We start from the raw sequence: 122331 nt of genomic DNA, 5'->3' as shown, positions 1-122331 counted from the left end.
ATTTCGGCCACCAGTGATTCCGACTCGGAAATCGAATTACATCTACTCTTTTGAATTTTTCTGCTCTTCTATTCTTTAAGAAAATATTTATGATTCATTTGAATGTTATATTACACTAAAAATAATATCTATTATTTTTTGTTTAGGCAAATTAATTTAACAGGGGTTTCTAAATGATTTTCTGAATCCATACTAATATTATAAATGCGAAAGTAACTCTGTCTGTCTGTCTGTCTGTTACTCAATCACGCCTAAACTACTGAACCAATTTGCATGAAATTTGGTATGGAGATAATTTGATACCCGAGAACGGACATAGGCTACCTCTTATTGCGAAATATGTACCACGGGCGAAGCCGGGGCGGACCGCTAGTAGATTATAAGTTCTTATAAGTTCAAAACAGGAAATTCAAACCTCACCAAATCTGTTTAGAGACAATATTTAATAAAAATAAGAATAGATAACTCAAAGAAATATGATGATGATGAGTTTAATTAAAACTGATTTTTGAAAATGTTATTGATTCAAGACTTGAAAATAATTTTACTTGTTATATGCATTTTTATTTGACTAGGTTTGTCTTAAGAAAAATTCAAAATAAAACTTACCAATCATGTTCAATAACACAATAAAAGGTAATCTCAGCAACAATGAATTTTTATTAATGAAATAAGCGTGCCATATGAAATCGATGTAAAGTTGTTTGTGTGTTTTGTTAGCAAACAACCGTAATTGGAACCTTGTTGTGGTTCATCTTTGAAAATAATATTCAATTGAATATTTGCAATGTTGCATAAGTAAATATTTTTAAACAGAACATATTTTTGGTAGTTTCATTACCAGTTTATTTGATGGCTACCTACTGTTAATTATTTCAAAAACCCAAAACAGGAATCATCTGCTATCATAGTATGTGAAGTCTCATGAAATCAGCTGATAATATCATTATAATTTATCTTTTAATTTTTAAAATAAAATACTACAAATAAAAAACTTCAAACTGAACGAGAAAATTTCTCAAAAAAGTAAAACGATATTTTTAATAATTTTTATATTTTGTATTCTAGTTATATGAAAAATAAAAACAAATTTTATATAATATTACGTATGAAGAACATACCTATTCAAAGAATTGGCTACAATCAATTGAAGCATTGGGAGCAACAAGGGCGTTCGGTACCCAAAGTCCGTTTTGATGTTATTACATCAAAACATGCACAGAGCCATCTAGTTTCGTATCCCGAAAACTTGTTTAGATCAGCCGCTTTTTGATGGCGTGAGAATCAATAATGTCAAAGGTGGCACTACGCCCTTATTGCATAGATATCAAAAGTGCGTTTAAATTCGAACACTTTACGACCTGTCTGCAGTTTGTAAAAACTTATTGTGTAAAAAATGATTGAAACGAGTGATTCAAGTGACTTAAGATCAGATGCTGACCAGAGCGAACATGAGCCCCTCAAAAAAAGGGGAAGAAAGAAGGTGAAGAATGAAAACATGTGAAAAAAAAACGTGCCGAAAGTTAGAGAAGTTTTGGTGAAGAATATACATCAGCTCAAGGAAGGAAGCCTAGAAAAGTTTGTTAACATATTACCACGTGTTGTTCCAAAAAAATGCACAGAGAAGATTTTTTTGTAACTTTTGAAACATAGGTGACAATGCGCAGCAAGATACCCTCATAATGTCGTGTTTAGAAAAAGTGTTAAAGTTGAGAGAAAATGTTGGGCCTGATAAGTTGAAACTTTCAATGGAAATACTTTTTAACAGTAGATGGATTAAAGATAAACATTTGCAGAAAGGAACTTACTGTCGCTACTAAAAATCTCGGAAAAACGGCCAAAGTCCATTTTGATGAATCTGATTAAAACCACGAAAGTCAGAAAAAATGATAAAGTTGAATATTTGAACGGTGGTTGTAATAAATACACATTAACTTACATTTCTTATTTTATTTTCAACGCAAAATCAATAGCAAAATTAACGTCCTATCTGTTTTACCAGTTGGGTGCAACAAGGGCGGATAACACAAGTTAAAAAAAATTGATTTTATGATATTTCTGATTTTTTCAAAATAATCATAATACCTTCATCTTTTTGCTAAATCATGGGTCTAAGAAATTATACAGTAAATGTAAGTCAAATTATAAGTATTAAAATAATGTAAGGCATTACAACTTTCATTATCATTTTTCTCGAAACTCTATTTTACAACATACGCCCTTGTTGCACCCAATGCTTCAATTTGGCATCATGATTCATGTCTCTACTATGACCGTATTTTTCCCACGTCGCATGCTTCTCTTTGCCAAAAGAACGATGCGACTTGGAATACCAAAAAGAGTAATTAATCTTTTTTTAGAAAAAGATCTTTAATCACATTTATTAATTAGTTTAAATCTAAGGTATACAAGGATCAAAGGATAGTGAAAAGAAATATAAAAAAACAACGCGTAGTTCGGTTATGTTGCTTTTTACTATCAATTTGGATGTATGTGTACATATGAATTCGAGGAAAATAAAGGAATAATTATGTAATGTTTTATAATATATATTCTACATTGCAGTATTCATTATGAACAAACATTACTTATTTTACTTCCAATACAGTACTCCTAGCCGTTCCATTTTTGTTCGACCGCTCCTCATTGCACGAGATATTATGAGAGCAAGATATAAGACAAAACGTAAGAGTCGTCTATATAAATCGAAACGATTTAAATAAAATATATACTAGCTAATGTAATCACTTCGAACGTTATCTGCAAAATATCAAATACTGCATAAAATCTAACTGTACAGATACGTGACACGAACGTATCAAAGAAAAATCTTCGATATCCTCATAATGTTTGTTACAAAGGTCACGCTTACAGATGCATAGAAACGAACAATATCTTTAACTCACTGCGTATAGTAAAATCGGTGAAAAAGTCGCGATAAAAACCTAAAATCCACATACTGAAAGTCTAAAAATATATTATAATAGATTCCAAATGTCTATACATAGATGAGTGTCCACTACGCGCTTGTGACGAGCGTCGAAGCGCGCCCGGAACGTTACGTTACAATATTTTTAAATACGTTAAAAACGAAACGTATAATCGTCGCATTTCACGAACGCCGTCCCTCTACTGTCGCATCATATACGTTCCACGAATTCATCCTACAGACGTACGTACGGTCGGAACCGAAAGGGGGAGCTTCCGCGTTTCGGTAGAATCGTAACACTGAACGATACACATAAATTTAAGAAAGTACATATTCGAGTGCGCCTTCATGAAACGCGCGGATTACACGGCGGCGGCGGTCGGCTCGCGGGCCGGCGCACGGGCGACGGGCGGGGCGGCACTCGCGGGGCGGCGCGCCGCTCACACGAACACTTTGGCGAGCCCGTCGGCGCCGGCGCTCGCGATGTAGGGCCGCATCGGGTGGAAGGCGACGTCGAGGATGCCCTCGTCGAACTTCTTGCGGTGCGCGGTGATCTCCTGCACGCACGTCTTGGTGTCGAGGTTCCACAGGCGCACGGAGCAGTCGTGCGAGCCGGAGAGCAGGAACAGGCCGTTGGGGTCGAGCGCGAGGCCGGTGACGGCGTCCAGGTGCGCCACCATCGCGTTGGCGCAGCGCCCCGACACCGCGTCCCAGAAGCGGATGTGCCGGTCCTCGTGCGCCGTCACCAGCACCGGCAGCGTGGGGTGCGAGCGCACGCGGTGCGCCGGGCTCGAGCACGACACGCGCAGCACCGTCTGCAATGCAAACACCAAAATGTCAAGCTCCCCTTTCTATACATGCATATAGTTGTTTATTTCACGCGTCACTCAAAGGTGATAAACGAAAAATGTCATAAAAAAATGTTTATTAATGATCACAACGTGTCTTCACATTCATACCTCTTTTTGTCGAGTAATGTTGGTAAATTGGATATACCTATTTAAAAATTGTGTTCACAATGTCCAGCTAGCAGCTTACCATCAACTAATTAATCACCTCTTAAAATATGCATATAACACGCTTTTAAAATTCTATGTCAAGTTAACACATTCCCAAAGTTACATTCCCAACAATACAAAACTCCCGCACGCACCTGCGCAGTCTCCAAATCGTAGAGCAGCAGCGATCCATCATTGTACACGACGGCGGCGCGCGTGGCCGCGTCCGCGAAGTCGGCGGCGGCGGGCGCGGGCGGGGCGAGCGGCGCGGGCGCCACGTCGTCGCGCAGCGTGCACAGCAGCGGGCGCGGCGCGCGCGGCGCCCACAGCCGCGCCGTGCCGTCCGCCGACGCCGACAGCAGCCGCCCGTGCGACCACGACAGCGACCACACCGCGTCCGTGTGATCGCGCAGCACGGGGCCCTGTCAATGGTTCCGGTATTCATGTCACAGATACATTGTCCACGATCAAACCGTGGCGTATGTGTGATCGCGCAGCGCTAAGACTTTGTCCACGATCAAACCGTGGAGTATGCGTGATTGCGCAGCACTATAACTAGACTTTTATGTCGAACCCTAAAATTCACAGTTTTACTTATCTAGCTTGCGAATTCGTCATTTTCAAATCCATGCATTATAATATAAACTCATTATGCATATATTTATGTAATAATAATCTTATATTAATCTGCTCAAGTCATAAAAATTTACAATGTATCATATTAAAACCACTTTCGAGATATTTCTATTAATTCACAAAAACTTAGCAATATTATAAATAATTAACGTTCAATATTTTTAATTGAGTTATTTTTCAAAAAAAATATAGCAAGATCATGTTGCTAAATGAAAAACACTGTCGTAAAAATTAATGGATAATATAAAACATGCTTGGTATCATCATCAATTACAAGTAATTATCAATTTATCGCAATTAACGACGATTTATTGCTGGCTGCAATTTTAATTCCATAAACAGCTTAATGACATTAACATCTACACTAATCGTTTAATTACTCTTTGATTACAATTACATCTTACAAAATTACCATAGAATAGTATTAACTATTTATTTATTTATTAATAAATTATTAAAATTACATTAAGTAACAACTCACAAAAACAAAAATCATTATTAAACAAACGAAACGAACCTGTACAGCAGAGTCATACGGATCATAAGGATCAGCAGTGAGCGAGGGTAGATTCCACACACGGATGGTGCCATCAATTCCTGCGGAGAAGCACTCCTCCGAGCGCGGGGCTCCCATGGCGAGGCACAGTACCGGGGCGGAGTGCGCCCGGAACGTGTACAGGGGCTCCACGTCCAAGCCGGCGGACTTCTTCGCCGTTACCGTTCGCTGCAGGTTCCACAGCTTGAGGGTGTGGTCTTCGGACGCTGTGACTAACGCCGCCTCGGTGGGATGGAAAGCAACGGCGCGGACCTGGGTTTTAGCAAATTATTTATCTAGTTTGAATATTTTATAAATGATATTCATATTCGAAAACGTACAAGTAACAGAATACATGTTCAAAAAAATTGGTTGTTTGTAAAGTAGGTTTACGATCGAGATGTTTACGTGATAACGTCTTATGGTGAGATGAGACGGGAGATCGGTCCGTCTCTCTCTCGTTATACCTGCGATCGCGCTCGTGAGGTTTTGGTGTGACACATGTTTCTGAACATGTCACCCGACTAAAACGATTTTAAAGACGTTATCACGTCAAAAATATAAAGTATTAAAGAGAGTTAAGAAAGAAAGTTTTTACTTTTGTGAACAATATGACAATTTGGAATAGTAGACTATTTAAAAAACACGGGTTTCTTATGCGACCTAAGATAGAAGTTATAAATTTTTCTTATCATATGCATACGATTACAAAAAGCCAGAAGGACTGTCGCCTTAACGCGTTACGTAACTAAGCGGTGTACCGTTCCTTAAGTTATTGTTTCCAAAAGCTATATTTTTTCACATAAGAATTACTTTGACCAGAAAGAACTCCTCCTGGTACCTGAAATAACTCCTATCTTATAAGTCCTATCAACAAACACTTACCCCGTCAAAATGTGAACGCAGCGTGTACTTGGGGTTCCACGTCTTGCGGAACGACTCCTTGCTGGCGCCGGCCACGTCGTACCCCTCGGGCTCGTTGCTGACCGTGAGCTGTGCGAGCTCGCCCAGCGCTAGCGGCTTCTCGTCCGCCTCGCCAGCCGGCCCGCTGCTGGCTGTGCCGCTTGGGAACTTCACTGGAATAATCGAGTGGATATGTTCATACTAATTCTTTGTTACCGTTTGCTAATTCGTTGCATACAAAAAAAATATATACATTTTACACATTTGATGCAAAAGTGCCTTTATTGCTTAACTGAAATTTACTGAAATTTCTTCCAAGCAATAACAATGAACACCAGGACAGTATTATTGAAAGTATGATGAAATACCAATATTTAATATACACTTATACAGTAATATGTAATATGTATTAGTATTTTGTGTAAATTATGATTTAATCAACAGTGTGATTATAGTAAAATTGTGCTGCTTAAAGTCACAGTAAATCTATAATTTCATCCTGTCATCTCCCTGTTTGAGGAATAAGGGAATTATATTGTGCTGGATATAATATAGAAATTTGACACACATACACAATGCGCAGCGTTGGCCCAACAGATAATCGTCGATGTATGCCGCCAATACGGCGATTATGAATATACATTTACAATGACGGCTGATCATATCCAATTAGGCCATCAACACTATCGTCATTGTCTATATTCGCCCAACGCTGCCCATTCTGTAGCTGCATTTTAGCACTGTTATATTATGTTAACTAATATCTACAAACATGATATAATTATTAATATGTACATAAACCATAATAGGTTGAAACTAACATAAATATTTTAATAACTTTGATTATGACTATCTTTATAATTTCCTCATTTATAGTTTAAAGAAACACGTATATAAATTATACGTAAAATAAATTGGGCACGTGTCCAAGTAAAATTTGAGAGACCTGTATGGAAAATAAAGTAGGAAAAAACAATGTCAAAAAATAGTTTTGGTTTAGTATAGTTAAATTTGATTGGACAAATTTATGGTGTAGTCTGTAACACTAATAAAGTAGCATTAATTAACAAGGCCATAAATTATCACCCATTGTAGCTATAAAGAAAAGAGGCCCAACACATGATGATAAAATGTAATCTCACAGTACTTGCATAACATAGAATATGTGACTTTACTGTAAATGTCTGTAAATGACTTTACTGTAAAATACTTTGTAAAAAATAAGAAATATATGTTGTATTTATTTAAAATTAGCCAGATTATTGGCTTATTAAACATATAATGACTTAACTGTAAAATACTTTGTAAAAAAATAAGAAATATATGTTGTATTTATTTAAAATTAGCAAGATTATTGGAATTACACATATAATTTCTAGACAAAAAGCACAGAATTATAAAAAGCAATGTATAAAACAAGGGAAACCCGTTATAAAAACATAATTTATACAAACAAAAGTAACATTAATAGCTTTAACGGGTGAGTGATCACTTATACTATATCATTTGCATCAACTTTCACTCTCTGGATATGAATGAAATGAAAATGAAATGAATACAACAAACATAGAGAACTACATACCAACATATTCATCACCCTGGCCTCCACCATCAGCCTCGGTTTCGGTGAGCAAATTCAGCTCATTAAGCACTTCTTCTGCTTCATGGTCTACTTCTTCACCTTTTGAAAAAGTGAAATAGTGAATAAATATTACACATCAGACATATATTTCACACCTTAGTGGTGCATTTACACATTCGTGTTCGCCATTCGTCTCGTCACTTAATGACAATACATTTGTATATGAGTGTCGTTGCGAACCACTATTCATGCATTTGTCGCCTTTGATCACGTTCGAAAAACGCTGTTAACACAAATTACAAAAACGCGAATCGCACTGTTTACGACTACGTATTCGTTATAAACCTCACTAATCTCCTTGCTATAGTATAATGTGTAAATGCACCTTAATAACGGCATATGCAACTTTTTAAAATATTATCGCGACATATTATTTGGTATTACTATTCAAATGTCTAAAACCTAAAATAATTCAACAATCAAGCTATTATGAGTACAAGAAGTTAGCACAGCACTCCATACTTACCGAAACCAATCACAATTCAAGTTCACATGACTGTAAAGCTAATTAATATAAAAGAAATACATATACATAATATAAACTTTACATAGAACAAGTTATATTTGTAAAGAACACAACAAAACAACACCATCATACACAAATATGCACAAACCTTGTTTATTTGTAGTGTGGTGCATTTGTTTGGCATTTAAATCTTCAATTTCGTCCATATCCATCTCCTGATTAGCCAGGAATTCAAAGTTAGCAAAAACTGCATTTTCTTGCACTGACAGCCCTTCCTCATTGTAACCTCCGCCACTTGATACAGCACCCTTGCGTTGTTGCTCTTTACCACCTAACAAGAACCAATTAAATTGTGTACAAAAGATGGTTTTGTATTCTATTAATGGGGCTAACTTTATCATACTCAAAAGTGAGTACATTGAGATATGTGAGATACATTGGCCCAAAATTAGAGAGATAGTATATATTTCCCTAATTTGATTGCATTGTTTCTTGTAAAAAATATGAATACAACTTTTGATACTAATAAGAAAAAAGTAATTTAAATGCAAATATAAACATGTAAACAATACATACCATAGTCATACATCATCATTTTGCGTCCAACAGCTGTGTTTGTGGAATAGTGATGCTTATCACAATTCCTATAATTGGATTCCTCAGCCTGTTCCTCATTATTCACACCCAATAATGTTCTCACTCGATTAGAACGAATATCCAGTATTGTATCTGTATAACCTACTTCCTGATGGCCAAAAGAAAAAAAAATAAACATAAAAATTTGCTAGATATTTATTATTATACTATATTCTCCATCAATGGTTGTAGAGATGAAGCATTAACAGTTCTTATAGCTGCTATTACCTACAATTTACATTAATAATTGAATAATATTGCAGTGTAAGTGCGCCTAAAAGAAAAATCCAAATACAATTCTTTTGATAACCCTATAAACTATATTTTATGGTAGCTAGGTAGGTATATTAGCAAGTTTTGTTTAAAACAGAATGCATGTTCATGGAGCTATATATAGCTAAAGGTCCCAAGGTCACCTAATAAATAAATAATATCACCTTACCCTAAAGCTATAATCCAATTGATTCAGAATCAATAGATTAGGGGTTCATTCTAAGTAATTTCTAAAAATAAATTCCTAGATAGTTGTACCCAAAATAACTTACAATAACAAATAATGTCCCAATTTATTATTCAATAAATCTTTTTGCATTGTGTTAAGGAATTAACACAATGAAAAAGGTTGGGTAGATTTATTTTCATAGGAGTCTCAAAATTTTAATACTGGTGTTTTTTCAAGTACTTTGACACAAGTAACCAGACCAGCCTTGCCAGGATTTCAAATTATTGTTATGTATAATTTATTTGGATTGTATATTTCAGGGAAAAAACTCTGATATTCTATAGCAAACTATACAAATATAAGCAATTAACAAACCTGCAGGTACTGTTTGATAAGTTGGCGACCCTGCTGCCACTGTGTTCTCTCTGCTGGCTCTGGTTCTACAGGTGGCTCATCTGGTGGCGGGCGCATATCACCTTGTTGCAGTTCCACACCATACTTCAGTTTATGAAACTTTGCTCTTTCCTGTTTTAATGCATATTCAAGCATTTTGATCCGCCTCACTAGATCGTTTTTTAAATTTTCTTGGCCCTTCCTTTCACCTTGAAGGAAGGCAATCCGTGCCTGTTATAAAGATTAAAGTTAATTGTTTGATATTGTTAGCTTAATTGTATATTTAATAATAAACAGAAAAAGCATTAACAATTTAAAAATCTGTATAGTAGTGATACTAATTAAATCATTTTTAATATATTTTATGTTACAATTCTGCTTCTTGACATTCTTATAATCTTTATTCATATGTAATTTTGTTTTATTATAAGAATAATGTGGTGATATTTACACTATGTAAATTTTACACATACAGTACATATTTTGGTAGATTCATGTTCAGACAAATCAGACATTGATAATAGACAGGTTTCTGAAATATTATCATTTGAAATTACTCAGCAGCTCTCTCTGTATTATAACAGCATTCAAAATTGACATGAAGTTTTTAATATCAAAATATTGAAAGTAATTTCAGTAAAAACATATTGTTAAGATTCATACAAAACAAGCATTAGAAAAATTGTCTACAATAGTTATATTTAAAATGAGTACAGATTCACAGGTGAAAAATCAATATGAAGTGTATAAAAATAATACCTCAAACTCAGCTCTATCCACCTCCCATTGTGATCTTTCGAGTTCGAATCTCGCCCATTCATGTTGGATAAAATGCAAAATGCCCGGTATCGAATACTGGACACTTTGACTAGATTCTTCATTTTGTTTATTATTTACACTAACTCCTATTTCAGATCCCACTTGCCCTCCGTTGTGATGAGAAACGGAGCTATCATCCATGGCTGTGGGGATTTTCATGACATGGCCACCATTACCGTACTTGTCACAGACCTATCAAGTGCTTTATTATAAACTACGCGAAATCGAGTACTAGAACAACATTTTTATTTATAATCTAACGTTTGCTACGGTGACTCCACCTAAATATCTTTTTACCAATGAATTCATGAATGACAAAAATTATTGCATGACGGAATACAAAAGTCGAAACGACGTCCGTCCACCGAACATTGCTTTTTATTTTTTTTCCATTCAGTGTTGCCGTTTTTCTTCGTAAAGTAAATCCAGATAATAAATTAAAATATTAATAACGAACAGATCACCTATAACCTCTAAGCCTATAACATTGTCTATGAGGTAGTCTTTTGCTCGCTTAAATCATTTTCATTAAATTCTCAGCATATCTAATATATAAAAATCAATGCCACTTTTCGTTGTAATTCCATAACTCGAGAACGGCTGAACCGATTTCGCTTAGATTACAAAATAAAGTACAGATGGAGCATGACAACCGCCCGTCGCCCTTGTCAAAGAAAATACGAAATCAAAAACAAATACGTCGCTGCACCAGTGCTATAGCGCATAAAGTGTCATGCAATACGTCAAAAAGGGTTTGCAATTTTAGTAAAAAAATGCCGTCTTGTGATAATAAAACGCTATAAAATTTGTTCCCGAAAACAAAAAAAAAGATAAAACATCGTTTCACAGGTTTTCTGTAGATTATTTGGCTGATTTATTTCTTTGTTACGAATAATAATTTTACAGATATGAAGGAATACAAAACTTCAACGTATGTTGCCAGTATTTTGAAAATGAATTTGCCATTTTTATTGGTAAAACGGTAAAATGGTTAAAAGATCTTCAGGGTAATGCTGTTGGATTTTTCGATCGTGAATGTGATTATTTGTATAGTGCACTAAAGGTTCATGATAATTATTAGATTATTTTAATAAGCATAATACATTATTTTGTTACTTTTATAAAGCTTAAAAACGTCATAGTCATTTTCGCTAGCGATTTAATTTATGTGAACTCCATGATGGATATGATGAAAATAAAATGTCCCGTATTCTCGACTAAAAACTACTGCTATTCGTATTCATATATTATGAAAAATAAAAAATAATATAATTATTGTAGTTAATATTGAAACTTTTTTTTATGTAATTTATTTAATAAAAAATTGAATACAATTATTTTGTCCATATATAACTTTAGTAGGCAGGTACTTTATGTAATAAAAGAATTTAAATAAAAATTAAAACTTGACTTCTCATTTATGTATATAGCCTACGTCACTACCGCCACTAACATAATAATTTAGATCATTGCAATGAAACCTCACAACTCAAAATCGGTCCAACGGTTTATACTGCAGGGCGTGTCAAAGAAATATTATACATACATCCATAAACTCGAAAAACATAACCCTCTTTTTTCCGTAGTCGGGGAAAAATTTGGGAAATTTTTCAATATCTGGCAACATTACAAGCACACAGAAGCAGCGTGTACGTACAGTGCAGCGGTGAAATGACAGCACACATAGCTTTATTGAAAATGACGATAAATTATTCGGTTTAGTTCGGGAACGCTCCATCTGTCTTTTATTTTGTAATCTAAGCGATTTCGATAATTCTTTTTTTATTATATTCCTTGAAGTACGAGGATGGTTCTTATGTAGAGAAAACGTAAACATGTACCACGGGCGAAGCCGGGGCGGACCGCTAGTATTTTACAAAATTCTAAACATTTTACATGTTTAGTCGTTGACAGTACGTTTTGTAAACGAAGAATTCATAGAGTTTGGTTACGACATAAATACAGCTGTACTCACTGTATTTTCTAACCTTTTTCCAAATCAAATTGGAAGAGCGATACATACACAGGATACATAGGTATACAAATAAAGTTTTATCTCTGACTCTTAGAGATATTGTATTGTAGACATCAGTTAATTAATTTTATATTATAAATGTTATGTTTTATTATAAAGATTTTTTATGACTATGACTTGAAATCTTATTCTTGGGAACCGCTCTTCTAAATTCGTCACATCCGTGGTTAGTTTGTTTAAACATAAGGATTTTATTTATTGCATCGAAAATACATAATATAACCTTAAATACTTAAATATAACAAAGACAAGAAACAACATAGGGTGGCCTTATCGCTAGACAGCGATCTCTACCAGGCAAAAAAAATTCATTTTACTCTAATTCAAAATATCAAAACAAATTTTAAATTTGTAATCGCACGCTTAATTTATTGTCGACAAAGAATGGGTATCAGTACAATAAGAATTTGAATTTCATAATAGATACCTACCTAATTGACCTAAGATATTTTAGTTGAGTCGAAGTTCAAGGCCATCATACACTACATACACATTACATAAGAACCATTTCGTAGAGAAAACGTAAATATGTACCACGGGCGAAGCCGGGGCGGACCGCTAGTTATCCATAAATCACATTTCATAGTTTTTATATTTATGCCTGCTGGCACAATTATTTATCAATGAATTGAATATGATAATGAGTGGATGAATAAAGAATAAGAACCATTTCGTAGAGAAAACGTAAATATGTACCACGGGCGAAGCCGGGGCGGACCGCTAGTTATCCATAAATCCTATTTCATAGTTTTTATATTTATGCCTGCTGGCACAATTATTTATCAATGAATTGAATATGATAATGAGTGGATGAATAAATAAAACAGCCTGATTCAATTACATTAATGTATTTCTGGATCATTACTTTTGTACCTTAAAAAACAATACACAGGAATGATAATTCTTAAACTGAAGGTATAGAAAACACTCAAAACTAAAATTATGTATGTCATAGAAGTAGTAATCTACATTAGTGTCTTAGATTTTAATTGGATTTCTTCGAGTCTTTGGATGGCGAGCGGGATCTTGATCGTGACATGGATCTTCCTTTGGAGCGAGAGCGGCTGCGGGAGCGGGAGCGGCTGCGAGAGCGGGAGCCCGACCTCGGGGAGCGCGAGCGAGTGCGGCGACGAGACCTGGACCGGCTGAAACATTCACCACAATGATTTAATTAAGAGCCCCTTGATGTTTATTACGTTACTCACCTGTCTTACGAATTAGCATTATATTATACTCCGATAGATATTTATGCTATGTATGATATAGATAAGGGAATAAAACAAATAACATAAAATGTGAAAATACAATAATTATATAATTTATGGGGGTATAAAATATGTATAGATTATTTTATGTGTGTGGGTGTTAATTATCTATATAAGTATTTATTTAAAATCGTCCCCTTACTGGTAAAACTGACTAACTGCACATTTTTACAAAATTGAGTTATATACACCAATCGATTCGTCTCGTCAAGATCTATCTTCAGGTAAAACCCGTTATCTTCTACGGTGCGTAATTACAAAGTTAGCTTCGGCTAAAACAGACTTTCTTGCATGATTCTCCACAATTGCTTCTATAAAAAAAGATTAAATTGCTTTAGGATATTATTTAAAAAAATGTATACTGTTAAGACAATGTTTCGCGTTTTAACACGTTTTCGTTTATTGACACTTGTATTCATCATACACAGAAACGATTCATTTAAAACCAGTTATCCTACAGTACTTAGTTGGTTGTGGTTCTTTAAATTTTACAAAGTTATTGATTAACACTTCATAAAATAAAAGTTAAAAAGCTTTAGTTACTTTTTCTTGAATATTAGTTAGCGTATTTGCCTTTTTTGAGGCAAGTAAAATAAATTATCCGATTGTAGTACATTATTACTGAATTATATTAGTTTCACGCTTTTTAAATTACTTCAGATAAAACAAACTGCAAGCGCCCCCTCAGCTTATTCTTCATTTTTCTTGAAATTCTTCTGCAATTTCTTAGATTATTTTCTGATAAAACATTACCTGAATAATGGGCCTTTTATAACAAACCACTAATAACCTAGATTACTGATGTCTACACATCTTAAAATGTTGTCATACTTTCAAATGCTTATAACTCCAGTTTATGTTTTGTGCAGATAATCACTTTTACCAGTAAGGGGACGAAATTATATATGTATGTTTATCAACCATCTGGTTTCCATTACACAAGCGAAAGCTTAGTATGGGATCAGATTGTGCCGTGTGTGAAAATTGTCCCGAAAATATTTATTTATTTATTATCCCCATAATATTATGTGGATAAAATATAACATATTATAACGTATGATAAAGTATTATATTATAAGTTAGATTTAAGGTTTTTTGTTTATTTTGTAATTTGTATTTATGTTGAATATTGTTATCTATAATTTTTTATAAACTGAAAACTGAAAACAAGGGACATGAATATGGAAATGTTTGATGGCTACTAAAAGACATTTTTGTCTACCGTGTGCTATTTCTTACCAACTCTTCAGCCTATCTATACCTAACTTACAAACTCCATTTACTCCCAATATATATCTTAGTTACTCTTCAGTGTTTATAAAAAAATAAGATTTGTCAATTCTGTTTGGTTATCTATTTGATCTGCTCTGATGACAGATGCAGGATAATAATGTGTAACTCACTGAGTGCACGCAGTGATTACAAAAGTCGTGACGCGACGCGCAGTAAGTACACTATGCTCAATGTAGTTCTCAAGTGAAGCGTGCACGTAGGTTGGTACGAGGTTCGCAGAGCGAAGTAACTGTAGTAGCCAACATTAGCGCAGAACACGCAGCGAAGTGAAAGCTACGTAGCGCAGACAATAAGAAGTGCAGACACTGAAGAGTTTGATCTCGGCGCACAGGCCAATGATAACCTATAACATAGTTATCATTGGTATATGTGGATACAAAGCAATGGGATGGAATCTTTTGTTATTTTTTTTTTATGGATAAAAAATGTGTACATGTAATGTTTCATTTCTTGAAAGATTCCATATAGAAAAAAACATTTACACAAACATTCTGATGCCGACAATTATATTCACCTGCGCCTGCGGCGACGGCTGCAGTCCCTGGCATAGTGTCCACGATCACCACAATCATAACAGCGGTCGTCATAAGGGCGAGGAGGCAAACGTGAGCGTGGTGGTGGGCCGCGTCCGCTATAGCCGCGACCGCCATTGGACAACTCTACGCGAGCCCGGCGCCCACATATAGTTCGGCCATCTAAACCGCGTATCTGAAGGTAAAACAATCATTTGTTACAAAATACTCAGCGGATGTGAACCAGTACATATTCTATACTTAGTATCAAAAACTTACGGCATCTTCCGCATCACGAGGATCTTCAAATTCGACAAAAGCAAAGCCCGGCGGATTTCTTGCCACCCAAACGTTTCTTAGTGGACCGTAGTATGAGAAAGCATCTTCCAACTCTGGTTTGCTTGCATTGTTCCCGAGATCTCCTACGTATATTTTACAATCACCGTACCGTGACATAGTTTCTAAAACGTAAAAACCCTAATTAAAATACCTGGATGCTACGGTCAAACCACAATCAATGGCTGTCGATTTGTTGTGTGATTCCTCGTGTTACTTACTTATTTTTTGTCAAATTACAAATTATACACCATTTGTGATCATTAATTATTGAAAAAATTAATAAGTAAGAATCAAAAATTATATACTTATAGAATTATTACGCGTTAAATCACAAAAATGTCACATCGATCTTGCAACATCAACAAAATGGCCGCTCGCTCAGCTTGGGGCTTGCCGCCAAGAAGCTTTGGAGATTGCACTATGACCATTGACTTGTCACAAGAAAATATAACCTTGAATGACGTCAGTGTTGTTTTTTGTCTCTTTCTGTGGGTGACCACACTGGTTTGTATATTCAGGATTTTTCGAAATAGAAAAAACTAAAAATCATGGTCTATAAATAATAACGACATATATTTTTAACAGTATTAATTATATTATAATATTACTGGCCATACTTTATAGGTACATACAATTTTAATTGGTATAGAATGATAGTTTTAAATAACTCTTGGCTACAAAGCCTGGATATGAACCGATATGTAGCATTAACATCCTTTGTAATTAGAGGAAAGTTGTGTTTTGCATCAGATGCTGTTTACCAAATTGTAAGCTACTCAGATCTTCTTTTTAAACGCGTTGCTTCGACGGGTCAATTTCAAGCCAAAATCATCAAAGAAAAACTGTTTATAATAAACGCCTTGCACAAATTTCAGCTAACTTTACAAAGTTTATTTTTCAAAAGGTATTTTTTTCTGGGTCGTAATCCTCAGTAATTTTACCCTTGATGGGCACATATATTTCTTTTTATTTTACTTTTTGGAAAGCTGAAATACCTAAAACAAAAAATATGAGGTAAGTTAAAAAAGTATAAATTTCAATGTAACACATGTGAGTGCAATACCGATATCGAGTGTTGTTTCATTACTAGTAAAAATCTTGAAAATGGTGTTCTAAATTTCATCATAATATTGTTATTACAATATATTCTCTTCACTATCCATAAAAACTCGTCATCATGGTTACCTTACTTGTTAATTTTGTTTATTGAAAACTTGTTGAAAAATGATAAAGTATTAGGAAAATAACAAATTTAACATGACTGCTTTCTAAAATGATGCAAAATTTTACAATTTTTGCCATTGCAATGATTCTAAACAGGTAAATGCAGGAGTATTGAGGAATATTGTAAATAACGTAAATATACACTTGCCTGTGAAATTCTATGCCAGAATTTGGTGTCCAAACACTTCTGCAATTTTTCACAATGCAATACATTATTTATATTCGGAAAATATTTATTAAATACGCAACAATATTAACTTAAATATTCGAAGCGACGCAATTTTTTTGACACTTATGCTATATTGTCAAAGTGAGAGTTGCTACAATTTTATTATGGTAACTACCCATAATCAGGGAGTATCGCTTTTTAATAATTGGTCCAGATACTTATTTTATTTAGCATAAATAATAATTGTCTCATCCAACAATGCTTCTGAATGACGTTGTTGGCAATTTATCAACAAACTCATGTACAAAAACTAACCTTTTGCACAGAATATTACGGCATACATAGTAGCCTTGGGAAAACTTCGTATTAACAGTGGCAATACCAAGTTAGGTGTGAAAGTGATAAAACACAACAATTTTCTTGTTACACGTCAAATGTTCATACCGAAATCTCCAGTGTATAAGATATAAGCTTCTTGCTTGCCGCCATTGCTTGCCGCTTGCGGCTTGATCTGTCAATTTTTAAAGATTCGTTTGTCTATGAAACTCAAGTCTCTGGATGAGAGCTATAGCAAAAAGAGCGTTTTCACATTGTCCGGTCCGATATCGGATATCGGAAGCCGATAGCCGATATCTGATATCGGACACAATTTGCCCTTTCACATTATCCGATATTATAAATAAACTATGTTTTTCAAACCGGTTTAATCTGCTGACTGCGGAGTTTGGATTTGTACCCTCTGCAGAGTCAGAATCTAGTTTCAATATTCAATTTTATTGTGAGGCTTGTTTTTTTATATGCTGTTTTTTTTTTTTTAATAATAGAACATGTTGTGTGGTCGCAGTGAATTTTAGAACTTTTTTATATTAAATCATGTACGACTGTTATGTTCTTATACAAATAAAATAAAATAAAATTCAACTCAATATTAAAGCGACGAAACTGGCAAATATAAATTCAAATTACACTAAGAGCAATTAACCTATAGAGTTCTTATATTAAGACAGAACAAAATACATATTTTCTAATCTACTTACTCTTAGTCAATAACAGCATAAGCCAGATTGAGATAGCGATAGAGTATCTGCACTGTCTTCAAACGTAGCGCGCCGGCAGTCAGTTTGTTTTCCAACCAGCTGGTGGGCTCAGTGCGTCAAGTGTTTTTAACGAAATATTTAGAAAATATAAAGTGTACAGTGTTTCTTTTTATTTGTCAGTGTGCTAAAATAACTATATTATGTTTAGCAACCGGCTATCACTAGTCGAATGGGAGTTTTGGATAAAAACAATGTAAAAATATCTTTCCATCGGTAAGTGATTTTCAGCAAATTGATAAATATTTATGTTTTAAACCTATTTGAAGGTTTTATCAAGCACTTTTTTGTAATTTTATGTTGTAACTGTAACATTTACCCACTTTATGGGGTTGTGGAATATAAAATAATGAAATAATTTTTAAAAAACGTCACAATAATATCACGTTTGGCATTTTGTTTACCACCGTAGTGTTGTAACACATCTAGCGTATATTATCGATTTATGACAAAAAATCTATTTCATATTAACGTTGATTTATTTATTTTGTTTCATAAATCAGATTTATATGTAGTTGTTGTTGCAAATAATAGATGTAAATTTTTTACCGCAGGAAAATAAAACATACCACGTGGTTGTTTTATTTGCACTATGTGTTTTAGTTTTCGTTTGTTGTTTATTAATTTCTCTTTCAGATTATTAATAAATTCATTTGGTTTTAGATTTCCAGAGCTAAATAAAAAATGGGTATAAAACGTGAGACATGAGTTGATTGGACGCCGCCACAATTTGCAATATTGTGTTCACTGCATTTCGAGCCTACGTGTTATCAAGATGGATACTCTAGAAGAATTGTGCAATCTTACGCTTACGTTTTTTTTTTGTTCCTGTAGATAATAAATACATTTGATTAAAGAGAGTGAATTTTTATTTTGAAATTTTTTACACATAAGTTACCTACTTTAAATGTGTAACTATGTGAAAATTAAACGGTTCATTAAATGACAGTTCTCATAGATGAGAAACTACTATTGAAATACATACTTAATATACATGCGTTTTCAAAGAAAAACCCGCATAGTTCCCATTCCTGTTGGATTTACGGGATCAAAAGTAATTTTTCCAAATTTCATTGTAATCGGTTTAGTAGTATTCGCGTGAAAGAGTAACAAACATCCATCCTCACAAACTTTCGATTTATTAGTAGGATGTTAGGAAAATGTTTTCATTAAGACTGTCCTTTTATTAACTTGTTAAAATGCTGCATGATTCCTTCATGCTGACTGTGCCTTTCTCCTCACTCCTTTAACTTTATCATCATTTCCTTCTTTATTTTAAATTACATTTCAAGTTTTAAAATTTCTTTTATAATGTACTAACTTTCCGCCCGCGTTTTTAAAGAAAATCCTGCACAGTTCCCGTTCACGTGGGATTTCCGGGATAAAACCTAACCTATGTGTGTATGTACAAAATTTCATTGTAATCGGTTCCGCAGTGAAAGAGTAACATCCCTTCTCACATAATTTCGCATTTATTATATACGTAGGATTAAACAAATAATGTATTCAACTGAAATTAATTATAAGTTTTGTTTTTTTATTATTTATTATTTCACGAAACCGTAAATGCAAAATACATTCACGATTTTATCGATTGAAGCACATCCTATCACTATCACCTTCTATCTATCTAAATACGTACCTATAGTAAAAATGGTGCCATGACTATGTTGAAACGTAGCTTGTTGTCTATAGCTGTCTCATTCTTTCATACGACGTTTTCTTTAGATAGAGAGAAACAAATATATGTAAATTGTATACGCTCGATACAAGTACTCTATAGGTTAATTGCTCTTAGAAATTACATTTACAAATGTAGGTGCTGTTATCTACCACAGAACAGTAAATTATCTACGTAGTAGGTACCACAGACTAATAATAATATAGCCATACGAGCAATGACAACCAAAATAGTAAACAAGCCAAACAAGCTCAAAAGTCACCGCGCGTTCTTGACAAAATGTAAGGTCGCCGCATTCTAATTCTGAAATTTCAGAGAAAACTAAACAAAAATGCCGTATTGTAAATTTTCTTTTCAATAAAAAGGGTTTGATTTAAAAAAAATCAACTGATAGATCGTAGTTGTACATACAGTAAAAATAACTACAAAAAAGAAACCGACTTCAAAAACAGCTGGAAAAGTAAAATATAAAAAAGATTTGATATTATTAATTACTTAATATTATTTAGATGTGCTATTTATTATACAGGTTTGATATCGGCGCTAAAACAAAGCACTAAATCTGTGACTCAATGACAACAATACAATAAACAGCTTACAGCACAACAGTAGTCCAAGTAGGAGGAGGAGCGAGGCAGAAAGAGTAAATAAAGATAAAAGACACTAATATTTCGAAGATACGGTTGAATTTAAGAACGCAATATATTTTTGTTTACTTCAGTTCAGCCAATTGCCGTATATTATAGGACGGTATTAAAATAGCTCCCGTAAAAATAGTATTTTTAATGCCTTTAAATACTTAAATGAATGTTTTCTTAATAAAAAGGTTTAAAGTAAATGAAAGGATTTTTTTTTTACATTTAGCGCCTAGAAATGACTGAAAATACACAAACTAGTGCTTTTTTTGCTGTTGGTATACTACCTTTTCGAAAATTGAGTTGGTAGCACTGAACATTATCGTCCGATAGTTCACGGGAATATCGGTGTTGGCTCCGATATCCGATATCAGACCGGACAATGTGAAAGACAGGTACCTAAATCATACATTTTACTTAGCCTCCGATATCGGATATCGGCTATCGGCGCCCGATATCCGATATCGGACCGGACAATGTGAAAACGCTCTTAGTCCTATATTACTTCTTCTTCTTCTCTTAATTAATGGCTCCACCCAATAAAAAGGGACTTCGCCAATGTCCAGTATATATGGGAGAGACAGGACTCAAATTTCAGTCACTTAGACTTGTATGGTTGTGACATTTAACATTTGGAACTGAGTGGGAAAATGCAGAAATTTTGATCAACTTGGAGCGGCTAGAACAAACACATAAGACAACACAGGTTATATTATATTACAGACTACAGGATACACTTATAAGATTTATAAATATAATAAGGGGTTAATACTTTAGTTTATTATAGGAAATAAATTTAGATAGAATTTCAACAAATTTGGAAGGCACTAAAGACAACAGACATTTAAAATTTGTGGGACGAGGGATTTCAGGAGGGAGGACATCCAGTAATGAAGAACGGAGCTTGGTACATTCAAAGAACAGGTGGTTAGTAGTACCTTCATCCAATCCACATTCACAAATAGAGTGATCACGTATTCTGATTTTCGCCAGATGGACAGGAGTACACTCCTATATTAGGTACTTGCTCTGTGTTATAGTGTATCTGGCAACACAACGATTTACGTCAGTCGCTACTGAAGTGAGAAGTCTGAAGCCCGAATGCAGTATCACTTTTTATAGAAAAAAACTGCGGTATTTAATAAGAAATGTGTTTAAATGAAAATAGATAAAATGCAGAAAAACTGATGTAATAAACTTGTTGTAGTGTTCACAAGACTGCTAAAATGATCGTATCCTGTTCAAATTGGTTTTCAAATCAAGTCTTCTCTTGTCAGCCATAGTAACTGTCTGCTGTGTACGCTAATATCTCCCTTTGTGCTCTGTTAACGGATCGAGTGCTTTGTAAAGTGCTGTTATTGTCTTGTAATGTATGTTTTTCTACAAGTTGAACTACAAAATTATGTTCTGGACCGCATCTATGGGAAACCTCTTGTAATATGATTTTTTTACACTGTAACCTCAATCGGGCGGAAGTAACAAATCCCGCTGGTATCAAAAGTTCTTAGATTGAATCGTCAATTCGACTATTAAATCATATTATCTACATAGCCTTCGTAAGCTTAATTTTTATGATATTAGAATGGTGGAAATAGGTGCTCCTCAACAGTCTGCTGAAGAAAGTTTGGAAAATGCCGAATGGTACTGGGGCGATATTACTCGGTAAGAACTTATAATATAATACGTAAATAAAATATTTTCACTCTCTTATTTACCTCTGTCATGTCATGTGTATCTGTGTATATTGATATAAAGTAAATTTATTTTAAAAATTAGGTTTAATTGATTTGATATGATAAAAAATAATGTTTCATTCATTTTTGTATCCCTGGTTTCCGAAATATAAACAATAAGTTACCTAAGTATAATTTTTTGACTAAATGTACAGTGTTGTGTAGTTTTTAACGTTAAAAAATTAACAAGAGTTAGAGTAAAAGTAAAACCTAATCATCTTTGAAATTATGGAAACACAAAATTATTTGCCATTGATTTGATTGATTATTTTGCTCAAATCAATAATTAAATATTTTCTCAATGAATCTGCTGCATTCAACGGAAATAAAATTTTCAGAAAAAAATGTTAAAACACCAATTGCAAATAGATTTTTTTAAATCTCATTTAACTTTATTTTTCTCATTTTCAAACTAAAATAATGAAATAGGGCTTAAATTTATTCCAGACAGATTTTAGAACATTTTATATTTGGTACCTTATCTATAAGCAAAAAATTTTAATTTTAATTTGTTTCAAAATTACTTTTTTATCAGTAAGTATATATAATATGTCAAAATAATGTTATTTAATTTATGCATACTTTTAAAGACAAAAATTGCAAAAATTTCAATTTAGTAAATCTTCATACAATATTTTGATATCAATAGTTTTAGTGATAAGATAAATGAATATTGTGACTCTTAAATGAAGTCAAGGAAATTAAGTTAATGAAGACTTATTGCATTATATTTGCTCCTATTTCACCATCCTAATTGTTAACCCAATATTGCATCATTTTAGTGTACCTCTAATTATTGCAAGAAAATTGACATGCTTGGATCATCAATGAATAAATTCATTATAGTATGTTTCTCTTAGCCTATTTAATTTTAAAATGCTATTTATTAAAAATAATAATTAATTGATCTTTTCAGGGATGATGCCAATGAAAAATTAAGAGACACCTGTGATGGCACCTTCCTAGTTCGTAATGCATCAAATAAAGATGGTGGTTACACATTAACTGTACGGAAAGGAGGCACAAATAAACTAATAAAGATTTACAACCAAGATGGCCGCTATGGGTTCTGTGAACCATATGAGTTCAACTCAGTTGTTGACCTAGTTAGGTTCTACAGAGAGTATTCATTGGCTCATTGCAATAGCAGCCTAGACATCAAGCTCACACATCCACTCTCAAGACTGCAGGATAATGACGGTGGTGAAAATATTAATGATGAAACCCTCGAACTGAACTATAAAGAAATACATAAGAAATTTGTCCTAAAGACAAGGGATTACAATGAGCGGTCAGAAAAATACTTGAGGCTTAGAGAAGAAGTTAAATTCAAGAGACAGACTTTAGATGCATTCAAAGAAACTGTTAAAGTATGTGAAGAACATTTAAAATTACAAGAAAAAATGCAAGCAGAAGCACAACCACATGAAAAAAATGACCTTATTGAAAATAATAGGCAGCTCATTTCAAGAGTAAATAGTTTAAAACAAGCTAGAGCTCAGCATCACAACATTTTGAGGGAGACTGTTGAATCTAATTTGCTTCTTGAAAGAGAAATAACTAAATTAAAGTCTGAAGTTATTAATTTGTATAAAATTAAAGACCGGTACAAAACGTAAGTAATTTTACGATTTGTTCTAGTTAAATTCATTTTTTTCCAGACTGTGGCAATAGATTTTAACATATGTAGTTAAAATAATGATCTAACCTAATTATTTTTTGCTTAATAATTATATTTATGTATGGCTCTCAATAAATTAATGATAACTTATTTTACATTATATTACAAAACATTTTTACACATTTGGCCAATTTAAATGTACCATATGTTTTAGATGGCTACAAAGAAGAGGAAAAACTGATGAATATTTGCAAGCATTAGAAGATGATAATATACACAAACTTGAAGAGTTATATGCTCATCGGGAGAGTGTTACTTGGATGGTCGATAACTGCACCCGTGATATGGCAACGAGGCTTCTAGAAGGAAAACCCCAGGGTACATTTTTAATAAGACCCAACTCTACTGGCCAATTAGCTTTATCTATTATTTGTAATAATATGGTATATCATTGTATAATATTCAAGACTGAACGAGGATATGGCTTTGCTGAGCCCTATAATATTTACAAGTAAGTATTTTAAATAACTGTTGCTGATAATATAAATAAATAATACTTTATTAACTTCTTTATTAGCATAGTTGAATTAGAAATGAAGTGCAAGGATGGTTCTTATGTAAAGAAAACATAAATATGTACCATGGGCGAAGCCGCGGCGGACCACTTGTTTTGAATATTAGTCAATTAATTACTTGGTGGTCTTCTTGGTAATTGGAATATAGATTCAGATTACAGATACATATTGCAGAAAAATATTTGTGAATGTAAATGAACATGGCTGGCACAAGCTAATATTTGAAGCTTAATGTGTTTGTTTCTGTGTTAGTTTTTATTTTATACAATAGGTATAGTTATAACAAATTAATAAACAGTATGTATTATGAAACTAGATTCCTATGAAAATAAGTACATCAAATTTAAATATTTTACTCAAATTTTTAACCAATATAATTATTTTTCAGAACTTTGAATGAACTTGTCCTCCATTATGCTGTTAATTCCTTAGAAGAACACAATGACCAATTAAGAACTGCGTTAAAATATCCAATCAATGCACATTTAGTGAAGAAACCTGACAAGAAAGTCCATGACACCCAAGAAACTCATCAGTATCATGAAAGTCACCAGGAGAGTCATTTACGCACACATCAGCATCGACAATGGGATCAGAGGCAAGCGCTTCCATAAAAAACTTATTTCTTCAAATAGAGGTTATTATTTATTTTATGTATTGTGATTAATATGATGTCATGATGACATCCTGTACAAAGTGATATTGAAAAGCAATCACTTTCATTCAATATCCAAGATTCATACATAATAATACTGCAGGCACTATTTTATTTATTTTGATGGTGATATATGTATTATTGTGATAATATTATGTGAACACTGAATATTTATAAAATTGTGAGATTCTCATATTTGTAGGGTTTTTAATCTATATACTATAATGAAATGAAATTGAATTCGAATTGTGTTTATTGATAATTACATATTATTAATATGAAAAATAAATAATTTAATAAAATTTTAAATAAGAATTGCCCACATAGATTACTTTTAGTTGCATGAATATTTGTGTATTTAATATATAATTCTAGCAATGTACAAACTAAAGGTGTACAAAATAATAAAAATTAAGTATGTATAACAGAGCAAGGTCCTGTTTTTAAGAATGTAGTAGAACATCTTTTATATTAAAAGAAAAATTTGTGATGTTTTTGTTTTGTTTTGTATTAATGTAATCGAAGTTAATATTTGATTATTAGGAATAGGTATGTTATGTAAAAGATATTCCTAGATGTAAAATTTTTAATCATTATTTATGACTGATCCAGATGACTCCAAAGTTTTGAAAGTGCACAGCACTTTGAATAAGCTGATTGGCTCAGGTTGACCATGCCATAAACTGAAAATTCATGTGTCTCTAATTTGTGGAACTTTGTGTAAAGATTTTTCATATTATGCATCATGTCTACATATTTTTATCAATGAAATATTAAGAGCACTTAATAAATTGTATCATTTTATAATGATTCACATGTTTGAAATGTCTGGAATAAAATCAATATATTTTTAGATTATTATAATTTTCACTATTATTAATTCTTTGTCAAACTCCTGTTGTTCTTAAAGTATTGTTTTGTCCATATTTCTTTTTGTCAAAGACTTGCATAGAAGTATGTAATATATTTTATATTCACATAATTTAAAAAAAAATATTTAAGTGAGATTCTTGGAGTTATTTTTATATATAGAGAAGTATTGATAGTTTTTGTATATATGGTAAATGATCAGAAATTGATTTCAATATGTAATATGATGTGGGTTGTTGCAGTTGCAAATAATTATATAGTGTGTAATAAATAATTGTGATCTCAAAAAGCATTAGTTACAACATTAAGATAAAATACAGTATAGAACATTATACTTTAATGATTGCCATTTTATAACTTCCTACAGTAAGTGTTAATAAACATTTAAAATTGTTTCTTTATTTCATTTTCTTCAACCAATAGCATTAGAAACGAAATTCAGAATTAAATGAAGTTTTAGCTTCCAATGCACATACTTACAACTTTATTGTTTTTTAAGCCCCATATGGTGACCCGTAACAGATTTATTGGGCACTAAGTTAAATCAATATGTTGCAGAGTTGCTGGCAACACACTGCGTGTACGGTGTTGCACATTTCTCGTATTTAATTCATATTTATCTTCTAATATATAAAAATCAATGCCACTTTTCGTTGTAATTCCATAACTCGAGAACGGCTGAACCGATTTCGATAATTCTTTTTTTATTATATTCCTTGAAGTACGAGGATGGTTCTTATGTAGAGAAAACGTTAATATGTACCACGGGCGAAGCCGGGGCGGACCGCTAGTATATTATATGATTTTCTTTTAAATTTCTTTCTTGTAGAAAAAGGTACAATACCTGCCAAGTACGTGCGTAGTTATAGGTAAACCAGAATCTGATGGCAATTAGGGAAATCAAAATTTTGAGTGTGCAACCCTAGGGAAAATGGACTGAACGATCTTGATACTGCATATTTTTTATTGCATATTTTTTAGTGTACTTAATACAAGAACTTACAACATTTTCCATTTAACATAGGGTGTGTGATTGTGTGTGTGTGTGTGTCTGTGTAAGTGTGTGTTGTGGGAAGGTGAGTGTGGATGAAGGTGATAGTGTAAATATGTGTGTGTTTGTGTTCATGTGTGAATGAAAATGTGTGAAAATTATAGTTTAATATTATTATTTTTAATAAATTTGGATAAGACATACAAAAAAGGACTAAAGGTCAGTGAAAGGAGAATATTCATGTTGGTAGGACGGGGGATAGTAGGGGGAAGGATATCGTATAAAGAGGAGTTTTTAGGACAGTTGAAGAAAATGTGTTCTAAATTTCCCTCGTCTATTCCGCACTCACACAGAGAGTTATCCCTTAGAGCGTTTTCACATTGTCCGGTCCGATATCGGATATCGGGCGCCGATAGCCGATATCCGATATCGGAGGCTAAGTAAAATGTATGATTTAGGTACCTGTCTTTCACATTGTCCGGTCCGATATCGGATATCGGAGCCAACACCGATATTCCCGTGAACTATCGGACGATAATGTTCAGTGTTACCAACTCAATTTTCGAAAAGGTAGTATACCAACAGCAAAAAAAGCACTAGTTTGTGTATTTTCAGTCATTTCTAGGCGCTAAATGTAAAAAAAAATCCTTTCATTTACTTTAAACCTTTTTATTAAGAAAACATTCATTTAACTATTTAAAGGCATTAAAAATACTATTTTTACGGGAGCTATTTTAATACCGTCCTATAATATACGGCAATTGGCTGAACTGAAGTAAACAAAAATATATTGCGTTCTTAAATTCAACCGTATCTTCGAAATATTAGTGTCTTTTATGTGGTCTTTTATCTTTATTTACTCATTCTGCCTCGCTCCTCCTCCTACTTGGACTACTGTTGTGCTGTAAGCTGTTAATTGTATTGTTGTCATTGAGTCACAGATTTAATGCTTTGTTTTAGCGCCGAATTAATCTTTATGTACTTAGTGATAGAGTTGAATTTAAAAACTCGTCGCTTAAAAGTGTAACGTGTTTAATGCAAACTTAATTTATCTACCTTTAATTATCACGGAAATAAAAAGGCTGGAAAATTAGTTTGGGCTTTAGTTCGAGTTCTAATTCTCATTTTTTTACAAATATCTTCCGTCATTTATGAAATTGAGATATAAAAAAACCACAGAAAAAAACACACAAAAAACCTCAAAAAACACTAAAATAACAACAAGGGTTACCTAACTTAAAAATTATTTTATATCTGTATTTAAATTAATAATTGTCATTTCTATTTTGAGTTTTGTCTTTGAACATGAATCGAGATGTCAATTGTCAAACTATAATTTGTAAATGAAATGAAGGTAGTGAAATGAAATAGGTATAATCTTATTGTTTTTATGTTGTGTCTAAGAATAAAACACAGGAATAAAATGAATTAAGTGTATAATAACGAAAGTATAGTAGTGTGAAGATGTAAGATTTAACTTGATGGAAAACCTGAGAAGAAATATAGTGCGTTAGGCATGTTAGTTTCGCTCTGTAATTCAACACCAAAATGAAAAGATTTATAATCATATTAATACTCTCGTTATTCTGCGAGGTATATTCAACGCACATAAAGGGTGACTTTTCTACTGATGAATTTTTCAAGTTCTTGGTTAAGTTTGGTTTCCAAAAAACTGATATTCACAATCAAAAAGAAACATATGGTTATATATTTGGGAACATAACGTCCAAAGAAAAGTTCAAATATCCGATAACATTCGCCGTTTTAGATAGAAAACATTTTATACATTACTACAAAAGCCGCGATATTTTTGATAAGGAAACTGCCTGTCAATTTATGTTCCAAAATCTCAATGCATCAGCCTATCATCCAAAATGCAATGCGTACGGACAAGATTTATTCAGGAGGATTCCATGTCCTAAAAATCAACTGTGTGTGGATGAAGATATGTCATGGAATGTAATAAAAAACAATCAATTTACATATGTTATTCAAAACAGTGGACAGCCAAGGTAATGATTTTTATTTGTGTATCTTACATGTTAATAGAAATACTTTATGATAACCTGATAAATTATATCCTCGAAAATGGGAAGCTATCGCTACACATGAAACTGAAAGTTTTCATAAAGCCATGTACTCCATGTTGTATTATATTTACTCAACTGTTCAAACTGTTAACTGTTGGTTGCATGCAAGTATATTTTGTTATTCTGTATTCATATTTAATATTAAAACATCTATGTATATTTGACCATGCTTTATTATTGTAATAAATGAACTAATTTTAATAATTTTCCCTTTTCAGATTCTGGTATGTTTCAATGGTAGCATGTTACCTAGATGAAGTGTCTTGCACGTGGCATCACTACTCAGGGGCTCCGTCATTGGATAACAAAACATTAACTGAGAAGCCTCAAGTTATTAATTATGACTTTTGGCTTGTAAATGGCAGCCCAAATCTTTCATTCTACAACACAATGTTGTATCAGTTTTCATTTGATAGACAAAATACACTGGAGCTGTATTTGTTATTTTGGATCTGCTATATTATTTTGGTTCCTGTCCAGATATATGCAGTCAGGTGAGTTAAATAAAATTCTTCAATTAACTGTTACAATGTTATTGACTGTCAATAATGAACTATTATCATTATAGCTTTATTTATATGTAACTGACTTTATATAATTATTATTATTAGCCTGTATGGGTTAAAATATGGAATCACTTTTACTTTTATTAGTTTTATAAAACAGCAAAATGAATATACTACATTTATTATTTCAGAACACAAAGACATCCGGTAACAAAGCTGTTCACATCGAGTCTGGTTTTGGAGTTCATTGCGCTATGCTTCAATGTGCTCCACACAGTGAAGTTTGCTGCTGATGGTGTGGGCTTCCCTGGCCTCGCTGTCTCGGGAGATATATTTGACATTATGAGCAGGGTAATTTAATTTTTATATTTCTCTTTGTCTCAGAGTAATTGCATCATTTCACTCTTCATAAAAATAATTGAACATGGAAATTATTTCGAATGTGGTATTACCAGAACCTAAGATTATATTATGAGAATGCCTTTTGTTTCATTTTAAAGAAGTTAGAATATTCTTGTAGTCCTTTTTTATTCTTGTGTTTGTTTAATATCAATTATTATAAAAAAAGACGTGTGGCACTCGGTGACTGCCGCGGTAAAGCATAGCATGCCTTCAAGCCACACCTTCGAGCCCGTCGGAGTAAGGAGCGTGAGGTTTTTTCGTTACGGAATTTCTCAAATCGGTCCCCGCGCTCAATGCCCGCGATAGAAGTTATGCAATAGCTTAAAATTGAATAGTCCACTAGCATCAAATATTATTATATTATCTGCAAATAAGATGAAGATATTATTTGAAATGTAATTATTATTGAATTTGTATCCTTGGACACTTTGAATTAAAACTACACAATTGAGTATTTGAATAAAAAATTTTTTTGTGCTAAATGGAAAGATTATATATTAGTTTTATAACAAAACAATTTTTTAAATTTTTTTTTTGCAATAATTCAAAAGTTATTTCAAAATAAAAATTAGTCTTTGAATCCAGTACCGAAAACACACCGACAACTCCCGAAGCGTCACCCGGACGCGTGTGACGTGATAATGTTAGTTTTCACACATTGCAGTTGATAGAAAAACGTATTGTATACAACTAAAACATTTTGACATCACATCTATGGTGACCAGTCGTGGCGCGTTTATAGTCACGTGATTTTAATTTAAATTTCATCAATTTTTAATTGCTTTTTTTTATTTGAAAAATTTTTTTTTGGTGTTTTTTGCATTAAATATCAATATTATTAATAATAAGGTTTTAAAATACATAAAAAAAATCAATAATTTTTTTTTATTCAAATACTCAATTATTATATGTGATAAACTGTACAATTTACATGCATCATATTACTAAACAATAAGTTTGCTATCTATAGATATTGTAGTGTTAGAAATGTAGGTCAGTATTTCCCACGGCTGTTAAAACTGATAACTTATAATATACTTTTATTACACCCCACTTATGAGATAAGTTGTTAATGTTCAACCTCATTTGTGTCTAAGCTCTATGAATTCCAATTGAGTCATGTGCATTTTCGAATATATAGTTAACTAGAATGTTATTATGTAGCTAATCTTTCTTGACTACAGTTTATCTAATCAAATTACATAAAATAACTATAAGCATAGAAATATTGATCCTTTTGAAGACATATTTTGCAGATTGAATGATAAACCAACAACAAATATAGTATTACAAATTTAATATAGTAATCAATAGACATGCAAAATCCCTGCTAATATTATAAATGCGAAAGTGACTCTGTCTCTTCTTAACTCTGAAACTACTGAACCAATTTGGTTAAAATATGGTGTAAATTTATTTTAATCAGATCTTAAACTTTGAAAGGACAGAATAGGTTTTATCGCGAAAATCACGAACAAGAACTTGCAGGTATTTCTTTACTATGCGGACGTAAATCTAGTAAAGCATTAATTGAACTCAACTGATACAAATCTACTAGTTTGTATAAAATTGGCATATTTTCAAACAAAGCTTGTTCTGTTTGTTGAAAAATTAAGATATAATATTATGACTCACTGGTTTACATTACAGTTATAACAATTAGTTAACTTTGTAGATCTGACAATTATTTTATGAAAGAAAATTATTTGGTCAGTTACCAGGCTCATGAACGGTGAAAAGAGAGATGATGATTATAGCAAATATGTACATAATAAAATATCGAGGTTAAGCAAAGGTTCGCACGGTCATAAATTGGAAGGGTAATTAAAATTGTTCAGTTGCTCATTCCCTTAAAAGTAAATTTTGCTTTATTTTTTCAGACCCTCTTCATGCTTCTTTTACTTCTTTTGGCAAAAGGATGGGCTGTGACAAGACTGGAGCTTACATACAAACCTTTAGTGTTTGGTGTGTGGATGGTTTACGGGATTGTTCATGTTTTACTGTATGTTTGGAATACTGTAAGTAATAATCGATATTGTGAATAAACTATGTGTACCTATTTAAAAGTTTTTTTTTAATCATGTCTGACCATCTGGGTCAGACTAATTTTAAGTAAAAGTTTAATTTTCTTTCTTAGCAAGTATCTCTATTTTATATTTATCTTTATAATATATCTAGTATTGCTGTTTTTTTTAATCTCAAAGAACAGAAAAATTTTGATCCTCGAAGATGATGTAACAAAGTCTAAATTTCTATTTAAAAATACCTAAATTTATAAACTGTAACAACCGTTTGCTTCGTTTCCAGACTGAAGTCGATATAATAGAAGAGATAGACGAATACCAAACATGGCCGGGCTGGCTTGTGTTAACATTGCGAGTTGCCATCATGACGTGGTTTGTGTTAGAGCTGCGAAACACAATGATGTATGAACACAACATGCCCAAGCTCAATTTCCTCCTACATTTCGGCGCGTCGAGCCTGGTTTGGTTCGTGTATCTGCCAATTATAGCGTTGATAGCGCTACAAATTAGCCCGTTGTGGCGATTTAAATTTATATTAGGTGAGTTTTTTCTCCTATTTGCATACAAGTATAAATAACTTCTTTATGCTTTACATTTTACATGATAGGCTTAGCAGGTTATAGATAGTAGAAATATAAGACCATCATAATATTTATTCCTTATGGTTGTTAAAGCATTGACATAATAAATAAGTATTATTAACTATTTCTCTTTATGTACTTATGACAATCCAATAAATTACTCATATAATTTTATCAAAATTTAACTACTGTTAGAAAATGTGGTTTTTAGGTTACAAGATTTGGGGAAACAAAGATCTGAGTGAAACTGTCTACACAATCTAAACAGTCTACTTAACGGAATAATCAGACATTCACATATCTTCTGTTATTTCAAATAATTTTTATCTCACTTTTCTGACTACCCACATATTTATTAATTTTAATTATAAACAGGTATAACATACTCCGCCGACTGTTTGGCGTTCTGCGTAATGGCTCACCTTTTGTGGCCGACGCGATCTGAGCAGTATTTATTGTTGGCACCTCCTGATTATACAGGTAAGTTTTCTATGGAAATTAAGATCAATTTTACTTGACTGATTGAGAGTATGATAAAAATGCACATTTTTTTGTTCTATATTTTATAAATTCTTATATCTGTCACAACCGTCTTGCATAAACGCTTTTCATTTTCGGACATCTAAGCTACAGCTACTTTAGTTCTACCTTCATAGACGATACTGTTTTAAATTTTTTGCTTATGCTTCTCAAAAAATTCAGGAAGTTATAAAACAATTCTTATTTTTTTTACTGTATGATAACACTTATACTACTAATAATCTGTAATAACGTAATTTATTACAGCGGGCATCGAAGAGTTAGACGAATTTAGCGAGTCTCCTCACGTAGTTCACAGCGACACGGTGGCTCTCACGGCCGCTGAGAGTGTGAACGCGGACGATGAAGAAGTTATATTTACACGACCACACAAAAACGGCATGGCGTTCTCATAGCAATGCCCATAGACAACAACAACAAATGTCAAAAACTTAGGCAAATCATAGACAATTTTGTCGATGTAACTTTTTTATGCGTTTTTAACGGCTATGGTAGCTATATATTAAAATGTCATAGAGAGTCGAGAAGACAAGGTAATATTTTAACGATTTTAATAAATGCGGATTTGGAATGGATTGTAAAAATGTATGGGACAACTTTTTATATTTTTAGCATTCATTATTACTTTTTATTTTTAATCTATCATGAGCTATGTCTAGTATTTAGTTATTATTTTAATAATGGGCTTCGTAATTCTTATTACAATTAATTATTATACATAATTAAAAAAGTCCCAAACTTACCACTTTGAAGGTATCCACAGTCGACATTTTTGAGTAAATGCATTATACTTTTCGATTTTTGTAAGTTTTGGTTCATAGCAAAACTATGATCAATGTTGCTTTTCCTCGGAATTACAATTTTGCCCTATACAAAATGTCTATAAAATATAAACTTTGTACCTGTCCAAGTTTCTTGTCAAGGTTTCAAGTTTGTATTTATGAACCTTTTTAACAAATGGAACGTTTTTAGAAAATTGCTACACAAAAGAAAACATCGGCTATAAAAATATCATGCCCCCTTTGCCCCTTTTTATTGGCTGTTCTCGTTAACAAATAGTTCTGTTTAAAAGAACCTACCTAGCTAGTAATTATAACATTGTTAGTAAGTTTTAATTTATATAGTTAAAAATATGTTGTCATTGTTTTCGGAGAAACATGTGCAATTAATTATAGTGACTTTAAATTTACTGTAAGATTATTTAACGTGACCATAGCGAATAATAAAGAGATTTTTATCGAACAATTTGATTGTTACGTGTGATTGTGGTGGAAAATTTAAAGTGTATATTTATGTGAACTTTGAATAATAACGCGTTTTGTCTCATGCCATAAAAGTGTATTATATTTTTTCTGTCTTAGAAACCCTTTAGATAATGTATGATCTATATTGCGTGCAAATATCACTTTGTTCCTATTGGTCAATCATTTTACGTTCTTATTTTTTCTGTGCAATAGAATTATATTGAACCAGTGCTTTATGAAAATTAACGAATGATATTGTAGTTCATCGTTCAAATGATTCTAAACCCTGTCGGGTGATTCTACTTTCGTGAGAATCGATATTGTATTTTCAATAAAAAAAAAATATTAAATATAGTTTCCTTGATAAAATATTTTGTTTATGACTTATTCAAATATAGAGCTAATGGATAAGCCGTAGTCTTTACTAACTTCAACATAATAGCCACTCAATTAACCTTAATTAGAATTGTTACTCTGAAACAGTATACTAGTAATAGTATACATAGCAAATAAACTAAGTATGTAGATTGTAGGTACATAAAAAAGATACAAATTTTGATTTATTGAATATCTGAAATATATAAAATACACCGGCCAAGTGCGAGTCGGGCTCGCGCACCTAGGTTCCGAACAAACCTTATTTTTTTATTACCTATGTTGTAAATTTAAGATTATGTTTTTAGAAATTTTTTCTTTAAGCTATAAGACATAAAGATTTTGTGTTTGTACAAAAAAATAACAAAATGACGCGTTATTATTCAAAATTAAATAGCTATGGATTACTTTAATCGATGTTTAATCTTGATTGTTTAGAATTATAAGAACATGTATGAAAATCGAATATGTATATATACTTAATCATTTTTTATATCATTTAATTGTATTTTATATTATAGTTACATAATCATTATTTATTTTTTTAATTTCTTCAAGATGAAATGCACAGTAATATTTAAAAATGTTTTATCGTAGTAAATTATTGTGCAAGATTATATTCAAAATTTTAGATGTACATATTGATGATTATTGTAAGTATCGTGCCAATATGTTACTTTCATCTTAGGTAGAATAAGTTTGCTTGGTCGATCTTTTATTAGTCATCACAGTTAGTTATTATATATTTTTGTTGAATTAACTGTTTTAGATATAATTACTTATTACTATTGATGTGAAAATTCTTATGGATAATTTCGAATTTAAATGTACCTATTATATAATTATAATATGTAAATATTTTCTTTTTTGTACGCGAAGGGGAAGTACAACAAGATCTCTCTGCATACTTGAATTATTATTACATTAAATATGAAAATAATTTTAGATTAACAAATCCAACTGCTGGTACTTATACGTAAACATTATTTAGTTTTTGATTTTTATCAAAGCGTTTAGTTTTATATTCGTTACTCATTAGTACATATTATTATGTAATTGTACATTTACAACACATATATAATCAAATCAGTCAAATGTTTTGGTTGTAAGCTTAGTTTACCCGATTATAATTTTAGAAGAGATTTTTATTCATTACATTTAAAAAACAGATGTTTTGCGGCTAGAGTAGAGGTAAATTTTAATTTATTTAATGTCAAGGAATGTTCAGAGTGTGTTTTATACAGAATTTGTAATGGATTTGGCATGATGGGTAGATGTAGGCCAACAATTATGATCTACAAAATTATTATTATTAACTGATTTTTGTTTCGGTTAAAATCTATTCCGAATATAATGTAACAGTACATCTGAGGATAAGACTTGATTATTTGCCTTTTGATACAAAATAAATATTCCTATTGTAAAACTAAATGGTGCCCACGAATGCCTAATCCAATAGAAGTAATAGTTTTTTTGAAATAATTACAGACGTATGTCTTGGTAATAATATGGCGTTTTACATTGCACTTGAGCATTTGAATACTTAAATACATACTTATTTTCAATTAGAATGAGTAATCTTGCCCTTTCCTTATATAATTATTAAGCTATTGCATAGCTTCTATCGCGGGCCTTGAGCGCGGGGACCGAATCCAGAAATTGCGTAACGAAAAACCTCACGCCCCTCACTCCGACAGGCACGGAGGTGTGGCTTGAAGGCATGCTATGCAATAGCTTTATTTTTTTTTAACACTGTATTGTGCTGCCAACATAACAAAAGTAGGTACAATAGAACTTAAACTAGTACAAACAACACAGAGGGCGGCCTTATTATTATTACTAACAAGTAATCTCTTCCAGACAACCAACAGATTGTGAGAAAAACAATATTACTACAGCTTTACCGCGGCAGTCCCCGAGTGTCACACGTATTTTTTATTTTTTCTTTACGGGATACCTTGTAGGTACCTTAGTATATATTGCAAAAATATATTTTAATTTTTTAATAACAGTTTGTACAGATTTGCTTTGGGTTTAAATACATTTGGAGTTCGTATGAAGTGCAGTGCAAAGCGTCAGATCTAAATAAATTCTGCCTCATATGTTACAGTGATTATGAAGCCTTTACGAAAAGCACAGTTCCGTTATGTGATAAATATTTTACAATGAAAATAGTATTAAAAATTTTATTAAGTGAGAATATATTTTTAAATTATGTAGTGTATATGTAGCGATTATGTGCATGTAAAATAACTATTAGTTTTAAGTAGTGTTGTCTAGTAAATGATTTATAATGTTGTCTATGTGCTACTTTGCTGAAACTGGATGTCAAGAGGAGTATAATAAATGTGGACTAAACGATATTGCTTTTTATTTGCCCCTCGTGATTAATTAGGGGTTTTAAAGTAATGAACGTAGAACGAAGCTTGGTTTTATAGGGCAGGTAAACGATTTACAAAGATCTATTATGGTATGATATTGTTTTAACAGGTCACTATCATTGACAAAAATTAGAAAGTAACATGACTGGAATGATAAAAATAAAAAATATATTTTATATGTAGAATACCCTTTCAGTATTGCGGACAACAGCTTTACAAAGTTTGTGTGCAATCCGATCTAGGATTTGTCATGAGAAACTGATGTAAAGGGTAAAAATAAAATTACAATTAAGAGCCAACAATAATAATTTATTTTATCCACACATAGTACATTTATTTATAGTAAAAGGAATTGAAGCTAGCACAGCACTTTGGAAGAAACTACACACTATGTAGATAATGATAAAACACATTAATTAACAATTTTATCTTACTTTAACAACTACATTATACAAATGAACAGCCAAACTTATGGCACATTGCAATTAAAAACATAAAAATAATTATCACGTTGATAAAAAAAATCACATTTAATTCGGTCTACATTAAATATTTGTGACTGTTGATAGTGTTTATTTTAACAAATTAATACAATTAATCCGTGTGTCCCGATTAACCAATACATTAAATAATAAAAACTAAATTCCGTTACAGAAAGGATAAATAAAATTAATCTTAACATGTATTCTTATAATCTTATATGTATAAATTTGGGAAAAAATATTTCCTTTACACTATGAACTGGAATTTTGAATATAAACTATTTTTTGAATCAAACAGATCAAATTTCACAAAAAATAACAAACAAGGTAACATAATATTATAATTACATTATTTCTATCTCGAAGAGAACGTCCATAGTTATCAGAAATAGGTAGTTAAGTAAGTACCCAATGAAATTATGTACTTATTGTTATATTTACTGTTTTGATTCAATACTACAAATATAATATATTTGAAAAATATAGCACAGTAAATCACGATATCCGCTTATTATCAGCATAGTTTTCAGTTACATTTCTTTCGTTAGGTACTTATTTACAAAAATCAAGGCGAAATTCCAAATAGCTTAAGTTCAATGTTAAATAACTTATAAAATACCTGCTTGATATAGAACATTCTATACAAATAAGAACAATAATATTAAAATAACCTTGTTGAGGAAGCCATACGAAAGCGACGCGACGAGGTGAACACAGATCTTTAGAAGCAGAATAGAATAATACCTATACCTATACTCAATTATGTCTATGTATCTGCCCATGACTGAAAAAAAAAACATACAAATTTACATCATTTTTTCAATAACCAACTTAAATACAACCGTTTACTTGAAGTTATAGGTATCATTCTTCACAATGTAGGTACCAACATTTAAAATAACGTTCACGAATATTCATCTGCAAACTTGGAAATAACTTACGGAAAAAATAGAGATATACTTATTATAATCAATAAACTGATACATTTCAACTAAGTATATCATTATAGTATAACAGAAATATGGATTATCGGCTTTTCAGATTAGTTCGGATTAGCTTTGACTTTGGGCCGGTACCTAAAGCTAATAACTATTATGGTTACAAAATGAGAAAGTTAATACGGGGGTATCCTCAGTTTACTCTTTATTTTATCAGGGTTTTCATATGTTTAATATAATTTAACATATCTACTCATTAATTTAACATACTCATTTTTCAATAATTTATTGCGTAATTCCACAAAGGAGCTAATGCATATTTCACCTGAGGGAGTAAAATATGATGCAATAGATATTGCATTGGTCACATCATAAATGAAAAATTACCCGTAATTTAATTTGTCAGTATAAGTATGTGTTAAAAAATAATTGAATAGATAATAATATAATGTAATGCAAATAATAATAAAAAATATAATTTTACAGCTTTCTTACTTTAGGAAAATACATAACATACCGTAGATATATTAGGTTTAGGTATGGCTAGGAATAACATCTAAATAAATACCTATACTACCTATATTGAAAAGATGCAAAACTCTTAAAATTAATAGCTATGAAGAATAGAAAATAATACTTGGTAAAAAAGATTTTTGTATAATCTAGCCAAGACCGAAATGCGTCAGCCCATAAACAATGAATGTTGACGGTAATGTAAACGTATAATCTATTTTAGTCAATTTATAACGAAAAAGACGAACCAAGAGACGAACAGATCTCAGTGTCTTCTTACTTTTAAGAACATTGATTTCACTTTGCCTACGTTCTATTTATGAAATATGTCCATCAACAAAAACCTTTTACCCTACCCCAAGAACTTCTAATTACCAAAAAATACGACTGTATGGTAAAAACCGTCATTAAAAACCAATCCCTAAGAGCAGTCCTATTTAAATAATATTTAAAAATGAGGCTATGTTATAATTATACATAATATAGGTATATCTTTCTGTAAATACAATTTTAATAGGACATGATACGTGTAAATGGTCGTAAATTTAACGATCGCTGACGCTGAGTAGATAATAATTGACTATTGTAAGCATAATATGATTAATATCATAATGTGATAAAATCTTTCTGCTACTTTTTGATTAGGTAGGTACGTATTTAACCACGCAAAGCTTTAAAATAGCAATGTCTGGATGTGACTAGAAAATCTAGAGCCAGTTGATTACGTATCTAATATCTATATGTAACGTAATCTGTATACCTTGATCATAATTTGTTATAATTTTTATTTATATTTGTAAAATATTAAAAATACTTTTGCATTTATGGAATTAAACAGGAATGTTACCTACTATTGTAGGCTATCATAATAAAATATAAATAAGATATATCAATATAATTGTCACAAAATATCATTAATTTTAGTTGAATAAAAATGAAATATTTATGTCAATATAAAAAAGGGAATTGAAATATTACATCATATAAATATTTTTATTTAAGTAAGTACTTACGTGTTTTAATAATAAAATAGTAAATGGTTTTTCCTACTTTAAGAGATTAATTAATTATTTTTAAAATTTACCATACACCAGATGCAAAATAAAATTGCCGACAAATAGGTATATTACTTATCTAGAAGTGAAGTAACATTTTATTTTATTCCTTATAATTAACACCAAATCTAATTATTTTTATTCTAAATCTGACTGCGCTTTTTTAAATTTTGTACTCCAAAAATTTGTTTTATTTACTTTTATAAGTTGCAATAACAATTCTATTTACATATTATATAATACTTTGTAAATTTAGTGCTATTTATCTTTCATGTGATGACGTAATTTTTTTTCAAGTGCTGAAACTGCAGTCAGATAAAGCGTTAGTAACTCCTTAATTCTACAAGAATTAACTCGAATAAATATATACTATAATTAATCAGTATAAACAAATAACAATATACTTTAGATAATATCAGCGTCAATTTCATGACCTCTTTAAAATAGAGTCGTCTAACTCTTACAAATAATTAAAGATCTCAAAAATGTATTAATGGGCATAATTATTATTATATAAAATTTACGAGAAGCGTATTAAATCGAGTATGCCCATTGTAATGAACACGTTAAAATTTAACAGACGCTAGAAATTTGTAACTTCTAAATAAATATTCTTAAATAAATAAGCAAATTTTAGATAAACAATAGAATACTTCATTGTTTCATAATAAAAATAACAATAAAACCGGCCAAGTGCGAGTCGGGCTCGCGCACAAAGGGTTCCGTAGCAGCAAATATAATAAATTACAGTTAAATCAACCTATCTCAAAAACTATAAGAGATACTTTGATCAAACCAAAAATCGTTGAAAGAGTTAATTAGCATGCATCACCTCTATTTTTTTTAGAATTTTATACCCCGTAGTTATAAAAATAGAGGGGGGGGGACATACTTTTTACGACTTTGAGAGCTGATATCTCAAAAACCGTTCACTTTAAGAAAAATGTTTTTTAGAAAACTTTATATCATTTTAAAAGACCTTTCCATTGATACCCCACACGGGTATGTACATCGAAAAAAAAAATTTCATCCCTCAGTTACATGTATGGGGGGCCCCACCCCCAATTCTTTTTTTTACTATTTAGTGTCATATTTTTGTAGCGGTTCATACAACACATATTCCCATCAAATTTCATCACTGTAGTACTTATAGTTTCCGAGTAAATCGGCTGTGACAGACGGACAGACGGACAGACGGACAGACGGACAGACGGACATGACGAAACTATAAGGGTTCCGTTTTTGCCATTTTGGCTACGGAACCCTAATGATGTCGTAAGTTTATACAGGAAGTAGTTACGGTGGTTACAAAGAATTAAAAAAAAATCATCAATTTTCTTCATAATAATCAATAAACCTCCACCACTTTACTAGATTACTCTTTAAGTATTCCATTGTAGTTAATTCAAAGCTCTACCCTTAATTTAATAATAATAAAATATTAATAACAATTGCTTATAGACCATAGGCGTAGCATGATATATTGCTCGGTTTGACCAGGTTTAAATCTAAAACTTTTAATAATAATAAATAGGTAAGTACTTATAATAAATTATTTTTGAATAAAATATAGTTTGAATAAACCAGGCCAAACTAAGGCGCCGTTTGCTACGGCTATAGAAAAGACTAGATTAATTTTAATTTTCCACACATTACAGGAGATTCCGAGCCTTAATCATAGCTATAAATACCAAAATTATAGCAAAAACCTTTAAAGATTGAAATTGAACATTGATAGTACATAAATATCTACAGAATATTTATGTAAATTCATTTACTTTATTATAAGAATAAATTAGTAAGGTACATGTGACAAGAGAATTTATACAAATCACTTTATAATTCTAAATATATCTATAATAATCAATATCAAATATATTATATGTATTTTATTGGAAAAATATAGTTTCTTTCAGTGTCATTACAAAACTCAAAATAACTTTAAAAATCGTCAAGCAATAAATATCGACAAAATCGATAGATTGTCATGTCTTATTATTAACTGCTTTATTGAGTTCCTGGCGTGCGTAATTTATAAAATATTAAAATATAAGAATAATATTAACTACGTAAAATATATTATGAAAAACGACTTAAGTTTAACGACGAACGCGAGTTGTAGGCGCATTACTTACCGGAGCCAGAAGTCGCCGCGGTACCAACAAGCGCGCGTTGCCTCTCGCCGGTCGCACGGCACCCGGCTGCTTTAAATCAGCCAAATGAGAAGCATAACCTTCGCTCAGAGGTGTAGCCATATTATTGTATTTTTTGCTAATTCTGCCAATAGCATAAATTTGCTTGGGTAATAATCCGCAATTGTGATATACACTGATGTCCTTGCCAGAGCCATATGCAGCATGAAATATCACGCCATGTTCGTTTATGAGACTATTTAAGTGTGCCGCCTTGTGGCCCAAAGGATCCGTTGATAAACCGTCCGAGAAAAATACTAGACCGTGCGGGAAATTGTGCTCGGCTAACCATGAAACCACTTTTCTTTGTTGCATATCAGGGCGACCCGTTATGTACAGGATCAGATAGCCCAAGTCTTGCCAAAATCGTACAACATCAACCGCACCGGCCCTCACTTTTGGGTCTCGACCCGTCACTGACATACTGGCTGTGAAAGATCCGTCGATACTAAACACGACACATTCTGTTTGCGGAGGTACAACCGCAAGATGAAAATTGCAACTGGTATGATCACCTCGTACGACTACTCGGAATGGATATATACCGCAGCCAACACTTTGTTTGTCAGTCAGTGTATATGAAATTCTTCCAGTTTTATCCGTCACAACCGTTTCTAATAAAGTCCATTCGCACGCGGGCGGATCTTTCATCATATGTATATCGACTTTTTCTCCAGTCAATGTTATCATGTCTAAAGGACCGTACATAAATCTTGCCGTAAATGTTTGTGGGCAACCCTCTTTTAAAATAACGTCGTTAGCTCGATGGTTTGCAGCAACATTTTTTAATTTTACTGATGTTCTCTTCTTTATCCATTTTTCTTTATCTTGGCCAGGTTGAAAAAGTGTACAATCTTTGTCTTCAGCGTGACTGTATAAAGCTAAGTCGAAGTGTCCCACTTGTCGTAAAATAAACGCAATAACGTCTGAACTTTCCCAATAACTAGCATGGAATAAATGCGGCAATGCATTCGTTGGAAAATTTGCTAAGCCTTCGGGACAATAAAGTGCATAATCCAACCGTTTCGAACCCCACCATTTTTGTTGTAGAGCATTCATTGTAATTAATGGTATATTATCAGCTAATCCGCTTACTGTGCTTTGTACTGAAGCTTCTGACAACCTTCTAAGAATAGGTGTCGGAGGCATTGGCAAATGATCTCCGAATAATGTTGGGTGACTCTGTATTAACTCCATTAAATGATATGGCTGTCCATTACCCAGTGGATATTTAGCATATCTTGCAACATTTATAGGTGGTAGATTAGTAAATCTTGCTGATAATAAGGGTTCAAGCCTTGCAGCAACTGGGTCTGTGGGATGGAATAAATTGTACACTTGTTGAACGGGTGGCTTTACAATATCCGAAGTCTTGTCATCGGAAATCTTTCTTGAAGCTAAAATAAGCGATAATGGGCTTCCGAATGTAAAGAAGTCCGAAACTTCGAATTCTAATTTGCTTTGATTATCACTTGCTGTGGAAGATCTTCTTCTAGGAGTTGGAGCTTGTAAATGAGATTTATTTAAATAGTGTTCAGAGGGTTCATTTGGAATCGTTATTTCAGTATCTAAAATACTTGTTTCACTGTCATGACGTGATTGGTACTGCAAAGTTCGACACAAAGCATCATACGCTAGTAATGACCCCATACTATCCCCTACAATACAAATTTGTCCTGCAAAACCTTTTCCATCATCAGACTTTATAAATTCATTGTAAACAGCATTTGCAGACACAATTGTTTTGGTAATGTGATCTGAATATTCAGGGGATGAAGTAGCTATTAATGGAATAGCTCCAATTGGTATTAGATCGTTTGTCAAAGATGGCGATTCCATAGTTGATGGGGAACAATCAAAGCTATAAGGACTGAGAGTAGACAATACTCCTAATGCTTCTGTACAGATTGATGGACATGACACTAACTTTATTGTTATATGCCCCACAAGTGTAGGATAATGTTGCCGCATAACTGACTCAAAAGCTCCCTTGAATGTAGTCACATCAGATTTTTTTGCAGTCATATCAATATTAGCATCAAGCACACTCCCAGCATGAAAAACTAGGATTAATACAGTTGTTGCACAGGAACTATGTACTGGTGTATCTGGGCATCCATCTATACTTTGATGACTATGTAAGGCCACCATTCTCCTAGAACCTCTTTCTGATGTCACCCTCTTTAAAAATGAAGGATTAAATATACTATCGTCTTGATTATAATCACCTTGTGTTGGCGATATATCAATATCAGCTTCATCTAATGAACACATTGAAGACCACTTATTGAAAGAACTTTCACAGTCATAAAACTCATCCTCTGAACCAGTTTCTGTTTCCGATTCTCGAACTAATGTTTCCATTCTCCAATTAGCGACTTGGGTCTGCATACTTTTAAGTGAACCTGAAGATGATGACCTAAGATTTGTTTTGGAAGAACTCCTTGGTTCTGATGGTGGTGTGCTTTCCGGTGACAAATGGCTGTGCTTTTCGTTACTGCTCTTCTTTGTAGTCATTGGTGTTGCCAAATCTTCATTTTTCTCAAGACTACTCATTGTTGCTGCAAGTGACTTAGAATTATCTTCAGAATTTTGATCAGGTTCATCACTAGATTCTCCTCCCATTTTCTTTTTCAATGCAAGCTGAGTCTGTCTTTCAATTTCTCTTATATCTTCCATTGTCAAACCATGCCACTCATCCTGCCAAGCCCAAACTTGCCTATGTGCTATCAACATTGTCTTTCTTAGGGCAACATCATGAATAAACTTTTCTAGTTTTGTTTGCATTCCCCAGTAACGAAACTCTACCCTACATAATTTGTAAGCACACATAAGGGACTTTCCATTAGGTAAAGGTTGTGGCTTTCCCCTAACTTCCCTCCAATAGTCTTCCAACCAAGTTTCAGTGAGAGGTCCTCTATTACATTTTTGAGATACAAAAAGTTTTGGATCTTCTTCTTTGACATAATCTGCCCCGTACAGTTGATCTTTGACAACATCAATGACATCTACCATTCTATTTTTCAAATCACTTCCAGACAATTTAAAAACATTTTCTTGGTGGCCGTTATCATCAAAATAGTAAGTTTCAATTTCAATTGAGAACTTCTCAACAAAGGGGCAAGTGTATTTAGTCTTTGTGTAGGGGTAAGCATTCCATGCTTCTTCTGATACTGTTAAAGCAGACTTTGGCAGTAAACTTTTGAACCAACCAGGTAAATGACTTCCGACATGATAGATTTTTTGTGTATACTGGCCTTTACCACCAGGTCCATTATCATATGGTTCATTGACTATAATTTCTACTCCACTGCCTTCACCTGTACTTTCCTCTTTACTCTTTTTTGCTATCATATACAGCTGAGCAATCCTGTATTCCTCTACAGTAAGGGGAAGGGGTATTCTATACTCTTTAATAAGCATGGTTATTTTTTTTCCTTACTTTATAGGTTTAGAATAAGACCTGGAACAATTTACAATAAAATTAGGATTAGGATCAATGAAATTAATAAACAAAAATCCTATACACTGAATTATTTAAGACCTAACCTGTATATCTATGTTACATCAATGAAATTATCTTGATTACATAAAATTTGAAGAGTAACATCTATATGTTGTTACTCTTCAAATTTTATGTAATCCGAATTAATATTATAAATGAGAAAATAACTCTGTCTATATGTTGGTCTCTTCTTCATGCCTCAACCAATTAACCAATTTGAATGAAATTTGGTCCAGAGATTGCATCAGACCAGATAAAGGATAGATTTTATGCCAGAAATCCCATATTTGATTTCCTTTGACTACACAAGAATAGCTGCAGACAAAATTAAGTATAATATAAATGTAAAACGATATTGTCTTTCAAAATTATTATGATATAAATCTGTAACTGTGCAAATTAGTGCTGCAATGTTATTTTGATTAACACACCGCTATACTAATTTGGCATGAAGGATTTAACACATGAAGAGTGATAATCTATACTAATATTATAAAGCTGAAGAGTTTGTTTGTTTGAACGCGCTAATCTCGGGAACTACTGGTTCGATTTGAAAAATTCTTTTGGTGTTAGATAGCTCATTTATCGAGGCTATAGGCTATATATCATCACGCTACGACCAACAGGAAGGGAGCCACGGGGGTGAAACCGCACGGAGCAGCTAGTAAATAATAATTGGCTTTGATATGTTCATTAAACAGAATGTAGTTACTTGATTGACAGTACTATAAAATGCAAGATAATAATTGGTGGTTTTATTACTTGCTTATTAAATAAATATTTAAAGGAATCTGTTTTCCTGATCCTACAGTCCAGAACAGTACAGAAATCCAAGATTATTTATTATTTTATTTAATCACAGAAAGTATAGATTTTTTCTTTTTGTATATGATAATATGACAGTAAATTATTTCTATAATATATAATTTCTATTATAAATTAAAAAAGCACAAAAATAATTTCAAAAAATATTTAAAAAATAATCAACACATAGGTAGTTACAGTTTAAAATAATAACCCGAAATGTTTATTTATCTATTAATAATAGTTCAATCATTTCGTAGTAAATCGATTATCGTATCGTATCGACAATCTATTATAATCTGTATATTTACCAACAATTTATTTTTTATCTCGAATACATGATGGATTCGCAAAATTCAAAGAATATTTCTCGATACGTTAGTACCAATTAATAATTATAAACTATTTATCTAAGTAACATCGAAAAGCACGAAGGTGGAAACTTGAAACGTACTAGGTTCTTTGATTAAGAGATAATCGGAATATTATAATTTTACTGGAGGGTTTACCTTAAAGTTCTGGTACTTCATGATAATTCACAATTTCACACATTCCATTCAACACAATTTTTCACTTATAAATCATTATATTTTTATATTTTTACTAGAATAAATACCCACTACGTTCGGTCTACGAGTGAACTTTGACATTTTCACAATCGCAAATCCCAATAGAATAATGACACAAGTTCCGTTTCTTTCAAGGCTTTGTCCAATATTACCTTTAAAATGACAACCCACATCAAATTTTAAAAAATAAACTTGCTCATTGTAAGGATAATTCAGGAAAAACTAAGTACTTTTACATAGTATTCACAAAATCAACCACAACCAAGATATAACATGGTATCGAGAAAAGTTATTTATCGTTTGTAGATGTAGTAGTAATACCAACACCTACATAAGCTGATGTAAAATAGACTATCGTAGATTGGAATGCTTTTGACATCATACGGTATCTTCCGTATTTATAGTAGACGCCTCGATTTTTGTTTTTATTTCATTATTATTTATTAGCAACAGAGCAAATTAATAATTATTATTTGTTAGCTGTGTAATTAAATTGATAATAATTATCCATATCATATGTATTTCTCTTTTCTTTATTTCATTTATTATTAATATATTAGTTCTTTGAAATAAAATTTAATTGCGTTCTTATAGTTTTGAAAAATATGGTTAATAATTGTTTTTTCTTAAGTAAAAACCATCTTGTGAACTAAAAAAAGAAATGTGCATGTGTACCGAGCTCTCGTGTCAGAAGTGAAACTTCTTTGGCAGGATTGAAAGATACTAAAATCGTCACCTTACTCCATGACGTGACGCTAATGCAACCTTGAAATTTTACTCTCAACGCGTATATAGGAAATTTCACTTCAAAAAATAATATGTTATGTATTGTGAAGTACCTACCTATACCTGGAAAAGATGAAGTGGCTTATGGCGTCACTATTCATTAATACTCTTGAATAGACACAAATAATGATTTGGGATTTTGTAGCCTTCCGTTTGGTACCTATAAGGTGTCCTTATATTTTTAATTACTTACTTTCATATTATTAAATAGTTTAAAAAATAGTTCCTATAGTTTCATTAAAATCATAACCCATATTCAAACTTAATTGAATGAATACCTACGTACTTCGTTTGTAGATAAGTAAGGTTTAATTTAACATATTAAACTCACAATCAGATTTGCGACTTATGTCGTGTCCATCACTATAAATAAATGACGTGTGCAGGATGGACATGAAACAAATCGATAATAGTAGGTAGAAGGCATGTAGAAGGTCGCTATAAGCAGTACACGAACGGACAACTTACATATATATGCATAAGCTATAAATGTGAAGCTAAATTTGTATGAACTTGTAGATGGGAACCTGATAATAATAGACTTTTTTCTATATTGGGTTATATTCAGGGAAGACCTACTTGCGTGCGGCGATATTTAAAGATAGTGTAGTGTGTAGTCCGAGCGGACATTGCGGCCAATTTTGCATTTTGCGAGCTTTATATTGAGCATGATTTTGGATTCGAACCCGCGTCTTTTTATGAACTCATAGCTGATATTCGTCCTTATTTTAATCCCAACAATTTCTAATTTTGTAACACTTAGAATTTACTTTTAGATAAGAATAATATTTAAACATTTACTACAAATTACAAGTATTAAGTATAGGTACTCTCCTTATGTCCTGTAATAGAACAATAAGCATAAGTGGCTTAGCTGGAATTTTATTACCTTATTAATGAATCTAGAAACTATATTTAAGTAGGACTTATAGGGCTTTTACTTACAGTTTTAAAATAAGGATTAAAGAATAACCCATTTTAGGCTTAAAATATTTATTAAAGTACTAATATAACAACCAGGTATAAAAATATTTCAACACACTCATAAAAACATAGCTAGATAAATATATTATTTATTTATTTAGATGATCATAAACTACAATGTAATTCTAAATACATAATAGTTTTATCCACACTTGTAAGTTGCAGTGTGGTTGATTAAATATGCTGATCTTCTGGACCACTACATATTCAATACATAATAATTATCATTTCATAAAATTCGATACATAACTACATGTTTATACCAAGAAGGTAGAACCTATAAACATGGAATGGAACATAGTATAAAATTATATAGGTACTTAAGTTTTATAAATTACTATTATTGATTCACCAAATACATATTGATATTATTAGCTTATGTTTTGTATTATTTATTTTAAAATTCCATTTAACTTTATTTAAAAAAATATATATAATATGAAGACATTACTTTGTGTAGATAACTTTTTCGTAAGGCCAGTATAGTCGGGACCACAGGTCCACCAACAGATTTAACCATATATTTATTAAATACTTAGTACCTTTGTTTTTCATAGCATCTGAAATTTTGCCCAATAGAACTAATTAAATAAATTAATATTAAACACTAGCTTCCGCCCGCGACTCCGTCCGCGCGGATGTCGGTCTTCGCGTGGATGGTTATTTCTCCATTTTGAGTACCTCTGTCAATAACATCTTATAAATATCTATTGGACCCAATTCCCAAATACGGCTAGGCCTATAATAATACGCAACGTGTGTTCGCGGTTCTACGGAACAACGTCTATGGATAGAACTGAAAAATTAAGATTAATTTTTTTCTACGTATTTTTCCGGGATAAAAAGTATCCTATTTTATGCCCAGGATAATAAGGTATAATTATACCAAGTTTCATCGAAATCGAACCGCTAGTTTTCACGTGATGCCTTCACATACAGACAGACAGACAGACAGACAGACAAAAATTTTTTTAATCACATATTTGGGTTTGGTATCGATCCAGTAACACCCCCTGCTATTTATTTTTTCAATATTTTCAATGTACAGAATTGACCCTTCTACAGATTTATTATATGTATAGATTGAGATAATATTACTACGTATGGAAGACGAACAAAATCTGTGCGCGGTGCGCCATTTTTTTTGCTCTAAGTCTTAAAAATTATTATCTAGTTAGGTATTTACCGATGAAAGTTATTCCTTTGCAATTTTCCGTGTTATTTGTGCAATATCGTAACACACACGAAGGCATATTTGATGCGTTTCACTTTAAAACAAAGAAAAAATGAGCGTGCAGTTAAGCCATATGGCTTATGGTGAGCGGAACATAAGTGATGTAGGCGGTGTCGTCTCCATATGTATATCTCAATTATATTAAATAATTTATTTATTACTTAATTAGCTTTTTTCTTGTTAAAATAGGTCTATTCATAAGTTGTTTGTCAATTCACACGATAATTTGTAATGCACGAGAGCAAACTCGCGAGCAGAAGCAATAAAATATGTATTAAAAATAATAAGTAACAAATAGTATAATTTGATTATTAGAAAAACTAACATTATGAGTAAATAATATAATATTTTATCATGTTAAGCTCTTTGATTCTGTATAATTATTACCTAATATAACCCATCCAAAACCACACCTAACAAACAGATAAATGTTTTTCTATAAAAATAAAAAATAAACATAAAAACAGTATGTACTTATTTACAATGATAAAACTTCTGTAATGTCCTCAAATGACTTTTGCAATGCTTCAACAAATTGAGTGCTGTCATTGTGTGACTTATAACTGGCTATTGCAGCGCCTAATTTATCAGCAAATGCTGAATACCTGAAAATTAAAAATTTAATTTATTTATAATATATTATGATGATACACATTAAAGTCAATATGGTATTTGCAATAACTTAATAGCAACAAAATCTTAGTTAAACTCAAACCTTAAAAATTAAAGACATAAATCTTTTGTATACCTAATTAAAATTTAAAAACGAACAATAGATATTAATATTGTCTCTAACATACCCAATACCAAAGCCTTCCTTAGCAACCGGTCCAAATCCACCGGCCAGTACATTCGGCGATGACAGAGTACTCGTACTGAGAATGGACTTATTCAAATACTTATATTCATAAGAGTCATATAGTTCTGGTCGAGACATATTATTGTCTTCCGCTATTTTCATCATTGCGAATAAATGACGATCAAAACCTTGTCCCATAGCTGCTTCTTTCACTAATTGCGTGTGGTATGAGGAGCATTCCGCCATTAATGTGCGCAGGTCTTGCTTTGAAGATTTGTTTGAGTGGAGGTTGTCACAGAAAGCCTGGAAAATGAATTATTTGTTAGGCCATAAATTAGGTAGGATATAAATTTGTTAAAAGCATGTAACAAAGTGTAAAATGTATTATAACTTATGTTTAGTTTCAGAACAAACAACTCACTCAAGTTTAGTATTAGAAATCAAAGTTTTTATGACAACACTTATTAAAGTTAATAAAATTATTGTAGGTGAAAAATCCGCAAAAATATGTAATTCAGTTTGTTATGTACATAGTTATAGTCACCTTAGTTTTATCAGTGCATGGCCGCATGGTTTCGGTTCGACCATGCTTAAAAGCTGATGTGCTGCAAGATTCATATGTACCCACATATTTGCCATGCAGTAGGTGATATGCAGCCTGGAAAGTAAATAGTCATTTAGTTAAGGACAAATATACATCTTAAAATTATAACTTAAATTAAAGAATCACAACATTTATATTTGTATAATGAAGAAGGAATTTAAAGAATTATTTACCTGAAATCCCAACTGCATAATACAATCAGGACTGACTTTAAACTTCTTGCAAGCTTCCTTATTCAGACCTTCATATAATATATAATCAATGCTTAATGACTGACACCAGTCACTATATTCCTTTTGTGCATTTTTTACGAATTCTTTCGATTTTCCATCCAAGTTAAATTCTGTAATATATTTAAAAAAAAACCGTTAAAATTAACAATCAAAGCTATCAATCAGAAGGTTTATAGTTAAAATTAACTTAATACCTATTTTTTTCCATACCTAATTTTTTGACTGTTATTTGGTTAGTAGAGGGCTTAGTGTCCGGTTGTATAAATGGCTTTCTTGTTGTCTCTTTGTATACATCTTGGAAGAACCGTAATACGGCCACACCATCACCCCATGAGTGTTCAAAGTTAATTCCAGATACACCATCCTTGGTAACAATTAAACTAAAGGATTTGTCAAACCACCTGAGGAAATTAATAGTAGCGAGTGAGTGATACTTTTTAAAATAAATGGTTTTTGTTCATTTATAATTTTATTCCTAGAGAAGGAAAGGTTATAAAAGTTTGAAAAAAGTTATTTAACACATAAATCTAAAAAAAATAATAATATTGAAGAATTTCCCTTGAAAAGTAAGTTTTATTTTATTACATAGAGATTTATTTTAATAAAGGTATTTTAAATAATTTACTATACCTATTGTCACCATCACCATGAAGAAATATTTTCAGAATTTTATGCTTGTCATCATTAATGGATTCATCATCTAAAACTAGATTGAAAATAGCTGAATCAATTTTCCTTAACGCCTCAGCATTACCAGTTTCTTCTAAATGCAATCTTTGTTTGGCCCATTCATTTCTATTCTGACACGTCAGGATACCTAACGGATGATCAGCTTTTGCCGTAGCATCATTAATTATCTGACTCATGTTTCCCAGTATTTCTTGGGGTGACAGCAAATTTCCTGGAAACAAAATAAATTATCATCATAACAGATTAAGACCTTAAATAAAAATCTGTATCTGAAGAAAAGAAAATGGCAATACCATCAGAATCAAGTACATCAAATATATAAAAGTGGCCGTTTCTTTGGATAACAACATGTTTGCTACTTTGGTCTCTGAATATTTTATCCTTATTCATTTGTGGGATACGAGTGGCATTGAACAAACCAGTAAATTGACTCATGTCTAGTGGATATGCTTTAAATAAAAAGGCTCCATACCTAAAAAAAAAATAAGATATATTAATGAATTTTATAATTTAATTAATGGTCTTATTTTTAAATATCCTATTTTCCATTGAGCAATGTATTAATCCATACTAATATTATAAATGCGAAAGTAACTCTGTCTGTCTGTCTGTAATAACTCAATCACGCCTAAACTACTGAACCAATTTGCATGAAATTTGGTATGGAGATATAGTTACCCGAGAAAGGACATAGGCTACTTTTTAGTATGAAATATGTACCACGGTCCACGGCCCACAGGCAAAGCCGGGGCGGGATGCTAGTTTAATATATTTTCAAGTGAAAATAGAATAAGTTATATGCTGTTTAACCTGTTTCACCTGAATTTACCAAAAAGATGAAGTCTTCTAAAAGTAAAACAATTTTTTATATTGATAGAGTAGTTTTTAAATTATTTAATTATATACAAATCTTTTCTCCTAATAATATAAGTGAAGATCTCTCCAACGCCTTTCTATTTTTTTAATTTATAAATAAATTAAGCAATTTAAAAATTACCATGACAAACTCTCTGGTAAAAGTCCTGTTACGGTTCTAAATAGTTGTGTATCACTTTTCTTTGGCTGTAAGTGAAATACTTCAGGTTCCAACTTACTCTCTCTCAACGATAACATGAACCTTGAAGCCGAGACTAAAATGTTGGTCGCACGAACCAATTGGTTATTATATTCCGGTCTAGTGTCATTTTGAAACACTATTAACGGATTGTAATTTATGGGTAAAGGTGCACGGTCCCGTAAATAAAGATCAAACCAATAGTCTGATATATAGCTTGTATGTTTATGAGCCTTATCTTTAGCAATTAATTTCATTTGTAAATCTTTCCCTTGGCCCATTAAAAATTCATTTGTTCGTTTTTCTGCATTCGAGTATTGTTCTGATGTTAGTAAAGGTCTCAATGCATTCAAATATCTCTCTCCTGTTTTAGATAACTCTGGTATAGGCAATCGTGGCAATGATTTCTGGAAATGCATGGTAGGAACGCTACTTTGTTGTAGAAATTGATAATTTGCATCTTGTTCACGCTTAGCTTTCGTCGCAAAACATTTATTCTTATAGTTATTAGAAGCCGCCTGAAATGTGCCGGTTGTTTTATAAATTCTATGCATTTTAAACTATTAACTTAACGGCTAAAATATATAAAAAAGGCTTCAATGGACTTAATAAAAAATAAATAATCAAAAATAAACAGTACAAAGTTCAAAAAACTATCTAACTGTCAGTGTCATACGTCAGTCGTCAAAACGTCTCGCACGTGACGTAGGTACAGATCAATAGTCATTGGTACAGATCAAGAAGCTTATATCTTATACACTGGAGATTTCGGTATGAACATTTGACGTGTAACAAGAAAATTGTTGTGTTTTATCACTTTCACGCCTAACTTGGTATTGCCACTGTTAATACGAAGTTTTCCCAAGGCTACTATGTATGCCGTAATATTCTGTGCAAAAGGTTATTTTTGTACATGAGTTTGTTGATAAATTGCCAACAACGTCATTCAGAAGCATTGTTGGATGAGACAATTATTATTTATGCTAAATAAAATAAGTATCTGGACCAAGAAGCTTATATCTAATACACTGGAGATTGCACTATGACCATTAACTTGTCACAAGAAAATATAACCTTGAATGACGTTAGTGTTGTTTTTTGTCTCTTTCTGTGGGTGACCACACTGGTTTGTATATTCAGGATATTTCGAAATAGAAAAAACTAAAAATCATGGTCTATAAATAATAACGACATATATTTTTAACAGTATTTATATTATAATATTACTGGACATACTGTATTGGTAGAGAATGATAGTTTTAAATAACTTTTGGATACAATAAGCTTGGATATGAACCGATATATTATAGCATTATAATCCTTTGTAAATAGAGGAAAGTTGTGTTTTGCATCAGATGCTATTTACCAAATTTTAAAGCTACTCAGATCTTCTTTTTAAACGCGTTGCTTCGACGGGTCAACTTCAAGCCAAAAACATCAAAGAAAAACTGTTTATAGCAGCCTTGCAAAAATTTCAGATAACTTTACAAAGTTTATTTTTCAAAACGTATTTTTTCTGGGTCGTAATCCTCAGTAATTTTACCCTTGATAGGCACATATATTTCTTTTTATTTCATTTTTTGGAAAGCTGAAATACATAAAACAAAAAATATTAGGTTAAAAAGTGGATATAAATTTCAATTTAAAAAGGGTGCAATACCGATGACGTGTGTTGTTTCATTACTAGTATAAAAATCTCTAAAATTAGTCTCGTGTTCTAAATGTTCATTATAATATTGTTTTAGCAATAATATATTCTCGTCGCTATCCGTAAAAAGTAAAAACCTGTCATCATTTACTCATCTAACCTGTCATCACTTAGTACTAAGCAGTATGCCCGTACAGAGCGTGTCAGTATCTGGTGATGTCTTACCGTTAGTTCCCATTGACAACCACCATCCCCCACTAGAAATTACAGTAAAGTGGCGCCGGAGTAATGTGCTAGTTCGCTCTCAGAAGGAATCGCAACCACTTAATTGTTCCGCATTACAATTCGTTCAAAATTGGAACTTCCGTAAAGCTGATATGAACGTGTTATACTCCATGCTTGAAAATATTGATTGGAGCGCTCTTTATCTTATTTCAGACGTGAATAAAGCAGTCGAATATTTTTATACAAAGCTAAGTGAATGTCTAAATTTCTGTGTACCGCTTAAAAATTATAATAAGCCGCTGAGCCGTTATATATATCCAGTATGGTTTACATCTGATTTAATATCTAATATAAAAAATAAGCACTTCCAACACAAGCAATATAAAATTAGTGGTGATTTGATTAGCTTTGAATTATTTAAATATTACCGAACTTTGGTTAAAAAACAGATAGATGAGGCGTACAAAAACTATACTCATAGGGTTAGTTCTAGTATTCGTAAAAATCCGGCGTATTTTTGGAAATTTGTAAAGGAACTTCGACAAAATAGACACGGTACTGCTGCATATAGTTTTATCGGACAATCTCTCATAGGGCAAAATGCTGTTGATTCATTTGCAGATTACTTTAGTTCAGTATTTTTAAAAGACACTCCGAGGTTAAATGCTGAGGAAGCTGGGAAACATTTCCATTCAGAAAGTAATAGTTCTTTACATGTGAGTATAGATGAATTCATATCTAAAGATTTATACAAAGCAGCTAGACGGTTAAAGCCACATTCATCTACCGGTCCAGATGGTGTTCCACCTTTTTTGATAAAGGATTGTATATCTATATTTGTAAAACCGTTGTTGTATTTATTTAATTTGTCTATGCAAAATAATGTCTATCCTACCGCATGGAAAGTTTCTCGCGTCACGCCCGTAGCAAAAGATAGCAATAATTGTGATGTAACAAATCATAGACCAATTGCTGTTCTCTCAACATTTGGAAAATTATTTGAGATGCTGGTAGATAATCGCATCAAAAATCAGATCGGTACTTACTTAAGTGATTGTCAGCATGGGTTTAGGTCTAAGCGGTCAACTGTAACTAATCATTTAAATTTTGTTACTTATGTCAATACATGCCTGGATGAAAACCAGCAGGTAGACGTCGCTTATTTTGATTTCCAAAAAGCTTTCGACAAAATAGATAACGATATCCTTTTAAACAAACTTGCCTCATTCGGGTTCTGTCCTAAACTCTTGCAATTTTTTGCGAATTATTTAAAAGATCGTTTGCAATATGTTCAAATTGGTAATCATAAGTCACATATTTATTCCACTAAATCAGGAATAAGTCAAGGATCGACACTGGGACCGACCCAGTTTTTAATTTTAATTAATGATTTACCGAATGTTGTTAGCAGCGCTCAGTGCTTAATGTTCGCAGATGACCTCAAAATTTATATGGGAGTAAATAATCATACCCAATACCAGGCTTTGCAGCGTGACATTGAGTCTGTTTTGGAATGGGGTGTAGAAAACCGCTTATATTCTAATATTGGTAAATGCAAAATAATGAGCTACTCGAGGTCTCGAACGCCAATCGATTACACATATTATTTAGGTGGAAAGTGTCTACAGCGCGTTACAACAATTAAGGATCTAGGAGTTACTTTTTCTTCTCGGTTACAATTTAAGGAGCATATCGTTAATATATGCAATAAGTCTTTTAAAACGCTCGGTTTTATAATTCGAACTGGCAATAATTTTTCTGACATAAAATGTACTATTTCTCTTTACCAGGCATACGTTCGAAGTTGCTTAGAATATAATTGTATTATCTGGGATTCACATGAAAAAAAATATATCCTTATGTTAGAAAAAATCCAAAAGAAGTTTTGTAGATATGTATTTAGACAGATGTATGGATACTATCCATACATGTACCCATCTCTGTATGTGTACGGTATGACAGGCTTTTTCAGTCTGGAATCGAGGCGAAAATACATTTTACTAGTACACGTTTATCAGGTGCTAAATGGTGGTATAGATAACCCATTTAGTCTTGAACGAATTTCTTTTAAAATTCCTCCAAAGTTTATTTATAGTGTAGCGGCTCCTTCTGGGTTGGGACTACGTCGGGGTCGTGATTTCCTTGCCGTCCAGCAAGGTGTAAGAACTGTGTCTGGCCGTAACGCCCCCTTGGTGCGCTGAGCGCTCGGTAAAATTGGTAAACGACTTGCTCGCTCTGCTACCCGAGACAGATTTATTTAATACGTCCTTAAATACGTATAAATCGAATGTTTTTAAATTCTTAAGTCGATAATTAATGAAAATTGTAAACTTATCCTATTTTAATATTTTATTTTAAACTAAACATGTAATGCTTTGGGTTTTACACCTGTTAATTACTTGTTGTTATGAAATAAATAAATAAATAAATGAATAAATAAATCATGGTTACCTTACTTGTTAAATTTGTTTATAGAAAACTTGTTGAAAAATGATGAAAGTATTAGGAAAAGAACTTATTTAACATGATTGCTTACTAAAATGATGATAAATTTGACAATTTTTGCCATTGAAATGATTCTAAACAGGAAAATGCAGGAGTATTGAGGAATATTGTACATAACGTAAATATACACTTGCCTGTGAAATTCTATGCCAGAATTTGGTGTCGAAACACTTCTGCAATTTTTCACAATGCAATACATTATTTATATTCCGAAAATATTTATTAAATCCGCAACAATATTAACTTAAATATTCGAAGCGACGCAATTTTTTTGACACTTATGCCATATTGTCAAAGTGAGAGTTGCTACAATTTTATTATGGTAACTACCCATAATCAGGGAGTATCGCTTTTTAATAATTGGTTCAGATACTTATTTTATTTAGCATAAATAATAATTGTCTCATCCAACAATGCTTCTGAATGACGTTGTTGGCAATTTATCAACAAACTCATGTACAAAAACTAACCTTTTGCACAGAATATTACAGCATACATAGTAGCCTTGGGAAAACTTCGTATTAACAGTGGCAATACCAAGTTAGGTGTGAAAGTGATAAAACACAACATTTTCTTGTTACACGTCAAATGTTCATACCGAAATCTCCAGTGTATAAGATATAAGCTTCTTGATCTGGACCAATTATTAAAAAGCGATACTCCCTGATTATGGGTAGTTACCATAATAAAATTGTAGCAACTCTCACTTTGACAATATGGCATAAGTGTCAAAAAAATTGCGTCGCTTCGAATATTTAAGTTAATATTGTTGCGTATTTAATAAATATTTTCCGAATATAAATAATGTATTGCATTGTGAAAAATTGCAGAAGTGTTTGGACACCAAATTCTGGCATAGAATTTCACAGGCAAGTGTATATTTACGTTATTTACAATATTCCTCAATACTCGTGCATTTACCTGTTTAGAATCATTTCAATGGCAAAAATTGTAAAATTTTGCATCATTTTAGAAAGCAGTCATGTTAAATTTGTTATTTTCCTAATACTTTATCATTTTTCAACAAGTTTTCAATAAACAAAATTAACAAGTAAGGTAACCATGATGACGAGTTTTTATGGATAGTGAAGAGAATATATATTGTAATAACAATATTATGATGAAATTTAGAACACCATTTTCAAGATTTTTACTAGTAATGAAACAACACTCGACATCGGTATTGCACTCACATTTAGTTATAAGATTGTTCGTTTTTACATTGAAATTTATACTTTTTTAACTTACCTCATATTTTTTGTTTTAGGTATTTCAGCTTTCCAAAAAGTAAAATAAAAAGAAATATATGTGCCCATCAAGGGTAAAATTACTGAGGATTACGACCCAGAAAAAAATACCTTTTGAAAAATAAACTTTGTAAAGTTAGCTGAAATTTTTGCAAGGCGTTTATTATAAACAGTTTTTCTTTGATGATTTTGGCTTGAAATTGACCCGTCGAAGCAACGCGTTTAAAAAGAAGATCTGAGTAGCTTACAATTTGGTAAACAGCATCTGATGCAAAACACAACTTTCCTCTATTTACAAAGGATGTTAATGCTATATATCGGTTCATATCCAGGCTTTGTAGCCAAGAGTTATTTAAAACTATCATTCTATACCAATTAAAATTGTATGTACCTATAAAGTATGGCCAGTAATATTATAATATAGTTAATACTGTTAAAAATATATGTCGTTATTATTTATAGACCATGATTTTTAGTTTTTTCTATTTCGAAAAATCCTGAATATACAAACCAGTGTGGTCACCCACAGAAAGAGACAAAAAACAACACTGACGTCATTCAAGGTTATATTTTCTTGTGACAAGTCAATGGTCATAGTGCAATCTCCAGTGTATTAGATATAAGCTTCTTGGTACAGATAGACAGATGTAGACAGAGAATTATGTAGGAGTTGCTATTTGAAAAAAAGAAAATTATCACATGCAAAAATCTGTAAATCTCATTATAGCTTAGATCAGTAATGGATGGAGTACGCTGGCAAATGTTCTAACTAAACTTTCTGCTGATTTTGGTGCGGGGAGGGTAACTCACACTTTGAAACACACAATGAAACACAATCACAAAAATAATTTGTGTCACGAAAGTCGTAAAAATTTACGACCTTTTAAGCGACGAGTTTTTAAATTCAACTCTATCACTAAGTACATAAAGATTAAATATGTATCTTCCAAGATAGTCTCGTGGGGAGTGTGGTTCAATATCGCGTTCTAAATTCAACTTTATCACTTAGGTTATAAAGATTAAATTTGTATTTCTTTACAAGATAGTCTCGTAAGGAATGCGGGTTCATTATCGCGTTTTAAATTCAACTTTATCTCTTAGTTCATAAAGATTAAATTTGTATATTTTCTTTCTATGATAGTCTCGTGGGGCCGCATCAATGATCGAGTAAACATGACTCGATTATTAATTGTCTTGATCATATCACGAAACGATACATCGACGATTATTAGAAATTGCATTTAATTAGAAATGTACGTTAAAAAAATAAAAAAATATACACAAATGAAAGGTTATTCCATCTTTTTTAATATTCGACATGTTTGAATTTCTTCTGCATAAGTTAGATATAAGTTAGATATAAGTTACATATTATGTAATATTGACATGATTTTAAAAGAGCAACTATGGAGTTTCTTGCCGATTCTTCTCCATAGATACTGCTTTCCGAATCGGTGGTAAATGTTAAAAATACTTATGTAATGACGATTCGAAAGTGCTACTAAATAGTAGTCTAATTGAATAAATAAATGTTTGAGTTTGAGTCTGCAAGACTTGATAGTGCAAAACGGCATTTTTAGCGGAGCACTCGCAGACGTCCTTTCGATGTTTTACGAATACGCAGAGTGTTTGTAATCGATTACGCAAGGAGTTTTTTATGAAAGCATAAGATTTTTCGATTCGAATAATCTTATATCTCAGCGAAAGGGGAAGCGCCTGCGAGTGTTATCCATTACTTAATGATCTAAGCATTATAGTATTATAATCAAAGATTGGAATGGTACCGTATACGTGTATATAGGTAAACCAGAATCTGATGGCAATTAGGGAAATCAAAATTTTGAGTGTGCAACCCTCGGGAAAATGGACTGAACGATCTTGATACTGCTTATTTTTTATTTTGTCCTCAACATCATTAGTCACATTATATAAGTGAACAATAATGTACTTAATAATGAGATATCCACTTAATATTATGTAGGTACATACTTACATGTATAATATACATATTACTTTTATCTTTGTTATACATATTATTATTTACACATACCTATATTTGTATATTCATTATCATTATGCCATGTAAAAATATGGATGTAATGATAATGCAGATCAAAACTAGATAATCCTAATATTTTTTTTATAAAATAAATAAAAACTATGTTTATTTTCGTAAGTAATTAACAGATACACACAATATCAAATTGACTTCGACAGCTTGGACTTGACGAATAGCCGTATTGGAAACTCTTGTAATAAGTATTCATAAAATTATATTGTAATCAACAAACAATATTATAGTTACCTACTTATAATATTTTTAATTTTAAGTATCAAAACGGGTAAGTCCAATTTACCAATAAAATATTCAACATTGAAAATTGTGATGTGTTTGACCCTTCTTCATCGAATGTTTTTCCATACACGTTATAAAAACAACATCTCTTGTTGTGATTGCAGCGGCTTTTTCGACATTTTCGAAGATTTTTTAGACAAAATCCTAAAAATTATTCATCAATTCCAAAGAAGACAAATAATTTGACAACCAATTTGATAGTTGTCAAATAACATTGCCATATGAAAATCTTTTATTTCTTAATTATAAAATATATGCCATCAGATTCTGGTAGACCTATAATTACGAAATCTTATAAACAAATTGCAGTTGTTGTTTTTGTTGCTAATGGTGGCTGAAAAAAGTAATGATAATAATATTTAGAATATTATTTTTTTAAGTCTGAACCACCTGACGCTCTTTTTTTAGACAGAGGTCAACTTTGGATGACATAATGTCATTTATTGATTTGACAGATGGAAATTCCAATAGTTAGGTAGGTACCACAGTAGGTACCTACCTAGGCTAGGTAGGTATCTAATTTTGTTTTGAAATTTTATTGGAAAGAATTGGGCTAATCTTACTATGATTTAATTATAATAATTATAAATTTATAGCCCGCAATCAACGGGGTGTTCCATGGAAGTGATTGATTATCATATGACAATTGGCAATAAGATACAATAGGTACAGATTTAATGAATAAATTATATTCCATGTAGGTATAGTCACGAGTACTCACGCTGGTGTTCTATTTTCGTTGATTGGTTTGATTAGATCAATTGTGAATTTTGTACAGGGTATTGGTGCTATTAGAGAGTTTAATTAATTTCAGGAGATCAGCAATATGAACGATTTACCAGAAACCAGCACTGAAAATGGTGTAACAGACCTTGAGACATTGGATTTTCTTCGCGGAGTGAAGTCGTCGACCTGCTTACTTCTAACTCCAAGCCCAACAACCTTGGACTTTAAGCATCCACTTTCAGAAGAAATTAATGAAGGTCCATTTTTAACATTAAATGATGACAACAAAAGTGTCAATATTGGAAATTCAGGTTTGGCAGTACTATTATTGTAGTTTATAAGTTTTTTTTGTGATTTGATACATGATTAAATATTATTTTTCATTAAAGGGTTTATAACATTGTTTTAAATAACATATTATTACAGAAGCCAGTGCTGGAGACTCAAGTTCTTCTGGTGATTCCAACTCAGTGGTTCAAGATCCAGTTAGTGCGCAACTAATTAATAATATAAGTATGCTGGATTACCAAACACTTAGTAAGAATGGTGATATAATTATGGGACAGGTAAAAAATAAGTTTTAATACATATAACTATTATATTGACCATTTATTACTCTAAATTACATGTCATACCATGTAATGAAAGGTTTAGGCTTAATACAAAATTAAATTTGTTTCTTTCTAAAATCCCTAAAATTCATATGTTTTAATTATCATTAAATTGATTCTTAATTACGTATAGATTTTATTTTCATAACACTTAGTTAAGATACAATAGAGGGAAAAAAATAAATTTAGAAGCTTAAAAATATTTTATTGTCTTATTTATATTGCCTTATCTTTTTTCAGCCTGAAGGCAAAGTTCATGGAAGTATCAGCTTAAATAACAGAAAACTACCAAGCTTTGTGAACTGGAATTGGAGTCTTATTAGAAAATTTCTTCTTTGGTTTGTCCTATCAGGGCTTGTTGCTTGCCTGGCTGCTATAATCACTATGGTGGTAACTATACCCAAAACATGCAACCCAGACCTGCCATGGTATCAAGGTAAAGTATTTTATGAAATATTTCCTGCTAGCTTTAAAGATTCAAACAATGATGGCATAGGAGATCTAAAAGGACTAATAAAAAAAATTGATTACATCAAAGAATTGGGAGGATCCACTATTAGGCTGAATTACATATTTGAGGCACATGATTATCCTGAGCATTACTACAATACCACATCTGTGGTACAAATTGACAGAAGTATTGGTAACTTGAAAGATTTTCAAGAGCTTGTATCAGCCATTCATGAGAGAGAGATGACTATCATACTTGATATTCCAGTTTTAAGTGTTATAGATTATGTAACATTGCCTATCTCAAATCACTCACTCGTAGCAGTGAATGACTCTGTTACAAAGAATATTGATGTCACATCTGCTGCTATTGCTTATTGGTGTTCACAAAATGTTGATGGATTCTATCTTAAAAATTTGGAGGATTTTGTTGATGATGTTAATTTTGGAAAATCCCTGCAACTTTGGAAAATGTTGTTAGGAAATGGAAAAATATTAATGGCAAGTGAAGAGGCACTAAAAATGGCTAAAGGAGAAAGTCTCACTGTTCTGCTCAATAGAATAGATCTGATAGATGTACATTTGGATCTCAATGATGGCATTAGTGGTCTAAAAAACCACATTAATGAAGTAATTTCTGGAATTCTCTGGGATAAACCACACTATCCTTGGGTGCATTGGAATATAGGAAATATAAATAGTGAAAGGGTATCAACAAACAATGTCAACAACACTTTAGCATTGACTGCTTTGGAGCTTGTACTACCAGGGACAATAGGTATATTTTATGGAGATGAAATAGGATTGGGCAGTCTTGCAAAACATGAAATAGAAGGTGATTTCCACGAACATGAGCATATCCATAACCTTGTTCCGATGAGCTTTACTAATAATGAAAACAATAATGGAGTTTTACCGTGGACTGATAAATCTGTGTTAGAACCAAGATACCACTATTTGTCTATCATTAAACAATTTATTCAGTTGCGGCTGGATACTCCAACTATATATTTGAGGGCAATTTATAAAGAGGGGAATCTTTTGAAGAATATGGAAATTCGCGAATCAGATGATAACCTTGTGGTGATTGAACGTTGGTATCCACGGCGAAACACGTGTGTGTTTGTGGGGAATCTCGGTAATAAGGCAATTACAACAGATTTATCAACAATGTTTTATGGAGGCATGGTCGTAGGTGGCACAAACACTTCCCTTGTAGGTGAGGTTTTGTACTTAGATAAGGTCACCTTCCCTCCAAATTCAGCCATCATATTAAAATTAGATAAGTGACTTATAATGCTGTACGAAGCAAAGTTGTTTGTTAATTTAGTTGATATTATGTTTAATTTTTAATACCAAATTTTAGTTAATTGTTTGTATGATTATACACAAAAATTTTATACTAAAAACAAAATGCCAAAGGTGTGACCTTGCAATGGTCATGTTTATTGTTCCTTGATTAGTAGATATAGTTTTATAGAGATTTGGGTAAAAGAGTATTTAGCATATTCATGACTATGTACAATTGTTACAGCTCATTATAATAGAGCTAAGATTTTATAATCAAAATTTTTTTGCTCTTAATTTGTTATTAACTTAAGTATGTAAGTAGTACATATATGTATTATAAATCATTCAAGTTAACTTAAGATTTATTATATAATGAATATAACATTGATTTATAAAAGCTGGCATTGCACCGATTATGATTTTCCTTTTTTTTGAAATTTTTTCATTTTCTGAGATTAATAAAATTATTATTGTTTCTAGTCATAAATATTACAGTTATAGGTATTCGAGGTAGGTAGGTATTCATGATTTTATATTAGATCAAATTCCTATGTACTTACTTTCTAATGCTCTGAACAAAACTTTCGCAGTTTGATCGATATATTTAATATTATTATGTCTTTAATGTATGTATTATACAAAAATGTTTATTTAAACATGTGTAGTTGCCACAAGATATAACTTTCCTTTTAATCTTTGATGCAATGTTTCTGTTTCTAATATGTGCGTATTAAAACTCATTGAATCTCATTACGTAAGAAATATTGAATTCAAAGAAATACTAAAGTTAAGTAATAAGTAGGTATCGCATATTTTTTCGTATTACGACGTATTGTATTTATTTATTGTTATTGTTGTATATAAAAAATACTGCGAAAGTAGCTATTTATTGTAAGTATTTACTTAAAAAATCTCAAGGCATATGGTAATAATAAAACACTCAATAGTATTTCTTATAAGTTTACTATACATTTGTACATACTGAAACATTTAATGTACTTATAATTATAAATTATCAACAATCGTTTATGTACATTTTGTAGCGAAATAAATATTTCTAAAAATTATTACATTTTCTTTAATTTCTAACTACGGACTATGCTATGACTTTAACATATTCATTAAATATTAAATTTAACAAATATTTTTATAAATAGTAGTGAGTATTTTGCTTTTGTTTAGAAAATTCACTATTTAATAGAGAATTTTTACATAAACATTTTATTTTTTCAGATATTTACCGTAAGGTAACATTGCAGGCATTAGTTAGTGTAAAGGACTATGATTTATTTCTGTAGTTACATAAATAATTACAAATAACATACATATTTGTTACCTTTTGACAGAAATAATAGGCTATTATTTTATATTTAACTAGCACACCGCCCGCGGCTTCGCCCGCTTTCTCTAAAACGATTTGAGATTTAAACTATCCTATTTTTCAAGTTGGATCGAACTGCACATGGTGTGCGAATTTTATTATAATCGGTTAAGTGGTTTAGGAGTCCAATGAGGACAAACATTGTGACACGAGATTTATATATATTAAGATTTAAAACATTAGGCATGTCTAAAATCAACGGTTTTACTAATTATTTTGAGAATCATTTACATTCCTAACGCGAAGGAAAAAATATGCTATAATTACAATTATAATTATAAAGCATCTTACAGATATGTTGAGAATTCACAAATTGACTTCAAACAAATATGATATAAAGTCGGAAAAATAAAATAAAATTTAAATTAATTTTAAATAATTGAAATATTTCTATATTATTCGCATCTTCTCTGATAAAAAGAAATACAATGCTTACTTTTTCAATTTTAGTATTGAACATAACCATACCATAACATTATCCTAATTATATTTATTTCAGGTGTGATGTACTTTCCCTATTATTAAAATTATTTAAAAATACACGTAGTTCGAAACGGCTTTCATTATTTCAATATTAATATTCAGAAAAGTTTTTATTTTTATTTTATAGTTAGAATATTTAATATGTATGCTTATGACCTTTATTTACGAGTTACTTGAATTCCCTTATGTGTAGGTACATTTTTTAAGCCATAAAGTTTTTACAGAGAATTGCGATCGCGTTTATGGAAATGCATGGATTTCAGTCTTTATTGTTAAGATGACAACTAATGAATAAGAAAGAAAAGAGCATAGCACTGGAAGGATTCACAAAAACTAATTTGGCTGCAAATGTAAATTGCATCTAATGTGTTAATGTCATGAACTAGGTTGACTTTTTTTACTCTTAATAACACTCGGATGCATAACGTATGTGTTAGACATAGCTCTTGGAGTATGACTTTCAGTGCCAGGTAATGCTGGAAGTTTATCTGTTGGATTTCGGACCAATATTCTTTTTTGCGAACCTGTTACTACTTTTCTTGCATTAATGTCTGATTTATTCCTTAAATCTATATTGTCGGTGGTGTTTTGATTTAACTTTGCACATTTACGATCACTTTCACAGTCACTTACTGTTTGTTTTAATTTTGGAGCACCAAATGCTTTTGTCTGTTTTAATAACGATCGATCATTGCACAAAGCAGCTATAAGCGGCAAGTCCAAGTTCTTGCTTTTTTCCCTAAGAATTTTTATATCTAGATCACAATTAGAAGAGTCTTTCACTTTATTAACACCAATGTCACTGTTAAAGTTACTGCTAAAACTAGAATTAGGGAGTTTTATTTCCTTTAAGTGAGATGGAATTTTCTTCTTATGCTCGTAAGGCGGCGGTGGAGGAGGCGGCATTCGTCTCGATTTCAAAGGCGGTGGGTCTTTTATAATGAGCATATTTTCGTGTGATTTAGTTCGATTGAAACTCGTGGATTCCATAATGCGAGTCGGTATTGGAGGTCTATCCAAGTTTATGGAATGACTGCTTGTAGAATTGCGGCTCGTCATAGAGTACCAACTAGTGCGCGTACCTGGGATTTGAACATAGGAATCTGATAAATTTTGTATGGACCCGTAAGTGGAAGAGCATGATAATGAAGTGGAAAGAAAGGGTGTACTTCTGTAATGCAAAGCACTCTTGTGCATGTTTGATATTCGAGATTCAGTAAGTTTGTGGTCGAGGTAGTTTTGCTGCGAAACAGAAGGGTCTTGAAGTGGGTAGTAAACATAATCCACGTCACTATAAAGCTGTTGATGGAACATAGGATTGTGTGGAGGAGGTGGTGGCGGCAGCCGGGTGACAGGCGGTGGTGGGGGTAATCTTGCGTGTCGCGGAGGAGGTGGTGGCGGAGGTAATTTCATCATTGCTACAAGAACATTAGAATCTATATTTGGTGACAGTTCTCTGGAGGGTGACAAGTTGCTTGTTAAGCCTTGGGCTAACTTTGATCGCTCGGCTCTTCGACTTGATGCTTGGTGTCGTTTGGATTTTTGAAATCTGTGTTCTAATACCATAGGACTAGCAAATGTACGTTCTCCTGAGGCATTCACTTCTCCCGCTTCTGCTTTTAGAATTGTTATCATAGGTTTGGAAGTAACTACTCTTGCTGGAACTTCTTCTTTTTCCACCACTTTCGCAGTAGTGGCACTAGCGATGCCAGGATATGCTGGTGGAGGTTTTGATGGCACAGTTGAACAAGAAGAAAGAGTTTTGTGATTATATTCATATGGTGGTGGAGGTTTATCAGGATATCTGGGTAACATTGTGCTATTTTCATCTAAATCTAAAATATTTGGTAAAGACAAATGTAGGCCTTTTCTGCTATCAAGCCTTGTGGGTGGTGTGGGAGGTCGATCAAAAAAGGAGTTGTTGAGATAACTTTCGTCTACGGGTGGGGCACCCGTAGATTCTTCTTGATTTTGATGATAACTTTCGCCTGTAAATGGTATGGGAAGCCTAACGTAATCGGAAACTGAATCGAAAGTGTCGCTTACTGATTGAGTTTTTGGATATACTCCGCGGCCAACGATCAAATCACTCAATTCACTTGCACTAAGCAAGTTATGTTTATTATCTGTTGGATCACTTCCATCCCCGTGAAAGGAAGCGGCACTTAGGTTGGAATTTGTTCGTTCTCGAAAAACATTCTCTTGGTCTTCAATTTGATTTTGATTACAGAATGGTGGCATTCCATCAATACAATCCGAACTTGTGTTGGATAAATTAGTTCTATCCGATTTATGCTTAAGTATCGATGATACGCTATCGAAATCCGCTAAATCATTATCTTTAGCTGTCTTGTACCTTTCATAATGTGATCCGCTGTAGTCCGTACGACTACCTTGAGACAGAGAATACGTCTTTGACCGTGCAGTAAGTTCAGAACTTCCCATTGTATAAACACCGCTTGTCTCACTAGAAGCAGCTAAAGTAACTGCTTGGCCCAGACCATCATATAGAGCTGAAGCCGTATCTTGTGTGTATTCGATATCAATTCCAACTGTGCTGTTATCGCTTAGCATGGAATTTTGCGCTGTGTGGCTATAACCTAATTCTAAACTACTTCCATTAGACGCTCTGCTAAGTGTACTCAAACCAGCACGAGCCATTATTACGGTACTACAAGATGATGAACATTGAGATCCTGTACATTTTATTTTGTTAGAAACAGGGCTATCAGATAGGGCCTCACTTGTAGTTTGGTCAGGTATAGATATAGTGTCCTCAAATTGACTTGCAGAATCTTGATCTGACGAAATATCATTTTTGGAAACTTTTTCGCCATCTTCTTTACTTTTCTTACGCAATTTAGGTTTTTGTACTTGTAGCGTAGATGTCTTATTTGAGGACTTATTTTCGTTAGAAATATTACGAATTAAATATGAATTAGAGCAATCTAATAAATGAGCAAATGCCAAACTTTCTGTTGACGGTGCTGGAGGCGAATCTATCATTATTTCTAATTCATCTTCTGATTGGACCCTGTCGCTCACAATTCCTGATGTCGTGTTTGAGCTTGTAGATGATATGAGTGATATTCTTTGCTCACTTTTGTTTTTATTGGATTGTAAGCTAAATGATTTTGAATAACCAAAACACGTCTTGCGTTCTTCTTCCTCCTTTCGTAAAATTTCATTCAATTTCGGAGATATTTTCATTGAGAACTGGTGAGTTTCTTTACATAGAGCAAACAGGTATTTACATTTTTCTTCACTTGAAGAATATAATGTTATCTTTCCTTCTTCAGTTCGAATCTCAAACTTTTTTCGATCAAAACTCAATTTCCCAATAGAACTCCATATAAAATTCGATGTTGGACCATTGTCTGGCAAAATTTTTATACCTTTTGCCGTAACTAAGAGCCACACAGTTCCAGGTTCAGTTTCTGACTTTGAATGCTTTAGTCGATATCTATGTGAATTAATTGTATCGGGAAGCAGACAAACTTCTCTAATAAATCTGGTTTCTGCGTCAATTTTGTTCAAGCCCCGATGTTCACGATGGCACGCCCGCACGGCGGCCGACACCCAGTCGCCCGTTAAAGAAGGCGGCGCGTAATCTTCTATTTTAAAGTATTCTCTGTTTTCATAAGATTCCTCGTCGCCATAGTCTGCTTGTAATGCTAGCCCGATTAAGAGTAAAAGTATTTCAACTGGTAGAGTATCTCTCGACCGAATATTCTGAAGGAGTTGTAGATAATATAAATGACGACCAACATCGTCATGCAAAAGTAGCGGACTCTCCACGTGAAATTGTACGACTAGATGAAGTTCGAGAAGTGGCTTTCCATTGGCGTCTAAACCCTGCAAAAAATAATACAACGTAAATTAGAATAAAAATTTGTAAATCAATTAGATGCTTTGCTTAGAATATGATTTTCATATTTAAAGGAGGGCTTACGTGGGTATGAGATGATCTCCAGCTCTTTGGTGCATATTTAGATAATTTACTATCCAAATCAACGAATAAGAACTCCCCATCTGGAAATAAATAAGTATTTAATTAAACATACAAATGGAAATATTCTCCTATTCATGGAGGTACTTTTAATAATATATCGACTGATTCCTTTAACAATGTTATTATTTTCATATTCATTTCTTCTATGTATCATATTAAGCGCGACGTGAGTATATAATGAGTTAATGATTGCGATAGAATCATAGATGTACAAATATAGCCTGTTTATTACTCAACATCATTTATGTATGATATGAATTAGCTCTTTGGAATGTCGTTCTTGTGAGCTTTGACGTCAAATATGAATATGATATATTTTTTAGTGATTATTTAAATTTTTTGTGTGTATTTGTTCATGACGTGTGTAGATTTAAATCACACTTCGAAACTTTATAATTTGAGTTGAGAGTTGATTGTTTGAAATCATAATTATACTCACTTTGTAAAATAGCCAATCCAAAGAGTTCTGTATCGGTCATGCCTTGGAGTTGCGCGTGGGCGTTTGCTAAAGCTTTCAGTTCCTTGACTCTTGCCTTTGCCTCTACTACAAAGTGGATGGGTTGCGGTTGGCCGGGCATCCGCAGGGATAGGAGGCGTGCGCCTGCGCCGAGCGCGCGCGTCTCCCCGCCCAACGGCCCGCGAACCGAACACAGAGCACGCATGTCGCATCTCGATACTCCTATTACACTCCCTGGAACAATATTTACAATTTTATTTTTTGAATTGTCTATTATCTGTTTCTAAGATTATATCATACTCGTTCAAGCTTCAATGTAATCCATGAATAATTTAAGTGAAACTTGTTTATCGGGGTTGGAAAAAAATTTAGTGTAACATTTTTTCGTTACGCGTGACATTTTTCCGTTACGCGCCATCTTTTTCTTATCCCTACCACGTCGCGCGTCAACGTAAGTATTTCTGTAAAGTTGCATATACAAGTAAATTATTTTTTGAAAAATAAGGTCATAAAGAAGTTTCACTTCTTACCGCTTACGTGTGTACACTAGAAAACGCACTTTTTTTTAAATAGGTAGGTACTAGGTACTAAAAATGAAAATAGATAATATTACTTTTGAAATTACGGATGTTGGAAAAGCATCAATTCAACATGATACCTAGGTAATTGGTAATGTAAAATAGCTTAAAAACTTTATGTAGGTACCTATAGGTAGGTACCAATCTAGTTGTTCGGTTTGGTTCCGCCTGGGTTATAACGAGATAAAACCAAATAATAGCCTTTAGTCTATACAACTCAGGAATAATGTTGCTTTCTAAGAATTTTCAGAATCAGTTTCATAGTAGGTACTTTTTGAGATAACCGATAACAAACATACTTACAATCGATCATGTCTTCCTTCTTTATAATATAAGTGGTACATCTCAAATTCACTAAAGAAATTAATACCAGCTTATACCTATTATGTCGTCATTACTCGCTTAATGCTCTAAGTTACTCGCACCGAAATATTTACAAAGTTACGAGTGCTTAAATTAAAATAGAAAAGTGATGGCGCCATCGGTCGTGAATAGAAATTTTACGTCGCTCTAAATTTTGTTGACCTAAGTTGACCTAAGCCATGTCCGTGCAAAGTTATAACCATTAACCATCATAATTCAAATTATGTTTATATGATTTATTAGAGATTGGAATTCCTAACACGGCGACGATTCAAAGTGGAACGATGTATCCGAAAGATTTTTCAACATTTTTTTATTATATTTTAGAAATACTAAAGTAGGTATCTATACCTAGCTGTGAATAAAAAAAAAGATCTAAAAGATACGTGTCGCATCTAGTACCTAGGTAGGTATTAACTTAAAATATAAGCAAGTTTGCAGTAAAAAATAAATCGTTAACATTATTCAAGTAAAAATGTCTCATGTACGTAGCTAATGCATAATAATCCTCAAATTTTATAAGCTTGAATGGTTAATAATAATTTGTAAACTAGTAGGGATCATCTATCTATCCACCAAAAGGTGCACTGAGCGGTTCGGATAGGAATGTCCGGATCTTTAACATCTGTGCATTCCTTTGCACACTTTTTTTGTACATAAAAATTCACTTTTTGCTACCTGCAGCTTTTGGTGTTCGCATTGTTAACTTGCATCTTATTATTTCTTTTTTAAATTATTCCCCATCTGCAGAACATCTTTAGCATTCAGTTTAATATTGGTCAAAATCTGGTTTTAAATTGATAGATCTGGTTTAAAAAAATATACCTAGTATAATTTAAAACTTGATTTGCATCAGTTCCGAATAAGGCGTTATTTTGTTTACATCTTTTATCTGCTCTTTATACCTACGTGTACCGACGTCATGCAATTTTACGATTTAAGATTGACAGTTGTGTTTTTTATTTGCTGTTATTTCAATTTGATATTAATTTAATAATCATGCCATGTTTTTTGTTTTGTTACTCTCGCGTGCAAGTGAAATAATGCCAAGATAAAATTTTAATATTTTAAACTTTGAATAATGAATAGAAATAGTTTTGTAGAGCGTTAGTTTCGTCGGCTACGACAAACAATATTCGACTCTATCAAGAGCAAAAGCAACAAAATGTTGCGCTATCTTGAACTCGTATACTTAAGTATTATAAAACGTTTCTCGGAATGTAGCACCACAAGATCGGTTCGAAAAAACTAGATGCGAATAAATTTCATCGCATCCGGTACCTCTGCGGCTCCTCAGCACTTGATAGCCATAAGAACATGTTTTTTGTTTTAGTAAATGCGCGATAGTTTGTGATGGCGGTCAGGCGTAGCGGGGCAGGGGCCGACCGGTCGGGCCGGGCCGGTGCGGGCGGCGCGGGGCGGCGGGGAGGCGCGGCCGGGGCGCTACGTAAGCGCGGTAGCAGCGGACGGCGACGCGAGGAATGCGGACGACCTTCAGATGCCGAGCGCCCCTCCCCCTACGCCAGCCGCATCTTGCGTCCTCGCATACCTATGGTCGTCGTTGCCTCCACTTTTCGACATCTCGCCACCACTTTTGACACTCGCACGTTGTTATGATATAATGGAATTTTTAAGAATTACGGTCGTGCTTGGGTTCCAAGTACGTTCTTGTTTGTGCAACGACTCAACAATGAAAGCCTGTATGTTAATTATTGTACAGTCTCAACAATAAAGTACCACCACGTACAATATGTTAATGAATCAAAGGCAATGAAGTAGTATAAGTAGACAATTTTCTTCAGGTAGACTGTGTGACTTAGAAAGTTACTTTACTATACGTACATAGATACCTAGAGCATGCACCCGGGTTTACCCGGTTCCGAAAAACCCGGGTAAACCCGGGTTTTTTGATGATCTTGAGAACCGGGTCTGAATAGTATGAAACCCGGTTCTCCCGGTTCCGACCAAAATATTAAAATATTATGTATTATTTATACTTTGCTGCATTATTTTAACAAATTTATTATATCTGGCAACGTCAGACTCACGTGCATCGCGAATTTTCGTGCCACGCATCAAGCGAGGCTCTGATTGGTTGTCTAACCTTAGATGCTATAAGTTTCCTACCGGTGTTTTACCAAAAAAAAATTAGGCTTTGAAAATGACAAAAATTAGGCTACCTACTGAAATATTTTTATTAGATTTGTCGTGAATTTGAAAAGCTGTTGATTTTACTGTTTCATATAATGATCCAGTCATGTTTTGTTTTTGGTATCAAGCTGAAATTTATATCGAATACTCGAAGTCTTCGGTCCCTTGATGCTGTGAAAAAGTCAAACTCACAAGCCAACGCATCAAAAGATATAGCCGTAAATGCTGAAAATATTCGCAAATTTCTTCATTCCTAAACCTAGGGTACTTCTCATGAACACAGAGCTTTTAAATTTGGTAAAAGTAACGTCTTATAACACAGGTACCTAAAGGAAAATTTTAAAGTTACAACATTGTAAAAAATAGGTTTGTTCGGAGCCCTCGGAGCGCGAGTCCGACTCGTACTTGGCCGGTTTTTTGCTTTAAAGTTTGCAGTTAATGAATAAGGTTTAAGTTTATATGTGATATTATGATAATAAGACTGATAAATCAAGAGAATTGAAATGTATTTAAAGTTTGTTTCTTTATTAATTTAACTAATAAAATAAGACGAAAAGGCCCATCAGGTACTTTTACAGTTACTTTTATTTAGTTTCGTATTTTTTCCGAGGTATTATAAAAGAACCGGGTAACCCGGTTCTACCCGGTTCTGAGCTCGATTTGGAACCGGGTTTCAGAAACTTGGAACCGGACTCGGTTCTGCATGCCCTATAGATATACCTAACTAAAAAAAACAAACTACGTACGCGAATGCTCAATCGCATTCATATAACCTACTAAAAATGATTAATAAGTCCTAAATGGATAGATCTTATATTACTAATTGAACTATTCTCAGGGACTTATGTTGTAAGTTCATGTTGATAGAGCCTTTTTTTATATAGTGAGCATGTTGATAGAGCCTACCATTTTTATGCCTCAGGAAACATAATGTATGTCCTTAGTGGTTAACGTAGGTAAGAGAAAGAAAAAATATAGGCAGGCTGAATAGGCTTATAGGTATTAATATCTTATTTGAACCTATAAGCCCAGAATTTCCTCGAAGACGTCAATACGTTTTGCAGCTATGTATATCTATGTAGTGACTAATATTAATAATTATTAAACACGTTACCTATCAAAGTTTATATTCCAGGAAGCATTGGACGAATGATTGGCCATGTAAAATACATAACAGTAAAGTGAGCATGTGAGATATAAAATTTAACAGAGTCACGGTGGTTGCGATTGCAATATGTAAATAATTTTATTTCTCAGCATTGCTACGCCATTGAATGTTTTTTTTATTGCTAATTACTGCCAAAGATTCAGGCTAGTATCAGCATAAGGATCAGGCTAGTATCAATAACATTTTAGACAATCTGAATGAACTTGAAGCATTCACGACTCTATCTGTGTGTAGAGTAGGTAATACAGACACAAATAGGAATGTATGTAGGTATTATAATAGTTACTTTCCGTGAAAAGTTTCTGGTATCTTTTAGATCTCTTACAAGTTATACAATGCCAAAACACAATGGGGTTAAAGATATAGCACGTAACTGTAGTAGGCGTTAAAATTGAATAGACAGATAGCTACAGACAGATAAACGACCTGTGCATATAAAACGATGCTATTACAGTTGAGAAATAGTTGCTATTTACAGAAGAGCCAGTATTATCTTGTGATATTGAATTTTTATTTAATTTTCTAAATAAAATAAAAGTAGGTACATTTTAAAGTTTCTATCCATCCTTTTGTAGGTAGAGATTCAGTTGGTATAAAATTAGCTATTATTTTAAACATTATTTATTTATTCAATTTATAACAACAGTCTAGTCGGTGTCGTGTGAAAATTATTTAAAAATGATGCATAATTCTATTGTTTATGAATTACATTGTCGAGCTACCGACTTTGCGTGTGGCGTCAATAATTCTTTAATTGCCAAGTCGTGAGATATAAAATTCATATAGGTACATAACATACTTAGACAATTTTATTTCAATGTAGGTATTATAAGCTTCTTACCCGCGATTTCGTTTGAAAAATACCATGGTCACTGATTTTTTTACTTACCTAATTACCACACTACATTACATTACCTACATTTTTTTAATATTATTTCTATTCTGCTCCTACATTTTACACCTAGGTAAAAGGTACACTCTACAATTAGTAAATGTAAAAATGTTACACTGTTCAGTCAATTGACCAGACTAACATCCAAGCAAATAGGTAGCACAATAATGGGATTACGTATTTTGTAAACCTGTTGCCTACGTAGGTATATTGTAAAACAAACAGTTTTAAATTCTAATCTGCGTCACGAATTCAAATTATCTTATTCCGCTAACAACGACTATCACATGAACATCCAAATATGTTTATAAACAATTTTTGGTTTAAACTTTAAACAAAATTTCCCAAAAAATTGGAAGTTTATTCGTAGGCATGCGTGAGTAGGTGCGAGAGCCTATTAGATTATGCCATTGTCACACCATTCACCAATATTTGTGCTGGGCTATTATCCAACAGTTAATTTCCCAACTACCTACTTAAGTACATAAAACCATTTATATTCATAGTGCACTTTATATTGTTTCGCTGTAATCGTTAACGCACGTAAAACGTCACACTTACGAGTTACGTCAATAAGTATGGCCTTTTATCACTTTCTAAGCTCAAAACATACTCGTTGTACGCAATTCATTAGACAAAAGCAAAATTTGATCTTAACCGTAACATTATACGCTATTTCTATTCAGTTTATTACTTAGGTTTATTATTTTATTGTTTTAGTTTTTAAAACTTTCTACAATACCTACATGACTGTTAAATGTTAATAGAACAGAAACATAAGGATATTTCTGCAGCCACTTCCTACAGATTTCCATGAATGGAGCATCCGGATAATTTTGTCGTAACAACATAACGTCTGTATTTATTTTATTGTAGTCGTGTTTTCTTTTTTTTTATTACTCAACTTACGTCTGTCATTATTTATCCCTTGGTAGGTATGCTCTAAAGTCTAACCTTGGTCTAACCAGACATCCATATTAAGTATGCCCAAGTATGCCGCTAAAATTAAAAAAGACAATAATACCTAGAATGTTTTTTTTTATACATAGACCGTACCTTCTTTGACGGGAAAGAATGATGTTGGATGGGGTCAAAAAACGAAAGTAAAGTTAGGAACGAGAGACAGTAAGTAAGTAGTAGTTAGGTACCTTTGTAATGATTAGATCGAATTAGATGAAAGTTGTTTTCTTTTACGTTCTACGTTCTAATAAGGTAGGTACGCAAGTGAATGTGTGATTATAAATTTGCTATGGTCTATGCTTAATTTTGTGCTTGTTAATATTATTTCGTATACCATATTATGTAACTTACGGTGCCCCGAGTGAGCATTAGGATATTGATGACCAAAAATTATCAATTTATCGACCACCAGTCGGTACTTTGGTCGTAATGTGGAAAGATGACTTATGTGATATTATTTTTTTTGTTATTAAATTTTGATATTTTTCGATTTCCGTTTATTATTAAGTTCGTAATATCATATTATACGGGTAAAGGGTTTGCATCATCGTTCTATAAAATTATAAGATTTATTATGAGAAGTTCTTCCATAAAACATTTGAAACCTTATTCAGAACAAATGATTACCTAGACATATAAAACACAATTTAGTAGAGCAATATCACTTGAATATTTGCGTTACATCAGTAAATAAGATAAATGTCGTCTGTTTTAATAACAAACATATTATTATACATATACCTAGGTATTAGGTATATTTGTACTAAGTACTGTCTTTTCTCAAATTTGCTTTATGGGATCATTCAGTACAGATAGGTATTATGCCTTAGGTATTCACATTACCATGATGTACATAATCGTACCTATTGTACCTACCTAATTCCTGTAAATTTTATGACTATCCAATATCCATGCTTATTACCGATAATGCTATTGTGTATGTGTTACTTTTACGCAATAAGTCTGCTGTTGGTTTTATTTACTCGAAGCGCTATCGGAGGAATGCGGTCGCGGCCATAGTCTGTTTATGAGTTAATGAATCATTTTTTTATCAATCACTAAACCAATGTTGACACTTGACACTACCTTTTTTTGAATAAATAATCAACTCTTATAGGGTTTTGAGCGGTAAGGTTCATGTGGGTTCATACTACTGCTTCAATTATGCTAGGTAGAGACATAGAGTCATAAAGGTTGTGAGGGATTTTAATACATCCTAGTTGTATATTTCAAAATGTGATTAGCTCACAAGGATGATCAATTCTTACTTGTAATTTTTTTTTACTTGGGTAGATTAGCTATTACAATTAATATGAAGAAAGGAGCTAAAAGCTTGATTTAATTTCACTTAAACAAATCTCTCCGAACTCAATTCATATTTAACTAGGTAGGTATAATTAGTAAACTAATTATTGATCATTATTTGTTATATTTTGTGGAATAGGTCTCAAAATATCGGAAAAGCTGTTAAAACTTAGGAATTTTACGGTATTTTATACAATTAACATAACTCCAATTAAACTTAAAATTAAAGAGTTAAGTCATTATGATTGAATTTCTTTCTTAATTGGTGTAATTTAGATAGAGCCTAATGTTTATTTCATTTATAGTGATTAGGAAGGTACCTACGTGAAATTGATATTCTAATAAACGTAAAATGGTTTTACTACGCGTTCTTTATCGAATTTATTATGACGTCACAAAATCATTAAATATTACTAGGTATAAGAACATCATATTGTATAGGTATAGGTACCTACTAGTTTCTATTGAATAATGCATGATGTCATTTCGTTTAAAGTTTAAAAACTTTAATGTTGGTACTAACTAAGTATACCTAATTAATATCTTTTAATCTAGAGTGACTTACTTTCCAGCCTTTTCTTTCGTATATTAGTTTGTAAATACAAACCCATAAGAGGTCAGGCTGACCTCTTGTCCTCCTAACTATTGTGATAACTTGATAGACAATATTTATTTTTTGAAAATATAATAGATTATAATAGTAGATTCTTAGTAGTTTGAAGAAGGGCGCGCAGGCGCAGGGTCACCGGCCGCAGTGCGGGCGCGGAATTCGAGCTATGTGTATGAAATGAAAGTGGCCGCATCGTGAAAGCGCGCGCATCCGCAGCGGTAGCAAGAGGACGTCCACAACACTCACCATCAATAAACAAATCCAATGTTATAACTCGCTATGGCACTTTATTCTGCAGTAAAACTCATCCATAGGCACATCACTGAACACTACGCGCGATTGTACGGTAATTTCGGAGCGCATCAACAGTGCGCATAGTCTATAAGCGCGTAGAATCGACTGAGCGAAGTGAGGAGGGCGCGTGGGTAGGCAAAGGCATGAAGGCACGCGCGGGGCGCGCCTCGGCTTCGGCTTGGTGGAATGCGGCAAGATAGTGGCGCGCGGATACCGGCGAGATACGACTTACGAAGTTACGAGGCCCGCTGTAGGCTGGAGCACGAAGCCTCCGTAGATCGCGCCGCGCCGCCGCGCCGTGGCGGCGACGCGCGTGGGGAATGCGCGCTCGAACTCACTCTATTCAAATCATGCTAATATCTAGGTCCATGGTGAACGCGTAAAATTTTATACACGGTTAGAAATGTTTCAAATCTACACTGCATATCAGTGACAATAAAGCTATGGATATGTTTCTTTAGTACCTACATAGGTATATGAATTATTTATCTATTTCTTAAAAATATGCAACTTCGCCCCGAACACGTAGGTAGTTAGGTTGTGTCGGGAAAAAATAAAATAAATAAAATTTCTTCTATATTGACAAAAGAAATGATAAACTTTGAAATCCTATTGAAGTCTCTGACTCCCAAACTAGGTAAAAACTAAAAACCTGTATGGCAGGGGTCATAATAACACAATAATGCATATATAATAGTTACCTACTACCTAGGTAAAGAAGAAAGACGTAGAGCGTCCATTGCTAAAATAATATTTAAAATACCTAGATAGTTGCGGTTGTTTTTGAGTTGTATTGTAATATACAAACAAGTGATAACTGCGTTAAAAACAACCGACTTCAAACTTGCACTTGCAAAATTTACAAATACCTACAGACAAAAATGCTTATAAAATAAAAACTACTGGGCCTATCCGAATAAAATTTTTATGGGACCAATTCGACACCATCCCGCATCGAACAAAATCACGTAAATCGGTTCAGAAACCTCGGAGTAATCGGTGTACATACATAAAAAAAAAAAAAATATACCGGCCGAATTGATAACCTCCTCCTTTTTTTGAAGTCGGTTAACAAACAAAATAGGTACCTAATATGTTCTTAAATACTTAATAATAACCTAGTTATAAGTTAGTAAATAGTAACTATAAAATTATCGAAGTTATAGTACTAATAGGACCCATTGGTTACAGAACCCTAAAAAAAGTACCAACCTATTTTGGTAAATTAGGTAGAGTTGCTTTACTGTATACAGTATTAAAAAAAATATAACTGAACACAATTTGTCTACAATATGTATAACTCCTATACAGCAGGAAATATTTTCACGCATATAGGTACGTCCATGGTACGTCTTATTAAATGTCATAATTATGGTACCTAGGTATATTACTTACCACTTACTTACACTTAGGTACCTACATGGGAGCGTTATACGTATGTAATAGCGGCATAATCGAAGTTTTTGATTGCTTCATGCGTAATAACATACCTAGGTCACAACTCACAGAGGAATGTACCTACAATATATTATACATATATTATGTATCATATAATACGCATAATATAATAATGTTAGGTTTTGCATGCATCATGTAGGTATGTTGTATTCTATTTTCAGTACTTTTTCAACATTATATCAAAAATTTCGTGCATTTTTGAATGGTATTGGAAGTTCATTTTATTTTAAGAAAAGAATATTATACCTATATTATCCTTTTAAAATATAATATCTATTATCTACCTATATGGGTACCTAAATATAAATTCTTTCAATTATGAAATGTGAGAGGCTATAGGTACCTAAGTACGACGGGAATTTGATTTATACATTAGTACTAAATACTTACCTACTAAATACTAATAATAATTATTTGTGATATACTGACTACCTCGTCCAAATGTGGTAATGGCATGCAGTCTGCCCACACGACTGCTTAAATGTAATAACTCATGATAATATAATGAAGACAGTAGTTATGTCTTTTGTATTATTTTTTACTTCCTCGTCCAACTTTCGTACCTAGGTGAACCAACTATCTAAATATAATTAGCTAGTAACTCTCCTGAGCTTTTCGTTTTGATCTTGGTCTAAAAATAATAATTATTGTTTAATTTCATTGAGATACTATCTATTACTACGTAGTAATAATAGCTCAATGTTTAATTTTGTTTTACTTTATCAAACTTTCAGTAGATTACAATAATTTCCTGAGTTTATCTTATAAAAGCGAGTCTTTTCGTTTAGTAATTAATTAAATTACATAAATAAATAATAAAACAGATGACTGTATATTAAATGTGTCTATTTCCCTGATAAATCTTTTTATCTGATTCCAGCATTCAAACAGACCCAACGGGAATCAAACTCCAGACTCCTGGTTTCAAGGAAGGGGTCAATAACTCTATTTAGGATTCAGGATTCTTCTAGTAAACAGAAAGCTATAGGTTTTATTCGAGACTTCGGAGTGACACGATTTTGTATTATTCCGAATCAAATCTACTCCCGGCCCACAGGCTGGAGCGAGCGGCTTTTATGACAATGTAGGTACTTATATAAACTGAATGAAAAAAGAGACTCGAATAATTAATTTAAAACATTTTATCGGTAATCGGTATTAATGTTAAATTAAGGAAAGTAAATTAATTTTCAAAAGTGGCTCTCACTGGTGGTATTTCTTCTAAATAAAAATATTTTTTTTATTGAAACTACAATTCATATTGATTTAAGGAGGAAATCGATAAAAGGATCGATCGAATCGAAATGTAATTTTCTGAGGTAATTTTTGGTTAATGTTGAATGTTCCAACTACAGCAACGCTTCGCACAATCGAGCACTTTTAAAAGTAATACGCGTGATTCGTGTATTGATGCGTGCACAGATGCGTGCAATCGATTTATCGTTAGTAATTACTAATTATTATTGTTGGAAAAATTTTTAAAGCTTTCGTTTCATTGTAGTTTTTTCGAAATAATCAAAGTTAATTCAAATTGTGTTAAAAAATAAATATAAGTATGGATGAAGGTACAAACATTGAAAAAAATGTTATGCTCTGTAATTGGAAAACAGCTATTATTTACAAAACTCAGAAACATCGTACAGTTTTTTTTTCTTCGTTATTGAAGTAAGTTCTGTACGACATTATCTTATTGCCAAATTATCTGTTTGTAATTTTTTATCTGCAGCAGACTAGACAGGTGTCAGAATTAAGAGTCATTGTCCGAATATGACATCTGTCAATATGTTAAACGTCAGTTGCCACTTGCCAATATAATATTATTGTCACAAATCTGAAATCACAATAATATTTTAAATTCGATATTTCTCAGCATAGATAGATAATTATATTTGCAGTTACTCTTGTTTCATCGTAGATTTATTGTGGCTAATATACCGGTAGTGAGTGGTGAAGTGATGACTGTACAATAAACTAAAACTATTACTTTTACGTGTTACTGATCTATAAAAATAAATGTCAAAAGTATACAAAGAAAGGTGAAAGACCATTTCAATTGATAGTCTGAATGTTTGAGCCTTAAAATTAACGATGAGAATAATAACAAGTGGCCGAAAAAAATATAAGATAGCATAAAAAACAGAACAACTTGTAAACTGTAGTATAATCAAAATGATTTTTTCAAAAGCAATGATTTCGTTACTATGTGTTCTTCTGTTGTTATCAATATTTATGGCAAATTTATTGAACAGTATAGCCACAGATCATAATTTTAACACTGAGAACAAGTATGAGGGTGAAAATTTCACAAACTACTTAGGTAAAAAGTATGGCCATATCACAGATACACCAAATAATCTTGTGTGGTTCCTTCAGGTAAGTCAGTGGTCAATGTAATTGACATTGCAGAGATTATGCTTTTCTTACTAATATTGTACAATGATTGTAGATCTCAGACATACATATAAGTATATTCCGGGATCCTGGTAGAATATCACAGTTCCAGCAATTTTGCGACAATACAGTCAAACAAATAAAACCCCTGCTTGTTTTGGCTACGGGTGATCTTACGGATGCTAAAGCCAAAGACAATTTAGGTAGCTCCCAAGTGAAAACTGAATGGGTTTATTATCATAATATAATAAAGGAGTCCGGTGTAACAGAACAAACGACTTGGTTAGATATAAGAGGAAATCATGGTGAGTTATTAGTCATTATTATCAATTGTAATTGTGTAAATCATGCTTACTTAGACTATTTTACATGGCAAAAAACATCACTATAATGTTAATTATTAGGCCTATATAAAACTGTTCTAGAGCATTGTGTAACAAAAAAAAAAAATTGGGATAAATATACTTGTCGGAGACGGTCAATAGCGCGGATGTAAAACGACTCGAAGCACGAATTCCGGGAGGTGGCAGCACAGTGAAGTTGGCGGTTTACTTCATGCTTGTACCGGGTCGAGCCGGTGGAGGCTCGCCCTCGGGACGGCACTTCACATTCGAACGTAGAAGTGTTCGGACCTTCCACTACTACGAACTGTTAACCTTTTCTTTGCTAGTGTTTAATTTAAATGTGTAACGTAACGGTTATTAAAAGTGATTGTATTAAAATGACTGTATTGTAAAACTGACATGATTAAAAAGAGCAACTATGGAGTTTCTTGCCGGTTCTTCTCTGTAGATACTGCTTTCCGAATCGGTGGTAAATAAAGAAATGATTAGTTTGAGGTGTTTCTTTGCTCGATTACCCAACGCAACGCCCACAGCTTGAAAATAGATCCACATTCTACACTTTGCTCCGTCATCAGAATTGGGATCAAATCGAGCAAATGAGAAAACACGTGGCGATAACCTGGATACAATTAATGCGTGCGCTGATTAAAAGACAAAGCGCCGCAACCACGTGGCACTTCGATCCAGTTTCAACGGGAAGAGGCATCCTACTGATCTACGAGCATACGTGTCACTGAGCAGCCGGTGACAAAGGGAGAGCTCGTTATGTGCGGGCAGGGTAGCAACTTCGACTCGCGCTGCGCGGAATCCACTGCCGTTCGCAACACCGCGTCAGACCCCGTATCATCGAGAGCAGCGCCGTGTCATCACGTCTTGCACCATGCCATCGCGTTGAGCGTCCGGCGTCGAGCATCGTGATTCGTGCGTCGAGCGTCGAGCGTCATGCGTCGCGCCATGTGGTGCATGAGCGCCGCAGCACCAATCTGGGCTCCGCAATACCACGCCGGGCGTCGCGCTACCATCACTACCATGAACACGTCGAGCCTGAGATCACCGGAACCAGAGCGACGTGTCGACGTATCGTGCAACTATCCTTCAATCTCATACCAAACCGGTCAGTAGATAACATTCCACTTTGAGTGTACAGTTAGATAGAGAAAGTAGGTTTTCAAAATGTAGTAACTTATTCGAAAGAAAAAGAAATTTATTGCCAAAAACATTAGTTACAAAATTAATTTTAAAATTAATTGAGGAAAGTGGTCACAGCGGCAAAATTCTGCACAGGAACAGCGCTGATTTACAGGCTGTATCGAATGTAATGATTAGATTTTGTTAAAAGTTGTAGCCTACAAGAACAGTGCATAGTTAAATCTTATTGCATTTAACACGACTTATTTACGCAGTGTTGTTATTATTAGGTCGTGCGATATTACTTTACGGTTTTGTAGTTAGTTAAAACTTATTCCATTACATTCAGCCCATCTTAGTTACGCAGTGACAAATTATCAGTACCTATTTCACTTATTCAGGGACGGGTTTACTTTAGTAGGTAATTCACGTTATTTTAAAAATACTTCACGGCGTAAGCACTGCCTTCAAGATAAATTAAGTAACGAATTGCTTTAATGTTTGTTATTTTGTGAGCTACCACTAAAGAAAGAAAGCACATTAATTTATACACTGCATCCAGATTCTTCAATCGAACGTAAATAATAAACATTCACTTGTCCGTGTACCAGAACAAAAACAGTGTGCGAATTACTTTTAAATTAGTTTCTTAACTACCCGCGTTAGTTTCCTGACTACCCGCATTAATTTCTTGAACTACCTGCGTTAGTTTTTATTTAGGCTATACCTTTGACAAATAGCAATTATAAACTACACAAAGACAGCCTTATAGCTATTCGATTAAAAAAAAAACGAAAAGCAATGCGTTAACTAGTGCTTAGAGGTTTAATAAACTTTTCGTAGGTTTTATTTAAGGTGATATTTGAGGTAATTTCTAAAAGTTGTGAACAATTCACAGTATGCAGTTTTTTTTTAAATATGCAGTTTTAGGAAATGTTACAGATTTAGTTTGATCGAATAAAAGGAAAAATCGAGGCATTTAGTTCTGAATTTTTGCTTGGAGAATTTATTAGGTCCTTATTTAGGCAGTTCATAATACAATGTCACAGATAATTAGCGTGTTCAAATAAACAGCTGGCCTTAGATAAATGTTAAGATATTAAGACTGTTTATTATAAAAAACTAGCTGCAGTTGATATCAATTAGGTAGTTGTACAGCTGTAGTTGTTGAGCAGTACATTCTTATTACGTTGAAACTAAAATTTAGCTCAGCCCTTTTGCCGTTCGATATTAGATTCACAGATGAGTTTAAGCCTACACTTATTAATTGTTTTAAGTTGAGTTTTCAAAAGTAAACATACCGTTAAGGAATTTAGCCATATGCAAATTTGCCGATAAAATAAAAGTTTTGAAGGGTTTCTCGCGATTTTTTTTTTTTTTTTTTTGTAGGCAGATATGTTATCACATGATTACATTAAATTCAAGTTGGTAAATATTCAGTTGAGGATAAGCTTTCACCACTTTTTGAGTGTTTTCTGCGGTTCAGTTACGAATTATTCGTTTTTAAACTTTTTAAGATGTTATTTTTGTGCTGTTGTTACGTTTGTTTGTCAATGGTCATAACATCAAAATAAAACTGCTGTTAACATTTGAGCAAGCTGCACGGCTATCACTATGATAGACTTGGGAGGTATATTTCAGTAGAGTTGAGTTGTAGCATACTGATGGTTGTGTTGTCTCGTACGTTGTGAAGTAAATGGTGTTGCGTGAAATAATATCGTGATGGTAATGTAGTTCATCGAAGGATGGTGATGGTGTTCTATCTGGCACGAGGTCCAGGATAGTAGTTATTTTGGTATCCCGAGATGAATCACCGTAGTAATGTAGTGTGAGAAATGGCGTACGGGGACGCACGATTGTCAGTATGGCTGTATAGGAGATAACTTGAGTTTTAATATTCTGTTGGATGAGTAACATTCAGTCACACATTCAGTCACACATTCAGTCACACATTCAGTCACACATTCATTCACACATTCAGTCACACATTCAGTCACACATTCAGTCACACATTCAGTCACACATTGGTTCAGATAAGATTTCACTTTTTTTTTTTTAACTGTTGAGCTATTGAATCCTATGAACACCAATAATCACTTTGAAAAGACAGATGTTGTTTATACAATGTTCGGCTAACTTTACTTTGTTAATATATTGAGGATGCCTGAGGGCCAAGTACCACTTGAAGTTGATTAATGTTTGAAACTTGAGTTGAGTTGAGTGATAGCGGTGAATCTTAGTTCGATTGGTCAGGGTGTGCCAGTAGTCATTTCGTAGCCGTAGTCCGTTGAAGTCGGTGTCTGCTATAAGGGGTTATGGCTGCTTATAGTAAACCGTGGATGCGCGGTATTACCGTAGTCCGTTGAAGCCGGCGTCTGCTATTAGGAGTACAGATAGCTGCTTATAGTAAACCGTGGATGCGCGGTGCGCGGGTGACGCTGGCGGAGGTTGGGTCTTGTAGAGACCATTGGAATATGGGAGTCCGTGGGACTCGGCATTCGGAGGAATGCGTGTGGAACAAACATGAGGTTTGTTGTGGGGCTTAGTGAAAAGCCAGAGTTTGCATTCGGAGGAATGCTTGTGTTGTTGTTGGGCTTAGTGAAAAGCCAGAGTTGGCATTCGGTGGAATGCGTGTGTGTTGTTGGGCTTAGTGAAAAGCCAGAGTTGGCATTCGGTGGAATAGGCCTCGGATAAGATTCATGCTCTAGTTTTTTTTGTGATACTTTAATAATGATCTACCGATGACAATAGCAGTGAAAGTGGTATTTGGTTGCTTAAGCGTTATTTTCTTTTAGTAGTTCATAAAAATTGAAATGATCAGAATTCAATGTTTCATTATTTTAATTAAAGTGGTTAATTTCAAAGGGTTGAAGTTGGAAATTATTTTAGGATATTCAAATTAAGAAAAAACCTGTTTTCATATGAACTTAAATTTTGTTTTATGAGATTCTTTGCTATAGGACGTTTCTTGTACAAATTTCATGATTCTGTGTTCACAAGAAATATCCTGAAGGTATTGATTCCTTGTGTCCCCTGCGAATGTCGAAAACGGCTATCTTTTGATCGACTGTTATTTTTACTTCTTTTCAAAGCTTAACGGGACGATGGTATGCGATATGAACTTCAAAGGTTTTGATAAATAGACTGATAGACGTGCGGACAACTTAGTGATCTTAAGGGTTTAGTTTTTTTTGGTTTTGTGGTTTAAAAGCCTAAAAATATCAGAGTTTAATTGTAAAAAAAATTGTCAGGATTGGCCGAAGAGCATGTACTGTGCGAGATGTTTTCTATGTTACAGCACACGCAAACACGAGGACGTGTTCAGCGCAGGATGGCCGTGTCGGAGACGGTCAATAGCGCGGATGTAAAACGACTCGAAGCACGAATTCCGGGAGGTGGCAGCACAGTGAAGTTGGCGGTTTACTTCATGCTTGTACCGGGTCGAGCCGGTGGAGGCTCGCCCTCGGGACGGCACTTCACATTCGAACGTAGAAGTGTTCGGACCTTCCACTACTACGAACTGTTAACCTTTTCTTTGCTAGTGTTTAATTTAAATGTGTAACGTAACGGTTATTAAAAGTGATTGTATTAAAATGACTGTATTGTAAAACTGACATGATTAAAAAGAGCAACTATGGAGTTTCTTGCCGGTTCTTCTCTGTAGATACTGCTTTCCGAATCGGTGGTAAATAAAGAAATGATTAGTTTGAGGTGTTTCTTTGCTCGATTACCCAACGCAACGCCCACAGCTTGAAAATAGATCCACATTCTACACTTTGCTCCGTCATACTTATACCTTTTATGTAAAATTTAAATATACTGAAAACTTTACAGATTAACAACAAACTTCTTTAAATTGTACATGGGTTTACTTACTGGTTAATAAGAAAACAAAAAAAGCTGAAAGCTAAATATTGAATTATATTTTGACCCTGACAAAAAGATTTCTAATGCTTTAAAATATAATATATATATGCCAAAATCTCTGTTTTTATTTCATGCTTAAATTTGTTTCAGATAATTTTAATATTCGAACAATAAATTCTCAAGAGAATTATTTTAGAAATTACTCCGTTCAAGGAACAAAAAATGCTAAATCTTATGTTCATTTTATGAATGACAATGGTGTAAGTGTAGCCTTTCTGGGCATTGATGCTTGTCCTGATCCTGGATTGAGAAGACCCTTTAATTTTATTGGTATATTAGATAGTCAAGAGCAACAACACATTCAGAAATTGAAAACAGAAGCTGAAAGTAAGGCTGACCATGTAGTTTGGTTTGGGCACTATCCTACTTCATGTATTTTGTCTTTAGAGTGGGAGTCTCAAAGATTAAATGTGAGACAGTTGATTGGTAGTGCCAGTGGTTCCCAGGTCTATGTCTGTGGGCATTTACACTCAATGGGAGGTCTTGTTCCAAGAATGTACACAAAACATAAAAAAGGATACTTGGAGCTTGAACTGGGAGACTGGAAAGATAATAGAATGTATCGATTGGCAGCTATTGATCATGGCATGTTTTCTTTTGTTGATCAGAAGCATAATGTGTGGCCTGTTGTACTTGTGACGAATCCTAAACATGCTAGGTACACTATGCCTGGAAGAGAACCATTGCATTTGGTACCTGACTCCACTCATATAAGAATTTTAGCATTCAGTGATGTAAAAATGGAATATGTTAAAATATCCTTTGATAAAATAAGTTGGCTGGAGTGTAAATCTGTTAAAGGACCTCTGTATGTTTGTGATTGGCTTCCACATTTATTTATGACTGGTCTTCATAATTTATATGTAAAGGCTGTAGATGAAATAGGAAAGGAAACAAATGTTGTTCATCCGTTTACTCTAGATGGGACTGTATTGAAATTTGAAGTGACTCCTAGAATTTTATTAATGCTGGATGCAGGTTCTGTGGTAAGTTTTTAGACTTTAACAATTGAAAATTTGATATAGGGCTTATGTTATAAATATTTACTCATTAGTATTATTTTTTTTTAGTTTCAGGTAGTATTTGGGACTCTATTAATAATTAATGTGATCCCATTAGTAATATTGCGATTGCAAAAATCGCCACCAAAATACCGCAGAAGGTGTGGTCGACAAATTTTACGAAGAGTTTGGTTATTAAGCAAAATTGACAGAGTATTCTATCCAATAGTTTTGTATGCAATTTATTTACCCTTTGGACCGTGGGCGATTGGAGAGCTTATTGATGGTTATATAGGTGCTATATTTGCTTGGGGAATTGTCATTAAAGGAGCGTTTTTACCAGAGCCATTTACATATATGTATGGCAGTGTGCAGTTGATGTTTGTGCAAATACCGCTAATATTTGTATTGGCACATTGCCTAGAAACTCGATTGATGAATCAAAACCTTCAAGGTTTGAGAAGAATTATCAAGAATTTGCCCTTTATTTTCCTGCTCACGATACAATCTTTGCTTGCATATTTCTTTTGGTTAGAATATGGCACAATATCTTTTCTCCTCAGTCCACTGAGGACATGGAGTGTCGGACTAAGCACATTACTTTGGTATAAAACTTTATCTTTACCACCAGATTACTGCAGGTAAATAAATAATAACAAATTATTTAAGTATATACATTTCTACTATTCAAATGGCGCATAATTTTAAGTTTTTTAATATATCATAGTACCTAAATGTGCTAAGTTTTGGTTTAATGGCATTTTATTGTATTTTAAAAACTAACTAATATGTATATACAGTTTTTACGGGCTCTAACAGTGCTATTACTTTGTTAATTGTCTATATTATTTTATAAATAAATATTATAATGGTGTGTTTTTTATTGCAGGCGACTACAGAAGCTAAATGAGTTACCTTCGTAAATATACAATTGTATATTTATTTGTATGGAGTTGTAAAACTATGCATTTTTATTGCATATACAAGGCTGTACATTATAGTCACTTGTTATGTTGTATTTGTTAATTTGCACCAAAGAGTCAATATAATGTGTATTTAAAATACAATAACCATTCCAAACTGCTAATATTATGTAATGTAAATAATGTATTGAAATTTATTGTGATAATGTTATGTGCGTATGTAGGTATGTAGATAAAAACCTAAAGACAAAATCAATTAGATACTAACACTCTATGTCAAAATAAATATTATATTTACATGTTTTAGAAATATTATCTTGTACATTCATATGAATGTAAGAACGTAGAAATATATTCATTATACGTATTTTCTATACAATCACGTAACACGTTTATATTGATGTACTTACGAACTTACAAAAATAAAGATAGATATTTTGATAGAGTCAGACATAAATATAACTCTAACAACCTTAATAAAGTAGTATTTCCTAATATAAGTATTTCATTTGACTGAGCCATTGAGAAGGCTCTTAGCTAAATAAAATTATACTTTTGTAATGTATTATGTGTATAATAATATATAATGAAATATGTGTGTCGTAAAGATTAAATATTGTCGACTGATTTTCAGATTCTTTGTGCATTTTATAGATGGATATATAGTAGGTATACTTATGTAATGTATTACCAGTTATATATTATTTCAACAGTATTTTGATTTTAAACAATGTTAATATTAATAAATGTAAATTGATAGATAAAATATTTTCATGTTGTCAATTTTGTTGTATATAAATGTGATTTTTGTTTAACCAGTGCTAATAAATGTATATTGTGAATAATTGTTGTTTTTCTTTAGGTCCTTAAATTAACGACTCGACTATGATACACGTTCAATCAATGTGTTATAGGTAGGTAGTATTTATTAGCGGAATACAGTGAATGTGTAACAGGAACCTAAGTCGTGCATTATGATTAACAAAAAAAAATATTTCGTCCTAGTGGATTTTACTGTAAGTCTTTAGACACAGCGCGCACGAGCAACTTTGTCTCCGAGTTGCGTCGCTACGTGCGCGCACTTTCATACTAGCCCATGGGTGGGAGAGACAAAATAGTTGCGGAGACAAAGTTGCTCGTGCGCGCTGGCTCTTAGGAAAATTGGAAAAAAAAAGATAACTATTTTATTATAAAAATATATATTATGATCAGTTTTATCTTACTTCTATATAATAATAGTAATAAGCTTTCTTTATTCCACCTGACAATTAATATCTTACTCCTATAATCCTATATACACAGGAAAAAATAATTATGTCACTAACTATACATATACCTACTAACTAACTACCTATTTATTACCTCTACAACATAGAGAGCTGAAAATTGTATCTATTATTACCGGTATGTAATGTATAAAATAAATACCTAATATTGAAATATTTTTCTTGATTAAATTGTACTTTTTACAATATCATACTGTGAAAATGGAAATGATTAGGTATAATATGTAATTTCACACATAGATTAGGGTTCAACACCGTCAATAGTTCAATACCATAAATACTTGTCAAGGTGTAAGGCTGGTTGCAGAGCTTGACTGACCATCAGTGCGTACGTCAGTCGCGCTTGTCATATGTATGGAAATTCATAAAACCGTTCATAGCTAGACCGACCATACGCACGCGTATTGTCATGCGCATTAGTGTCATATGACTATGATTGATATGACATATGATATGAATTGTTGATGCGTATCGTCAGGACAGACGGTACGCACTGATGGTCGGTCAAGCTCTGCAACCAGCCTCAGATTTCTAGAGATCTTTTGCCAGCTCACTTTTTTCAAATCTATCCATCGTTCATCATACGGTTTACTACACTTAGTTTACTTGACGTACTCATCAAAGGACGACGCTTAATCTCCCTTTTGTCGGTATACGATAATATCGTAAAATGGATACGGTATATTTATTATACCTTACCGTATCGCAAGGCGTCCTACGTATCTCTGTATAACCTGCCTATCTGTTCTAGTGTCTTAGCAATTATTAACGTAAGATCATGTTCACGTTGTCACAGAAGCGCTAGATGTCAGTTACACATAATTTCATTAATAATTAATCATCATCACCTCATTCATTCGTTAGAAATTAGAATACAATAACAGGCCGCAATAAAACAAACAACTGATAACTATGAAATACATTTTATGGTAGTGCATTATGATATTCTTAACAGTTAATTATCACAGATTTACCCTTTGTTAAAATATAATTGTAGAGATTATAGACTTAACGCTACAAATAACAATCACCGATATTGACTTGTACGAGAATTATGCATATTATATTAAAATGTTTATTTTGTCCCTACCCTATCCTTCGATTGCAGCAACCAAATACTGAGAGCATTTCAAATATCTATGTAATCTTAACACAATTACCATGTCTCCTCCTAATAAAACTTACTTAGTAAGTACCTATCTATCAATTGTTTTGATAATTGCATGTTTGATTGATCCGGGTTATAGGTACCTACCTGTTATTTACATGCTTTGTGCACTCTATATCTTAGGATGCATATTAACGATATTTTCAATAGTGATATCCATATCACTAGAGCCATAGTATCGTTAACGTAGTTTCCAGATAGGCCCAAATATTCCAGATAATATTTGGGGTCTTTAAATAGGCAGAGAATTTTGTAACATGGTAACTTTTCTCGACCAAATCCGTACACGGTTTGCAGGAATGCGTCGAAGGCGTAACGGAAGTACGATATGAGCGCAAACGGTTGGAGATAAGATGGCATCTCTTTGTAGGGGATGAAGAATTCTGAGAACATTAACATTGGAATGTTCGCGGCTGGTACTACGAAGAGGCCAAGCTGGAAAAAAGAGACAATAATTATTTGATTATTTTAGCAAAAATGTCATACAAGAATAGTATGAGTAAGTACGGTCTACATTTAGTTCAGCAAATTTTATAAAGAGAAATCCCAAATCGATTCAGTGACACATTTAATTGCCCTATTATGATTAAGTAGATACCATGCCTTAAAAAGATTATAACTCATATCGATACATAAAAAAATCTACCTTGACTCCACAAGCGGCACCGACCACTAGCCCAAAGGTTTGCGCTAATATTGTAATTAGGGTACAAATGAGCCAAGCTAGAGCCAATCGGTTCATTTCCATTGGCTGAGATGTGAAGTACCACGCTGGGAATACGAACACTGAAGCACATAATAACTGAAAAAAGAAATAAAGAAATATAGCCACAATTTATTAGAAAACTAACTACCTACGAGGATCTTTTTCATGAATTTATTAAATCATTCATCTTTTATTACCTTTTCTACGCGCTAACTTGCTAGTTAATTAATTAAGTTATTTGCACGCGTAATTAGCTCTGATTAACATAAGAGCTAATTTAATGTTTTTGTGGACATACGCATATGCTCCTTGATTAAAGAAAAAAAAATTACAAATAAGCGACTACCAGTAACCTACAATGTCACCTTGTAGAATGTCTGAATGTAGGGTCAAATATGATTGGTCAAACGGTTTTTTTCATGTTCGTACTAATTGCGAGTCCGAATTTTAATATCATTTTAATAAAGTTTCATCAAAGAACATAAAAATGTGAACATGATAATATTACGACTACCAAGAAAACATAATAATGCGGATGTTATACCTATGTTGATTACGGTGCTTTAGATAACTCTACCAAAACATTTATTATAAATTGCAGGTGCATTCTGCACTTTACCATTTTATCATAATATCACAGACTAATAATAATATACTACGTTTACAAATAATATCATGAGCATGTATAAAGTTGTGTGGTGCAAAAAGGGAAATTCTAAAAAAGAAATTAATACCTGTATAGGCAGATCCACTATAATTTTCGATGCACAGTACGTAGACAAATAATACCATTTGTTTAAATGTTCCTGTATCACCACTGTTGCTTCCACAGGGACTAAAAATGAAAATTTACAATTCATTAAATATTTAATACAGCTGCACTGTGGCTGCACTCTATAACTATAGGAGTTAGGAGTAAAGGAGTAAAATATAATATCGATGCCCCCCGCGAATAATCCGGTAATCGTAAAAGTGTAAATGTTCAGGAAAAATAAAAAACCATTTTTCCTTAATAACTCCATTAAACAACAAGTATCAGAGACTTTTAATATCGCATATGGAAGCTAATTTTTTCAGCTATCTGGTTATTTCAACAAAATTTAAGTAGTCCCAAGGGCTTCGTTATAATTTAGCTGGATGCATTTTACTATACTAGTGTAGGTCAAGCTCTGGTCAGTAATGTCACTTACGATATTGTTCGTGAGAAATTTATATTTTCGACGGCAACAGTAAAATCTTGTAGCGCTAATATTCGTGTTATTTGTTTTGTATACTGAACATTTGTAAAAATCTATTATTAGGTTATTCGATTGTTTAACAGTAACGTACATTTTATTGTTATAACTATTACTGTTTATTCGAATAGTTTACTTAAGTATTATTTGATGATTATTATAATATATTTTATGAAATACAGGACATTTTAGTAAATGAAACAACTTTGGATTGTTTCACAAAACACGATAGTTATTATTATCATAAAAAATAGACACTGCACTGAAGACACGACTATTACACATGATTACAATCATGAAAATTATACTATGGTCCTATTACAGTTAAAAATTTAATCAGAATCCTCATCAGAATCCCACAGAAGGCGAATCCGCCGTGACCAGTCAGTACTTGTGTGGTGTGGTGTGTGATGTCTATTTTCCCGACTACCTTGTATGCAGCAGCAGCGCTTGGGAAAAAGAGCTTCGTGACTCCGGCCGTTCCTCCTACATCGTATCTCCTATCCCATTCGCTGATCGTATCCTGTCTCAAAATACGCTTGACGAATGAAACAGGACACAGATCGTAATCCGGTTTCCTCCTCAACCCCAGAGCGGCCTCCTTGGCTAACTCGTCTGCCCGTTCGTTCCCCTTAAGCCCTGCGTGCGCCTTAATCCAAAACAGGGAGACCTCCCGCCTCTGCAATGCAGCTTTTCGGAGGGCCGCCCGTGTTTGCATAGCCAGGGGATGAGGGGAACTCAGGGTAACCGCCTGGAGCGCCGATCTGGAGTCGCTGAGGACACTGACCTTTGCCGCTCTACTCTTGCAGGCTATGTCTACTGCTCTTCTGAGCGCTAGGAGCTCAGCCTGATAGACGGTACAATACGGTGGCAACGCAAGCTAAATGGCCTTTGTCTCGGCCTCACCTTTCCATACGGAAAGGGCGGCTCCGACTCGACCCTAAATCTTGCTGCCGTCCGTATAGAGTCTATAGGGTCTATACTATAGACCCTGTGGACGTGGCTGTTAACCACGTTGGCATAGGTGTCCTCATCTATCAAGCCGAACCCCAGCTCTACCTGCTCTGCCGGATGTGGGTCCTCAATCGCGGGTGCCATTCGTTCCACCTCCCTGTCCCTCAACACCGCCGGGTGCGACACACCCCTCTTGATCTCATAAAGCCTCGAAGCTTCGAGTATCCTGAGATCAAGAGGGAGAATCCCAGCCATTAGCATCGCAGAGTTCAGGGAGACAGTCCGATATGCTCTGCAGATCTTCTGGGCAAAACCCCGTTGAACGGTGTTAAGCCTCTTTTGTACCCCCATCTTTTCCGCTGTGGGTGCCCACGCTGCTGATGCATACAATATAGTTGGTTCTATAACTGCGATATATAGAGTCTTAACTACTTGGGGGTTAAGCCCCCAACTTACTCTAGCTGCTCTTGCTAATAGCTTATAACGGGCGATTGCCTTTTTGCAAACGCTTCCGACATGGGTGTTGAATGTCAGGCCGCCATCAATAGTAAGGCCCAGTATCTTAATACTTTCGAAATATTGGATGTCCCCATTACAAGTCGTGGCCTGTCAAATTTTAATTTTCGTGTCGAGAACAGGGCACATTTCTTGTGTGGCGCGAATTTTAGTTTATTTCTGACACCCTATTCGTCAATTTTCCTCAATGTGCAGTTTGCCTTCGTCTCTACTTCTAAAGCAGTAGTATCTCCATCAAACACTAGCACAATGTCGTCGGCAAAAGCCTGACAAAACACATCCATCTCCTCTAACATCCATAGCAGAGGATCCAGCAAGAGGTCCCACAGGAGCGGCCCACCTATGGAACCCTGCACGCACCCCTTGTTGGTCTCTCTACTCACTTCCACACCCGCATACCTAACTTTCACACCTCTTCCACTCAGGTAGCTGCTGATCACCCGCCTTACGTTCCCCGGACACCCAACTTTAACCGCACCTGGCTGGCACCTGGCTGGCCACCAGGCGTTGTCGAAGGCTCCCTCTATGTCCAGAGATACCACAACAGAAATCTTCTTCTCCTCCCTCTTATTTCTGATGTGGCTCACTAGTCTATAGAGGGCGTCCTCAGTGCTCCTCTGTGGCATGAAGCCATACTGATGGGGGCTTATTTTGGGCAGCAGGTAGAACCTGAGTCGGACGACCAGCATCTAATGAAGATGAAGATGAAGGTTTCGATGTGGTCTATTCTGATGCCTGCCTCGTTTATCTATCAAACTTTCATCTCTTTTAATTTTTTCTAAGGCCGTGTAAATCATTTGCTCAGTAATAGAAAGAGTGTTTAAAAAAATACCATGCATACTTGCACTCCATAATGAATGTAACTGGAAATCGATTTCTTAATAAAACCCCGAATAAGCCTGTACTAGCACTTACTTAAATAATGTAGAAAACTATTTACCTGAATAATATCGTAACAATGTTTACTGTCAAATCATATTGATATTATTTTTCGTAAAGATCTAAAACCATATTATTCGTTTAAAATACATTTTAATGTTATTTTATGGAATATACGCGTAGTTTTTCATATCTTCGTAAATAAAGATAGAAAAATTCTGAAAAAAATTTACATGGTGTATTTTAACTTCTAGATGCCGAAAAACGCATAACATGAAAAACCCCGTAATAGGTCATTACCGGATTATTCGCGGGGGACGTCGATATGTACTAATTAACTACTGAACTTACAAGTATGTATCGTTGGCATTGCATTCGAGAAATACAGGAAGAGTAAGAAGAAGAATAGACAACCAGTGTTGGAGATTGTTCTGCCGCCATCTTGTCCCGCGCCTTGGTATAACGCACCAAGCAGTAAAGCGACAATGAAATGTGTAACAACTCGAATCTGGAAGAAAAATAATTAATATAAATAATTATAAAGCACATTTAGAAATACCGTCACAGTCAATACAGAACATATAGAAGAATATAATAGGAGATATGAGTACGAATATGATACCTACCTATAAAAATAGTGTTATATTTCTATGATGAGTATGTAGTAGGTAACTAGTATGTAGATACCTAAGTAGTGTTTATTCTTTAGTAAGGGTAATTTTCGTTTTTTCATCTATACTTCATATATTATAAAGCTGAAGAGTTTGTTTGTTTGTTTGAACGCGCTATAATCTCGGGGACTACTGGTCCGATTTGATAAATTCTTTCGGTGTTAGATAGCCCATTTATCGAGGAAGGCTATAGACTATATATCATCTCGCTAAGACCAACAGGAGCGGAGCACAGCTAGTAAGAAAGTATGCTCTACAAACCTGTGTCAGATGTACATCCCTTAAAGCTCCTAGAAACCCTCTCCATAGAAGGGACCTCATCTGTTGTCTGTATCCCGCTGCATAACCCTTCATTTCGAATGGCGTATTCGGTTTCAATAAAGCCTCTGCTTCTGGTGAATTAACTGTAATTTTTTTATGAAAACCTAAGTGAAAACGTGCCTTATCGTCTATTTTTCTTTTATTTTTTTATTACATATTTCTATTGTAAAGATTGAATGGAATTTAAAAAATAACTTTGGCTTTATTGATATTGACTAGGGTAACTAATGTTTCGGTATTATACGTATGCATTTTACTAAGGGCTGATTTTTCAATCCTTGGTTAAAATTTATTCATCGAATACCGTTTCAAAAATGTATTATAATTGTCCGTATATGACAGTTTAGAGGTGACATTTTAAAATGTTTGTGTAATACTTTATTGGACGTATAAATATTAACCAAGGATTGAAAAATCGGCCCTAAATTGCAGAAAAACTTGTCTTAGAGGTAGCTTTGCCAGAAGAGCTTTTTCGCGTATGTTGTTATTTTTGAAACATAATTACACTTTAATAATAAAAGTATCTTATTTGAAATGAAAATCCTGTTAGGTTCTTTCAAAATAACTTTAAAGTTTATACCTTTTTCATGTTTTTGTTGGATAGTTCCCTCAGTAAGTTTTCTCATTTCTGACGCATATGTTTTTGCTTCTTTCTCTAGGAGAGCTAAGTTTCCTGTGTGTTCGCCGGTTGCTATTTCTAGAACTGAAAATTAAAAATATTTATGAAAAACAGAATTGCATTGATAATATTTCCTTTTTATTACATTCTTAAGTAATATTTAAATAAAAAATGTTCTGTTATCACTGTTATTGTTTTGATAATGATTTGATAAACACGTGAATGATAGATACACTGGCTTATTTTTAATTCATAAATATCATGCTTATTATGTAAGCATGTTTATAATAATTATTAATAATTATCCCACAATAAAATAACTTATACCTACCTTAATTCAAAATAGTCATAAACCTTTTTATTTGAAATAGTGAAACATAATAGGTATTGTTCAAAAAATACTACTTACGGTAATCCGCCATATTGTAGTAGTGTGGACATACGAATCCAGATTTCTTCAACGTCTCCGGCAAATCGGATATGGCGCCCGCGTAAATCGTTCTCCCATTGGCCAACAGGATGACGTCATCAGCGGAAGTGAATAACTGTGAAGACGGTTGGTGGATCACACAGGCAACTGTTCGGCCACTGTTGGCCACTGATCGTAGTGCTTGGGCTACAGACATTGATGATACGGAGTCTAGACCACTGGAATTTTTAATTTACAAGATTAATTTATTGAATTTGTTCCAATTGTTATGTCCGGTGAATATGTTCTCGATTTAATTGACAGCGTATTAAAAGTTTCTGGATTCGATAGCATAGATCTATATCAAAATTCATCAGTTTTTACTTTTTAGACCCACTATGTTTATTTATTTATTTATTTATTTATCATAGATGCACCAACAATAGCTCAATTTGTAACAATAAATAAGTATTCGTACATAAAATCCTATTCTAAATTGGCTACTAATTATAGGTACCTACATACAGCATTACATGAACATTGGATTGAATTTAGTATTAATCTAAATTATACACAGAAAAAAAAATGTCAGAATTAAATAGAGTAATTAAAAACAATATTGTCAAGAAAAACAAAACTTAGAGGAATTCAATAACAGTCTCACTTACAGATAATTCCAATAATTTTATTCTTAAAAGACCAAAACGAGTCGTGAAAAATGTCAACATCATTATTTGTATTAATCTTATTGAAAGCACGCATTAGTCTGTTCATGGGGCTATACTTCTTTAAGTTTGTACGAGACGAAGAGGCAGAAAAAGTATTGACTATCGCATAACGTGGGATTGATCGGGGAACAGTTAAATTAATATAAGTTAGAAGATTGGTGTTTAGATTGCCATTTACGATTTTATGCAAAGTATAAAGATCCAAAAGGTGGCGACGATTTTCCAAAGAAACAAGTTTGAAATGCTCTAACCTATCATTATATGGGGCCCTATAGTTGATGTGAGCATCCTAAAAGCTAAAAATTTTGTGAATGCCTTTTGTACTTTTTCTATTCGTGCAATGTGTCGTTGATAGTGAGGGTTCCATATTGCACTAGCATATTCTAGCACACTGCGGACGAGAGAATTGAATAAAATTACCAAAGGCGCAGTTGTGTGAAAATCCTTAGTATTTCTTTTGATAAAACCTAACATACGCCATGCTTTTGAAATAATATCCTCAAAGTGATGCGAAAAAGTAAGTTTAGAGTCAAAGTATACACCCAAATCGCGAGCAACAGATACTTCCTTTATAGGCTCCATGTTAATGTTATAGACTGAATTTAATTTATTAATTTTTCTAGAGAATTTAATATGTAAACACTTGACAACATTAATTTCCATCCTATTATCAATACACCATTTATGAACAGCATTTATATCTTGTTGAAGTAAAAATGCATCTGCCAAAGTATTTACTGTCCTATACAATTTTAAATCATCTGCAAAGATTGCACATTGACTATATTTTACACAGTCTGAAATATCGTTAATAAAAATCAAGAAAAGGGCCGGGCCTAGATGCGAGCCCTGAGGGACACCAGAAGTTGCTACAAATTCATGGGACGTATAACCCCCCACGGTAACTCTTCGTATTCTATTGTGAAGATAAGAATGAAACAAATCCAAAAGACGCCCGTGGAATCCATAATTTTTTAATTTATGTAAGAGAGTGAAATGATCCACCCTATCGAAAGCACTACTAAAGTCAGTGTATACAGCATCTACTTCACTACCACTGTCGAGATTATTGCAGATGTAAAAAGTAAAATGCAGCAAGTTTGAGACCGTTGAGCGGTTTTTACAAAAACCGTGTTGAAAATCGTTAATTAGATTATAGAAGTATGGCATAATAGTGGAAAGCACCAAGCGTTCAAATACTTTAGAAAACGTGTTCAATATAGAAATAGGACGGTAATTTTTGGTGTCACTCTTATCTCCTTTTTTGTGAATAGGTATAACATTAGCAAGTTTCCATTGTTTAGGAAAGAGAGAAGAATCAAGAGATTTTTGAAATATAATTTTCAGAGGAAGTGACAGATTTGTGTATGTTCTAGTTATAAACAAGGGTGGTACACCGTCAGGCCCGGCACCTTTACTAGAATCAAGAGATTGGAGTAATTTTGCTATATGGTCTTGACTCAAGGCGATATTGTGGATGAAGAATTGGGGATACTTATCCTCAGTATCAGAAATAAAATTCCTATCACTCTTGGAATAAATCGACTCAAAATGAGAAGCGAATAGTTTGCAAATACCCTGCCCCGTATCAGACGTTACATTGCCTAGTTTCATTTCAGATGGAATATTTACAACCTTTTCGGTTATTTATGAACGCCCAAAATTTCTTAGGGTTTTGTACAATAGATGACTCGATACTAGAAATGTATTCCTTGTAACGGATCTTAATTAGATCGCTTATTCTTTTGTTTAAGATACCTACCTCTAGTTTGTCCCTCGGATTGTGATATATTTTTAACATCTTACGAATTTTTTCCTTCTCAGATATTAGTTTCTTAAGGTCAGTTGTATACCAAATTGGGTATTTATTACTTTTAATAATCCGTTTGGGTACATGAACATCAATAATTTCATAGATAATTTTATAAAATTTAGAAACCATGATATTGACATCATCACAAGGCAAAAGTTCCTGTTCCCATTCAACTTTAGATAGTTCAGAGTTTATAACACTGTAATCAGCTTTAAAAAAGTTGTGAACTTCATGCGGTTTATGTCGCAAATAAGTACATTTAATCGAAGCGATTTTTATACAGATTGCAGGGTGGTAAGGATCTAGTTTTGATAAGGGAACAGTAACCCTTGAAACGTTAATGTTACAAAAACGTCCAAAAACTAAGTCTAACGTCCGTTGTTTAAAATTTTTAATACTGTTAAATTGAATAAAATCGTTTTGGGACATAAAGTCAATCAGTGATGTCCCTAAAATATTGGAATAATTACAAGGACGTAATAAGTTATCTTCTAACTCCCAATCAATGAAACCTAAGTTAAAGTCGCCAATTACCAAAACTTCACTAGAATTAGATTGAATTACATTATTGATATTATCTAAAACACAGTTAAAAATAACGGGACACACTGGCGGTGCTACGTAAACCGCGCATATTAAAATATCTTTTACAATACCATCAATATTACACCTAAGAGATACCCAAAGATCTTCGTGGGGACTTTCAAAGTTTCGAAATCGAACAGAATGGATAGATTTGGATACAGCTATAATAACTCCACCTCCTTTGATTTTTGAAGATTCTGTAGATTCTCGATCTCTTCTATATAATATGTAATTTTCATTAAAAACTTCTTTGTCATATATAGAATTATCGAGCCATGTTTCAGTGCCAATTATTACTTCGTAGTGGTTTTGTAGGGACATCAGTCTTATGTGATCCAATTTCGTCTTCATACCCCGAAAATTTTGATAGTAAATATTGAATGTTAACACAAAAAAATAATCGGTCTAGTTTGATTTTCTTTTTTAATCTTTATTGAATTTTTGCAAGACACTCGAAATTCTTTATCTGAACAGATTGGGAAAACTCGTCCTTACGAGTAAAAATCCTTCCATTCCTTACCCACACGAAGCGAATACCTTTTTCTTTTGCAACACTTCTAGTTTTATAATGCAGCGATTTGTAAAATGGTGATAAATGTTCTGATATATATAACGGCGATAAAGCTCCCCCATAACCTAAGTGACTGGAATTAATTCGGTTGTTCTGAGAAGATTTATTGAATTTAGATACAGCAGCAATTATTCCATCTCTGATGTGGGTACTACGTAATTTGTAAATAACTGATCTGGGTCTTTTGTTGGTGTCGTCTAGTTTCCTCACACGTGTACAAGTTATGATGTTTGATTCTTGAATAGGATATGATATGACTGCACATAGCTGTTTCATGACTGATATTAAATTCTCAGATTTATTCTCTGGCAGACCGTTTAACTCAACATTGTTCTCACGGGCGTGCTGTTCAAGCAAATTAATACGCATAGACAGATCGTTGAGATTGTTTTGCAGCAAGGAGTTCTCTTTTTTCAAGCTTAAAACGATTTCCTGGTGATTTATTAAATCAACTTTAATTTTATCATAGTCTGCGCTCATAAAATCCAGAGAATTTTTAAATTCTTTCAAAACTGTCAATTGCTCTCTGATTTCGTATAATTCTTTCGATATGCATGATTGAATTGCAGATTTCATGGCCTCATGTACCGCCAATTGAATTTCGTTTTTAATAAATGACATTAAATTAGGGTCATTATTCTCAACATCGGCAAAATTTGATAGTTTTGCAGATTTTTTGCGCTGAGTAATGTTATGGTGTTGACATTCGTCATCATCGGACGAGCTCAAGTGTCTTTGTGTTTGTAAATTTGTTCGTATTGGAGTATTTGTATTATCACCTCTTTGAATGTGTTTGTTACGACATGTCTGGCAATTCCATGCAGTCTTGTTTGCTTCGGACATTGAATTGAATTTTTTAAGAGAAACATTAGCACATAATAAGTCGTAACGATCATTACAATACGAACATGATAAAAATTCTTTTCCTTTGATTATGTTTGGGCAACCCGCGCATGTAAACCCTTTAACTTTAGATGCCATGACAAAAAAATATGCAAAGAGAAAAAAAAAAAAAAAAAAATTATATATAATATTCCTATCACTACTAACTTCCTTGTTCTACCTCGTATCAATCAATCGTTAAGTGTATTGTGCACCACCATACCACGGCAGCTTTAGGATCTAAGTTCGAAAATACGTTCAGTTTCTAAATTCCAACAACTAATTGACCGACAATGTCACTTGAAATGTTCGTTAACCCTCAGACACTTTAACTTTTTTTCTTTTATAAATCTTAACTACCGACACTTCACACACATTTAGATAGTTTTACTTTAGTTTTTTCTTGTGTTTTAATGATTGAAAATGTTAACTAAATCACTTTTTATATATCAAATCTAATTAACGACAAAGTTTTTGTAAACAGCCACTAATTCACGCACTTTTTATTTTATTTATACGGAGCTCACTTATTACATGTATTCACGTCAATGTCCCGAAAGTCTAACCGTACGTAAATGTTAAGATTAATTTTAATCTTCGGTAATAATTTAGTTAACTATAAGTAGGTAGGTTACCTATTTAATGTTACAAATTATGTAAGATTTACATACGTCACCTCACATTCACATAATACAAACCTGGTGGGTTCATCCAAAAGCATGATAGTTGGGTCAGTCAGTAGTTCGCAAGCGATGGTCAATCGTTTTCTCTCTCCGCCCGAAAGAGCGCCGGTTCTTGTGTTGAATACTTCATTGATGCCTAATTGCTTGGATACTGATTCAATCTGTAATAGATTATTTATTTGAATATTAACAAAAAAAAAAAAGAATTGAAATGCTAACTTAACTATTCAGATGCAATTTGCGAAAATATCATCATAATAAATGACAAAGAATGTCATCAAATAAAAATATTATGACAATCAGACATCAGTGCCTACGTCTACCAACCACATATTTACGTTTAAATGGTATCAATTTGGTATTTTACTAAATAATTATATTTATATAGTTACCTACTACCTATTTTACCTTGCTAATTGATGAGAAGCGGAATATACAAATAGATTTTTTTTTATTATTCTTGCATTAGTTGCACCCATTTGAATAAAAATAACATGGCTTTTAAGTTTGACTTCATCTTAGTTCATCTTAATCAATTGTACGAAATTTAGAGTATTCAAGTTGGTTTAATGCTTTAAGGTACGAAACCTCTTAGTAAGTAATCTAATATACGTACAGAATATGCGACTGAGATCAATCTACATCATTATGAAGGTATGTATATAGAAAATATTCTTATTTTATGCGACTGAAATCTAATAAATAGGTATATCAAAATCCAACTCTATCCTCTTTTTCTCTCTAAAGTTTCAATACAGCCATCAAATAGTTTTAAGTCTTATCTCTTCACTATGTACATAGTTAAATAAAAAGCTTGGGTACTAACAGTGTGATTCCTTTCATTACGCGAAGCGTTGGGTAGTTTCAAGGATGCTGCGAACTGCAAGGTCTCCTTAACTGTGAGCGTGTCTATAAGAGTAGCATGCTGAGCTACCAACACTACGTCACGACCAGCACCTAACACTGAACCAGATACACCTGTTTTTCTGGAAAAATAAGAAAAAAAAATACTAATTACTTAAATAAATATTTCATTTCCGTTTTTTATAAAGAGATATCATTTATAATTATATTTTTTTTCAAATATGTAGTTTTAACTTTTAACCATTTTGGCATACTTGACCAAGTAAAGTATACCTACCCAACATTATGTTAATTTATTATCTTCTTTGCGTTTTCCGAGATAAGTAATAAAACATATATGATTAAATTTTATATACCTACCTAAATTGAAACAGGCTTTTCGATCCGTGAATATTTAATTAAATGGTTTGCGTAGGTAAATGATGATTTATTAGATGTTACATGTCACGTTTTATATTCATGGTGTTATTATTATTTCTTTTAAAACATACTTAGTTAGTATATTTATTTTTAAATCAACCAAAATTTCATATAATTTTAACATGAAAACATCACCCTCGCAAAAAATGTAGGTACAACAAAATAGGTAACCATTCGCATTTTCGTAAATGCTGTACGTATGAAAATTTGTTCTCTTAATTTTCTCTGCTATATTGAACTAATAATTCCATTGGACTTTGATTGTCGATGAAGTAATTACTATTTTCCCGCCCCATTGTAGGTACCTAACTGTGAACCGATCAAGTATCAAGTATTATAATAATAATACTTATTGCTCGATTTACGCACACAAGAGGTAATCTGTGGTAATCTTGACGTAAGGGATGTTGTTTCAATTATTTTATTAATAATAGACAAGGCTGTTAGTGCGCAATCGTTTGCACTATAATATTGTATTATCGGTCGGTCAACTGACAGCTTTGCTTCCTTCTGTTCTTCTGTGTGTTCACAATCAAAAACCATGATATAGGAAATGCGTAATAAAATAAAATTATACTATGTACTATCATGTACCTACAATTGTACAGGGCATCATAACGTCAATTTCTTTTGCTGTTGTTTTAATGCTTATTATAGGTATAAAATAGAGATGACACGGTGCTGCATTGATAGAGTTCCTTTCCTGAACCTACAAGTAAAATAATATATTCTATCAATAGATACATATTATGTACATACTTCCTTCCAGCAAGAATTCTCATCAAGGACGTTTTGCCAGCTCCCGAAGGCCCCAATATGAATGTAAGTCGTCCCGGGCGAATGGCTCCGCACGCTCCATTGAGAATTATCTGTTCCCGGGCTTGGGGCTCTTTTGTTCTTTTAAACCAGGATCGTGCTGTGGAAAAAATAGTACAATTAAACATTTCTTTAGTTAAAACATTGCTCAAATAGCATGAAATAATGCAAAATTTCCCACCCGCTGCCCACGCCTAGCCTTATATTTATTTCCGCACACAAAAATTCATAAAAATATTGCTCCATTGTGACGTAAAAGACAAAAGAATTAAAAAACAAATTCTCGCATAAAAAATATTGGGATAAATTAATGATATCTTGTGATGTTTTTCAAACACGAGAGATATCATTTAGGCGAATAAAACCTAGATTGGATACCAAATTGTGCAAACCAAGTAAAAAAAACTCACACTAATTAACTAATATGTATTAACAATCTTTGTACTGGGCCTCAGACAGGACGTTTTTGCTGCTCCGATTAATTGCACGGTACTACTGTAACTGTAATAATTTTCCATGTATTTGTATTTTCTAATAATGTAAACTAATAATAAAAGCATCAAAAATACTTAAAATATTATCTCGTCACATTTAGATTTTAATCATGCTTACTCTCTTTTTAATTCAGCCTGTGTAACGATATGAATGCAAGATAAGTATTGAATAAAATCAAATCATCAATAAAGCTCTATGTAAGGATTAAAAATAAGGTAAAGGAATAGGCATTTTTAATTCTTTAATGTATAAAATCCGTTTAGAATGGCTAAACACGATTTTTTAAAAGTAAAAATTTATCATTTTTATGTAGTTTATTTAAATTAAATGATTTCTCATGGATCATTTAGAATATAGAGTTAATATATTATTTTATTAAATTATTTTTAAGATTTTAAATTGGTTGAAATCAGGTTTTATTTTTATACGTTAGTTACTTTATTGCATACAAATGATTAATTAAATCTTGATATTCTAATATGTAGATATCTATTACATATAGGTCTACCAGAATCTGATGGCATATTTATAATTAAGAAATAAAAGATTTTCATATGGCAATGTTATTTGACAACTATCAAATTGGTTGTCAAATTATTTGTCTTCTTTGGAATTAATGAATAATTTTTAGGATTTTGTCTAAAAAATCTTCGAAAATGTCGAAAAAGCCGCTGCGATCACAAGCAAGAGATGTTATTTATAATGTGTATGGAAAAACATTCGATGAAGAAGGGTCAAACACATCACAATTTTCAATTTTGAATATTTTATTAGTAAATTGGACTTACCCGTTTTGATACTTAAAATTAAAAATATTATAAGTAGGTAACTATAATATTGTTTGTTGATTACAACATAATTTTATGAAAACTTATTACAAGAGTTTCCAATACGGAAATTTCAGAATTCGTCAAGTCCAAGCTATCCAAGTCAATTTGATATTGTGTTTATCTGTTAATACTTACGAAAATAAACATAGTTTTTATTTATTTTATAAAAAAATTATTAGCATTATCTAGTTTTGATCTGCATTATCATTACATCCATATTTTTAAATGACATAATGATAATGAATATACAAATATAGGTATGTGTAAATAATATGTAATATGTATTACAAGATAAAAGTAATATGTATATTATACATGTAAGTATGTACCTACATAATATTAAGTGGATATCTCATTATTAAGTACAGTATTGTGCACTTACATAAGTGACTAATGATGTTGAAGACAAAATAAAAAATAAGCAGTATCAAGATCATTCAGTCCATTTTCCCTAGGGTTGCACACTCAAAATTTTGATTTCCCTAATTGCCATCAGATTCTGGTTTACCTATACCTAGGTTATTCGTATTATGAAGTTCAATCCTGATTTTTAAAAGTTTATAATATAGTGGATGATGATTTTAAAGTTCATAGTCATTAGGAAAAAATTAATTTAGGTTTTACGATATTGAACTTACATACGTAGTTTACTGGAAAATTTTGTTAATAAATATACTCGATATATTAATAACATTTAGTATGTTATACAAAAATGCCCGTTATCATAATATTATATTATTTATTAATTTAAAATATAACAGTGCTAAGAAAGTTTCATTGCATTTCTTGCGTACTTACAATTTACATAGATAGATATTATTTTTTTTTTATTTTTTTTTATGCAATAGGAGGCAACAGAGCAGACGCGTCACCTGGTGGTAAGTGCTCCACGTCGCCCATATGTACCCACAGTGCCAGAGACATTGTGAGTATGTTGCCGGCCTTTCAGGTAGGAATATGCTCTTTTCTTGAAGGTCCCCAGTTCATAGCCGTATGGAAAAGCCGCATGAGGGAGTTTGTTCCAGATGTCTGTAGTGCGCGGGAAGAAAGACCTTTTAAAGCGCACAGTTGTAGATTGCCAACAGTCAAGGTGGTGAGGGTGGTATTGTTGACGATGTCGTGCTGTACGGTGGTGGAACTCGGCGGCGGGTAATGTTCCAAACAACTCTTCAGAGCACTCCCCATAGTAAATGCGATAGAGAACGCCTTATTGTTGATTTACGCGATTTGGTCATATTAGGTCATAGTAAAGAGTTAGTTGATGAAATACATACCTACTTACCTACTTATTTATATATAAAGTGTATAATGTATATGTTAGGCTACAGAGCAGCTGTGATTTATTATACCTACACCTAGGTGTGTTTCAAGGATAGAAATAACAAATGTGACTAGTAAATTACTAAATAGTTAAGTAGAGCACTCGTTATGTAAAGTGAAGGCAAAATACGTATTTGGCCGATATAATAACTTATTTGCATATTATGTACAAATATATTGTACCTATTAAATTAATTCACGTGATTATGATAAATAACTGTGAGAAGGTTGAAGGTCTGTAAATCGTTAGAAGATACGATCAAAATAATTATATACTATGATGTATTTTAGCATTTTTATGTAATAAGTCGATAAACTGCAATTATACCCAGATTAGATATTAGAGGAACACAAATTATTTCACACATGACATAATTTTACAAATCTAAATAGGTAAACTTCCGACATTTTTAAAAATATATATTATATCAACTAGCTTTCCGCCCGCGGCTTTGCCCGCGTTTTCAAAGAAAAACCCGCATAGTTCCTTTCTGTTTTTATTCCGGATTTCCGGGATAAAACCTATCCTATGTGTTAATCCAAGTAACCCTCTATATGTGTGCTTAATTTCATTGTAATCAGTAGGTAGTATTTGCGTAAAAGAGTAACAAATACAGACACATCCATCCTCAAAATCTTTCGCAATTATTCTATATCTTCTTCTTAATATATATAAATCTCGTGTCACAATGTTTGTCCTCAATGGACTCCTATACCACTTAACCGATTATAATAAAATTCGCACACCATATGCAGTTCGATCCAACTTGAGAGATAGGATAGTTTAAATCTCAAATCGTTTTAGAGAAAGCGGGCGAAGCCGCGGGCGGTAAGCTAGTCTAGTAATATTTTTATTTAGATATTTTGTTACCTTTTTCAATGAACAACTTAATATTTACATCGTTTTTCAGGTCATATTAATGTTTTTAAATATTCTGATATACTAATTTGTACATTCTCTTTGTCCAGTAGTTATCAAAAACGAGACACAGATAAGTATGAAAAAAATATTAAGATACTTAGTGGTTATTTAAAAGTTAAATTGAAAAAGTTGAAATAATAAACAATAACTTTTTAACGCGTACGGTGATACTGGTTTTTCATTTTTTATCGGTAGAATATACAATATAATATAATTTATTTTATTTTTCGGAAATAATGCCATTTTTATATTTACATTTATGTAGGTAGGGGAGACCGGGTTTGGTTGTCTCACGGGTTGGTTGTCACAGGGGTCTTAACACAAAACTGAACTATCGAATAAGTCTGTTGAACAGCGTGGCAAGAGCGATACAGTGACAACGCTGTCCCCACTTCGCGTCAGACCGCTCCGATCTACCGTGAGGGCCTCACACGCGTTTATTGTTTTCGCACAGCAAAAGTAAATTTTTGTGCTGCTGTGTCGAACCTCGTAATTATACGTTCTTGTTTCACAGTAATAATCTTTCAGTTCATTTGATGATGATGAAATGTGTTTTATAATATCGTAGTACAGTTTTTTAGATATTCATTGACCGGAATTTATTTTCAATGTTTTATTTCTAAAACGTGTTATGGGGCTCGTTGTCACAAATTTTCGGGGGCTGGTTGTCACATGTCAACCAGCTCCCTGTATGCGAGCTGACTTTATTTGCGTTTTGAGGTTGTTTGTTTCAGCCGTTAATTTTCAATCAACACCGGAAAATCACCCTAACAAACCTGCTGGAAGTCCATATATCCTTGATGACTCTATATTAACTCACGTTTATTATTATTTGCTAAAATTGTGATTCTTAATATTCAGACTGAAATAAAGACTGTCTGCGGTTTCATTTGGTTAAGAGTTCTTAATTAAAAACTATTCCGTAAAATTATAAGACCAAAAAGTGACTTTCTATTTATAAATTGCCTGTTATTTAGTATGTGACTACCTACCCTAGGCATTGTGACAACCGTCCCTGACCCGGGGTTATAAGTCACATTTTTCTTTAGGGTGAAAATACAAAATATTTCTACAACTGATAATATAATACAAAAATACGTTTATTTATTTTGTAACAGAATAATTACACTATCGTTTGATATACAAATATAATTCCTAAACAACGTATTTTGGAAGTTACATAAAAAATGTTAAAAATGTGACTTTCATCTCCGCTCTCCCCTACGTGAAGGTTAAGGATGAATTAAATAAAAGGCTCGACTGAAAAGGACAAAAATAGGTAACTTATTATATTTAGGTCATTAGAATTAACACAAAATCCATGTAAAATATAAACCACCTTCAAATTATCAGAACTGGTAAAAAATTAGATTGGACCCATAGGAACGCAGTAGCTTTAAATAAAAAAGAAACATGCTTTTCCGGTTTACTGGAGAACCCCCTTTTTATTGAAATCGGTTGAAAAGCATAGATTTATATTAAAGGAATAAAAGGATTGAACTACATGATAAATATTATTTTTTAAGGTACTATTATAATATCAAGGCTCAATAACTTTAAACTTTAAATATAATATACTTACCTAATGGTAGCGAAAGGTGCTTGATATAAAATTTCCTTGAATACAAATTTAGTCATTGTACCTACCTATTTATTGCACGGGTTAAGATCAAGGCAGGCTTAAGATAAGGAACATTGTTAAAATATGTTTATGACAAGTTTTGTTAAAACCTATTTTTTTAAGTTACTTTGTATGGTAGAGGTGTTATTTTCAGATTTGAAATGAAAATTTTAATTCCGTTTGTTGGAATAAAGGTTTTATAAATACCTGTAAAACGGTACTTTTACGTCAAGAGCACCTTTGACAATTTTAAGGGCTATATTACGTTTAGGAGCTTTCTCAGCTCCAAAGCTGAGAAAGCTCCTAGGAATACGAACAGAACAGTAACTATGAACAGAAAAAAAGGAAATAGAAAAAGTGGATAATTTGTGCTTTATGCATTTTATAACCAAAAGTTATTTCTCTATTGGAAAAAAATCGGGTTAATTTTGGTGAGACAAAATACAATAGCATTTACAATTCGTAAAAAAGTGCAATAATATATTCGCGTTTTTTGATAATTATACAGATGCGTTGCATAGCATTATTAGCAATTTTTTTGGTATCTACTGACTTGGATATAAAGAAAAAATATCGTTTAGTTTCAGCATAAAATAGCATCGCCAATTAACTGTGCAATTAATTTTAAATCTCACGACCGAGCATAAAGTTTAGTCACATTTAAACTTACATATCTACTTACACGAACATTCTAACTTAGGTATTATATTTGCGAATAAATTATATACAAATCACAAGGTTACTGTATCTGAACGTAATACAATTATAATTATTTTTTTATAAGTTAAAAGGTCTGTATAAAACACCAGATAAGATATTTGATAGCAGGGTGCAGAGGTCGTTAAATATTATCATATATTTAACCCACTGTGCTAGAATAGTCACAAAATTAACTCTGATCATAAGATGAATGTGAATACTAGAAGATATTCAACATTGTAATAGACCAAGCATTCATCAAATTTTAATTATAAATGTAAAACTTTTTTTATACGATTATATTTTAGCAAGAAACTCGTTATAACGCATTCCACTATAGAAACGAATCTTAAATGGCGGCGCTTATCATTGCCTCTCGCTTACACACGGCCGTACGGCATGCAAAAAAAATTGGGAAAAGTAAAATCACTATAATGTAAGTATTTGATTTTCCCTATAATAGGTTTTATCGTAAATTTACAATGACAATTATGTATTTGCGATAGTAAATAATGTTTTATTAGAATTTGAAAAAATATGTTCTTTGGGAAAAATTGTTGAGATTTATGGGCTCATTAAAATTATTATGGGGATTTTGTTGCATTCTGTATATGTAAATATGATAATTTATATAAATACACAAATACGATAACAAAAAAGTTTGTTAACAAACAATTTGAAATAATTAATAAAATAATTATCCATTTACGTTATTTTTATTTTCTTTTTTTGATGATCCTACCATATTATGTCAGTGTCAGCTTTGGCTGCCATTGAAAATTCGTTTCTTTAATGAAACGCGTTATACTAAAAAATGATATGACCATGACATGACGCACAATAATTAATGTTGTTTAATTTATGCGGCTTATGATAATTAATAATTATTAATTAACATTATTATTATTATACTAACGCTTTTTAATACGTGTGCCTATTATATTTATACACGCCTTCGGTGCTTTAAACCCTTAGAGTTAAAACCGTTGACTATAAACGAATATTTTTTTACTTTAGTTACATTTTTGGTTGTAACTCGTAGCTTGATGATGCCTTCCATAAATGGACTATGTGACACAAAACTAATTTTATTTATTATTTATATGACTATTATTTCCTGTCCATCCATTCATCATCATTCGCATTCCTGAATTTAGCGTGTTGGAACAAAAAAAAAATCTTCAGCTTTATAAAATTACAATAAGAATAAATAAACAAATAATAAAAAAAGACGTGTGGCACTCGGGGACTGCCGCGGTAAAGCTATTGGCCTTATTGCATAGCATGCCTTCAAGCCACACCTCCGTGCCCGTCGGAGTGGGGAGCGTGAGGTTTTTCGTTACGGAATTTCTGGATTCGGTCCCCGCGCTCAAGGCCCGCGATAGAAGCTAAGCAATAGCTTAAAAACCGTTACGAAAACTATGGACTTATGGCGCTGGTGGATCGCCAAATGGTAAACGACAAATACCTACCACCCATGAACACTTGTAAAGGTTTGGCGTCTGCAAATGCTTTGTCCATTTTAAATGAGTAAGGTAAAGAAAGGACTTTAGGGCATAAGGAATGAAGAAGAGGACCGGGAAGAGCGAGGAATACCAGGCTCCGGTTTGTCATCTTTAGTGGAGCTTTAAACTTTGGTAGCTTCTTCGATGAACACTGACAATTCATGCCAAAGCGTGTTAAACTCCCACATAACTACTTCTACCATCACTTCTACTACTTTAAACATAGTACTACTTTAAACTAGTAGGTAATAAAAATATCTATATAATATTAAAATAAGTAATAATCTGTTTAGGTTTAGGTTTTACGTAGGTACTATGATCTGCAGCGTTCTACGCGCAGTTTTATCAGGGTCATAACTATCTGTTTATATCCGACAACACCACAATGAGGGTTATGTTTCTTGAGAGTATGTATGTATATTTTATAATGGATAAACATTACTTTTCAAGCTAAAGCTTAAAAAAGCTTGTGTATGAACTACAGTTACAACTTAGTTATAGGTAACGAGCTTTACGCAGGTTTCATCAGAATTTAAACAGCAGTGTTTTAGCGCTAAAAGTTTCAATTTTTTTTCATGGTAGCCAGTAAATGGTATAAATAGCTTTTGAATTGAAAATGAAAAAATGTAATTATGGGTTTCCAAAAGGATATTGAAATAATAATTAAAGTCTTATAACAGTATCAGTACCTACTTTTAAATATGAAAATACATAATATTATGTGGATAAACTATTGGTTAGGTATGTATTACAGATGTGCTTTGGTATTATAATGATCATGCCCTAAACACAAGGAACAAAGGAGATATAGCACATTTTATTTACTCGAGTCATTTTGGTCGTCTGTTGACGTAATTTTGAATTGACTTAGTTATTAACATGGTCTTGTCTGTTTAGATTACAATAGCCGGTCCGAAATTTTACCTACGATTTATTTTAATCCATGATGAATTAGAACTATTTTATAATAATCCATAGCTTTTTTACTGCAGCGAAAAGGGAGACTTGACCGTGGAGTAAGAAATAAATTTTTGTTACGAATATAAATTATGAATTGATGAATAAGGATGTGGAATAAAGTTTGCAACGCAAGTTCGCTTCACGTGAGCGTTGCTTGAGCAAACGCGGCATGGCAGTAGGCAATGTACCTAGGTAATGAAAGTTTTGTCGGTCTCTTACTATTTTAAAACAAATTGCATTTTGAAAATTATACATTGATTTTTCTATAATTAATTTAAATGACTATTAACTAATAAGTTTTACATAATAACAATACTGTATTATTGACCATCCAATCCCAAATGACACACAATAGTAAGTATATACCTAGGTACCTGTACCTATATAAGCAAATTGGCATAACATTAATAAATTATTATTTACTTACTTAACTAGTATGGAACTTATTATTTTTATCTCAAAAATGCTTTTAATTGGATTTATAAAATCAATAAAAGAGTATAATACATTAAATGCCAATAAGTAAATTAAGATAATTTAAGTAACTGTATTTTACTTAAATCTTAATAAAATACATATAGTAATAAACCTATATAATATAACCACTATCAATTAAATTAAAATAAATGTATTTATATTTCAATTTAAATATCAAATAAAGAGTAGGTGTAGTCTAGAGTTTGCAGCATGCAAGCAAACAACTTTCACCACGCATCATTCTCACTTTCATATATAATAATAAACAGTATAACGCACCTTTTATTTTATAACTGAGGTCCGTAAACAATGTGACATTAGCTTTTATTTTAGTGCCATTTATTTCACCGATTTCTAGATCCATTGTTCAATTTATAAGACCAATAAATGCCACTGCACTCGCGCATCCAGTAACAACGATATATAGGTACCTAGTACGTAATAGTATCGAAGTTCTAATATTATTATGTGCACAATTATTATTAATCACTTAAACAAATACGTATATACAAGAGGAACGCTCGACAACAAGTGAGATAACTCAAGTCCGCCCCACGCTTTACTATCACTGTTTGATGGACAAAAGAATTATTAATAATAATTATTTGTATTCATTTTATTAAAGAAAGTAAAACGTATTTTTAGAGACAATTTATATCTATAGGTCAATGAAATGTGATTTAGAAATACAATCATGGATTTGAAAGCTGAAAAGATAATTCGGTTTGTGTTCGACAGAGTTATAGATAGAAAAAATATTAAGGCTTTTGTATGTTATGTTCAAGAGAAGATTAAAACCAAGAGAAATTTCATTGATCTTTATTCAAAAATTTAGTGCATAAAGCTCGTAAAATTATAATTTACATAGGTACTTGAAAAGCCTGGGGTGCAATAATTAATATATATACGTAACAAGTACCTAGCTTTTATGATCATTCTCAAATACCTACTTTTGACGGTTTTCATAAAAATAATAAATTTATATTCGCTGACATACTAAACAAGTTATGAACATTGTACGTGTCTTATAACAATGTCCTAAAGAACCTTCGGATGAAACGTATACTTACGCATAAACATCTACATATTACATATATTAAAATAGCTTTCAGCCCGCGGCTTCGCCCGCTTTGTCTAAAACCTAATAAATTATATACTAAAACCTTCCTCTTGAATCACTCTATCTTTTACAAAAAACTGCATCAAAATACGTTAGGGACATAGGGACATAAGGGACATAGGGACAGAAAAAGCGACTTTGTTTTATACTATGTAGTGATGATGTACCTACACCAAGATATCGGACAATTACGATGTTTTATGTGGCACAATTTTTTTACATACCTAAGTGCAATATCTAGGTAGGTACTGCTATTGTTCAACCAATCTATAATAAGTGTAGCAATACGCAGTTTAAATAAACCTTCGACTTACATAATTTGAAATTTCTAGCGTGTAGGAGTTCACATATTATTTTATTAAATTACTCCGAACCGTCCAATGAACAAGGAAGACACGAGATCTATACCGTTTCTGAGATCCAAGACACAGGCAACCAAGTTTGGATCTCCAGTAGGTAATACTGTAATGCTCTACATAGATTTTTATTAGGTACTAGCTTCCGCCCGCGACGCCGTCCGCGCGGATGTCCGTCTCCGTCTTTTCGTGGATGGTTTATTTTTCCATTTTGAGTAACTCTGACAATGACATCTTATAAAAATAAAGAATCCACTGCGGGTAACGCAACGTGTGTTCGCGTTTCTACAGTACAACGTCTATGGATAAAACTGAAAAATTAAGATTTATTTTTTTTCCACGTATTTTTCCAGGATAAAAAGTATCCTATTTTACGCCCAGGATAATAATGTACAATTATACCAAGTTTCATCGAAATCGAACCGTTAGTTTTCACGTGATGTCTTCACATACAGACAGACAAAAATTTTTTTAATCACATATTTAGGTTTGGTATCGATCCAGAAACTCCCCTGCTATTTATTTTTTCATTATTTTAAATGTACAGAATTGACCCTTCTACAGATTTATTATATGTATAGATTATTTTATTATTATTACATAAAAATAATAACAATAAAATATAAACAATTTATTTTATAATCACAAACGGTCTAATTTTACCTATATTATGTATGTAACTATTTTGAGGTCAAGGTTTCATAGCCTCTATTTATACGGAAGTAGAGGTACGAAGTTAAGGTTATAAGAATTTAATTATTGTATAGAAATCAATTAACATACCCGTTGAATACCATAGTTGTGTTCGCACGAACGACGGAAGCTATGATGTCATTAAGTTTAACTATAACACATAGGTACCTATAATAATACAGGGTTAGGTTACGCGCCGCGTGTCAGTCTCGCATAGTGATGTACCAGGACCGCACGCGTCGTTATCAAATTTTTAAATGACAATGATACCTTAGAGGCTTTAGTTTTTTTTTACTTTCTTTTATTTCGTAACATAAATGCAAAAATGTGATGACAGTTGTGAAAATAATATAAAACATTAAAACAAAAGTTACTTAACAAATTAAAACAAAAGTTACTGAACAATTTCCTGATAGTACTCTATCAAGTACCTTGTTTTATATGTGTTTTTTTTGTATCGACGATCTCGTTATCTATTAACAAACAGTCTGAAATATACAAAATTGATTTATATCGATATCGATGTTTTATTTTACAGTGTTTCCCATCGCTATTACTGTAAACATGCCGTATCAACGCAGTGCGGGATGGCAAATAATTTTTCACAAAATCAGGGGTTTACATTTTCCCTTATATCTTTTAAACTATTGGGTCAAACTAAAAGCTATTTATGCGGTATATACAAGACTATATATACTATTATCTGAAAAAAATTTTTTTTGAAATATCTTGAAATTTCATGAAATTATTAACCTTCAAAGTCAGAAGGTGCGATGTGATAAAAATGGCTCATGACGCACAGTGGTGAACTTGCCGATGTGAAGTATGGAAGACATGCCGCAACGTAAGTTTGGCATTTTAGGTGCCGCAGTGAATGTGTTAAAGGGCGGATAGACGTACGAACTTTAAAGTCGCGGTTTTAAAGTTCGCGTACTTACTCGGCTCGCGGCGGTGACAGACGTGCGAGCCAAGGCGGGCTTCGAGTAAAATTTCAAACATGTTGGATCGTCAACGAACTTACTCGACGGTTTTTAAGTACGCGTACTTGGGGTGACACACGAGCGAAAAAGGTCGTCGAGCCACAAGTTCGCGTACTTACTCGTACGTCTGTCACCCCTTTTAAGTATAGATTATCTACGACTACTCAATATTGGAATAAGTTTGGTCGTGGCTACTGTTTACAATACATTGTTGTTGTTGCAAATCTTTTTATTTCAAAATTTTTAATCATTATTGCAAATGATCGAGACACACCTTCATAACATACCTATGTACAAATAAGAAAATTAAATTGATTATCTGTATGTACTATATACACAGGTATGAAAAATATAATGTAATGAGAAATTATTTTAATGACTGCCAATCACTCTACCAACAACAGACAACTAACAATGCAATAGAAGCAAAATAAGGTTTCTTAAAATGTGTTTGATCTGCAAGCGATGTTCACAATAAAAAAGTTAAGTTCAGGTGGAGAAATCGCGGGCATACAAATTGTGAAGATTACAACTACAATGTAAATAATATCTAATTTATCATGAATAATTACTGGCTATGGCTTCCCGTATCACGCCTGTGAACAATTTTTCAAAATGTGACATAGTGAATTAATCACGATGCAAAATTAATATTTTCAGGTTTTCATTGAAGGAGAAATCAAAAATTGTATATTAAAGTAGATTACGGAATTTCACTTGATTTAAATTAAAAATAAAGATTCATTAAAAATTATTAAACATTCTCGCATAAAAGTAGCAAGTCGAGGGGACTACTGAAAACCGGCGCCTCTCCTCTAACACGGAGAGGCAAATGCTGAATAGTCCACCTAATCACGAATACCGACTAATATTTGAATATATTTATTGTATTTGTGATATAAATATGTATTTTTTTTCTTTCTTCTTTCTAAAATAAATGCATTATGGCTTTGTTTTCTATAATATTGAACTATGCTAAAAATGCGCATGTTAAAAGTGACTATGTAAATTAAATATAGAGATAAAACCTACTTATACGAGATAATTTAATTGGATGATTAATAAATAATAATTAGCTCTTCCTTTTCCATATAATCTAACGAAACATGTCAATATTGTGATAATAATTATCTTCATTAATTCCATTTTGCAAATACTAATTGAACAAATAATAATTTACAAAAGAAATTTAAGGAAAATAAATTGAAACTTTTCTTCATGGAAATAGGTATAATAATAATAAAAACAGGATGATGATTATAACAATGACAATGGATATTTTAAATTTAAACGCGTTGTGATGTTTATTAATTCATTGAGAAAATTATGTAGCTCTTCAGAAATATTTATGTCAGCTAAACAATGGAGCAGTAAATATATAACACTATTGTAATTAAACTTTGATAAATAGTTCAGAGACCACAATCATAATTGTGGGCTAAGTTTATAATCTGATGTAAAACTTATAATAATACTTGTAGCAGAAAAATTATAAATCTATTTACAATTTAATGCTTTACATATAAATAAATAACTAACCGTCAAATGGTATTCTGGTTGAGCAGGAAATATCTGTGAACGCCAAACATATTCCATCTTCGAGGCTCGCATCGTCTTGTCCTCTCTCCAAATCCATTGTACAACAAAACTCACGATCAACGGAAACACTAATGTAAGGCAGAGTCTCGGAGATGCTCGGAATTGGATGATTATCCTGTAAGTATATACTAGGTATATAGTATACATACAAGTAGTCGCGTACCCTATTTATTATGCGGCGTAGGGAACGATGTACTAGCAGTAAGAATTTAAATACATTGAGGATTTGCAACTTTATCTACGTAACGCAATCTGTGTTTATTAAATCATAATTACATTGATGATATTCATTAAAATTAAGTGCGATAAGACGCTAATCGTTAATATATTCAGCTTCGATTTATTTGTGTGCGTTTTATGAATTTCATCGTACGTCTGTGATTATGCTAATCTGATCAACTATATTCTTATTTCTATTATAATTAATTTTTAATTAAATATGATTAGGTATATTTTAATTGCATAAAAAATCAGTTGTGGCTGACTGAAGTAAACCTGTAGCACAGAATAGTTAATAGTACAGGTACCTACTTGTAGTTACATAATGGTGCCTGTAGATCGTAATTACATATATCAAGTACTTTATATTTTACTAGCTCCCGCCCACGACTTTGTACGTGCATCCCCGTTTTTCCCCGTTCCCGCAAGAATTTGGGGAAATCCTTTCTTAGCGGATGCCTACGTCCTAACATCTACCTGCATGCCAAATTTCAGCCCGATACGTCCAGTGGTTTGGGCTGTGCGTTGATAGATCACTAGTATATCACCTTTGAGTTTTATATGTATAGATAAAATAACAGAAACTGCAATAAAAATAAATTATAAGTAGTATGATAGAAATCAAATGTTTCATTTAGTTACAATATCAAATTCTCACTTCACAATACTTAATCAACGTATATAACGCTGAAAACGCATTTTCTCAATGTTATGCACTTAATGGCTTATTTTTCTGACCTAGATTTTTTAAAGTATCTTCTTAGTTCTTTTCAATATTACATAATCAGTACCTACGTACTCATAACTCAACTTCTTTACAAGAGGAAATGTTGTTCTTTCGTAGTACATATTTATTGGCTCTTGTATTAAGATCAGTAATCGAGTTTTTAAATTACCTGTGAATCTGTTTTATGTCCTTGTTTTTAATTCATAATGACAGTATAAAACTGCTTCTGTGTGATTGCAAATATAGCAAAAATGTTTCGTTGTTGATCAACAAATCTTTCCCCATCTGATCTCATGTAGAGCCTAGAGAGAGTTATATTCTGCAGGAAAAACCGCAAGTATATGTGCATACCTACACATCATGCATAGCGTAGTAATAACTAATAGATATATAATAGGTGTAGGTGTACATACGTTTTTAATTTATTAAATGAATGGAGATAAAATAGGATTCATTTTATTGTTTGTATACAATTAGCTTACCCACTTCAAACTCTATTTTTATAAAGGTTCATGTTTTGTTCAATAAAACGACATCTTAACTTTACATAAAATTTTATGTTTATTGTAAAATTATTTTCTGTTTATTCTTTATTATATTATATAATATATAATATTCGTCGTGGTTCAAACTTACAAGTTAGCCTGTACCTGTATTTTTGTGAAGAATCGATGGTCAAGATTTGAGGTGAACCGCTTTCGAACGGTTTTCCCGAATTCTGAATGCGACTTGCTCTGGCGAGGGCTCGCTTGCATTGCTATCTGTTGTTTTTAGTTATTATTTTTTCTAATAATAAATAAACTTTTTCATATAACTCACTTCTTTTAGCGAACGATATTTTATTTACTGAGTTTTTAATAAATAATTGTTAGTATATGAAGATTTACGTTAATAATTGTTAGTATTGTTAGTATATGAAGATGTACTAAGTATTTGTATTTAAATGATGCAAGAAAGAATACAAACATTTAAAAGGAGAGGGATATTGGATGGGAATTTTATTTTGTGTAACAACTAAAGAACTGTGTTATCTATGTACTCAGGCCTATTTTATATATAGCTTATCTTGCCAACCCAGTCAATTACCACATTCAAGTTATCGTTTTATATAAGTATATTGAC

General features: G+C 32.7%; 10 protein-coding genes across 16 annotated transcripts; 4 read left to right on the top strand and 6 right to left on the bottom strand.

The window, feature by feature from the left end:
• Window positions 1-2455: 2455 nt before the first annotated feature.
• LOC123693740 (striatin-4) lies at window positions 2456-10782 on the bottom strand. The gene is made up of 9 exons (XM_045638941.1): window positions 10340-10782; window positions 9563-9811; window positions 8686-8854; window positions 8258-8440; window positions 7584-7682; window positions 5984-6174; window positions 5081-5371; window positions 4083-4349; window positions 2456-3744 (listed from the first exon to the last, which is right to left on the bottom strand). The coding sequence occupies exons 1-9, from the start codon at window positions 10556-10558 to the stop codon at window positions 3370-3372; spliced, it is 2043 nt and encodes a 680-aa protein (XP_045494897.1). The 5' UTR covers window positions 10559-10782; the 3' UTR covers window positions 2456-3369.
• A 2484-nt stretch (window positions 10783-13266) lies between these two features.
• Window positions 13267-16238, bottom strand: LOC123693913 (serine/arginine-rich splicing factor 7-like). 5 transcript variants are annotated; one of them, XR_006751734.1, is made up of 5 exons: window positions 16062-16214; window positions 15784-15965; window positions 15507-15700; window positions 15103-15335; window positions 13444-13579 (listed from the first exon to the last, which is right to left on the bottom strand). XR_006751734.1 is itself a non-coding variant. In XM_045639182.1 (4 exons), exons 2-4 carry the CDS (start codon window positions 15958-15960, stop codon window positions 13420-13422), a joined length of 531 nt encoding a protein of 176 aa, XP_045495138.1. In that variant the 5' UTR covers window positions 15961-15965; window positions 16149-16238; the 3' UTR covers window positions 13267-13419. The 5 variants fall into 5 exon arrangements, 4 of the variants coding, with proteins under 4 accessions (XP_045495138.1, XP_045495137.1, XP_045495136.1 ...); XM_045639182.1 differs by lacking the exon at window positions 15103-15335 and having other exon boundaries at window positions 13267-13579; window positions 16149-16238; XM_045639181.1 differs by lacking the exon at window positions 15103-15335 and having other exon boundaries at window positions 13267-13579; window positions 15784-15981.
• Window positions 16239-21733: 5495 nt separating this feature from the next.
• LOC123693845 (phosphatidylinositol 3-kinase regulatory subunit gamma) lies at window positions 21734-26493 on the top strand. Its single transcript, XM_045639083.1, has 4 exons — window positions 21734-22308; window positions 23296-23994; window positions 24215-24511; window positions 24964-26493. Exons 1-4 carry the CDS (start codon window positions 22229-22231, stop codon window positions 25187-25189), a joined length of 1302 nt encoding a protein of 433 aa, XP_045495039.1. The 5' UTR covers window positions 21734-22228; the 3' UTR covers window positions 25190-26493.
• A 1911-nt stretch (window positions 26494-28404) lies between these two features.
• Window positions 28405-33822, top strand: LOC123693721 (integral membrane protein GPR180). Its single transcript, XM_045638918.1, has 7 exons — window positions 28405-29103; window positions 29400-29675; window positions 29879-30038; window positions 31970-32107; window positions 32397-32652; window positions 33070-33174; window positions 33481-33822. The coding sequence occupies exons 1-7, from the start codon at window positions 28640-28642 to the stop codon at window positions 33627-33629; spliced, it is 1548 nt and encodes a 515-aa protein (XP_045494874.1). The 5' UTR covers window positions 28405-28639; the 3' UTR covers window positions 33630-33822.
• A 7672-nt stretch (window positions 33823-41494) lies between these two features.
• LOC123693698 (protein retinal degeneration B) lies at window positions 41495-47613 on the bottom strand. The gene is made up of 2 exons (XM_045638894.1): window positions 47233-47613; window positions 41495-45877 (listed from the first exon to the last, which is right to left on the bottom strand). The coding sequence occupies exon 2, from the start codon at window positions 45835-45837 to the stop codon at window positions 42322-42324; it is 3516 nt and encodes a 1171-aa protein (XP_045494850.1). The 5' UTR covers window positions 45838-45877; window positions 47233-47613; the 3' UTR covers window positions 41495-42321.
• Window positions 47614-50622: 3009 nt separating this feature from the next.
• On the bottom strand, window positions 50623-54309 carry LOC123693923 (carnitine O-palmitoyltransferase 2, mitochondrial). Its single transcript, XM_045639194.1, has 8 exons — window positions 53620-54309; window positions 52916-53094; window positions 52563-52833; window positions 52143-52333; window positions 51873-52042; window positions 51640-51753; window positions 51097-51398; window positions 50623-50901 (listed from the first exon to the last, which is right to left on the bottom strand). Exons 1-8 carry the CDS (start codon window positions 54228-54230, stop codon window positions 50775-50777), a joined length of 1965 nt encoding a protein of 654 aa, XP_045495150.1. The 5' UTR covers window positions 54231-54309; the 3' UTR covers window positions 50623-50774.
• Window positions 54310-62155: 7846 nt separating this feature from the next.
• LOC123693563 (4F2 cell-surface antigen heavy chain-like) lies at window positions 62156-65482 on the top strand. 2 transcript variants are annotated; one of them, XM_045638726.1, is made up of 4 exons: window positions 62156-62323; window positions 62472-62694; window positions 62810-62949; window positions 63235-65482. In XM_045638726.1, the coding sequence occupies exons 2-4, from the start codon at window positions 62484-62486 to the stop codon at window positions 64732-64734; spliced, it is 1851 nt and encodes a 616-aa protein (XP_045494682.1). In that variant the 5' UTR covers window positions 62156-62323; window positions 62472-62483; the 3' UTR covers window positions 64735-65482. The 2 variants fall into 2 exon arrangements, with proteins under 2 accessions (XP_045494682.1, XP_045494681.1); XM_045638725.1 differs by having other exon boundaries at window positions 62156-62354.
• Window positions 65483-66688: 1206 nt separating this feature from the next.
• Window positions 66689-79512, bottom strand: LOC123693562 (protein expanded). The gene is made up of 4 exons (XM_045638723.1): window positions 79341-79512; window positions 71050-71301; window positions 70551-70630; window positions 66689-70453 (listed from the first exon to the last, which is right to left on the bottom strand). The coding sequence occupies exons 2-4, from the start codon at window positions 71270-71272 to the stop codon at window positions 66974-66976; spliced, it is 3783 nt and encodes a 1260-aa protein (XP_045494679.1). The 5' UTR covers window positions 71273-71301; window positions 79341-79512; the 3' UTR covers window positions 66689-66973.
• Window positions 79513-82747: 3235 nt separating this feature from the next.
• On the top strand, window positions 82748-91405 carry LOC123693623 (transmembrane protein 62-like). Its single transcript, XM_045638807.1, has 5 exons — window positions 82748-83219; window positions 83293-83542; window positions 88727-89622; window positions 89707-90278; window positions 90527-91405. The coding sequence occupies exons 1-5, from the start codon at window positions 83016-83018 to the stop codon at window positions 90558-90560; spliced, it is 1956 nt and encodes a 651-aa protein (XP_045494763.1). The 5' UTR covers window positions 82748-83015; the 3' UTR covers window positions 90561-91405.
• Window positions 91406-92754: 1349 nt separating this feature from the next.
• LOC123693833 (ATP-binding cassette sub-family G member 4-like) lies at window positions 92755-120330 on the bottom strand. Of its 2 annotated transcripts, none has more exons than XM_045639070.1 (11): window positions 120204-120330; window positions 106630-106786; window positions 105413-105572; window positions 104602-104747; window positions 99325-99563; window positions 98877-98999; window positions 98237-98379; window positions 97656-97812; window positions 94455-94555; window positions 93661-93816; window positions 92755-93449 (listed from the first exon to the last, which is right to left on the bottom strand). In XM_045639070.1, exons 1-11 carry the CDS (start codon window positions 120298-120300, stop codon window positions 93105-93107), a joined length of 1824 nt encoding a protein of 607 aa, XP_045495026.1. In that variant the 5' UTR covers window positions 120301-120330; the 3' UTR covers window positions 92755-93104. The 2 variants fall into 2 exon arrangements, with proteins under 2 accessions (XP_045495026.1, XP_045495028.1); XM_045639072.1 differs by lacking the exon at window positions 120204-120330 and adding an exon at window positions 115795-116034.
• Between the last annotated feature and the right edge of the window lie 2001 nt (window positions 120331-122331).

The sequence above is a fragment of the Colias croceus genome, chromosome 8 (assembly GCF_905220415.1).
Source record: "Colias croceus chromosome 8, ilColCroc2.1".
Classification (NCBI taxonomy): domain Eukaryota; kingdom Metazoa; phylum Arthropoda; class Insecta; order Lepidoptera; family Pieridae; genus Colias; species Colias croceus.
This window is presented reverse-complemented; position numbering and strand designations above follow the sequence as displayed.

Excerpts from the sequence above, each read along its gene's own strand:
- LOC123693740 (XM_045638941.1), bottom strand. The coding sequence starts at position 10,558 with ATGAAAATCCCCACAGCCATGGATGATAGCTCCGTTTCTCATCACAAC. Across the intron at positions 8,855-9,562 it reads TTATCAAACAGTACCTGCAG|GAAGTAGGTTATACAGATAC; the intron begins GTTTGTTAATTG and ends TTTGGCCATCAG. Across the intron at positions 7,683-8,257 it reads CCACACTACAAATAAACAAG|GTGAAGAAGTAGACCATGAA; the intron begins GTTTGTGCATAT and ends CTTTTTCAAAAG.
- LOC123693913 (XM_045639182.1), bottom strand. The coding sequence starts at position 15,960 with ATGTCACGGTACGGTGATTGTAAAATATACGTAGGAGATCTCGGGAAC. Across the intron at positions 15,701-15,783 it reads CTCGTGATGCGGAAGATGCC|ATACGCGGTTTAGATGGCCG; the intron begins GTAAGTTTTTGA and ends TTTTACCTTCAG. Across the intron at positions 13,580-15,506 it reads AGCCGTCGCCGCAGGCGCAG|CCGGTCCAGGTCTCGTCGCC; the intron begins GTGAATATAATT and ends TGAATGTTTCAG.
- LOC123693845 (XM_045639083.1), top strand. The coding sequence starts at position 22,229 with ATGGTGGAAATAGGTGCTCCTCAACAGTCTGCTGAAGAAAGTTTGGAA. Across the intron at positions 22,309-23,295 it reads TACTGGGGCGATATTACTCG|GGATGATGCCAATGAAAAAT; the intron begins GTAAGAACTTAT and ends TGATCTTTTCAG. Across the intron at positions 23,995-24,214 it reads ATTAAAGACCGGTACAAAAC|ATGGCTACAAAGAAGAGGAA; the intron begins GTAAGTAATTTT and ends CATATGTTTTAG.
- LOC123693721 (XM_045638918.1), top strand. The coding sequence starts at position 28,640 with ATGAAAAGATTTATAATCATATTAATACTCTCGTTATTCTGCGAGGTA. Across the intron at positions 30,039-31,969 it reads TATTTGACATTATGAGCAGG|ACCCTCTTCATGCTTCTTTT; the intron begins GTAATTTAATTT and ends TTATTTTTTCAG. Across the intron at positions 33,175-33,480 it reads GGCACCTCCTGATTATACAG|CGGGCATCGAAGAGTTAGAC; the intron begins GTAAGTTTTCTA and ends AATTTATTACAG.
- LOC123693698 (XM_045638894.1), bottom strand. The coding sequence starts at position 45,837 with ATGCTTATTAAAGAGTATAGAATACCCCTTCCCCTTACTGTAGAGGAA.
- LOC123693923 (XM_045639194.1), bottom strand. The coding sequence starts at position 54,230 with ATGCATAGAATTTATAAAACAACCGGCACATTTCAGGCGGCTTCTAAT. Across the intron at positions 53,095-53,619 it reads TTACCAGAGAGTTTGTCATG|GTATGGAGCCTTTTTATTTA; the intron begins GTAATTTTTAAA and ends TTTTTTTTTTAG. Across the intron at positions 51,399-51,639 it reads CATGCACTGATAAAACTAAG|GCTTTCTGTGACAACCTCCA; the intron begins GTGACTATAACT and ends TTCATTTTCCAG.
- LOC123693563 (XM_045638726.1), top strand. The coding sequence starts at position 62,484 with ATGAACGATTTACCAGAAACCAGCACTGAAAATGGTGTAACAGACCTT. Across the intron at positions 62,695-62,809 it reads TGTCAATATTGGAAATTCAG|AAGCCAGTGCTGGAGACTCA; the intron begins GTTTGGCAGTAC and ends ATATTATTACAG. Across the intron at positions 62,950-63,234 it reads GTGATATAATTATGGGACAG|CCTGAAGGCAAAGTTCATGG; the intron begins GTAAAAAATAAG and ends ATCTTTTTTCAG.
- LOC123693562 (XM_045638723.1), bottom strand. The coding sequence starts at position 71,272 with ATGCGTGCTCTGTGTTCGGTTCGCGGGCCGTTGGGCGGGGAGACGCGC. Across the intron at positions 70,631-71,049 it reads TGGATTGGCTATTTTACAAA|ATGGGGAGTTCTTATTCGTT; the intron begins GTGAGTATAATT and ends ATTTATTTCCAG. Across the intron at positions 70,454-70,550 it reads GGAGATCATCTCATACCCAC|GGTTTAGACGCCAATGGAAA; the intron begins GTAAGCCCTCCT and ends TATTTTTTGCAG.
- LOC123693623 (XM_045638807.1), top strand. The coding sequence starts at position 83,016 with ATGATTTTTTCAAAAGCAATGATTTCGTTACTATGTGTTCTTCTGTTG. Across the intron at positions 89,623-89,706 it reads TGCTGGATGCAGGTTCTGTG|TTTCAGGTAGTATTTGGGAC; the intron begins GTAAGTTTTTAG and ends ATTTTTTTTTAG. Across the intron at positions 90,279-90,526 it reads TTACCACCAGATTACTGCAG|GCGACTACAGAAGCTAAATG; the intron begins GTAAATAAATAA and ends TTTTTATTGCAG.
- LOC123693833 (XM_045639070.1), bottom strand. The coding sequence starts at position 120,300 with ATGGATTTGGAGAGAGGACAAGACGATGCGAGCCTCGAAGATGGAATA. Across the intron at positions 106,787-120,203 it reads AACCAGAATACCATTTGACG|CACGATCCTGGTTTAAAAGA; the intron begins GTTAGTTATTTA and ends TTTTTTCCACAG. Across the intron at positions 98,380-98,876 it reads CCAACAAAAACATGAAAAAG|TTAATTCACCAGAAGCAGAG; the intron begins GTATAAACTTTA and ends AAAAAATTACAG.